This window comes from Peromyscus maniculatus, chromosome 16 (genome assembly GCF_049852395.1).
Source record: "Peromyscus maniculatus bairdii isolate BWxNUB_F1_BW_parent chromosome 16, HU_Pman_BW_mat_3.1, whole genome shotgun sequence".
NCBI lineage: Eukaryota > Metazoa > Chordata > Mammalia > Rodentia > Cricetidae > Peromyscus > Peromyscus maniculatus.
In genome coordinates, this window is record NC_134867.1 from 26728747 (window position 1) to 26872925 (window position 144179).

The following is a 144179-nucleotide window of genomic DNA, read 5'->3' on the forward strand; positions in this document are numbered from 1 at the left end:
TTTATACTATATGCTTTGGAGGTCCTTGCTCCGTGAGTGAATATCAGAATAATGGAAGGTGCTGTGTGCTGTGTGAATACGTGAAGTATGAAAGGTAAGAAAGTGAGTTCTGCTGAGGCTGTATATCCACAAACTAGCAGTAGTTTCTTTGAAATCCCATCACATGCTACTAACTTGAAACTGTGAGAGTAACGGAAGATAATAAATGTGAGCATGTGTTCCAACAAAGTCAAGTTAGATTACAGTAAAAAAACCCACAACATTTTCAGTCTGAGTAAGTGTCTCAAATGTTTGCTTTTTATATTTTTTGGAAAGCATCTGAATTTCACTTTTGACTATTATGAAATATTTTACTTGTTAGTACATATATATTTAACCAGAGAATGTTTCCCTGTTACTTCAAAATTCAGAAAAATATATATGAAATTCATAATTAGAAAGGTGGAATTCCTAAACATAATTTATGTGGAAGCAGGAAAGTATACATAAATGCTAAATGTTTGGTAACAACAGTGCTATCTGATTAAAATTTCTAACCTCTGAGCCCACTGCTGGCCAACACATCATCTTAAAATGAAGCTTCATTTTAGAATGAAGAGCTTTGTGGATGACTCCTACACAACAAATATTAGAGTGAGGCTTAGAACCTTATTCATGGATACTCAGATGATGAGTAGGGAAGATCACAGGGATCAGGTGATGGGCAAAGAAGTTTTGACACAGCATTTTATGACTTAGTTATTAAGATATAGAGTAAATGATTTACCTGTTTGTATTCAGTTTACTCTTGGGCTGGAGGCAATAATCCTCTACATTGCGTACATTGCCTTGTTCATGCCATAATGAGGTCATGATGAATAACACATGGCTCCTTGGGAGTTCAGGAAACTGAAGAAGACTTTTTTTGTTGTTGTCTCCAGGGGAATTATAAACTATGGGTAGGGTGTAATGTGATAACCTTGTATTAAGAGTTAATCTGGTGAGTATAGATACCGAAGGGATGAGAGTTTAATCTCCAGAGCAAGTATTTCAAGTTTCAGATGGCGGAACAATCAGAAATCTTTCCTGGTCTAGTCTGGCCAAGGAGTCAAGGAGACCCAAGGGTGTGCAGGGAGAGACTAGAGGCAGAGGAGACAGTGGGGCTGTGGTACATGTGTAGTGGAGTCTCCCATATCTGTCCTCTGCACCTTTATTTCTACTGACAAGGGTGGAGGATGACATAGATATGAGACATGTAAAGTGTGAAAAAACATCTGCCAATGCTAAATTATTCTAAAGACTGCATTTCCTTCAGAAATGTTCCTGGCTGTCACGAGAGTCTTATTTTGTAAACATTAAATAATAACAAACAAAACCCTCAAATCATATTGATTTCAGCCTTCTAGGCAGATGATGGTTTATCTACCATTTACATTTCTCTTTTAGGAAGGAAGTCCCAGAAACCCAGATTCTCCATGCCGAATAATTCTATAGTCAGCAAGATCTCTTTCATCTGATCTTTGCATTCCTATCTACTTGCCCGCATTCACACATTGCATACACATACTTTGAACCAGGCTAGGACAACCATGTGACTACATGAGTTTCCTTTGGATAAATGAAGGTGCACTGGACAGTATTGCTTTGAGGTGTTAATTTAATTGATAGACTATTTTCTGATGCTTTCTTTAAAAGAATAGAAAATGAAATGTTGAATCCATTTCAAGTATCTTGGTTGTCGTCTTAGTTAGGGTTTCTATGGCTATGAAGAGACACCATGACCACAGAAACTCTTATAAAGGAAAATATTTAATTGGAGTGCTTCACTTACAGTTCAGAGGTTCAGTCCATTATCATCATGGCAGGAAGCATGGTGACGTGCAGGCAGACATGGTGCTGGAGTAGTAGCTGAGAGTCCTACATCTTGCAGGCAGCAGAAAATGGGTCTCTGTGTTACACTGAGGGAAGCTTGAGCAAAGGAGACCTCAAAACCCACCCCTACAGTGACGCACTTCCTCCCAACAAGGCCATACCTTCTCCCACAGGGCCACACACACCTCCTAATAGGGCCACTCTTGTGAATTATTATGGGGCCAATTACATTCAAACTACCACAGTAGTGAATTATCTATTCAGAATGAATCTGAGTCTCAGAGTGATGGCAGGAAGGTAAATTCAAAAGATATTTTAGTGGTCCAGAGCTAACTAAAAAGAACAAAGAAGGAAGGAAAGAGAATGTTCACCATCTTTTGCTAATAAGTCCTCATAGACTGAACTCATTGAAGCTGGTTGTTAATACAGTAGTTAAAATTCAAACCAAGATCCCAGTAGCCTGCTCTGGTTTCTTTAGAGCATTTAAACCATGAAATTGCTCTTGGCACTTTCATTTGTTTTAGTGATGCTAGGGTTTTTAATTGTATGTTGGACTTTATTCAATGTCTTAGTTAACTTTCTATTGTGACAAGACACTGTGACCATGGAAACTTAGAGAAGAGTTTATTTGGGGCTTACAGTTTCAGAGAGTTAGAGTCCATGACCATCCTGGCAGGTGCAGGACAGCAGGGTAGTAAGCTTCCATTGGAGCAGAGCTGGGAGCTTGCTTACATCTGGATCCGCAAGCATGAGACAGAAGGAACCCATTGAGAAAACTGTGGGCTTTGGAAATCTCAACCTGCCTCCTACGGCACACCTCCTCCAACAGAACCTTTCTGAGTCCCTTCAAACAGTTTCATCAGCTGGGGATCAAGCATTCAAACATCTGTCTATGGGGCCATTGTCATTCCAACCACCACATTCAAGAACTAGTTAAGTTAGACTGTAAAACAAATTCCTCATCTTTCTTTGGATGAATATCTAGCTCAAACTGATCACCTGAATATAAGATTTCAAAGGGCAACATGGACTATTTGGATCTTAATATCCTCAGCTCCTGTCCTAGCACAGCACTCACTAAAACTACTGGCTTGCTGTGTAGTCTGTTTTTTCCCCCTTTTGTTTCCAACAATTTCCTTTTCTTACACTTTAAAGAAGAATCAAATTTGTGACTTTTCCAAATTTAATATTCAACCTCAGCAAACAGAGCCAAGGTTTTACACTTCTTTTATACATTAAAAACAATAAATTTAAATTAATGATCTTTTTAAATATCTGTTGTCCAGTAATGAATCTCTCTTGGCAGCTGGTAGGACAAGATTTGCATCAAGGATAGCTCTTGATATCTGCAACCTTTTTGTGGATAATTTCCTTTTAATGAAATGACTAAATAACTTTAAACTAAATGGTTTAATGAATTGATTAGACAACCTGCAGCATTCCTTTTTGATCAAAATTTCCATTACTGTAACTTTAAAAATTTAAAGATGATGAGTTTTTAAGTAACTTGATTGGACTCCCCATCAGAAGATAGAAAATTGGTCTTATTTTAAAGTATGGGCTCAAATGAATTCTGTAGAATTCTAATTATTTACAGACTCATGAAGGAGTTACATTTGTAACACTCCAAAGTCAAATACCCTCAAAATTCTGATTTGAGTAATCTGGGGCTCATTTTCAGGAAAGGAGGACTCTTGTATTTTGAGTGGTTTTTCCATGTAATCTGTCTCACTCTCCTGAGACACTGTTTATGAATTGCATTTGCCATGCCAGAAATCGGATTAACTTGAATACTAGGATTACTGTTCGGTGATGAAAGGAATTTTCTTCCTTAGAGTAAGGCAAGTACAGTTAATCCAGAGTGAAACCTCAGAAGATCAACTACTGAATTTAAGATGCACATACAACAGGGCTTTTCAAATTTAAAATGATACAAATTGTTGAAGATATCATTACAGGCCAACTGAGGTTTGTGAGTTCTAGGATGGGTCTACAGGGTTTTTTGAACTAATTAAAAATTTTCATTTATTTTATATGCTGACCACAGTTTCTCTTCCCTCTTCTCCTCCTGCCCACCCCCACCCCACCTCCCTTTTGTTCCCTCTTACCCTCACCCCATCCACTCCTCTGTTTCTGGTCAGAAAGGGGGCAGGCCTCTCATGAGTGTCAACAAAGCATTGCATATCAAGTTGAGGTACAGTTTTATGTTCCCAAGACACTTCAGTTTTACTGCTTCGGAGAGCTTATGGAACCACAATGCACACCACTCTAACACGTAGGGACAGGGATAGTCAATACTCTTAATGTGAAATCATGTGTGCTTGGAGATCACTTCTCTGGGGATCTTTTCTAGACTAAAGCATTGTTGGTAAAAGTGTGTGTGCTAAGCCAATGTGTATCTGTGCAATTTACTCCCCGTGTATTTTAAGATATTTTCATTATTGAGAATTTTTGTACAATGAATTTTGCCACATTCACTTTCCTTCCCCTAACTCTTTCTAGATCCACCCCCCGCCTTCCCTTCCCTTCCAATTTTGTGCACCCACCCCTACTCCAATCAAGGCCAATTTGTGCTGCTCAAGTATTCTTGGAGGTGTTGTCTTCCACCGGAGCGTGGTTGACTTATCAGAGGCTACACTTCAGAGAAAACTGGCCCTTTCCCAACAGCTAACAATTGCCAGTAATTCCTCAGCCAGGTGTGGAACTTCATGCTTAGCAACCCTCTCTATGCTGGAAATGTGTCTGGCTTGGGCTTGACAAGGCTTGTTCGTGCCATCCCAGCTGACAGGAGTTCATATGTGCAGCTACCTTTCTGTGTCTGGATGATAGCATCTCATCGTAGCCACCCACCTGCCTCTGGCTCTCACAGATTTTCTGCTCCCTCTTCTGCAATGATCCCTGTGCCTTTAATGGAAGGGAATATATATATATTCCCACTAAGGCTGTCTGAAGACTTATTCTCTGTATGTGGGCTAGTTGTGGGTCTCTATATTGATCATCATTTAGTGTAAATGAAGAGATGTCTTAATCTATGAGTATCGTGATGTCATTAGGAGTTTGTTTAATGCTGATTTAGTAGAATAATAGTAGTAGATTCTCATTTAGGGCCTATGACCTGTCTAACCATTTGTTCTTGACTAATGATAGTTCCAGGCATGGGTTTTGTCTATTGAATTGAGCATTAAATCCAATCAGAAGGTAGTTGGTTACTTGCATGATGTTCATATTACTGTTGTACCAATGCCGTGTATTGTTAGGCCATTCATTACTATGATTTTCAGAGCTCACAGATGGGTGTGGATAGTGTCTAGTTTCTCTTCCGATGGCATGCATCTTCAAGCACTAGTAAAGCTGAGCAGTAAGCATGAAGTTTCGAGGTCAGTACCAGCTTGATTTGTCTATGTTCTATGATTCAAGCATATAGTCAGCTATACAGTCATACTACCAAGTTCTGGAAGATTACCAAAAGGGGGTGTTGGCAATTAGCTTCTAATGATTGGGGATCTTTGGAAACTCACTGGCTAACACCTTCAGAAGATGTATCCCATTCCCAGGAGTGGGCATTTTATTTGTTAGTCTGTGGTATCTACTAGGGACACTGTTGCCTCTTTATAGGATAACTTCACTTTGTATTTCTTATGTTTGTGGAAAGAAGTACTTTAGGAATATTCTACAGTAGTAAATAACCATATGACTTTTTGGGAAAATATTTAGAGTTATTTATCCCTCTCAGTTTTTCTTTTCCATTCTGCCCTCCCCTTCCTGACCCTGTTTTATCTTTTCCTGTTTCATAATTCCCTTTGAGGCTTTTATCAAAGTGCATTCTATCTTCCTCTGCCCAGAACATAAACCAAGAGCAGAGTGAGAAAAGAATTGGCTGCAGTAGGTTCATAGACTTTCATTTTTAAACAACATCAATTTGTATAGTTTTGATAAGTAAATATTATAAAAATACTTTGTGAGAATGGGAGTATTTGTTAATAAAGATCTGTTGACCGTCAGTTTAATGAAGAAGCTGAGAAGATTACCAACTGTGAACTGAGAAATCTTTTGTATTCATTCCTTTCCTTGACTTCAATGCAGCTCTTCATGGTGACTCAATCAACTGTGGTGGAGATTACAGCTAGAAATTAGCCCTGTGCTGATAATGAGTAATTTATAAATAGATAATATTTGTAAGTGCTAAAGTATTTTAAAGAAAATATACTTAGAATTTAAAAGTAATCCTAGTTGAAACTTCTTTTGTTCATATTTAATATGAAAGTGCTACATAATTTTAATAGAATGTCAATATCAATTGCCATTTTATATAAAAATCTAGACATAAAAAGTTAAGACCACAGAAGTTCCCACAACGTTAAGAATAGAACTAGTTATCTCAGAATTATATCATCCACAAAATTCTCCAGATTAATTTCCTCTGCGAAAATGCAACTAAATTCTTTTTCTTCTTTAAGATTTATTTCACTGAGTCTGAATTATTTATTGAGTGCACTGTGTGCAATGAGTTGTTACTAAATGTTTTGTTGCAAAATGTTTTATATAAAAACACAAAAACTATGAAAAACAAAAATCTAAAAAGACTATGGGACATTTGCTCTACTTGAAATGTAGTAGTGACCTGTGCCACATTTACCCTTTGGCCTGGGAAAGTTATCAAAGCGGGTAATTGGTATGTTTCTTAGATGTTGCATGCCAGGCAGCTCAGATAGTTCCCTGTGAGAAAGAAGGAACAAGGGAGGCCCACACTGGGGCCTCAGAGCGCTGTCTAAAGAGAATGTCCAAGCCACAGTGCAGAGAGGAGAACTCAAGCCAAGTTTCATCTCCCAGAGTTGACTAGATGGACTTGGTCCTTTGCACAGCGCAGAGTTCTCTAGCAATGGGATCTGAATGGAAAAGAACTTGAAATCTTTAGATCTTCACAAATCTTCAGTTCAGTACAATCTTTGTTTTCATGTGAGAAAACTACTTAAGACTGGGAATTAGTCACCTGATTAGTCATACCCAGGGAATGAGCAGCAGAAGTGAAAATAGTTCACTTTCCTTCCAGCAAAAATGGAAAACATCTTGTTTTAAGAGACAGGTATGCTTGTAACGCCAGTGCTGGGAGGCTGAGGGGGGATGAAGGTGAGTCTGAGGCCTCCCTGAGCCACACAGTGAACCCATTGATCCTGTATCAAAAGAAGGAGGTGGAGGAGAAGAAGAAGGAATGGGAACAGGCTGAGAGGTAGAAATTTATTACCTCAGAATGGGAGAAAAGTAAGCCCTAGATTAACATGACTTCTTTCTAACCATACCTCACACAACTCAATATAAAGCTTCAAAACACCAGACTCTTGCCAGATATTATAACAAAATATGAATGGTCAAGAATACTAATACTTGAAAATAAAAATACTCTTCATCTACCCAGTGAGACAAAGTCACAAAATCTGGCTTTCCATAAAAATTGTCAGGCTTGTAAGAAGGCTGGAAAATTTGATCAACATTCTGAAGAGAAGCCGGGAGTGGTGGTGCACACCTTTAATATCAGCACTCGGGAGGCAGAGGCAGGTGGATCTCTGTGAGTTCGAGGCCAGCCTGGTCTCCAAAGCCTGTTCCAAGACAGTCAGGGCTACACAGAGAAACCGTGCCTTCAAAAATGAGAGAGAGAGAGAGAGAGAGAGAGAGAGAGAGAGAGAGAGAGAGAGAGAGAGAGAGAGAGAGAGAGAGAGAAGAAAAACCAACAGAAGCAGATCTGGTTTGACACAGACATCAGAGAAGTTATTGTAACCACATCCCATATGATAGTGAAAACGGAGGGGAAAGCAAGGATATTAAGTAGACAGACTCAAGATATGAAAGAAAAAAAACCCCACAGATGATGCTTCTAGAGCTGAAAAGTGTAGTAGCTGAGATTAGAAACGCAACGTACAGAATTAGCAGTGGGTTAAGTGCTGCGCAGTAAAAATACCAGTGAGTTTAAAAGCATGGCCGTAGAAGTGTGGAGAATAAAACACACAGAGAAAAAGAGGCAAACAAATGAATGTGGCCTCTGTGATCTGCTTCAGCAGGGTCACAAGCATGGCCTTATTCTGGAATTACGAAGTTGGAATCACTCAAGAAGGGGAAAAAAAATCTATACCAAGACATGACTGAAAGGTTGCCAGTCCAAGAAGGTCAATGAGAATTATGGGTTAGAGCTTGTATGTCCCTAAAGGCATGAGTACTAAAGGTTTGCTCACCAGCCTGTGGTGCTATTTGGAAAGGCTGAAGCCATTAGGGAATGGAAACTAGGTCACTGGGACATGCCATTGAAGAGTTTATTGAGACAGAGGCACTCTGTCTTTCATTGTTCCCAAGCTGGTTGAGGTGAGCAGACCACCATGCTTTTCTGCCATGAGGTACCTGCACCACCGTAGGCCCAAAACCCAGAGCCAAGAAAATATTCTCTAAGACTTGTGAAACCGTGAGTCGAAACTAAGCATTCCTCCTTCCAAACCTTTTATCTTAAGTGTTTGGATAGTTGCAGGAAACTGACTTGTAGTGCAAATCCTAATTGGTCTTAATAATTAAAAATCTGGAGCTAGATATCAGGGTAAATGCTGTAAGATCAGAGAGACAAAGGAGCAAGCCACACCCACACTCTTACCTAGCCAACTCCTCAGCTGAAAAAGCTGAGCTCCAGTCTCCACCCTGCCTTATCACTTCCTCTCTCCTCCCAGCCATAACACTTCCTGTTTCTTCCTTTCAAGTGCTGGGCTTAGAGGTGTGTGTCTCTCAAATCCTGAGATCCAAGGCATGAGATTCCAAGTGCTGGGATTAAAGATGTATGCCACCATTGCCTGGCCTCTAGTGGCTAGCTCCACACTCTGATCTCCAGGCAAGCTTTATTTGTTAGAGTACAAACAAAATATCACCACACTGACTCACACAGGGTCTTCAAATGCACAGAACATGAAAATACCTATTCCAAAGACTTAACATCACTAGTAAATAGAAAGTCTTAAAATCTGTTAAAAAGAAAAAACAAAAATACACTTTGGAAATTGAATAAAGTATAGAAACTTCTTTGAAATATTGAGGAAATGATGTGTTTTCCAACATTTCCATGAACACTTCTCTTACAATCAAATTTTAAAATGAAGGGGTCACTCTCAAGTACTCTTGGTGCAGTCAGAAAGGCCTGGAACTTGCCTGACGAACCTTCAAGTGGTTGATTATAGTCACCCTCCTCTCCTTCCTTTCTTCACTTCTACATGGTTGGGAGAAAAGGTTATCTTGTGCATGCCTATTAATTGGCAATTCCAAGGTGCAATTTGTAGACATAGGTGTCATATCCTAGATGTCAGAGAAGAGCTTAAACTCATCATTGGAAAGAAATAAAATTCCTCCCCAGACATCATCTCCCTAAAGTTCTATTCTATAATATAAATTACTTTTCTTCACTTCCCTATAGATGACCCCAAAGAATTCATGTGGTTAGAAAACCACTTATGACTCACAGGGGAGGGGGATATTTGGATTGCAGATAGAAGACAACAAAGATTTAATAAGAGGATCTGCTTTGACAGATTTAGAGTTATGGATAAGATACTCCTTGGTCAAGTAAGATGGCCCAGTGCGTAAAGGCCTTGTTGCCAAGCCTGACACCTCAAGTGTGATCCAGAGCCTGTTTTACCTCCCAGAGAGCTGAGGAGGGTGATGGACTTCGATTTCAGGCTTCAGTTCCCAAACTATGAGAGAACAAATACAAACAAGCTGGTTTAAATCACCTAGGTTGTGACAATTTGTTATGTCACCCTAGGAAGCTAACATACTCTCCGACAGAACCACAGAGTAGGTTGTTAGTGGCCATTCCCAACTCCCACTCAGATCTTGGCCAGAACTGCCCTGAACAGAACAGAACTTGGACTGCCTTTGAGACCTTCCATGGCCCTTCTCCCTGAAAATCTTGGTGGTCTCTTAAAATGCAATCTCCTGTGATGAAGGAGAGAACCAAATTCCTCTGACCTCTACACATGTGCTGTGGCCCTGTGTCCCTTACAATAAATAAACAAATAATGCAGTACAGAATTAAAAAGAAAAAACACCAACATTTCTCTTTAAGCATCTGTTTTGTGTGGATACTTTAGGTATTGAGGACACAGTCTCGTGAGTTCAGACAGTTGGAAGTATGTAGTACTTTAAAAGCACATTATTGAGGACTAGTTTTTAAAATCAAATTTGTCCCCAAATATAGTTGTTTTTTTTTTTTTTTAAATAAAACCAATTGTAAGTGTAAGAACTACAGTTGAGCAATCATAAAACTTTGGTCATTGTCATATAATAACTTATTTAGTTTACCCTCAGACCCCATCGTAGATCCCTCACAGGAACTAGCTTTAGAATAACTGGGCTTAGATAACACGTACTGTATTACATTATAGACTAGTATTAGGACTTAGAAATGCACCGAATAGCAGGCACATTTTAAAGCTGTGCTAAAGGCAGGTGTAATGCTTGATCTCTTTTATGGATGCATCGTGACTACATAAATGTTCTCAGAGGGAAAAAAAAAAAGCTCTTATCTCAACATTTAGAGGACTCACATCACATTACCAGGATGCAATTTAAACACGCCATTAATTCTGATGGAAGAAAGACATGAGTTTTTAAATCAGCTTAGATCTTTTAAAATAAGATTTATTTATTTGTATGTTTGTGTTTGGTCTGCAAGTATGTTCATACATCACGTGCATGCAATGCCTGTGGAGGCCAGAAGAGGGCGACAAAACTTCCGGAACTGGAGTTGCAGTCCGTTGCCATACACAACATAGGTGCTGGGAATGCAATGCTGGTCCCGCTAAAGTAGCAGGAACTCTACCATGGAGCCATCTCTTAAATTTTAAAATCAAATTTATATATGTGTATTGGTGAATGCATGCGTGTGCGTGAGGCACATGTGTAAGCCAGAGCACAACGTATGGGAGTCGGTTTTCTCCTTCTACCATTCGGGTCCTGGAAATCAACAAGTCACCGGGTTCGGCAGTCAGCACCTTTACCCTCTGGGCCATCTCACAGTTTGGCTTTCCCAGTTCCATCTTTTCCAAATGACCTAACTTTGCAGAGTTCCAGTTTATTACCTGGAAGTAGAGAATTATTAGCACACTGTGGGGTTACAGATATTGAATAACAGTCTAATCATCATACACTTTGTAGACACTTTAAATGAGGATTTTTGCCTGATTGTACTTTAATGTGTCACAGTCTTTTCATGAGAAGGCGATTTGGAAATCATCAGTGGGGAAGGTGTCAGAGACCTGGGATTCCAGGAAGCCAGATGCAGGGTAACTGAGCAGCCCAGTGCTGTGAAGACTTGACATTCCGGTTACTATCATGACATCAGAGGCCACCTCCTCCAGAAGCAAAGAGGAGTCCTCATAGTTTTGTTAGCAGCAGCATCTTCAAATTCCTACATTTTTTTTTTTTAAAAGGGCATTAACAACAGCTTAATGGTAAGAACTTAATTTTCCTTAGTGAGAGTCTAAAAGTGAAGCTTGATATGCATTGATTTCTGCTGTTCTCGGCACACACACACACACACACACACACACACACACACACACACACACACACACACAGCCAGCCATGCACGCAAAGTGTTCTGCATGGCGTGAGACTCCAATGTGCTAAAAGAATCCTTGTAAATAAATTCGAACACCCAGATTCCAGGTGCAGACAGACCTGCCTTCTCCAAACATCCCTTGTTAGAGAGCAATGTCTAGACGCCGGGAGCCCAAGCCCTGGGAACTGGGAACGCACCCCGACCTGAGGGAAGCATAAGAGCACCCGACAGGCAGCAGAGGAGGTGCGAACTTCCCGCACTTGTCTCCAGCAAATTCTTAACCAAACCCAGGGGAACTGACTCAGGTTCTCTGTGAACGTGCAGAGAAGAGGAGAGCTTTGCCCTTAGGACGCGGGCCGCCGGGAAGGAAGAGCCACTGTTGCATTTGCCCCCTGGGGCTCGGCAGTGGCGGGCTCTGCTTGCCTGGCCCGTCTTGCGGAGCCGAGCTCAGCTCCCCCCCGCCCCCGGGGGCGGGACCGAGCCGCTCCCTCCGCCCCACAAATTGCTGCCACTGCTTCAGCAGGGCGCTCAGACGCCGCCGCCGCCGCCGCATCCCACGGCAGAGGCGGCCGCGAGCTCGAGCCGCGTCGCAGCTCAGTGCCGCAGAGAGGCCGGCAGGCGGCACCGCGAGGGACCTGGCCCGGCGCCGCTCGCATCCCTGGCGCGCAGCTGGTACGTAACCGGGCGGACTGCGAGCGGGTGATCCTAGAGCGAGCGAGGAGGCAGGGAGAGGACTCGGGGAGTTGGGAGAGACTGAGCGTGCAAACGTGTAAGCGCAACTTTGCTATTTTCCGTCCGGTGGGCACACGCCAAGGAGAGCGGGGCTGCGGGGGGGCGCATTTAGAGCAGATCCCATCCTTCCACCTGAAGCTGGAGGGCTGTGGGAGCGAAAGCAGGTGCGCCCGCCCGGGGGAGGTCTGCTCATCGGCTTTTACCCTATGGGTACTGAAAGTGGACTCTGGGGACCGCTGGTTGTAAGTTGCTGAGCCCTGTTCTCCTGTCGCGCCATCAACGCCACGTCGTTTTCCTCCTGCTTCGTTTCCCTAGTGCCCGGCGGCGGTGAGCGTCCACCAGCGCAGCAGAGATCTGAGTTCCAACCCGCTCTAAGCGTCCAGAGCTGTGGCGTTAGCCAAGTCACCTCACCTTACCGGTTTTCCCCCATTCCTCCATAAACTATGCCTATGAGGAAACCGGTGACCTCAGGGGTGTCCCGCAGCTCTATCAGACTCTCCCAGCTGCTGAGACCCTAGCGGGAGGCACTCCAGTGGCAGGTGGTCGGTCGCAGAGGCTGAGAGGCAGAGGGCGCCCCAGCCCTGGCTGGTCCTGGCTGCTGTGACTTGCAGCCTTTGGGGGAGTTTTCTGAAGGCACCTTCTGGAAAGGGTGACCCTGTCTTATGGACCTCCCGGATTCCATAAGGCAATTTCCTTCTTTAGTGAGGCTGAGATGATAATGTCAGCGATGGTATCAGAGCGCATTCCTGATTTAGAAAAGCATCCCGAACAGCAGGTGCTGGGCTCTGAGAGAAGCCATAAAGGCAAACAGTGGGGTTAGCAGCTGGACTCTGCGGGATCAGCAGGTGGATACTGGGCGCTGATGATCGCTTTAGACATAGGTGCAGTCAGGAAAGAGAAACCCAAAATGAAGCGCTCTTATCAGCGGTTCGATACTGGAGCAGTATTGGATTAGCCTTTCTCTTAACAGTTGCATTTCTCGTTGTAAACAGCAACCTTTAAAAATCCACTATCCACTTCACGGGATTTTTTTTTCCTTCTTGGCGTGTTAAAAAAAAAACAAACTTCCTTGAATTTAATATTTAGATAGCTCAGAGTCTGGCTTATTAAAGTGAAAACTGGTGACCACAACTCTGAAGCCAAAGGTCGTGTCTCTGAAAAACCCTTGTGTCCTGTGACTGACAGACACTAGTCGGTGCCCCTCAGCTGACACTCTCTCCAGAGAGCTTATTTTCCAAAAGAAGTGTTTAGCAAGATCAATTGATTCAATTTTAAACAGAATCTAATAATAATAATAAAGCTCAGGGAAAAGTTTTAGTAATCAACTTTTTTTTTGTCTATGATTTTCTTCACAAAGTAACACAGACTGGGAGATTACTCAATCTAGAACATTTTAAGAAGTGTCAAATTTAATTCTTGTTAAAGATTTCCCCCTCCTTCTTTAGTCAATTTAAGCATATGTTTAAGTTAATGATGGATCAATTTGTTTTTCTAATAATATTGCAATTATTTAAATTCCTATGCAGTTTGCTTTACAGATTCAAACAATAAATGTATTCATATATAGATTGTAAATTTATACATCATAACATTTACCCTCTTGAGAGGCAAATGATTTTTAGAAAGTCATCCCAGATTAATGATTTTTAGAACTCTCACCAAGATGCATAATAATTATTATGATCTAGTTTTAATCTTCAGCACTTCGTAAGATCCATTGTGCCTATTTGTAGTCTTCTATACCCATCCCAACTCCAGGACATTGTGCATCCACTTTTCAGTTCCTATAGGCTTACTTTCTCTAAACATTTCAGACAAATAATATATTATATGTTCTTTGGTTTCTGGCTTCATTTGCAATATGATTTGTGGAACATCTGTGATTTGGTAGGCATCAATAACTTATTCCTTTTTAACTGCTGCATAATTTCTCATTGCGTGGGCATACCATATTTTGTCCATTTTCCAGTTGTTGTGCATCTTGACATGTTGTGGTTTGATTGAGACCAGCCCCCTATTCCTTCACCTCCAACTTCTTTCCTTCCTTCTTCCCACGATTCCCTCTCAATTTCAGGTGTCCATTTTTCAAACCCATGAGTCAACAGTGCTACCTGCATGTGCCTGGCTGTGAGACCGTGTGTTGGAACATGGGTAGCCTCCGGGGACTCACATCTCTTAAGAAACTGACTTTCCTTCACCCATCATCAGTTGCCAATAGCTTCACCATTAGGGGTAGGATTTATGACCATCTCCCCATTCACTTTGCGTTTTGCCAGGTTTAATCTTGGAGAGGTCTTGTGCATGCAGTCAGAGCTACTATGAGTTTATGCGCAACTATCCTGTTGTACCCAGAAGGCACTGCTTCAATATAGTCATCTCTGCCTCTGGCTCTTACAGTCTTTCCAACCCCTCTTTAGTGATTATCTCTGAGCCTCGAGAGGAGAAGATGTGACACAGATGTCCCATTAAGTACTCGGAACTCAACGTCTCTTTTTTTCTGTGTGTGGATGAGTTGTGGGGGCCGGGGGCGGGGGGGGGGGGGCTAGTCACCTTCTACTGCACAAAGAAACTTCTCTGATGAGGGGTGAGAGACAGACGCACTTAGCTATGGGAATACGCCTTTAGATGTTGCTTTAGTACTTGGTTCTTTTAGCAGAATAATAGCAGTAGGTTCTCTCCTAGGGCCTGTGACCTACCCAGCTTCAGGTTCTTGGCCCCATTTATGGTGGTAGGAATGCTTTTAATTAGCATGCACCTGAAGGCTAGAGGACAACTTGGGGAAGTAAGTTCATGTCTTCTACCATTTGGGTTCTAGGACCAAACTCCTATCTGCCGCCTTGGTGACAAATGCTTTTACCCCCTGAGCCATCTTTTTGGCTCTGTGTTGTTGTCAGCTTGGGCTATTATGAACTCCAGTGTTAAGAACATTCACATGCAAGCCTTTGTAAGCTTATGTTTTCATTTCTTTTGGGTAGATATTAAACTAAGAGATTACTTGCTTACATATTAAAATTATGATCCTCTTTTAAAGAACATAATAGAAAGAGTTTTAGTAAAAGTTTTATATGTATAAAGTGTAGAAAGTTCTAGGGGAGTAAGGTAGGTGTGTGTGTGTGTGTGTGTGTGTGTGTGTGCGCCTGTCTGTCTGTCTGTCTGTCTGCGTCTTTGTTAGGTTTTCTGTTGCTGCAACATGCACCATGATCAAAAAGCAAGTTGGGGAGGGAATGGCTTATTTGGCTTACACGTCCACATTGCTGTTTGTCACTGAAGGAAGTCAGGACAGGAACTCAAGCAGGGCAGGATCCTGGAGGCAGGAGCTGAAGCAGAGGCCATGGAGGGGAGCTGCTCACTGGCTTGCTTCCCATGGCTTACTTAGCCCACCTTCTTCTAGAACCCAGGACCACCAGCCTAGGGATGACACCACCCACCATGGCCTGGGCCCTCCCCCATGGATGAGTAAATGAGAAAATGCCTAACAGCTGGATCTCATGGAGGCATTTCCTCAACTGGGGCTCCTTCCTCTGATGACTCTAGCTTGTGTCACATTGACACACCAAACTACCTAGTACAGTGTGTGTGTGTGTGATAGATGACTAACAGACACAGACAGACAGACCGACACACACACACACACACACACACACACACACACACACACACACACACACACACACGAAAGCTTCCTTTCTAAGTTCAAGTACAGCAAACTACTCCTAAAAAATCACTACAACATTTTTTGCTAATATTTCTTGCTTAATGGTTTATTTTATGCAAATGAAAGCAAACCAAGCTTAATCAAGACTAAATCTGAATTTAAAATGAGAAGGAAATCCATTTGAAGTTTGTATTTCCAGATGTTGCTACCACTCAACTTTGTGTGGCTTGACTGTAGATTTGGTTGTTTCCCATGCCTTTAGTGTACAAGTTCAACCTAAGGGGAAGAAGAAGAAGAAGAAGAAAAAAAGATTCCTTTCTGAATGTCAAATACAATTGATAAAGTCTACAATGCAAGAAGCTTCCTTAGCTAAAATGTCATGCAAATAATAATTAAGCATCTCCTAGTGCAGGTGGGGAAATCTAAGGCCCTAGATTCAGTAATTACATCTCTAAAAGTCACATATTATGGGTAAAATCAAGACTGAAGCCTTCCTTTCAAAACTTCTCCCATTGGTACACACTTTTCTAAATACTGTTGTTCTCACATATTTTCATGTACTTTGTATGTACCTCTTCTGTGCCATTGTGAATGGATGATATTTCACACAAAAAGTTCTAGGTCACACTCCTGTGTATACCTGCAAAACCAAAAGTGGTTATTATTTTTCTTCTTACTAGAAGTAGTAGTGAATTTGAGAAATGAAACAGAGTTTCTACTTTTTATTCAAATGAGAGCTTTTTTTTTTTTTTTCCACCTCTCAATGGCAAATGGCCATTCTGTGCATTTACCCAGGTAGGGTTCCTGCTGTGGACTTTACATAAATGATGATTTGTGTCCCTCAGTCACTCAGAATCTTAATAGAACAGTGCCCAGAAGCTGTTTGTTTTTGTTGTTTTGTGTTGTTTTTGATCAGAAAGGGGTTCAGAGATGCTGAGAGGACAACGAAGTGGATTCAGGTTTGTGTCTGTTCTGGAGACAGCCATCTCCCCTAGAAGCCTGGATTAATAAGAAACAGGATTTCTCAGGCAGGAAGGAGGGCCAGGGGGACAGAGATGCTTTAGAACAAGCAGTGTGGAGGCAGGACATTGTTGACACCGACACGCTGGAGCAGCAGCTGAAGTATCTGAGCACAGGATAGACAGACAGACAGACAGACAGACAGGAAGTCCTTCTAGGATCCTCCCCACACACTCCCCACTTCCTTATAAGACCTAACGTTTGCTCTGCTAATGAAAAGACACATCATCTCTGCCTGTCTCTCTCTCTCTCTCTCTCTCTCTCTCTCTCTCTCTCTCTCTCTCTCTCTCTCTCTCTCTCTCGTGCGTGTGTATGTGTTCATGTTCAGCATAGGCTACTGAAGGTGTTCATTTGGGGAATGAAATAAAAAGGAGAAACCAAGGCCCAGTTTGACAGAAATAAAACCACAGAGGAAAAGAAAGAGTCCTACATTCTTCCTGTACATGTCTGTATTCTAAGCATCATAAAATTGCTTATTTCTAGATTAATTTTTATTAATCTAGATGTACTCAACTAAAATGTCTCAGGGAGAAAAGAAATCTCTCTCTCTCTCTCTCTCTCTCTCTCTCTCTCTCTCTCTCTCTCTCTGTCAATCTCTCTGTCTCTCTCTGTTTCCATGCACACACATGTGTAAATAGGATAGATCAAGCAATTATATTACCTTATTATGTTTGTTATTTTTTTTTTTTAATGAAAATAAGTGGAGCCTCTGGAGCAGGGTGTAATAGTAAACTCAAAAAGACAAAATAAGACCTGTTTGCCTGCCTTTCCGAAAGAGGTCTTTCAAGTCTAATAAAAGAGCCCTATTACAGCCATGATGGATTTTTGTTGCACTCTGAAGGTTTGTAAAATGTCTATCAAGCCCAAAGAAGAAGTTACAGAAGACGGCACTTCCTCAGAAACCGCTGTGCCTCTCAGTTCCTCTGTCCTTGAAGAAGGACATCTGTCACCGTTCTGTGTGTGGAGGGACAGAAGCAGAACTGTGCACACGAGGGAAAAGTTAGAAAATAAAATCAACTCACTACGTCCTTCACACATTCTAGGAAGCAGGAAGTTACAGACATTTTTCTCAAATTCTTAAAATTTGAGGTGGGTAGATAGACTACTGTGGCGGTCCAAGCCAATATATCTATTAATTAAGTCCCCAAATGAGGAAAAACAGATAACATTCTGATTCCAGAAATATTCAAGCCTGAAAATGATTGACCCCGGTGAGTTATGTAAGTACAGAATGCTGAATGAGTCTCTAGTTCTTGGTGTGGGGTGGCAAGGTGGCACTGTTTACGAACGTGGCAATTTGAGAATGGGAGCAGATTTGGTGGGTGTTCTGGATTATATGTCCTCATTTTTTTTTTTTTCCCGTCAGAACCTTAGAATGTGTCCTTATCTGAAAACAAGAGCTGACGTTATGTGTAAAAGATAAATCAGGGGTGGGGTGAGATGTATGAGGCCATTGTATAGAGCCCAGGAGATGAGCATTTAGATGGTGTTGGTATGGAGGACAGAGTGTGATGAGACGTCCCATAGTCAGAATGCAGGAACAGAGGAATGTGGGGAGAGCCTCAGGGGGCCCAGAAACGTTGAAAAGAGACTTGCTACAGCAACAAGTGTGGGTAGAATTTCAGAACATCCATGAAATCACAGGTCATCCGTGTGAGAGTGACAGCAGGAGAGTGGTTAAAAGAGCTTTGGATTTGACGAGAAGAAGAAAGTTAAAATGAATGGCCTTGTGACTGTGAGGACGAACCCAAGAGGAGGCAGGGAAGCAGGTCGCTGTCGCACACTCATCTGAGGGTGACAGGGGAAAGGGTGGGGAAAGTGGGTGTCTTGGGGCACAGATTCATTTTTATTTAATGTTTAAGGAACTCATTTGTGGGAGAGGTTGTGAGTCTAGAAAAGATAAGTCATGGGACTGTTTTCCAAAGGAGGGGGTGTGATTAAGGGCAATAGTGGGAGTCACGAACTTGTGGTGTGCTCTTTGACCTGTAATCGGAGCTTAAGGGAGAGTAGTTAATATACACTCCATAGAAGTGGCTATGTTAAGGAAAGGAAAACTCTCCTTTGCTGAGTAACACGCCAGGCCTCAGAATAGATATGTTCAGGTATCTCATATATTTTCCAACCTGTGGAATTGGTATTATGGCTGTATTTTCTAGATGAGTAAGTAAGGAGAGTATTTGTTTAGCCATTTATTTTATTTACACATGTGGTGTATGTGTGTGTACATGTATGTGTGGGTATATGTGTGTGTACATGTATGCATGAGTATGTACACTCATCCACTCATGTGCAGGTAGAGAACAGAGGTTGATGTTGGTGACTGCCTCTATTGCTTTCTATTTTGTCTTTGAGGCAGGGTCCTTGGAGATTGCCATTTCAGCTAGGCTAACTCACCCGGGGGCCACTGGGATAGGTCTCTGTCTGCCCTACCTACTGCTGGGGTTAGAGCCTAGCACACCTCCCAGATTTTATGTGAGTGCTGAGGATCTAAACTTTGGTCCTTTCCCAGCAAACAATTTTCCATTGAGGCATCTCCCTAGCCCTCCTGTCCAATCACTTGATAAAAATGTATCAGAGCCCGTTTTGATTGGGGCATAAATCCAAACCCTTGGTCCACTGGAAACTAAGCTGAATTGAAAAGGGCAGCTCATCTCTCATAGTGGGCATTTAAAAAAGTCTAAGTATGGTTCATTCTCAGCTCTCATTCTTAGCATCAGTTATAAAAATGGATGCCAAAAGATGGTATGATAATGTGGGCAGTCCATCTACTGTAGCTGACCTGGTCACTGTCCTACAGAATTACCGTAAACCAATCATCTCAGAGTCCCATGTGGACTCAACGGTAGGGAAACTAGACATGTCTTTGCCAGCTGGAGGGCGAGTCTTGGCTTTTACTCATCTGCCTTGGGAAGGATGAGAGAAGGTTTCAGGAAAAGTGAAGAACAGTTTCCCCTCCGAGTAGATCCTGGGCAGCTCTCCGAGACAGGGTAGATGGCAGCGGAAGAATGTTAAGCATCTCATAAGCCTCAGCAGAGCTTGCTTCACCTTTACCAGCCCATGCTTGGGGTTCCAGTTTGACTTAAGGACCCCCTGCTTTTGAAAGTGGAAATTTATTTTTTAACCTACTTGTCTTCATTTTTCCTCTAAAGCTGTACACTGTCACTTGATCATAAGTATATGACATTTCTGTTTCACCTCTTTGCAGATAACCCTTCACATCTGCTGTGAATGGAGATGCTTAGATAATTAAGCATATTTTAAGGATTATAACAGCATTTTTTTTCCACAACAGAAAATCCATGTTAAGCTAACATAAATGGACAAGAGGTGTTTATGAGGTTTATGAAACTTAAACACTCAGCTTTTAGTCACAGCTTGATGCAGAATGCAAATTATTTTGAAGGGAACCAGCTCTTAAACAGTGCTTGATTTAACTTCATTATCAAGGTTTTTCTCAGAGGGGAAAAAACAGCTACCAATATTTCCATAACTAATTTGGAGAGCATCAACTCAAAGGAACAAATGTGTCTGTACCTAGGGTTTTAGTACCTGGGTCATGTTCAATCGACTCCTACCATGAGCCCGTGTTGGAAACCACTGCTGTGGTTGGGAAAATGCATCATGCTTCCTGGGCAGGCGTGAGTCAAACCACATCAGAACCAACTGCTGAGATCAGGGGCTTGTGAACCTTGGATTTGTCAGGCCTGGGTCTCAGCGTCATTCCTGGAAACAGGTGAATCTGGCAGTGTGTAGAGAAGGGAGGGGAGACTAAAAACAGAGCTGTTGAGCAGGGATAACACTTACTGCCCTCTTCCAACCCGGGGACAAATGGGTTAAAATGAAACCTGAGGTGTCACGCAGGGTCTGGTTCCAAAGACTGTTTTATGTGTGAAAACCATGAATGTTATTAGCATGTAGGTTTTTGGTGACATTTATTTGGACAGAATAGCAGTATGTTTTTTTAATATCTTGACTTTTGCTGTATTCTTTGTGTTTTAGGTTGCAAAGTAAGTAAGTTTTCCATAAATAAAACTTGTTCAGTATAATCCTCTTTAATCATCATTAATGGATTTCATCTCTCTATATTCTGTATTCAAATAATAATTTGAAAAGAAATGATAAATATGAAAGAGAATATTTCTCCTTTATATGACTATATATCTGTGGCTAACACCTGAGAAAACATGGACAAAGATTTTGAAGATAAGAGCTCAAAAATCATTAAGCTAGAAATTAAAAGCCTTGTTACATACCCACATCTGCTTTTAGTTCATATGACCATAGACAAATCTCTCTGTTTTTTTGAGATTTCAGTCTTTTTCTCAACACAATTATATCAATATTAAAAAAATCAAGTTTAATTGCTCATCATAAAATCAGTACATAAAACTATTTATATTATTATAAAAAGAGCCCATAATCCCATGTTTTAATGTTGCCTATATACATCCATTTTCATGCTCATGTATGAGAGTGATCATAAATGTATATTTAGGGCTGAAAAGATGGCTCAGTGGTTAAGAGAATTTGCTGCTCTTCCAGACGACCTGAGTTTGAATCTCAGTGCCCACATGGCAACTTACAACCAGTTCTGGGGGTCCAATGTCGTCTTCTAACTCCCGTGTGCACCAGGCATGCATATGGTGCATGGACATATATGTAAGTCAAAACCTCCAGACAAATAAAATACAAATAAAGAATATTTAAAAGTGCTTATTTAAAATTTTAATGAACTTTGAACTTAGTACATCTGTTTTTTGAGGTAAAATGTTAACTAAACTTGAACAAATGCCCATGTAAAAGCATCCTCTTGGATATAAGCGTTTCTGTGTATTTATTAATAATATATGAGAGTAGGAATGAGTGAGACTCCATCTTCTCTATAGGATGCTTAGGATTCTGACTGCTTATAGCAGGTGATGGAAGGTAATAAACCCACCTGTCTATCTAAGTAGAACACATAGCTTCTGAGAAAAAGAAAGCATTAGGTTGCTTCAGAGACTTCAAAGAAGAGAAAGGTAAAATTCAAGTGGAATCAGAAGGACTGAACAGAAGATGTCATAACTGGGGTGGTCCTTTAGGCACAGAAAGAAGTTCCATGACTGGAGAAAAGACATCCTTGAATTAGAAGGTAGCAAGAACAAAAGTACAAATGCAGACAAGAATAAGGGAGAGCTGTGAAGAATATTCAGGACCCAGAGAAGGTAAGAGTGAAAGCAGAGACTGAGGATGTTGTGGGGGGCTTTAAATATCAGATGGAAGACTTTGTATTTCAGTTTGTGGCCAGTGCTAATGAATACTGAATTTTGTGAACCTGAATCCATTTTAACTGGTTGTTTATATGTGAACAAATCTGAGAGCAAAATATCATATAAGTGTGTGTGTATGTACACATACATACACACACACATACACATATATGATAGAAGGGACATTTCATATATAATATTTATATTCAGATGTGACAGAAGGGAAATGGTCATTGGTAGAATCTGTAAAATAATAGAGGTTTCTGGTTTATTGCTGATCAGGTAAAGATTAATAATATCAAATGGCTGTTCAACAGAGGTCATGTATAGAGAGTAAGCCTTGGTTAGACTTGAACTCAGAGCTTAGATCTGCCACTTACTTGTTCTTTTCTTTTCCAGAAATTTCTAACCTTTGCTCCTTCCGTCCATGTATTTGCTTCATAGAAATAACAGCAGTTGTTTATCATCAGTCATCTTCAGCATCAAATACACCTCCACTGTTTGTGGCTGTTACTTTAATGGGAAGGCCTGCTTTATGCACATGAGGGTTTAGACTGTGTCTATGAGTACATACGTATTTAGGACTAATAGTGGAGAAAGAAAAATAGTTGCCTCAAAAATTTAAAAATATATTTTCAAGGTTAACCTGCTATCCCAAATATAAGGGAATAGCTAAGGCAGAGTGCTTTCTGTGTTTAAACATGGTGACTGTAGATTTGTACCAAGGAGGAGGAGGAAGGATGTGTGTGTGTGTGTGTGTGTGTGTGTGTGTGTGTGTAAAAGTGAATGAAGTCCCATCTTAATATAAACTAGGAGTGAGTTCCAAAGACAAAACCTCCACTAAAGACCCAGAAATCTAGAGGCATAACTAAGTCTAGAGGCAAGGTGGGTTTTTTCCCTTTGAAATTTTATATACACCTTAAAATCTATGGTATTCTAATGTATAACAATATCTATTTTGTTTTAATGTGTAACTATTTTAAGCCATATACTATTAAGCAATATTGTGTAGATACTCAGCATTAATTCTGTGCTTGTGATTCCACACAAGAGTGACCTGGCAAGTGTTCCTAACAGTACTGGTTTCGCAGTTGAAGACACACACAGCCTTAGCAGGATATGGAACCGGTCAGCTCAATAGAATAAGAATTCTGTCTATGTGTGTCAACGTAAGCAGGCCAAGAATTCAGATTTTTCTTCTTCAGAATTAGTGTTCAAGGTAGACGATCACACCGCTGCCGGTGTAAAAGTGCCTGGCAGCTGCACAGGCACAGGCATGAAACTAAGATGCTCAGCAACAAACAACCCAATAGGGATGAGGCTTAGGCCCATCTTTAGCTACAGAGGGGAAGAAGAATGACTGTACGATATTGTGCTTGGTGGCTGGAATCATGGGCTTTTGTGCATTATTCTTCTCTCATGTTCCTATTTAATTTCTCAACTAGTACTTCAAAGGAGGCAGCTATTGAGTAAATGCGGACTCAGGACTGTTTAGGAGGATTTACAGTTAGAACAACTTGAGTTCAATCCAGAACACCATTGCAGAAACCAGATGTGGTGGTGCAAGCCAGTACTCTGAAATTCAAGGTCATCCTTGGCCGTGTAACAAGTTTGAATCCAGCCTGGGCTACATAAAATGCCATCTCAAAACAAAAACAAGCAAAATCCAATTGTTGATCCGTATGAAAAATTATCTTTCTGAGATGGGATCCAGACCAGTATCAGTGATTGGCTATTGAATAGGTAGTTTCTTTGAGTGTTGTGTTATTATGATTATAATAAGAAGGAGACAGGCTGGAGATGCAGCTTGGTGGTAGAATGCTTGCTTAATTTCCCAAAGAACTGGGTTAGTGCTGCATGGAAAAAATGAAAAGAGTGGAGGTAACCAGTTTATAAGGATTTTGTCACTCAAGGGATATCTGATGAAGGATGATTTAGTGTAAAAGCATTCATTATAGTTTAAGAGGAGGAGTCTGGAGATATAGTTTTTGACATTGTTGGGAAACTTACATTGTTTCCCATCCTTGATGTATGTTGTTGGCCACTTGGGAGATAGGAAAAGTAAAAGACTCCAAAAGGTGCCCAGTCTTTTTGTATTTTACAATTTTGCCTAAAATTACTCTTCTCTAATAAACAATACATTATACAACAGTCACATCCTTAATTCTCAGGACTAGGCCAGGTCCAAGGAGATCTAGTTGGACATGATCGAGCTCTTGAAGAGCATGGATTAATGGGAAGGTAAACAACTTCAAAACAATGAGGCTAAAGTTGCCATAGGAACTTGGGTTAAGTATGGACATGAACAGTTGTCTTTATCGGTAATCTTGAAATCAGGGCCAGTTACTCTGGGGAGATTGACATTATTGCCAGATCTTAAAAGATAACCTGTCATTTCTCAGGGAAAGAGGAACATGTTCTGGGAAAACCGAAGAGATATGAAGAGCTAGGTATGTTTGAGGAACTATGATTCATTCAACACAATAGAAATGTGTGGCATGGAACAGCAGCAGATGTGGCTTGATGTTGGACAGGAAATGGATTCAGAAGTATCTTGTGTATCATGCTATCTATGCTTAGCCTTTATTGAAGGCTTTGAATCAGAGGGGTAGTGCAATTTCATTTGTACTTTTGTGAAATGGGTAAGGGTCCATGCCCCTCTGCATGTACCCTTCCTGTGCCGATGAGTTTGGGGGCATCATGGGACATAAGGACAGGGCAGAACTCATGGCTGGATGGGAATAGTCATCAGACTTATTCACTAGTTGTTGCCTTCAAGGTATGAGTGAGATACGGAAATATAGGATTAATTTAGGTCTCTTGAGTTTCAACATGTAGAACTATAGAGACTTTGTGACAGAACATCCAAATGTGGGTTTAACTATACATAAAAAATGAAAGCTTTGCCTAGAAGTTGCTATGCTGAAGCCGAACTGTGCACTCAAATATTTTGTCAAGTTATAATTTCTCTCCTCTTTTCTCTTTTGATCCTCCCTCTCCTTACTTTCTCCTTCCTTCCTGAGAGAGTCTCATTATGTAGGCGTAGCTGGTTTCATACAATGTCTGCTTCAAGTACTGGAGTTACAACAGTGTGTCCTCACACCCAGCTTCAAATATGCTAGGTATAGTTTTCCATGAGCCTTGTGATTTCATTCTTATATTTCTCCACTTTCCTTTGGACAAAAAGTAGGCACATGGTTAAGTTCTTTGAAACTGAGAGCTTTGGAAGTCATCCTTTAAATGTGACTTAATAAAGGTTGGCTCATTTATTATTTATTTGAGTACTTTTTGTTACAGATTTTGCTTCAGTTCCTTTAGTTTTTCTGACAGATTCTGCAACTCTCCAAGGACAGAGTTTAAATCAAGGGTACATTCAAAGTACCCTTCAGGCTGGGAACTAACTCTGCCCTGATTTTTATTTAGCAACAGTGGAGAAATTCCTGAGACATATGTGTGTATGTTACACAACCAGGTGCCCCTAGCCTCTTGTGAACCTGGCCCTCTTGAGAGTCACTGAGCTGGGAGTGCTCTTGGGAACAGCTGGGGCAAACGTAGCATTGTTGCCTAGCAGTCCCTTTGGAGAGGTCATAAGGGATTGTTGCTGAGCAACCTGGGGGCTCTTGGTGCCACATCATCCTTTATGGAGTTTTAAGGTGGTGGTGGTGGGTTCACTCCCCTTAGGAGGAGCAGTCCATCTTGGCAGGGTATGAACTTCCTTCAGAGGCATGGGGCTGTTATCAGTAAGTGCCTGACCTTTTCATCAGAGATGGTAACTTATATACTTATGAACATACATGGTATTTATAGAGTTGTTGTAAATTAAATTAAATATAAACTTGGGGCAGGGCATAAAGCAGCGACAGCAGGAATTTTGATACAAATACTTCTGTGTTTTTTTCTGTCCTTCAGGTTTCATTGTAAGGTAAGTTTTCTGGGCCAATGAGATGTCATTTTTCATTGTGCTACACGAAATATTTAATGTTCTCTGTTAAATTATTTAACTAAGCAAATACTTACATTTGAGAAAAACTATCAAGCTAATTCTAATCTGGTCAAGAGGTCCTGGAGAGTCAACTGTTTGATTTAATAGCAACATAATTTGCTCCTAATATTTGAGATACTCTGTTGAGTTTTCCTTCTATATAGAAAGGTCAGGAAATTGTCTTATTTTATTTTAATATTTATATAGCACATAAATTACTCTTTAAGAGTTGTTTAAAATGTTGAAATTCATCAGCTTTCTGAAGAGGGCTGAATTCTAACTTTCTTTCTTTCTTTTTTTTTTTTTTTAAAGATCTATTTATTTATTATGTATACAGTGTTCTTCCTCCATCTATGTCTACAGGCCAGAAGAGGGCACCAGATCTCATTACAGATGGTTGTGAGCCACCATGTGGTTGCTGGGAATTGAACTCAGGACCTCCGGAAGAGCAGTCAGTGCTCTTAACCTCTGAGCCATCTCTCCAGCCCCTGAATTCTAACTTTCAAAGTCAATGTTTCTCTGTTGAGCAAACACTTCACCTGAAGATTCAGGCAAGTGTCCTACAGACCAAGAGGCGGTCCTGTGGCTAATGTGGGATAATCCCAGCATCTGTCAGCATCAGAGTCTGCTCTCTGTTTGAACTCTTTTATTTTTATAAATACTTAAAACTTAAATGTTCTTCCTAAGCCTTTCATACAGCGATCGGTTTAACACACATTCACTCACAGTAATGTATGTAAGACCATTTAGTTAGAGCATTGCTGAGGTACTTTATGGAAGTAGTCACAGGCAAGTGAACATCTTCGTAAGATGCTTGACACGGTTTCTATCCTATATACATTTACAATTGGCAGGAACCATGATTTGTCATACATGAATGTTGATAATATGAAACATATAGAATACATTATTGCTAGAAAATATTCTATGTGAGTTAAACGATGGACTAGACTTTAAAAAGGTATTTGTTTTCAAATTGTTTTAAGGTAATATGCAAAGCACAGGGTTTTTTTTATAGGATTTTCATACACATATGTGTATATATGTTATGAAGCATGTATGTGATATATAATTACATAAATAAATATATATAATTACACTTGGTTCTAATTTATTTCCTTCCCCTACTGCTCCCAACCTCCTATTCCCTCCTATAGGTTCACTTCCTCTTCCAAAATACTCTCATCCTCTGCTTCCATGTCACATGAATTCTGTTACCCTCTCTTTCATCCCTTTCTAACGCCCTTAAGATGTCTTTCTTCTTTCTCATAGTCTCCTTTTTATTTTCATACCACACAAATACACATACACATACACACACACACACACACATAAACACACACATATTTGGATAGTAGAGAAAACATGATGTTTGGATTTCTGAGTGTAGTTTATTTTTAATTCCATCCATTTTCTTGCAAAGGTCAGGATTTCAGTTTTCTTTATGGCTAAACAAATACTCTATTGTGTATAAGTACCACATTTATACATTTATCTGTCAATACACAACTATATTGTTATGGATATAGGCTGATTCTAACAACTATAAACAAAATACTTGACTCTTAAGGCTATTTTATACAAGGTGACTTAGGCTGGCTCAGAAAACTTAGTAACTTGGCCAAAGACAGTACCGAGTTAAGATTAAAAAAAGAAATCAGTCTTCAAAACCCGTGCTCTTAATCATTATATGCCATAGGTACTATATTATTTTATGAGGGCAGCCAAGTCAGTATTTACAATGAATTTGTTTTTTAAAATATACAATGAAGCAAAAGCCACAAGACCATTTGGGTAACTAAGTTGCTTGGTTTATGATTTGACTCTCTTCTCCTCACTAAGAATCCCTTTTCATCAAGTTTCTTTGTACCCATCAAAGCTCACTGTATAGGACAATAAGTTCAGCAGGCAACTAGCACCCTTGTTTCTGTTGTTTGTTTTTTTTAAATAGGGGAGTGTATTTTCTTTGATGTAAGATGTGAGTGAAGGATAAGCAGTTAGAAAATAATTAGGGGAAATAAATACGATTTTAAATAGTTTTAGAGACAATCCTCGAAAACCGTTTTAGAGCTTTGGAAAGTGTAAAGGCAATGATCATTTATTCCCAAAAGAAAAATCATATACGTGAAAAAGATATATAACAGCAGAATCAAGAGTTCAAGAATATTATGAAATCTCATGGTGTCCAATATTAGAGTTGGACAGAGCTAAGCTTTAATCCTGGCTCTGGGATTTATCAACTGTGTGACCTTGGGGATGAATGTGTCATACCAAGCTTTGGAAATCACTCATTATGGTGTATTGTGATGCTTAAATAGAATAATGCATAAAGTATTCAGCATGGTTCATGACACAAAATGTAGAAGCAACTCATGTTCACTAATATATATACAAAACAGAGTGTATAGCTTGTGATATCATCCAGCCTTTAAAAAGAAAAGAATTTTGACATGTGCTAACACACAGGAAAACCTGGAAAACTCCTTGCTAAGAAAACTATCCAGTCACAAAATAACAGGTCTGTGATAAACACGGAGTCCAAAGCAGAAAAGTGAATGGAGATTACTAGGGATGCCAAGAGGGAGGAGTGGAGATGTTTCCTTAATGGGCATAGTCTTTGTTTTGAATGATAACATTTGCACGACTCTATGAATAGACATAATACTGAACTATTTCATTAAGATGATTGGGACAGTAATTTTATGTGTGTTATTCTACATCAAAGAACAGAGTTGGTATTAAAGTGACAATTTTCATCCATTAGTCTGACAAAGATCAATTATCATACGGATATATTTATCTTTCCTCATTTGGTTTGTGATTCTCAGGCCTTGTATGAGGATTTGTTGTATAAAGCTCTAGAGATGTCAAGGCAAGAAGACAGTTAAGAGCATTTGTTTCATCCAGTGTCATCTAGACACCCCAGAAAATTTACCTGGAACCCAGCAGGATGGATTGTTCATGCAAGGTCATATATTAGAGGGCAGGGAAAAGTGGATTAGTGACATTTCTTGTGAGTTTTTAGTTCAAACCAAAAATGTCTTTGAGCTGAGGCCATTATACTGAACATAGAAACGATGTGAGTTGATACCTTTTATTTGGAAGCTTAACAAATACCCTGCTATACACACATCCGCAGTTAACCTGGAACTCAGTGATTGTGATGAAGACTGTATTTTTTTTTTAAAAAAGAGTTATTTATTTATTTTCTTTATTTAAGTAGTGTGTGTGTGTGTGTGTGTGTGTGTGTGTGTGCAGATATGCAGGTGCCTACAGAGGCCAGAAAATGACGCTAGATCCCCTGGAACTGGAGTTGCAGGCAGTTGTGGTGGAGGTACTGGGGGTGATGGGAACTGAATTCCAGTCCTTTGTGAAAACAGCAAGGTCTCTCAGTGGCTGAGCCATCTTTCCAGCTATTTCTTTATTAAAAGTGTTTATTGATTTCTCGTGTTATTATCAATGTATTAAAGAAAATGGCTGATGCTTGTCTCCTAAACGATTCTTCTACTTTACTTAAATGCTGAGTTTAGTAAATCAAGACCTATTGCTCTTTTGAGTCCTGTTTCTTTGTATTTTATTTTTGACGGATGCACAATCAAATGCACACATTCATAGCATGCAATGGGATGTAATGCTATAAACTCAGGTGATTAGCATGCGCATTATCTTAAATCCATCATTTCTCTGTGGTAAGAACAATAATAATCTCATATGGGATACATATTGTTGATTGTGGTCGCCCTACCGTGCAGTAGAACACCAGGGTCTGTTCTGTGACTTTGTACCGGTTCTGCAACATCCACTCATCTCCCCTCCCCTTGTTCCCTCATCCTCTTGTGACAACCTAGTCTCCTATCTCTGTGGGACCTGCATTTTTAGGTTCCAGACATTAGTGAGAACTTGCAGTATTTGTCCTCCCCCTTTTCGCTTCGGGGTCTTTTTAAAATCCAAACATGGGGGAGTATACTAGCCTTCTTTGGAAGCAGAAACCATCTCTTTAGCATGTCCCATTCCTAAAAGGAAGCAGGAAGATGTAGGAGTGTGAACAGATTCCACCCCAGGGGCCTGGGCAAGATCTAATACTAGAAGAAGCACATTTTTTGCTTTTCTTGTTTCTTGTTCTTGTGGAAGATTAACAGCTGTACATTTGCGTCTTCATTGCATGGGACCATCCTTGAATCTCAGAGTAATCTAGAGAGACAAATGGGATCGTCAAGGCTCTGTCATCTGCCTAAAGCAGAGGAGATGAGGACTCAAGTCCATACCTGACAAATGGATGATTTACAGTGAGAACTCAGCTCAGTCCTCCTGCCTCTGCATGTCAAAGCCCTTGTGGTGCTCTTCATGCCCACTTGCAAACTCTAAAAAAATAAATGGGGAAGCAATGGAGGAAGAATCATTAAATTACTTAAAAGCAACTTCAAAGAGCAGCCAATACAGTTCTTACATTGTGAGAAAAAAGATATCTTGTCTGAGAATCAGAGTAAAATATGACCACATGTACTTCACACATAACAGATGAAAAGTCTGATTGTTTTATTAACATGAAGGGTTTGTGGAGGATGGGCTAGGGGAGGCAAGTCTTAGAGCAGGGAGATTGGTGAGGGTGTGTCATAACCTCTTCAGGGAATGATGAGGTGTATATGAGATCATGTGTGTGTGTGTGCGGGGCAGGTGGGGGGGGGGAAGAGAAGACCAGGCTGTTTGATGAATACAGAATGAACGGAGTTGGAGGAGTGACCTGCAGAACATGAGGCTAGAACAACTGGATTTGAGAAGACAGTAGACAGCACTCATGTCTAAATCATAGCGCAGAACTGGGCTCTTCCTGCTATGACACCCCTATTAAAGTTGGACAGCATGGACAAGCAGGGGAGCATTGCCAATATCAGCCCTAGGTTTAGGAGAACAGTGATCACATGACCTCTATAAAATGTCAACAAAACAAAGCATTGCTTTTTCATCTGGGACGAGAAGCATTTATCCCATGTCTGCTCACAAGTGTAGACTGCTCAAGTGAAGGGGGCCCGATTTACCCAGAGGTCAGTTGTGGCTATGACTATCAAACACATTTGGACATGAAAATAACTGGCTTGTTTTGTGTATTATTAGCTTTAAAATGGGGACGTTTCATGTAGAAAACCTAAAAGACCGCAAACAAAAATCGTGCAAGTAGGTCGGCTGCCTCTTCAAAGAAAAGCTCCAGGTTAACTGGAGACACTGATGCATTATGTGTAGGCTGGATTTTATTGGGTGTTTCCCCCCGTAGAATTCCAATATTGTGTGATTTGATTGAGGAAAACAATGGCCTGGCTCCTTGCCATTGGGATTCAAAGAAAACTGCTGCAGGGATGTATAGCCTTTTCAATCTCATGGTTGAGAAAGGCTGCCACTCACTTAGAGAATCAATTTGGAATGGAAATTTGAAAATGTGGAGAAAAACATGCGTTTTTTTCATTTTAACTGTGTAGTAAACTCTTCTTGCACAATTTGAGAGCAAACACAAGAAAGGTTTCCCAGAAGATAATTGGTATATACAATATATTCATATCACTCTTACTATTTACATATGTATGAAGGCGGGCAGCTGCTTGCTCAAGAAATCTGTCTTCCTAGTCTCTGAGAAACAGAACAATTGTGAGACATTGGTCATTTTAAGTGCTGTGTTTCTTCTCAAGAAACCACTTGTTCATTTCTATAATGGACAAGGAACTAGAGACATTTATCTTTATAATTTTCTCTCCTGTTTTGTTCCCTTCAGGGGCCATGAGATACTGAAAACCACGCAAGACAGATCTGGGAAGTCGGGAAACCGTAAAATCACCGAGACCGCATCCGGGCAAGAAGGATAAAGGTAGGTAAACTCTCTGTCCCGTTGATCCTTGCGTTGAGGGTGTCACAGAACATAACTTTATTGTTATAAAAGCTGGGGGACAGTGAAGAAAGGGCAGGGTGGGATGGCTCCAGTTTAGGAAGTTTCTCCATATTGTTCAGTCAGTTATTTCTAGTGATACATCAATAGCTAACAATACACTCTGCATACTTGAGCTACATCCCATCTGCTAACTCCTAGGGGCCGGAGGGTAACAGAGAAAGGGCATGTTTTGATATTTCTATTCTTCTTAGTCATGCCTCTTTAATTTGTTCTCAGTAAAGATCAACGGCCCATTAAAACCCTTTAAAATTCTAGTCTTTAACTCTGGAAAGAAATTCATTATATTAATTATTACTCTTCTTGGAGATATTTTTCTGAGATAACATAGCAATTAATGCATGCCAATTATGTTTTGTTTTATTGAGACAGGGTCTTCCTATGTAGCCTGGCTGGTGGTGAACATTTAGCCCAGGCCTCAGCCTCCCAAATGTTAGGATTATGTAACTGTTTTCAAGGAAATAATCTTGATGGTGTTGACTGGTGGACATACAACTCAAATTAATGCATTTTTGGGGAATAGGAAAACAATATCTTTAATGTAACATGAATTTCAAATGGTATTATTAATAAAAACAAACCTGGAGCCAGGTATTGGTGTGAATGTTTAAAGATCAGAGAAATGGAACAGGCCACAGCTAACCTCACCTCAACAAATTCTCAGCTGATCTTGTTTCCTCAAACTGGAAGCCTCTGAGTCCTCAACCAAATGAATCTCAGCTGAACTGCTTCTAATAGCCTCAAAGCTTAAAAAGGGCTCTAGTTCCTGGTCCTCACGCCTTATATACCTTTCTGCTTCCTACTCTCACTTCCTGGGATTAAAGGCATGTGTCACCATGCCTGGCTGTTTCCAGTGTGGCTTTTTTTCCCCCCCTTTATTTTATTTTACAATACCATTCAGTTCTACATATCAGCCACGAATTCCCTTGTTCTCCCCCCTCCCATTCCCCCCATCCCATCCCTCCATCCCCACCTCCTCCAGGGCAAAGCAATGAAGGGCGAGGATCGAGGGAAAGAGAGCCTGTGGGAGCGGGAGATCCCAGCTGGATCAAGAACAGAGAGGGAGAACAAGGAATAGGAGACCATGGTAAATGAAGACCACATGAGAAAAGGAAGAAACAAAGTGCTAGAGAGGCCCACAGAAATCCACAAAGATACCCCCACAATAGACTGCTGGCAATGGTCGAGGTCCAGTGTGGCTTTTAACTCACAGAGATCCGGATGGATCTCTGCCTCCAGAATGCTAGGATTAAAGGCGTGTGTGCCACCATTTTCTGGCCTCTATGTCTGTCTAGTGGCTGTTCTGTTCTCTGACCCCAGATAAGTTTATTAAGGTACACAATATATTGGGGGATACAATATCACTACACTTTAGAGTATTTATATACATACTTGACATGTATGTTGAAAATTGAGGCCACCTTCATGTTGCGATCTTAATGGTATTTTACAATGGTGGAATTTGCCTTGTGGCCTCTCTAACCCTTAATTCTGGGTCTGCCCTCTTGTGTGAGAAATTTGCCCCTCCATCACAGCTTAGATAATGGATGAGGAGAACATGGCATGGGCTTCAGCCTGAGCAAAGTCTCCAGTATTCTCCCATGCTCAGATCCCCAAGAGAGCAGAAGAGTAAGGGACCATGAACAAGCAGAAGGTACTATGTGGGACTTGGGCTCTTTGCCTGGGTTTCTGGGGATGAGTGTATATTTCCTTTTCACCCACTAAGATTTAGACACTGACAATGGGTTCTATGTCTTATTGGAACTTTTTTTTTTTTTTCAAGACAGGGATTCTCTGTGTAGTTTTGGTGCTTGTCCTGGATCTCACTCTGTAGACCAGGCTGGCCCTAACTCACAGAGATCCGCCTGGCTCTGCCTCCCAAGTGCTGGGATTAAAGGCGTGAGCCACCGCCGCCCAACAGAACATTTTTATTTTAATGCCAACTTTTAAACTTGTCAATGAAGAATAGCACCTTTGTTGAAATTTACCCTTTGAAAGGAAATGATTTCAGTAAAATAACTTTGGGAAAAACAAAGATTTCTACAGGAGCCATTCTAATCTTTATAGTGGGGGAAAACAGTGAGCAAAGTTCTAAATACTTGCATTGCACTTGAGGACAATTAAAGCTGATATAAAGGATAATTACCGGGTCAGTATGGTGGGCTGAATGCTCAGGACTTATAAACAGAATCTGCTTAATGCTCATGATAGCTCTGGGAGGAGGTGAAGAGGTTGTTCTCTTCTGTGATGAAAGCTGGCTTAGTGGCCAACTGCACAGATTTAGCCAGTGGGTGGTGGAGTTGGATAGCAGTCTAATTCTGTCCACTGTCAAACCTATGTCCTTGACCAGCATGGAAAGCAGAAGCTAAAATACTGACTTTAAAGAAGTGCAGCATCTCACTTTCATCAGACATTTATCCTGCATCATTAAAATGCACACTCTTGAGGAGCGCATCATCTCTCTCTACTCAGTGAACTCCGTGACAGATGTGACACATTTTACAGATTCTTTGAGGACAAAACACTAAACTCCACAATCCTCCCCCAGAGTAATTAGAAGGAGAGCCAAAAAGAAAATTTCTAACTATTAGCTAAAGAAATTAGAAATCAACAAGAAAGCAAGACAGTGAGTGGATGTGTAGTTGGAACGTGATGGTGGTCCAAGGTGGAAATTTTATTTCAATAACTTTATAATCATAGACCAAAGAACAATACCTACACTTTGGATTTTCTAACAGACTCCAAATGTTCATTTTAGGAAAACATACGTGTGTACCACTTGGTAAGTTAGGATAGCAAAAGTTAATTAAAATATAAGGAAATCTTCCCAAGAAATCAGAAAAACTCTAAAGTTTTTAACTGAATGACAGGTTTGATCACCTGGACTTCTGTTCACTTCACTTTAGAAATTCTAATGGATAAAATAAAAGGAGAAATAATTATTAGCGGTGTTAGGAACGATTTTAAATTCCTTACAATAATTTTAATTTTTTTAGCTTCTAGGAGATACTAGTAACTATCCTCGATATTTTACAAACTTGGAAACTGAGCACCAGAGAAGCTAAGTAACTTGGCCCAGTTTACACAGACAATAAGTAGCAAAAGTGAATTAGTGCTCAAGTGGTTTAACATATGAGTCTTGAGTCTGAAAACTGTACATTGTTGTCTCTTAATAGTTGTAATTTTGAAAAGTTACAATTATTATGGAAAAGATGACAAAATAAAGAGTATTGGAATAAAAGGGTACAGTTACTTAGGTATAAAAAAAGTAACTGTATAAAACAGTTTATTTTCCCACAACAAGTAGAAAATATGATAAAATAATCTCGTTTATAACAGTCATGGATACCTATGGATAGCTGTGTAGGAAATATATAAGAATATATTGTTAAATAAATATTGTTAAATGAATAACAATAGAATGAGAAACACAAAAGAAGGTGAGCAGTGAACAATGTTTATATTGCATTCTTGGATAAGAATAATAAATGTATAAGTGTTATCTTCTCCAGATGAACTTGTGAACTTAATGTAACTTAATTTGTAATCTCAAAAAAAAAAAAAATTGGAGGAAAGCTTGCCATTAAAATGGAAGAATTGAATAGCCCGGGGAAAAGCAAAATTTTGGGAAAAGAAGGGATAATTTAAGAACTTGCCATTTCTGAGGATTAAAATATGTTAAAGAGTTATACTCAAGACAGTGAGCTACTTTGTTTTTTTCACTAAGATAGAAACTTAAAGGTCCAGTGGTGGTTTGAATGAGAAGTTTCCTCCATAGGCTCCATATTGGCATTCTTGCTCTCCAGATGGTAGGACTCTTTGTGGGAGGTTATGGGATCTTCAGGAGGTACACCTTTGCTGGAGGAAGTATATCATTGGGGTGTGGGCTTTGAGGACTTATAAACACACCCCAATTCCAGTTTGTTCTTTACTTCCTGTGTGTGGTTGAAATATGACCAGTCAGCTTCCTATTCCTGCTGCCTGCCATACCTGCCTGTTGCCATGCTCTTCCTGCCTCTGTGGACTCTATCCTTCTGGAACTGTAAGCCCAAATAAACCTTTTCTCCTAAAGTTGCTCAGGTCATGGTGCTTTATCACAGCAACATAAAAGTAACTAATATAGGAGGAACTAAATTAATTTGAAAATTCTACAAAGAGCACAGCATTTAAAAGTAACATGTAATAGAGACATTTCATGTTGATAAAGTCTTGGCTATTCAATGGCAATAACAATTTGTTAAAGTTCGGAAGAATGTAAATTTTAATATAATATACAAGGATTGACAAAATATTGGTTGATAAAAGAAGAAAGATGATAAGATATAGTGGGAGGAAAATACATTCGTGAATGCCTTTGCCATATTTTATATTATGTATTAAAACAAGAATCCATGGCTGAAGAGTGATAGACTTAATCCTATTAAAATTTCCTTATCTGTAAATGAACAAGAGACACAAATAGCATAGCCCTAACAACGGATTTGTTTTAATTTCTTGAGAGTAGAATTAATGAATCAGTTAAATTCTAGCTAACATTCCAAAAATATGGTTGTTTAAAGGTTTAGTAAAGCAGAGGCCTTATGGGTAAGTTGATTTCCTACCCTCTGCAGCATAGATAACCATTGACACTGTCAACAGATGGATGTTATGTCATAACATGATATGATATACTATCACATATATGTGCATACACACACACACACACACACACACACACACACACACACACACACACACACAAGTAATGACAGCATTATAGAAAAGTCCCAGCAACAACTTGGAAATGAAGCAGTTTTCCATCAAAAAGAACAACTAAATTTGAGCTACAGTACTCACAAAGTGAGGGATTTTAAGTAGACATTTTTATAATGCTTGCACATCAGCGCATATTTCAGAAGTCATTTGCAACATCTTTGAATAATTCAAGTTTTGTACATGTGAAAATGTGTCATCAGTAGTAAAAATGAAATCCCCCAGTTATTCAAATGCAATAGATGATAGCAATGGAGCAGCACAAGAATAACATTTAAAGAGAAGTGTTCCTTGTCTGATGATTGTGAAGTATGGTGTAACAAAGAGGCTTATTTCACCTCCATCTAGAGTAGCTCTCCTTTCTCACATGCTACAGTCACAAAGCAAACGAGAAAGGTAAATTTATCATCATCAACACACACTAAAGGTGTTTTTAAAAGTCTTAGGGCTTAGAGGGCAAAAGCCCTTGCCTCCCAGGCCTGAGAAGTTGAGTTTATTCTCTGGAAACAACAGTGGGAAGAGAGAAATGACTCCTGGAAGTAGTCTTCTGACCTCTGTGCACATGTCACGGCACATGTGTACATGTGTAAAAGGACAGATGGATAAAACCTTTAATTCATGTAAAATAAATCAAGGAATGGTGGCCTGTACTATGACAACCAATTGGCACAGAGGTTTACAAAGGAATTTGTTTTTGCCTGAGGGCCTGTTGGCATCATTGCTGAGTTCTGGAAAGAATCGCTGGTCAACTGTGATCTTTCTCCTCTTTCTGGTTGGATCCACATCTCTGAGCAAAGCAATGGTTCTTGGCCATTGTTGTTCTCCCTGAAGAATGCATGCTGACCCAGGGCCTTCTGCCAGCATTCTCAGCCGAATGGACTTCTCATCTTCATCATTTGTGTTGCTCTTTTGTTTGCAGGCTTCAATTATGCCATAGTGTATATCCAGCCATCTCTCCTCGCCCTTCTCATGGTCATTGTCCCTCAGTTGAATTTGCTATTTCAGTTCTTTTATTCTAGCAACACTAGAGTGTTTCCCTTTGGTCTGACACAACTTGTTATCAAGAAAGTTTTGGTCTTAGGGTTTGGCCAACAACCATTTTATGAGTCCTTCCTACAAGGACTTTTAGGTACTCTGAAAACCAAATCTCTGGAAGACATTTCCTGCTGGACTAGAAAGCATGTTGGGGAATGTCTGAATCTCCAAGAAAGGAATACATTGTGACTGTCTCTATAAGACTCTTTCTGAACACACATAGGTATTTTTGTTTATTTAAAGATTGTGTGTGTGTGTTATAGTGTGTGCCAATTGAATGAATGTGCCCATGTAGGCCAGAAGAGAGTATTGTTGGAGTTGGAGTTAATGGTGGATATGAGCCACCTGAGATGGGTGCTGGGAACCGAACTTGGGTCTCTGGAAAAGCAGCACTGATTCATCACTCTAGACCTGACAGAGGAGTTTTAAAATCAATCTCTCTCTCTCTCTCTCTCTCTCTCTCTCTCCTCTCAGTATTTTTATTACAGCAGAAAACAGCCTCAAAATAAACAAAAGAACTATAGAAACTTTTCTCTTTAATGAGTAAGTAAAATAAAAGAGAGAGACTATCATTTTGTTTTAAATGACTAACAAAATCAAACAAACGCAGGTCTAAAGATAACAGAATCTTGTTAATCTTCATGCTTTCCAGACTGTCACTTTTTGAAGACTGTAAAAAACAAGATAAGTCACCACCACCACCACCACCACCACAACAACAACAGCAACAATACCAAATACTGTCAGCAGGAATTTGTAGAAGGGAAAAACGGAGAACAAAACAAGCTATACAACAAACAGGTGTATAACAAGCTATACAAAAAAAACCAAGCTATCCAAAAAGGTGAAAACAGCCACCACTGTAGTAGAATGAAGTAGAAAGGGTCAAGTTTATCAGGGAACCTTAGATATCAAAATAAGTGCTAATTATTATGTATAGTATATGAAAGGATTATTTTTTTTTCCTCATTCCTTCATCTAACAAGGAGTTTCTGAGACTCTATCCTGTTTGTCTTGTGTTTGGTGCTATTGTGAGCACCAGTGACACAGAGCTGAGGACTTCATTGTTTCCTGTGACGTGCCTGGATAGAGATGCTGGACCTAATTAAGGGCTTTAAGGAGACCCCAGGCAGTGTTAGATCCAGAGTGCTGGGCAGTTTCCTTTGAAAGGTCCTAGGAACCCATGCTGACTTCCATAGGCTCAAGAATACGAGGTAGAAACAGAAATCAGTTTGGTGTAAAAAACAACAACAACAAAAAAAAAAAAACCCAAAGCTAGTCTGAGTAGATGGAACCTGAGGAAAACATTTTTGTTTGCATTCAGGGAACAACTTCTGGTACTAGAGAAAGTTCTGGAAGCTTGAACCACTAAGAAAGGATGTAACACAGGCTTCATATGTAAGATGGGAGTAGCGAAGAGGGCAGTGAGTGGTTAACAGATGCCACAGAAACCAGTTCAAGTGTTGTTTGGATCATGGGAATGAGAAGGGTTCCCATGAGGAACTGACCACCAGGCTACTTTTGAGTTGAGAACTAACCAGCCTTGTCACTTACCTTTAGATATATTATGCATCTCTGAGTCTTTGTTTCTATATTAAAGAACCAGTGGTAGCAAAGGAGAGTAAAACCGTATGTCTCAAGAGGTTGGTGAGACCTGAATAAAGTGGGCATTAGTAAAGCAATTCAAGATGTTTCGATAAGGTGGGCACTTGATGAATGGTACCATTAGAATAAAGAAATAAGATCTTACCTTGGAAAGCACTTTTAGAAAGTGAAGATGACACTCATTGACGTTAAAAGTCCTCTTTGTCTGGGATTCCTGAAAACAAAATCTTTATAAATTGTGCTGTAAATAAAATTGTAAATATACACCATTAGAAACTATTCTATTTTGTTAGCATTCCCTTGTATGTCCTTAGCTTATGGACAACTTTATTTTTAGCTCAACCTATAGTTTTTGGATTATGCCAAAGGATCTAGATTGCCAACTCTAGTTTGTTACATCGAAAGAGATCTTGGATTAGACAAGGAACAGGTGTTACAACCTGTTCAAAGGCAGCATGCTTGTGTACGTTGGAGGAGTTTAAATTTGCTAGGGTTAAATGCTGTGCCGCAAATCAGTTCCTATTTATCAGTCATGCTGCCTTATCAAACACTGAACAATTTACATTAGTCATTGAGAAGTCCAAAAGGACTCAGGTGGTTGAACTCCTCCCTGGTCATTCTAACAGAAGGCAAATAAAGCAGTTAGAGGTTGTCTGTTACTATAGCAACTCAATGAGCTGTGTTTGGTGTTAAGCATGCTTACCAGTTACAGCAAATGAGCCATTCCACACTCAGTCCTCCCCACCCTAGTTTGCCTTTAATGAGCTCAGCTTGCTTTTGTTTGTAGCAATCTACATTGTTTTTTACGTAGGAAGTGTCTAACTTAAGATGGTTTGATTTCCAATTTTTCCATTTTATGATGTGGAAGTGAGACCCATTCATTAGCAACTGTAGTCTGAATTTTGAATGTTAGTGCTTTCTGGAATGGCAGTGTGTATTACAACACTCTGGCTGTGTTTAAGAAGCAGCCATAAGCTGCAACTTCCAGTCAACCAGGCAACTGTGAAAGAAACAATGTTGACTCTACAGTGACATTTCTAAGCATTTGTTTCATAGGTTAAATGTGCTGCACAATTTTTGACTTACAATATGTTCAACTTAATTTTATTGTAACATTAGCCCATTACTAGTCAAGGAACTTTTGTGAATCGTATCATGGGATTCAACCCCCATTCCCACCTCCTCCAAGGCAAGGTCTCCCCTGGGGATTCAGCCCATCCTGGTAGACTCAGTTGAGACAGGTCCGGTCCCCTCCTCCCTACACCAAGGCTGAGCAAAGTGTCTCAGCATAGGCCTTAGGTTCCAAAAAGCTGGCTCATGCACCAAGGACAGGTCCCGGGTCCCACTGCCTGGGTGCCTCCTAAACAGTTCAATCTCATCAACTGTCTCACTTAACCAGAGGGCCTGGTCCAGTTTCATGTGGGCTCCTCGGCTATTGGTTCACAGTTCATGCGTTTCCGCTAGTTTGGCTTTTTCCAATCTTGGTCTCAATATCTCTTACTCATATAATTCCTCCCCCCCCCCCCCGCACCCCCTCCCTCGTTGGACTCCTGGAGCTCCACCTGGGGTTGGCTGTGGATCTCTGCATCTGTTTCCACCAGTCACTGGATGAGGGTTCTATCATGACAGTTAGGGTGTTTGGCCATCCGATCACCAGCTTAGGTCAGCTTAGGCACTCTCTCGACCATTACCAGTAGTCTATAGTGGAGGTATCTTTGTGGATTTTGGGGACGTCTCTAGCACTCTGCTTCTTCCTATTCCCACGGGGTCTTCATTCATCATGGTGTCTCTTTCCTTGTTCTCCCACTCTGGTCCTGGTCCAGCTGGGACCTCCCGCTCCCCTATGCTCGCTTTCCCCTGACCCTTGCCCTCCATTACCCCCCTCACCCCCAGTTTGCTCATGTAGATCTCATCCATTTCTCTGTCATTGGGCAATCCCTGTGTCTTTCTTAGGGTCCTCTTTACTAGGTAGCCTCCCTGGAGTTGAGAGTTGCAGTCTGTTTATCCTTTGCTTTACATCTAGTATCCACTTATGAGTGAATACATACCATGTTTGTCTTTCTGAATCTGGGTTACCTCACTCAGGATGATATTTTCTAGTTCCATCCATTTGCCTGCAAACTTCATGATGTCATTGTTTTTCTCTACTGAGTAGTACTCCATTGTATATATATAGCATACATCAGCACTTCTTCTTTTTAACATCATGTTTTTAAGATCATCAAGGTTCTGTCTTCCTAGCTCTGTGTTCTCTTTTTTGGGATTTTGTGTCACATGGTAAAGCGAGCATTTGTTTGCTGTTTATGTCCCCTCGCCTGCTTGCTTCTTAAGAGAGTGTCTCACCCTTAAGAGAGACAGGGTGTTATTGCTGAAAGAGGTAGAAGAAAGCATCCTTATTAGTTTTCCTGTTGTTGTGAACAAATACCTCATAAGAAACAAAGATGGGGAGAAAAGTTTGTTTTGGCTCGTAGTTTGGGAATAGAGTGGCCATCGGAGTGGTGAGGGCCTGGTAGTGGGAGCAGGAGGTGGCTCATCAGAGCCAGGAAGCAGAGAGTGATAATTGCTGCTGCTCATCTCCCTTTTGCTTTTCACTTAGTCTAGAACTCTGGCCCAAGCAATAGGGCTGCCCACTTTTAGGGTGGATTTTCCCACCTGAGTTAAATACTCTTGGAAATTACTTCACAGATATCAAAAGGTGTATTTCTATAGTGATTTTAAAACTAGTTAACTTGATAGTGATGATTAACCTTCACAACATCCTAAATGTATGAGTCTCTATAGTGTGAATACTGAAGCTATTTAAAAACGATAACAGGCCGCTGGGCGGTGGTGGCGCACGCCTTTAATCCCAGCACTCGGGAGGCAGAGGCAGGCGGATCTCTGTGAGTTCGAGGCCAGCCTGGGCTACCAAGTGAGTTCCAGGAAAGGCGCAAAGCTACACAGAGAAACCCTGTCTCGGAAAACCAAAAAAAAAAAAAAAAAAAAAAAAAACGATAACAGTTAAAGTGGATGGGAAGTTGGAAAAAGTGAATAAATTAAGACCAGGCCAGACAAGTCATACTGAGAATCAGATTGCCTGTTAAGGCAGTGAGACTACAACAGGTGGATTGACTTTCTCAATATAAACAGCGTTCTTGTGCCTGGGGCTTATCTGTAGCTACAACCTTTACACAAGAAAAATGAAACCAACAAGCTTGACGTGTAGCTGATTACTTTTGAATCAAATGTCAACTGATCCCAGGCCTCCGCCTAGTCAATTGATTTGTTAGGTAAGCAGAAACACTCCATCAAACCATACCCAAATGAATCAAACTGGCTGTTGCCAGTCAGCTCACTTCTTTACTTTCACATTCAGGCTATTGGGGCAAAGTTCTCTGTTACTCTCCTAGTTTCAGGTGCTACCTGACTCTTGGATCATCCAAGACAACACTAGGTCTCACTTGAGGGGCTGCAAACAATTTCTGTTACAAAAAGGCTAGTTAATGAGAAATACTTGCAAGTCCAAGATGATTTTTAAAAGGATGTACTTACCAATGGCTCTGGTGTTTAGCCAACCAACCATATCTGCAGCAATGTCTGCTTTTTAAAATTTTATCTAGAGCAGTGGTTCTCAAGCTTCCTAATGCTTCGACCCTTTAATACAGTTCCTCATGTTGTGGTGATCCCCAACCATAAAATTATTTTGTTGCTACTTCATAACTGTAATGAATCATAATGTACATATCTGTATTTTCCAAAGGTCTTAGGCGACCCTTGTGGAAGGATCATTCATCCTCAAGGGGGTTGTGACCTACAGATTTGAGAACTGCCCATCTAGAGCTTTCCTTTAGGTTATGCAGCAAGGTTAATGGTGGTCTTCTAACTCAAAGCCCAAATCTCATAATCAAACATTGGCATGGGATAAGACACAGAAAGCTTTTGTCTCTCTCTTTCCTCATTGTGTTGCTTACGTGTGAAATAGGATATAACGAATCCTTAGAGACCCCTCATCAACATAACAAAACTGTCTGCTATTCTGACTTCAGAAGGGCTGATAGCAACATAGCTTCAGCTCATCACTTTGCCCCTTTGATTGCCACCTCTATATTATGAACCTAATCTAGCTACCTCTTCCCTCTGAGTGAAGCATTCTGTCCCATTTGTTCTAATATGGAGGAGAATGTGGTTTGGCAAATTGGAATTCACTGGTCATGAGAGTTCATCACCTTCCTGGGGACTTCTCAGCAAAGCTCTGCCCCATGGTTGCTTTGCTTTCTGGGTAATAAACAGACACGACAGACATGCCTGTTTCTAGAAAGGTTTGGGTATGTCAACATTATTCTGGAGACAGAACCAACTATGCCAGCTTGAAAAACAGGAGTTTGTAGCTCCAGCCCAGGTCTGCAGTTTCCTATAGCTGAAGGCAGCCTCGGTAGTTCTGGATAGTAAGTGAACATTGAGATTGTATCGTTAGCGACACATGGAACTATGACAAAGAAGTCTTCATTCCATTTTGATTTTAGACTTTGACACAGGCATAACTCCTAAGAGTGAAAGGAATGTAACTAATTTTTAAATCAAACTCACTTCATATTTGTTCATATTTCAAGATGTTTTGCATATTTCTAAAATAAATAAAATCCATGTTCTTGATTGGCATTTTAGAAACAGAATTTTAAAACACCAAGTGTATTCGGCAGATGTTAAATAGCATGTTAGAAGTAATAATTGGTCGTAGGTTAAATATCAGGTTTAATTTATATTCTCTTCAAATAAATTTATTAAAATTCTAACTTATAGATGTTCAAGAACACAAAATATCTTGATAAATTGTGAGACTGCCATCCTACCTTGCAAACCGCATACTTATTGTTATGGTAATCATTAAAAACTCCCCTGATAGAAAACTGTACATGTAAATGTTCAACCGTTGAAGGTCAAGGCAGTAACTAAAAAGATGACGTCATTGTCCCAGAGTGACATCATTGTTCCGGAGCTGCCCATGAGCTGGTTGTTGTCATTTGTCTCAGATGGTGTATTTTCTGACCTTTGGAAGGCATTGTGGATAGTTTAGCTGCTAATTATTACCAAACATTTCAGCATATAACAATTCTGTGCATGACTATGATTGCTGAAGTGTGGCTGAGAGGACAATCCTTTCAAGGTCACATTCACATTGCATATATGTGAAGACTCTCCCTTACTGAATTTGGTATGTGGTTACATTACTGTTGGTATGTAATGGAGAACATGGCTTAACTCTGTGAGCTGATTCCAAAGAGCTCTCCAACATAAACTTCTCAAGAGATCTGTGGAGCCTGTTATAATTTAAATACATATATCTAGCTTAAGCTTATCAAATGAAGTTTTGATTACAACAGCAATTTATACTGTTTTTTTTCATTTACTTTTGTTTATATCAATTAGTAGTCCCACTGCATAAGATTTCATAATCTTGTTGATATAGGTGGATGTTTAAACTCCATGAAGATTTTTTTTAGATGGAGCCTGAAAATTGGAAATTAAATCTCTTTCCTACCATGCTTTGGTACTATCTGGCTACAGTAGTCTTTGAAATCATTCTGAGGGAAAGCACAGTGTAGTAAGCTAAGTCATGGGTTGCTAATCTTGAGTTTCCCTTGTTCGCTTTTTGAGCTACATGGACTCAGGCATATTATTTAATCCTTATGCCTCGGTGTGGTGATATATTGTGTACTCCAATAAAGCTTGCCTGGGGATCAGAGGACAAAGCCAGCCACTATATTACACATAGAGGTCAGGCAGTGGTAGCACATGCCTTTAATCCTAGCATTCAGGAGGAAGAGATCCATCCAGGTCTCTGTGAGTTCAAGGCCACACTGGGAACAGAGCCAGGTGTGGTGGCACATGCCTTAAATCTCAGCACTAGGAAGGAAGTAAGATGGCGGGGCACAGGAAGGTATATAAGGCATAAGTAACCAGGAAGTCTCTCTTTTGAGGCCGAGGATTTCATAGAGGTAAGAACGTGGCTGGTTTGTTCTATTTCTCTGATCTTTCAGCTTTCACTCCAATATCTGGCTCTGGGTTTGTTTGTTTGTTTGTTTGTTTTTTTAAATTAATAAGACCTTTTAAGATTCGTGTTACTATTATCTGTAAAATAGAACAATATTAGTACTTCTTGCCTAAGGTTATTAAAATGAAATCCATTGTCCTTTGTATTGTATTTAGGATGTTTCCTTATATGGCTACTTAATAAAGTATTATTTGATGTTACTTGCTGTGATATTTTTGAAGTTTTCCAGTTAGGAGATTCCATCATTTTAAGGCTGTTCCCCCCCACCCCCCCATTGATCTTTAACTTACTAAGCTTATGTTGATGAATACATTGTAGGCAAAATTTTAATAGCAATAGAGTGAACATTGATGATTATATCTCTTTGTCTTTTTTAAACCAAAGATTATTTGTAGAACTAAAGAACTGTTGTAAAAGCATGATAAAATATTTAACCATTTCATAGCCTCATATATGATAACAAAAATCTGCAACTGCTTTGAAAATAGTTTCTTAATTGTGCAGACATTTTGTTTCCATCATGAGGGGTTAAACTCATGTCTTTACATATGTGCTTTGGCTAGTAGGCTGTTTGTAATGTTGATTTGATGATTGATTTTTTACCCCTGTCTGTGAGAACTTTCCACTGTTTATCAGATTTTTTAAGCTCAATTTAGTACTTGACTTATCACTTACCAGTAACTAGTAAACAAACTATCTGTTTCAATTATGCTTGAAACATGTTCAATTGGAATATTTTCTGATTTAGACATAAGGCAGAGAATAGTAGACTATTATTAGAAGAGCTTGGTAGAGGAATGTATCAGTTTGTATTCTTTAAAGGCCCCTCCTCATCATTACCATCAGAATGCATGAAGCCACTGGAATTGGAATTTACTTTAACTGATGGGAGATTATCCAAGTAAGTCAGCAGGCTCCTTATCAGGGAAGAAGATGATGGCAACTGAGGTGGATCTGACAGCTAAGAGGTCAGAGTCCATGAGGACCAGCAAGGCACAGCAGATGGTATCCCAGCATGTGGGTCAGCCATGGTGACACGGAGTCTGGAGGCAGGTGATATCTGGGAAGATAACCAGTGTCTGGTCTAGATGCTGGGACCCCAGGGATGAAATTAGGTGGAAGTGATAGTGAGCCATCCAGGATGCTAAAGCAGAGGCTGCAGGTCACTGTACAATAAAAGTGTGCTATTTCTGGTTTGGGAGTGATGGAGATTGAGGATTGTTGGTGAAGGGAGCCAGGCTGGTCTTCGTAGATACTGACTTTGAAATTCTTCAGTCAAGGGTCATGTGACTCCTTTCTATGATTTGTAAAACTCAAGTGAATTAAACAATAAGTGTCCTTTATTGCTAACGAGGATGATTAGAAGGCAACTTGGTATTGGCTTGGCCAGTTTCATAATGGAAAGATTCAGTAACTTGCAGAACAGCCGGGATTCCTGACAGTTGGAGCTGCTCACCTGCAGACAAGGTTAAGTGACACGTGGAACATAGGTGTGTTATTCCTAGGCTTTTTGGATTTTTCCCTGGAAAGAGGTCATCTATCAGAGAAAATAACAGAGGCAGGTGGTTGCTCACTGCTGAAGCCTGCTTGCAGAGGAAGAGAAACAGTGGAAGCTGCTGAGTTAATTTCCTTATAGTGACATGAATGTGACCTGGCCTTTCTCCTGGCAGGGACAGTCATGCCATAGTCTCTTACGTGGAGATATTCTGTATCAAACTAAGGAGGAAGAGGATGCTGGACACTGACTTGCCTGAGTTCAGATTTAAATAACCTTCGGTTGTTGAGCTCAGACCTTACATATACTGATGTATCTGTGATCAATGGAAAAACCCTCAAAACAAAATTCAAGCATTCTCCTGCTTTACGTTCCAAAGCAGATTTATTTGTTCTTTATATTATGTGTAAATACGGTGTGCCTTCATGTGGGTATATGTATCATGTGTATGCCTGGTACCTGTGGAGCCAGAAAGGGGAAATGGATCCTTGGGAACTGGAGTTAAAAATGGTCATGAGCTTCCTGACATGGATGCTAGAAACTGACCTCAGGACCTTCAGAAGAGCAGCAAGTGTAACTACTGAGGCATCACTCCAATGCTGTATCTCTAGAAAAGAAAAAACCATTTTAGTGGGTTACTATGACGTTTTGAAACTTTTATCAGTTTTTTCAATGACTTTTTAATGAGGGGAAAAATCCATGTTTCGTTATTCAAATATGCATTCTTTGTGAAGGTGACTGCATTCAGTTAGCAAATGGCAATTAATTTAAGTGATTATTTAATTTACTTCATTCTCATGGAATGCAATGGTTTGAATTCTGAACTTCTGTACAGCTTTGGGGCAGGTTATTCACTATATGGGGCTTTACTTTCTCAATGTGTCTGTTCTTCATACAATACTGTAATTTTAGTTCTCCCCGAGGATTCACAACGAGAGACAGCTTTCCCTTATTATTAGAAATCTCATACTTAAAATATGCTCTGTTCTTACTTATCCTCATAGTATGAAATAATTGTATCTGTCCAGATCCACGCCTGAAGTGACTTCAGGAGCTGGCAGAAGGGTTGACCAGAAACTCTGGAGCCATAGTTGACATGTCTTTCCATAGATGGATATAATTTCATCTTAGCAAACCCTCATTCTGCTCTCAAGCCTTTCGAGGGATTGGATCTGGTCTACTGTGATTGCTAAGGATAAACTTCTTAAAGTCAGTTGATTGCAGATGCTATGATGTCTACAAAACACCTCACAGCAACTCCTACGTCAGTGTGTGATAGATCATTGAGGACAATGACTTCAACAAACTGACTGTCACGGAACTGTCATCAAAGTCCAACCTTCGTCAGCTTAGCACCCTTATACCTCTTATTAAACCACCTTTAATCTCAGGGACAATGAATGAGTCATTCTTGAGTATTATGATACAACTCTTTTGAAGCATGTTTTGTAATCAAAACCATACTAACCATTTCTGGGAAGAAAATATGCCACTATGTGATAGTCACTATTCTTTACATCATATTACTTAGACACCATGATGCAGCTATAATAGCTATGTGTCATAAAGGTTAGATGATAAGTGCTTAAAGGGAAGATAAAAGCAAAACTACACACATACAATAAAATAAATACTCCTAATTATAGTTCCTTTTTCTAAACTGGGCACACAGCCAGAGCTGGTATGCATTAACACAAACTTCTCTTCCAACCATTCATTATTCTTTTTGCTTTCAAGCAGGCACACTACGTTATCATTCTTTGCCTGGTAGAGACCCACACTATCTTTCAGGGGTACATTCAAAAGAAGCTATACCGCAATAGCTGTCTACCCACATATAGCACTTCCGTATCATGCACAAACATCTATAAGCCAGACTCGAGCTTCTCTTCCTGCCAATGTGTTATAACAAAGTCTCGATGAAGCCATATGTGTGAGCTGATGGGAAAGAAGGTAATAAGACATTAATATAGATTATGGACACCTGGACTAGCTCCTGCTTAAATTATTTGTGTTATTAGGACTGGCTTGAGTTCAGTCTTATACACATGGTGCCCATTTAGAATTGAAGTTCTTTTGTACTAGTGGGTCCAACTAGTGGGTTCATGATGCTTATGGTAAGGTGGTGGCCCATGGGAGACTTTACTACTAAGACTTAGTAAAAAAGTTCAATGCCATTTCTCCAAGGGAAGGTAGCTATCTGCAGAAGAGTCCTCAGTGTTCACTGTGATTCCCTTGTAGGGTCTGCTATGGGCTCCAAACAGCATCCCTGATAGCTACTGGCACATAAAGCACCATCAGATCTGATGAGTCATAAGCCCCAAATGGCAGAACATGGCAGCCTGGCCTTTTTGCAGAGCCCTCTCTTATTCATAGACATACTTCTAACCTGCAGTTTTTGTGACCACTAAATAAATGGGCCAGAGCAGCACACATAAGCTAAAATGTGTTGCTTTCCAAATCTAGGGACCCATTTGACTTTGTGCTTCACTGGGGAGGGTATTGGGAGCAAGTGTGACTTTCATTTTACCTTTGAGGGAATTTACTGAAATGCTTCACACTATTAAACCTCTAGGAATTCAGCATGTATGGAAAAGTCCACACAGGCCAACTAGGAGAACTAACTGGGAGGGTAGTGGGAATTTACAGGTGTACCTTTCAATTCCTTGACAGCATCATGAATCTCTCTGCAAAGTTCGGAAATCTGGTTTTGTTTTGTCTTACCATGCACAAACGGTAGAAGTTTCTACTCGAATAGTCCTACTGTAATAACACACGCAGAAAAGCAATGAAGAAATTGTACCGGTTGCTTTAAATATACATAGTCCAATAATATATACTGCAATGAGGGAATAGCCATGAACTGGGTTTGGGACACGCTAGCCTGTTCACCTGAGCTAAAACTTCACCACCCACCCAATCTCTCTGAGTTCGTACAGGCTGGTAGACCAAGTGATGTTTAGGACTCTTGCTAATGGTGTCATTTTGGAGCTACTGTCCAGTAATTTGTGAACGGAATGATTAACTTCCTTTCCTTGGTGTAGTCACCATAAGGGTAGGGGACAGGTAAACAAATAACTCTTGTCAGTATCGAGTCATTTCTCCTGCTTTCATGAAGGGAAGTTTGCTCTGTAGACTGGCTTTTCTGAGGCTGGGTGAAGGCTTGTGATGATGTGAGTAGTGCTCACCAGTACCAGCGTTCTTTTGTTTATAACGATGAAGGAGGATTTTAGCAAGTTAGCTTTTTCCTCCCTAGTGGCACCAAAATCAACAAGTAAGAGTACAGTCTCCACAAGCCAGATTGTTCTGGTTTGATTTCTTGTCCAGTGAGCACTGCATACACTTAAGTCCTACCTAGTCCTCCACCATTCCCCATATTTATATCTATATAAATTGGGAAAATGTTTGTTTCTTTGGCATTGGGCATATATTGTGCTTTACCTTCTGGAGTCTGCGAAGTAGAGTGGGTCCTGAGGAGAACATCATTTATTTGCAAGTTACTGACATCAGATATACAAGTTTTAGGTGAGGCAGGGTTAACCTCCTTACAGTATAGAAGGTCTCTCTAGTGGTGAAAAAAATCAACCAGCATTGAGGGTGTTGCTCTCCCAGGCTTCACTGGGACATTCCATCTGTCTGCAGCTTAGGTGTCTAGATCCCATTTCTTCCTGCTAATGGTTTACTTTCAGGGAAATAATTGTGTGAGGTAGGAAATTTATTTTGTGTTATAGCCAACTTAAAAGGATAAGCCTCTGGGCTTGAAACATAGTTTCCATAATTATAGGATACAAAGACTTATCTGGGAGAATACATAGATTTCAGGTCCTTTATGCAGAGCTTGATTTGGGATTTTCAAGCCCTAAGTTAATTTTTTCTTTCCCTGTTTGCAGAAGTCAGCTAGAATGCTCTTTCATTTGACTCCTGCATTATAAGGCATTAATTAATCAAAAGTACCTTGTATTAAAAGTACATTTAATACACCTGACCTACTCCATACAACATTCCCACAACTCTACAGTGTAGAGCACACAGACTGTGTGTCACTGATTCTGCCCAGCTGGTAGCCACTCATTGCTACTGCTCAGCATCTATAGATAGTATCCCACTATGTGCCACTGGTTTCAGAAAAAGATCAAAATTTCAAATATAGTTTCTGGAGAATGTATTTTGCTTTCTATTGAAGCAAAAACAAAATGTGAGTCAATTTTAGGTTGGAAACTTTCTCAGCTTAGAAGAGATGACAGACATAAACAAACATACAAATATATAGTTAGTAATTATGGTGAGTTTTACAGAAAAGATATCATTTCTAGAGAGTAATCTTAAATAACTTTAATATGTATCATGTTCATGAGTGTAATTTGTTTAAAATTAAATAACTCTTATAAAGTACTTCATAGGCAAATATTAATCATAGGCTTTATTCTTTTACCTATAAAATACTGACAAAGAAACAATTGTTTGTGTTTTGTGAACATATAGAATTGTAATACTTAAAAGCTTAAAAACTTAAGAAAATGTGTGGAATTAGAAATTTTGACTTCAAAAGAAAAGAGTATTATTTTGGGGTTTTCTCTCACTTGATAATAATCTTATGTTTCATGGTATTGTGAGTTTTCTTTTCTTTTATATATAATATTTTAATAAATTTTCTTCTTTATTATTGGGGTTACATCTAAATAATGTATTTTTTAAAGTTTGGTTATGAGGCTAATATATGTACATGTAGAATCTGGTCAACATAACTTTTGCCTCTATGAAATAACAGATCTGGTAAAGCTATAAAAGAACATTGTGTTATGTAGATGTCATTTAATATTTAAGTGTTCTTTAAAACAGCCGTTACATAAATATCACTTTGATTTAACAAAACTGCACTAAGAAATTAAAGCACATTGTACCTCAGTTGACACAAAATATCATAGGAATTCAGTACATTTTGCTTATGCATTCAATTTTAATGCAATATTTGAAGCTGAGGGAAAGAGTTTACATTTGTTCTCACTTGTCCACTTGACCAGTTGATTCACACTGCCCCTGGCTCCTCAACGAAAAGAACCATCATCCACTGCTCTAGACATGCTCTAGACATCCAGGACCCAGCCGAGAGGAATGAGGGGGCCAGAGGACTGTGGGGGAATTGTTAATCCTAAAGGGAGGACCAGAAGAGTAACAAAGACATCCTCAAGTTGGAGGCGTGGCATCAAGATGTAAAAACGGATGTGAAGTCAGATAAATTGAGTCATTCTATTGAAGGCGAGATCACCCATGGCTGTGTCTACACACACACAGTAGATTTTCCAGGCCTCCTTTCCTCATTGACCTCCTTAGAGGCTTCTCTGGCCTCCCGGTTTGATCTACGTTCATCTTGACTTAACGTTTTAACAGCATGGTTTTCCCCTTCATATCTCTTGTGAAGCACATATATATCATATGTTCTGTCGCCTTTTTCGCTCTTAGGGGGTTATCCCAGAGAGCTTCTAGTTAAATGAGTGAAACAGCTCTCCCAGCTTTCAGATAGTTACTTGATTATAATAGCTAACTTTCCTTCTCGTGGTGACAAAACACCTCCTAGAAGCAACTTAAGGGAGGGCAAGTTTAGTTCTGCTTCTGCTTTCAAGTGTCTTAGTCCACCGTGGTGGGGAAGGCGCAGAGGAGGGCGTGGTGGTGGAAGTCGGCAGTTGTGGCTGTTCACATGAGCACAAAAAGAGGCAGAGAGAGAGATGCCTCCGGAGGCAGGTATACTCTTCTAAGTCCAGTTTCCAGTGACTCACTTCAGCCATCCAGGCCCCATTTCCTAAAGGATTCAGATTTTGAAATAGCATCACTGAGCATTGAAAAGATGTGCCTGTCTGTGGATGCCATTTCAGATTTAAACCCCAACAGTTAGCCTTGGTTGTTGGCCTTTACCCAATAAAACTTGCCTCTGAAATGGTTGCTCTCGGCTATATATCCATTGGGAGCACTCCTGAGTGTCACCAAAATGCTGATAAACGCGTTGTTATTTTTAGTCAGTCAGCTTCAATCTACACGGGGCATGGTTTACCTCCAAACTGTAGCTGTTCATAGCAAACTAGAGTTGAAATGTGTTGTGGTATCTTTCATTGCAAATGACTGATGATAGGATAATATGTATCCTATCTGGTGTGGCTTTAATTTTGAGTGTAGCCTGTGGCATTTGTAGAGGGTCTAATGTGCAAACGAATATTTGTGTTTGGATTCTCTCATGTTGAGGTGGTCTGCGATGCCTGCTTCTGGATTCACCATAACTTAGAATTTCTTGGAATTTTGTTTCCAATGTTCCCCCTCCACACACACAGGAAACTATATTTGTATTTATCGAGCTATTTTTTTTCAGTTGTGTATTTCTAAATTTTAAAAGATTAGGGAGTAGACTGATTTAAACACTCACTTTCAGCCACACCTTGATGGACTCAGTGAGCTAAAACATTTCTCTCAAAATCAATTTTCCAATGCAAGAATGGTGTGATTCATGCTGGAGTCACTGCAAGACATACCTAAAGATATGGACTTTGACTAATGACAATAGATAGCTGTGCTATACAGGATAGCATTCAGACATTCCAGTTCTACTATTATACTCTGTGCATCATGCCAGATACCACAGTGATATCTTTCCCATATGGTGAGTGTGTTTTAACCCCAGTTGATGCCTGAAGCCACGGATATTACCAAATCCTACATGGTTTTGTTGTTTGTTTTAGACAGCACAAGCAACAGTGGTTGATGTATTTGTATTCGATTCATGATCTGAGTTCAAATCTTGACACTGTCAATTCTGAGCTTGTGTATTTGAAAGTCCCCCGACCCCAACCAGGCTGCTTGTCATTGATAAAATGGGGGTGATCGTACCTATCTTGAAAATGTTATAATAATGCCTATTTGGTAACATCTTTTGGTTGTTTAAAGAAACAACATACAAATTACCTCTATTATATTTTATATAATATATAAATATATAAACCTTTAGCCAGGTTTCCAACCAAGTTAGAACTTTAGTTTTTTGTTGTTGTTTTTGTTTTGTTCTGTTTCGTTGATAAGGCCCTAAGTTTACCATTCTTTTTTGTCTTCTCACTTATGGGGACAATCGGGAAAAGTTCCTATAAATTGAGACTATCGAGACAAGGGCAGAAGAAGATACTTGGTGTTCTTGTTACAGTGTGCCTATGAAGTTCTCCACAGTCTCAGATTCTGAATATTTGGTTCCTTGGAAGCAGCATCTTGAAAACGTTAGAAGTTGAGGCCCAGCTGGAGAAATTAGGTCAATGGGACAAGGATTTGGGGGTGTCTTATTCTTGGCCCTTTCCTGGCCACCATGAAAGTAACCAGCTCTCTTCTGCCCCCTATTCCTGCTGCTGTGATGCTCTGCCTATGCAATGGGGTCAGGAAAGCATGACTGAGAAAAGACTCCACAAACCGAAAACAAAAACACTTCCTCTTAAGCTGATTCAGCCAGGCATTTCACGACTTACATAAAAGAACTAACAATGCTCATGGAAATTAGGGCTAATATTGTGTGATTTATAAAATTGTTAGGAAGATTAGTCAGGTTAGCATTTTATATGCATACTTAAAACTTTGTATTGCCATAGCAATTGCTCCATGATGTTATTATCATTGACACTAATTTTAGTACTATTACTGCTACCTTAGAGTGGGGGATTATTTTTGTCACCCCTAAACTTTCTAAATGAGAAAGTTTGGGTGTTTTATTTAATGTCTTAGAGCTTGGTGCTTGTGTATAAAATAGAAACATCAGTGATTGTTGCCCATTAGTGCTATTTAGTGCTGAAAAACAACAAAATTCAGAAAGATTTTTCTCATAGTTCCTGTACATTCAAAGCAATGTTAGCAATACCGTTTATTTGCTCAACCCCAATTTAACAAATGGATTGAGCATTGCAGACCACCTCAAAATGTTAATTTAACATTAACATTGAGTGCCAATGTTAAGGAGCTAACATTTTATGAGAGTATTAAAGAATGGGATGGGGTTATTTAAAATTTTTAATTAAGATGGTTTTCATGAGAAATGAAAACTAGACTTTATCAAATAGGGTCATGTGGGCTTTTTGAGTAAATAATGTTTGGGTCTCATGTTACAGGAAATGAGTGGTTCTAGATACTGAAAAATCACTTTTGATGTAGATCTATATTTCTCTTGAGAATTAGTATTTATTAACTGATTCAGCAAAGATAATAAAGATCTATAAAAACATAAAATACACTTAATTTATTTTTAAAAGCCAAGAAATTACGTGTATCATTACTTTTCTCATCACTTATACCAAACACCTAGGGGGGAAAAAAAAAAACTAAAGGGAGGCAAGGCTTATTTTGGCTCGTGATGTAAAAGGATCCAGCAGGGAAGGCAGGGAAGGGTTCAATAGAAAGAAGAGTGCGTTAGTAGAACTCTGTGAATCTCTGTAAACCAAGAAGTGGAATGAAGACCATTATGAGGACAAAGTTGACGTCCGTGATCTGAACTGCTGCCAGGGGCCAAGTCTGAGTCCATGGTCCTGCTGCAGCCGAGGACCGAGTTGATATCTGTGGCCCATGTTACTACCAAAAGCCGTGTGGATGCCTATTGTTTGTACTGCTATCTAAAGCCATATTGATATCCATGGGCTGGGTTGCCACAGGTGTTGGTATTGATGTTCGTGGCCTGTACTATGCTGAGGTCCGTCCCCAGAGGCCAGATGTGGCCTGTGCTGTTGCCAGATATCATGTGGAAGTCCATGAATGGTGCTCCTGCTGACTGGAAAGGACAAGGAAGCTTCTTCTGCAGTGGTATTGATGACTGCAGACTCACAGTTGAGAAAGAGAGACATAGAAGTCTTCTATGACAATCCCTACCCCCAGCAAACCCCCAGAAAGAGTAACAACCTGGACTGGAAGTCACTGAAGAGAAGCCTTAAAAATTGTGATAAGGATGCTGAAGAGTAGTAGTTCTCCATAACTGATGGCTAATGGTGTGGGGTGGGGAAGGACTCACTTTTCTTAAGGGGCTGGCCACTGTGATTTTGACCATGCTCCAGTAACTATATGAACAACACAAATTGGATGGGTTTTTTTTTTCCTTTTTTTTTTTTTTTGGAGGGGAGACCACAAGCAGGGAGTGGACATTGGAGGAGTTGGAAGCAAGCTTGATGGGGTGAAATCCCAAAATAATCAAAGAAAAAAGGGATGGGGATGAGGAGAAGAAGACAAAGAAGAGGAAGAGGGAGAGAAGGAGGAGAAGAAGAGGAAGAAGAGGAGGAGGAACAAAGAGGAGGAGGAGGAACAAAGAGGAGGAGGAGAAGAAGAAAAGAAGAAGAAAGAAGAAGAAAAGAAGAAAGACAGGAAATGCTGGCACTCAGCTGGCTCTCTCCTCTTCTCTTTCATTCCGTTTTACTCAGTCCCGGACCCCATCTCATGAGATGCTGCTGCTTACATCCAGGGTGGACCTTTCCTTTGCTGTTGAACCTGTGGAAATGTCTTCACAGATACACCCAAAGATGTGTCTCATTAATGGATAGGATATTTCTTAACCCAGTCAAGCTGACAAGCAAAATCAGCTCTCACAAAGAGTTAGTGCCAATGTTAGTATTCTTTGGAAGGATGTTTTCAAAGGAACTTGCACTGGGCATGGTCATCCCTAACCATGCTGGGTTTCTCTCAGAGGAGATTAAAAAAAAGTTATGCCTTGGAGGATATCATGAGTAACCAAGATACTGATGATAAAATGTGAGATCATTTTGCAAGACCTCTTAGTTCTTTATGTTACCTAAAATTACTTGTACAGCTCCCATTTACATAAGCATTAACTAACTTTAACTTAGAAAAAGAAAATATAATTCTCTGATGTCTTTCAGATTAAGAAAAAGTTTTCCATGTTTGTAAAGAGACATATTCTTAATCAGTTCTTAAAACCCAAGCTTAGTAAGTTCTTAATGTCAAACTTTTCTTAATATAAAGTTGTCTGTGTATATGACTTGCATTTAACCAATAGCTTATCAAGAAGGGGTGAGGTCTTGAAATGGATGGGTAATAGTGATTTAATGATCTGTCATAAAACAGAGCTGGGCATGGTGACGTATGCCTTTAATTCCAGTACTCAGGAGGCAGGGCTATGTGGATCTCTGTGAGTTCAAGGCCATTATGATCTATATAGTGAGTTCTAGGAAAGCCAGGACTATATAGAGAGACTGTCTCAAAAAAGAAATGAAACAAACAATATAAATAAATGAATGAATAAAAAAGAAAAGGAACAAAAAGACAAGTGAAGTAAAACAATAATCCTTTGTCTGACATAACACAGGACAGATATCTACAAAGAAAAAGAAATGGAAACATTTATCCTGTATGTCATAATATTAACATGTTTTTCAAGGACACAGAAATTATCAGCCATGTTAATTTTCCTGTACAAATTAATTAGAAAATGTCAAGCAGATTTTTGAATGAATTAAATATAATCCTTTGCCATTATTTCTGAACACCCTCAAAGTGTTTCCACCACCTGGGCCAAACAGATCTGGGTGGTCTGTTCTGCCAACTGGTCGATGGTGGTGTCTGGGCTGGAGCAGCTGCTGAGGACCATGTCTAGGTCTGTGGTCCTGCTGCAGCTGGAGTCTGTGCTGATGTCCACAGCCTGGGTTTCCAGGGGAGGAGGGAGATCATGAGCTGTGAGTTGGCCCACCCCAACATTCACCTCATCTGTGAACTGTTAGACCATGAGAAGGGAGGAGTGTAGCTGGAGTTTCCTCCAGTCCTGCCTGGCCCACGGTCAGGACAAATCTCCCTCACCCTCCAGTCCCGAAGCCGCTCAGACCCAACTGAATAAACACACAGAGACTTATATTGCTTACAAACTGTATGGCCATGGCAGGCTTCTTGTTATCTAGTTCTTCTATCTTAAATTAACCCATTTCTATAACTCTATACCTTGCCACATGGCTCATGGCTTACCAGTATCTTACATGTTGGTACTCATGGCAGCGTCCGGCAGCGTCTCCTGACTCAGCCTTCCTGTTCCCAGAATTCTCTTCTCTGCTTGTCCTGCCTATACTTCCTGCCTGGCTACTGGCCAATCAGCATTTTCTTTATACAGAGCAATATCCACAGCAGAGGAGCCTATAGATCCAAATCTGCAGAATCTCCATGACATAGGACAACATAGGAAGTCCTGAGGGGAGCTCTGGTGAGAGCCTATTATGGATGGTGTGACAGGTGACAGAGGCCTTGAGCCAGACTGATGACCCATGGCAATGAACACTCACAAATGAATATAAAGGGACTAAAGGGTGAAATGTGTGTGTGACTCACTGGGCCACACCACAGCTTCCACAGCAAAGGAACAAAAAGACTTTTTTGTTTTTTTTTCTTTCTTCCTTTTTTTTTTCCTTCCTTCCTTCCTTCCTTTCTTCCTTTCTTCTTTCTTGTTCTGCTTAGTTTTGCTTTTTTGTTGCTTGGTGTGGTTTGATTTTTGGTTTTCCTTTTAAATTTTGTTTTTCTTTGTGGGGGCACAGATTGCAAGGGCAGAGGGCAGATATGGGGTGGGGGGCATGGGAAGAAGGGTGAATGGAAAGAAGGGCAGGATCAGGATGCATGATGTAAAAACCACAAAGAACTAATAAAAGTTAATAAAAAAAGATGATGGGTTTATTATACACTTTCATTACTGTGGACAAGAACAAAGAAACTGGGATTGTGCTATGCCTTGAAAGACAAAATGATGTAGTGAAAAGAAGAGTGCCCCAGATCGTAGAAGACCTGATCTAATTCTTCCTTTACTTACTCCAGCAACTTGCTCAGAGAAAAAGGCTTGTTGGAGTTCAGGTGCAGAATTGGACAAGTGAGATAAAAGAGGTTAAAGCTATTTTAATTCCAAAATTCCATGGTCCTGGACCCCTGTTCCCTTATAAGCCCAAGCCCCAACATAAGTCACATTCTCTGTTCTTAGGACTCAGGGCTAAGAGCTGTCAGGGTGCATAAGTAATGTGTTAGGCAGAAATCTATTCTGTGGCACATGCCTTCACTAACCATCAATTAGTGAATGGGGAATGTTTGTAGGTTCTAATCCACATTCGGTTGACTCTATTGTTTTTAGATCCCAAAAGCAGCCTTGTCATAATGGGGACTCCATGGCAGAGGGAATCTCATTCCTTTATCTATGGAATGGCCCGGAACATGAAGAGTAGAGTTCCACTGTCTACTTCGAAGGTCTGTCTCCAATGACCTTGGATCTGCTCTGCATCCTCATAAGGTTTCCACTTCCCCTTCATAATTCCTCTATGAGGAGTAAGGACTGCTAGGGTACATTTAGGGTCCAAACCACAGAAAAGATGTTAGACTCAATGAGGAAGATACAGTCCCCATGGCTTTGAACAGACTAAAGGCTGATTGTGTCTATATTAAGCAGTTAAAGAGAATGTGTTTTCATCTGGAAATGTGTGGTTTATTCAGAAAAATAGATCTGGAGCTGGCTTTTAAATGGAAAAGACAAATCCCAGGAATTGACATGTTCTTGCAATCAATATTACCATTTATTTAAAACCCACTCATTTCATAATCCTCTTTATATACAAGGCACTTATGTTTGAGGATTGGGTATTTCAGTGTTTCTTACACCTCAGGCTACTCAATAAGATAAAGCAAATTTTTAAAAAGATAATGTTATGGGATAAGCGTGCTTTTACCATAAGAAATTACTGTTACTTATATACTAAAAATAATATAATGTATTATCTAATGATATTTAATGTTCATAAAAGCTGCAAGCAGCCCAATGATTAAAAAATATTACTCTATCCAATATCTTCTAAATAGATACTGATTACTACATATGAATATTTAAACAAACAAGAAAGGAATTAATATATTTTAAAACATTCCTACCAACAAAATTTGAGAATAATTTCCAATTGGATATATTGTGGCTATAGAAGTAAGTTTTACAGCACATGAGTGTGTTTTAGAGTTGACTCATCTTTCTATTGGTCTAATTTCTTTATGAGTAATAGAGAAAAAGCAGAGTCCTTGTGAGGGTGGTTATTTCTTCCTGAGCAAAACGCCAGTTTGGACCAACATTGAGATAAGGGGTGACATTGCTAGTCGTTACTGAGTTCATGCTGTGTGAATTTGGTGAAAGTGTTAGTCTTGTTCTACTCATGAGTACACTGAAGGTTACAGAGGGTGTTTAACTTCTTCAGTGACACAGAGGTCATCACACTATTCAAAGACATCTCGATTCTAGCACCTGTGTCTTCTCTCCAGCGAGATGCCAGCGCAGGAGTTCAGGGTCTCAGCTCTTTGCTCCTGTCATCCTCTTTCCTTTTTGGTATCATTTTCCCTTCATTTGATTAGCTTGAGAAACTTTCATGGAAATACTATTCTAATATTATGAACATTCCCTTTGTTCTTCTGGGTGTCAGTCACCATAGTGATTAGACAAGATCAGTTAATATCTGCTGGTCTTGAGATGAAACACTGTTTCCTCTCTTGTTGTAAGAACAGCAACCATATTTGCTTAATGGCTCATCTAGTTCTTTTTTCTTTATTCGGTCACCTTGCAATCACTACTTCCAAGTCCAATTACATTCACAGGTACTAGGGTTTATGATTTTAACATAGCATTTTGAGGACTACTACTCCAATCATGACCCTAATTTGATATTTCTGTTACAATTGGAATATGACTGGCTGAGAACAACCCCTTAGGGCAACATTGAGAGTGGGTGAGATCATTCAACTGAAAAAAAATCTCATAGTCCTTCAGCATCTGTAATAATGGGTTATTTATTATCATCTCTTTCACAAAATTGATGCGTTTTCATGATTGTGTGGTTGTTCCGGTGTCTAAAGGTCCAGGAGATGGTATTTTCAGCAAGTTCTGTGTAATGTGTCGCAATGCAAGGAGAAGAGCAATCGACACAGTCAGTATATTAGGTTGATGACTCTCCGACAGGTCCTACGACAGTGAGAGAATGGCTGACATTGGAGGCACAGATTTTAGTAGGAGCAGCAGCTTTAAGAACTAGGTTTGGTGATTCATCACTGCAGCTTCTGTTTTTCTCAGAGCTAGATAAGCCCTAACATGGAAAAGGTGCAGCTACAGGAAGTGCACATTCAGACAGGATGTATTAGACACATAGTCATTAAAAGTTTGGGAAAAGAAAGGCTTTTTACATTAAACATTTCTATGTTGTTCTTTTCTGACTTATTTTTTGTTTTTTTTATTAAGAAATTTTTTCATTCATTTTACACATCAATCAAAGATTCCCCTCTTCCCTCCTCCCACCCCCTCAGCCTCCCCATCCCAACCCACCCCCACTCCCCACCATAAGAAGGCAAGGCCTCCCATGGGGAGGCACATCCAGTAGAGGCAAGTCCAAGTCCTTCCTCCTGCCTCAAGGCTTCACAAGGTGTCCCATCATAGGTAGTGGGCTCTAGAAAGCCCTGTCATGCACCAGGGATGGATTCTAATCCTGCTGCCAGGGGGTCCCCCAACCAGATCAAACTACACAACTGTCTCGCCATGCAGAGGGCCTAGTCCAGTCCCATGCAGGCTCCACAGCCATTGACCCAACTTTCATGAGTTCCCACTAGTTTGGTTTGGTCATCTTTGTAGGTTTCCCCATCATGATCCTGAATCACTTGCTCATAGAATCCCTCCTCTCTTTTTGACTGGACTCCTGAAGCTCTGCCTGATGTTTGGCTGTGGATCTTTGCATCTGCCTCCATCAGACATTGGAGAGAAGCTCTGTGATGACAGAGTATTCACTGATCTGATCACTGGGGCAAACCAGTTCAGTTCAGGCACCCTCTCCACTATTTTTATTAGTCTAAGTTGGGGTCATCCTTGGGGATTCCTGGCAACTTCTCTAGCACCAGGTTTCTCTCTATCCCCATGATATCTCCCTCTATCATGGTATCTCTTTCATTGCTTTCCTCCTCCATCCCTGTTCCAGCTCAACCATCTCATTCCCTTATATTCTCAACCCCTATCCCCTACCCTCCGTTGCCCACCCCTTATCCCCAGTTTATTCATGGAGATATTATCTATTTCCCCTTCCCAAGGTGATCCATGTGTGCCTCTTTGGATCTTTCTTGTTAGCTAGCTTCTCTGGAGTTGTGGGTTGTTGTCTGATTATCCTTTGCTTTAAATGTAGTATCCACTTATGAGTGGGTATGTACCATGTTTGTCCTTCTGAGTCTGGGTTACCTCAGTCAGGATAATATTTTCTAGTTCCATCCATTTGCCTGCAAATTTCATGATGTCATTGTTCTGCTGAGTAGTACTCCATTGTGTATATGTACCACATTTTTTTTTATTCCGTTCTTCAGTTGAGGGGCATCTAGGTTGTTTCCAGGTTCTGGCTATTATGAATAATGCTGCTATGAACATAGTTGAGCATGTATCCTTGTGATATTATTGGGCATTCCTTGGGTATATGTCCAAGAGTGGTATAGCTGGGTCTCCAGGTAGGTTGATTCCCAATTTTCTGAGAAAGCACCAAGCTGATTTCCAAAGTGGCTTTATCAGTTTGCACTCCCACCAACAGTGGAGGAGTGTTCCCCTTGCTCCACATCCCCTCCAATATAAGCTGTCTGCAGTGCTTTTGATCTTAGTGATTCTGACAGGTGTAAGGTATCTCAGAGTCATTTTGATTTGCATCTCCCTGATGACTAAGGATGTGGAACAATTCCTTAAATGTCTTTCAGCCATTTGAAATTCTTCCTTTGAGAATTCTGTTTAGGTCTATAGCCCAATTTTAAATTGGATTGTTCATTATTTTGATGTCTAGTTTCTTGAGTTCTTTATATATTTTGTAGATCAACCCTCTATCAGATGTGGGGTTGGTGAAAATCTTTTTCCATTTTGTAGGCAGTCATTTTTGTCTTATTTACTGTGTCCTTTGCCTTACAAAAGCTTCTCAGTTTCAGGTGGTCCCATTTATTAGTTTTTGCTCTCAGTGTCTGTGCTACTGGTGTTATATTTAGGAAATAGTCTCCTGTGCCAATGCTATTCAAGACTATTTCCTACTTTCTCTTTTTTCAGGTTCAATGTAACTGGTTTTATATTGAGGTCTTTGATCCACTTGGACTTGAGTTTTGTACATGGCTATAGATATGGATCTATTTGCACTCTTCTGCATGTTGATATCCAGTTATGCCAGAACCATTTGTTGAAGATGTTTTCTTTTTTCCATTGTACAGTTTTGGCTTCTTTGTCAAAAATCAGATGTTCATAGGTGTGTGGGTTTATATCAGGGTCTTCAATTCTATTCCATTGGCCCACATGTTGGTTTTTATTCCAGTACCAAGCTGTTTTTATTACTATAGCTCTATAGTAGAGCTTGATGTCAGGGATGTGTCTTCCAAAGGAAAGGGTGCTCAGGTACTTGTTCTGTCTGTGGATCTCTGCATCTGCTTCCATCAGTCATTGGAGAGATGCTCTGTGATGACAGAATATTCACCGGTCTGATCCCTGGGTAAGCCTGTTCAGGCACCCTCTCCACTATTTCTAGTAGTCCTCTCCTATGTGAGAAATGCCTTTACTTTTCTCGTGCTGAGTTTGGACACCTCTTTCTGATTTGTGGGCAAATAGACCTTTACTCAATTTTGGACAGTACATGTTATCTTATTCTGATATCCTCTTCTCACTTGTAAACTATATATACACTATAAGAACTTGCTGATCTTCCATTTTCGATTTCCTCTGCTGTCTGTGTCCCAGACTCCTGGTTCCAGGTATTTGCTGAGCATCTCCCTTGTCTCTTCCACTATAATCTGGCATCCTTCGTTTCCCCACCCTCTCTTCTCCTGCCATCATTTTGTCCATTCTACTGTTGCCCTAGTGCCCCAGACATTGAAACTAAGACATTTCCCCCTATTTAAGCTCATTCCCACCCTCATCCAGCATCTCCTAGAATTACTTTCCATGAATTTTCTCATTTTAATGTGTTTTTTTTTTCTTACCTTACATATTAGTTAGGACACAGGTTTGATACTTACAGTAAAGCCTCGAAATAGTGGTTTAAAAATGGCGTAAACTTTGCTTTTCCCTCCAGACAGTTCTACTGGCTGATCAGGGACATACAATGACCTGATGATGTCATAGGAAAGGTTCCTCCCTTCTTGTCCCATAATCTGCATGTAGAATCTTTGTCCACCTTGTAGTTAATGACTCACTTCCACAGATTCAGTCCCATTTGCAAAGAGGAATGGACGGACCACTTTCCTCTCTTTCAGAGTGTAATCTAGAAGTAACTTAGAACCCCTGCTCACAACTTGTGCTTAATGAAATGGTCTCTTGGGATGACCACACCTAACAACACAGGATGCAGAGTAAAGAGCCTTTGTGTTAAGTGTTCTAGTTCTCTGGAGGAATGAGGGAATCACTTCACAGGGAGCTCAAGTGTCATCTCTTCGCTATTCCAATTTTTCCACCTTCAACCTTTGGTGGGTTTTTATTGCCCATCTAGACACTTTTTACTCATGTGTCTGTTTCACCTTTTAAGGAAAAACTAATTTAATATGAAAATTTGTTAAACTTTGCCAGTAGCCTAAAGCATAAAATATCTAAATATTCTTTAAGTACTATCTCAGTCTCTCCATTCTCAGGCCCTTTTAAATATTTCTTCTTTCATTAATGCGTTTCTTTAATACTAAGCATGTGTTGCATGCCTCCTGTGCATCATGTACAGCATCACTCTTTTTCCTCAGCTAATTCCTTGGGTTGTGGGTGGAAAGCATAGTCATGGATGCACATACTTTTTTATCATCATAATTATCATAATTCACTTCTAATGGTTGTTTCCACCGCTGTCATCCTTGAGAAGTTAAATGCATCTTAAGAACAGCCCTTTAAAGCCTTCCAATATGGTTGGGGTTGTTAATTTGCTTTACAGTACTCAACGGTAGTTATCTGATGCATTTCATCTTTCATATTTTGATATATTACATGATTATTTGCTATAAGAAACAAACAAAAATGGAAAAAGTACTTAATGAAGGAGCTATAATTAGACAGCGCCTCATGGAAATTGTAAAACAGTGAGATGCAAGCTTAGATAAAACTTGTCTCTTGTCTAGTTGATTATTTGTTCCAAAACAACTTATTTCAATCCCCAGTCCTACAACTTGAGTATCTTTATGGCAGGACACACCTTTGACTGATAGAATCTTTTGAAATTTCCATCTACAATTCTAGATATTGTAAGATAGAAACTTATATAACCAAGTTGTCATGTTCATTATTTTGCTAACCCTAGAGGCAACAATTACCATAAATCTTGTCTGCTCATGATTTACATATTTATTAAATGAGATTCAGATCATTACTGGAAAAAAAAAGTTTATGCAGGAAGCCAGTCCTGTGAAAGGAGAGCATCAGAGGGGAAGATAAACACTTAAAACTTAAGACAAATGCGTTCAGCAACTTTATTGCTTTCAGATGTGAAGTAGTTGCTCTTGTTCTATTTCTAGCCTAGTGGATCAGACTCCATAACAGGAAATGGCCATGTAGTTTTTTAACTATAACCTTGGTTAGAAAGAGGAATCATGGAGGGAAGGGAAAGTCAGAGCCTCAGACCTGGAAGCCTGTGGTATCTACAGCAGGTCCTCATGTCTATCTTTATATTGGCCTCTGCTTATGAGTTCATCTGAAATAAAGCAGTTGAGTAGTCACTAGACTAGATGATAGTCAAGGTCTCTGACAGCTCACAATTCTGAAGGAGTTTGTTTCTCACATGATCTATTTCTGCTGATACACTCACATTTTGACCCTCTTTCCTTGCAAGGAATGGAATCCATCTGGGTGTGGTCACTTGCTCTTTTTGCATTTTGTATCTCTTAGCTATCAAAGTATTATCAAATTTGGAAGAAAACGTAATTCCAGCAGAGGCAATACAGAGAGGATTAGAACTTGTGTGGTGTATCCACATCATGAAAATTATTCGTTACATATAAAAGTTCAGGAAAATCATACTAGAACAGTATCTTATTCACTGTTGTATTGCTTCGAAGAGACACTATCACCAAGGCAACTTACGAAAGAAAGCATTGAATTGGGTGCTGGCTTGCAGTTTCAGAGGGTGAGTGTGGGACTCTCTGCTCACACCATGGCCAGCAGAGTATCAATTCATGTCAGACAAGAAAAAAGTCCCGTTTAACATGACTCAGTAGCTGGTGTTGGTTCAAATTTCAAGACTCTGGCACTGGTTGTTTATTTCAGACATATTTAAGCACAGCACAATTTGGAAGAATGTTTCCTGGTAATAATTAACTAAATTACACAGTTACAACAAAGTTTAAGACGTGATTACATTGGAACCCTTTGTAAAGTACATGTGACCTCTTCCATAAAGATGTGTTCTGTAGATGAACTGCATGTTACATCTTAAGGGTCAGGGAGAGGATTTACTGTGGTCTTGGTCATACAGATAGAGCAAAGGTCACCAGGCTACTAATCACCTTTGCTCCCAGCTCTCTGGGCAGAAATAAGTTATATATCTTTTCCTTTGAAGAGACAACCCTGCATGTTTAGCGTTCCTGGTTTCCCTAGAGTTTATCTGTAAGCACAAGGACCTTGTACCTCTTACAGGTAAGTTCATGCCAATCATAGTAGGGACCATGATAGCAGGCATGGTGCTGGAGCAGTAGCCAAAAGTTTACACCCTGGTCTACAACATGGAGGCAGAGACAGAGTGATACGGTTTGACGTGGGTTTTTTAAAGCCCATCCAACAGTGACACACCTCCCCCATCAAGGTCAGGCTTCCTAATCTTTCCAAAAACACTTTTGACAACTAGGAACCAATCATTTAGATACATGAACCTATGGGATAATTCTCTTTCAAACAACCACAAACACATACTTATATTTATTTCATCTTACATTTATCTTTAAGTATTTAACATATATACAATTTTAATTTAGCACGTATTAGTCTGGTCATTTTTATAATTTATAAAAATAAAAGTACGTGAGATATTGTTCTAGTTTTCATTCTGTTGCTATGACAAATGCCATGACCTGAATCAACTTAAGGATGAAAATGGTTTAGTTTATATTTTCTACTTCATTATAAAGGAAGTCATCACAGGAATTCTAATAGGAATTTGAAGCAACAATCATGGATGAACATTGTTTATTGGCTTTCTTTCAAGCTTATGTTTAGATAACTTTCTTATACAGTCTTGGGCCACTTGCCTAGGGATAGTGCTGCCCACAATGAGCTGGGCCCTTCCACATTAATGACCAATCAAAGCAGTCTCTCATAGACAAATCCACAGGCCAATCTGATCTGGACAATCCCTCAATTGAGATTCTCCTCTTGGACGACTTTGGGTCATGTTAATACATATTTTGTAGTATGTCAATACTACAAAAATAGTAGGTATATCCTAATTTTCTTGAAACTTTTTCAGGAATTTTTGTGATTTTGTACAAAAATGTTTAATTAAAAAGGATGTCTAGAGATTCAACTTTTACTGTATTTATATTTATCATATTATCTGTAAATCTGAGTTTTGATATATGATGAGTCAAATTAATGGATTTAAAACTATATTCAAGGGCCATTGAATAAGTATTTTGTATTTAACCTTAGTCAAAAAGAAGCCAGGAAGGAAAATGATTGTTCTATTCCTATTTCATGTTTTTATTTTGTTGTGGACAAATGTAGGTAAAAATTATAACTTTAAAACTAAATTTAATTTTAGCCATGTAGTACATACCTTTAATCCCAGCACTCGGAAAGCAGAAGCAAATGGATCTCTGAGTTCTAGGCCAGCCTGATCTACAGAGTAAGTTTCAGGACAGCCAGGGCTACACAGAGAAACCCTGGCTCAAGAAACAAAACAAAACAAAAAAACAAAACAAAACAAAACAAAACAAAAACAAAACAAAACAAAACAAAACAGAACAAAACAAAAAACCCTAAATTTAATTCTAGAAAGGGCATAAAAGTATAGTGATTTTAATCCTCATTTAAAAAATAGCAATGCATGGTTTTATTAGCTGACTTTATAGTGAATTCCTGTTTGCAAGTTTTGTTGGATCTTTGCCAAGGAGCATATGCAAATGGTTAAAAAAGGAAAGTGGGGTTATGAGTTTTTTCATTGTGGATTTTTAGTGACGTATATAGGTATTACAGTCTACCAATGTTCAAGTTTACAAATTTTTGTCTTCTTGTTACTTCCCACATGACTATGTTGTCATTTATGTTTCTCTTCTTCTTCTCACTTCCTTATATTTGGTCTACAAATGTAAGACTGAAGAGAAACTGTCCCTGAGTGGGTGGAAGAATAAGAAACCATATGAGAAGTTGGGTATAGGAACAAGGCTAAATATGTCCTCGTTTGACTTTTAAAAGTCTCACAAGGTAATAAAATATGCCATTAAGCAACTGTAAGTCTCAAATGAACCTCACACACCTTGATGTTAAAAAAATTATTGATCGCATTACTTCTACAATCTGCTAAATATTGTACTACAGATAAGACAAATGAGTCACTGTTGATGCCTTTGAAAGGTTTAAAAAACAAACAAACAAACCAAAAACTAGCATGAGAATGAAGGTGGTCACTGAGAAAAATTTATAATGCACAGGATAAGTACAATTAGATGTAATTGATGTTCTACCTAGTCTGAAAGAGGTGTGAAAGCATTCTGGGAAGGGGTGCTCAAGTTGACCTAGAATAGATGGATGGATGCAAGGGGTGAGAGAAAATTGAGGGTAAAGAGCTTTGGCCACAAAGGCAAATACAATTCCATTGCCTGTGTATAACATTAGAGTTTTAGCCTTGGTGTATATTGGGCTTGAGTGAAAAGCAAAGAGAAAGGTAGAATGGAATTCATTTCTGCAGGACATCTTATACCAAATGAATCTTGGGCTAGATTATGTAGTAATAGGAAGCTTGGAAAGGATCAGTCATAGGGTGTTTGATCATGAGCAGATTGACTTTGAAATGATTCCACCCCAAATGCAGGTAAAGAATGAACCTTCAGTAAGCAAGCATGTGCATAAGAATATAGTCTGGGAGATTGTTGAACCAGTTCAGAAAGGGTGAATTTCACACTGAACTGGGACAAATGGAGTGTGCAAAACACGATATTGCTGTGAGTGGCTAGGGGGAACACTGGCAAGTCATAGCCCTACTACTTTCCACTCTGTTTCTATCAGATGCTTAAACCAAGAGCCAGGGCCCATTCTGTGAAGAGGAACTGAGTGTACATAATTTGTTTTTATAACTGGGATGAGGATGGTTGAATTCCTTCTCTGTGGTTGCCATATCTGTGCTGGGCACCTGGTATCATGCCTCCGTTTCTGGCTGCTGTGAATGAATACCTGATAGAAACAATTTGAGAGAAGCAAGACTTATTTAGGGTCACCAGTCAGAGGGATACAGTTATCATAGCAAGAAACACAGGGCAGTGGGGGATCATCACAGGAAGTGGGAGCTGATGGCACAGTTTCTTACATGTTGTTGATGAAGAAGAGTTATCTAGGTGGACCCGGGCCAGGCTAATCCCAAATCCTCCTCCCAGTAACCTCCTCCTTCCAGCTAGGTTTCCCTTCCCACAGTTTCCACAGCCAGCACGACCACCAGCCAGGGGCCAAAGGTTCAGAGGCATGAGCCTGTAGGAGACATTTCTTATCCACTCCAAAATGAGCTACGCCAGGTCATGTTCTGAATGTGTGATGCCTATCCACAACATCTCAAACATATAACAATGACAAGTGTTTTCTTACATGATCGTTCTGTGGACGAGTACAAAATTGCTTGCTGTAGTGTGCTGTGTCTATGAGATGATTTTTTTTCCTCTCAACTTGCCTTTGAGCTGTGCTGGTGTAGTAATGACTCCCTAGATTTTGTAGCTGACAATCTTGGGCACATCTGGTGTTGGGAGTGAAATCCCTTTGGATTTTCAACACACAGTGTCATCATTGACTCAGAGGTTCTACTTTTCCTAAGGAAGTCAGGAAAATCATAGTGTTCATTAGTTTAACCGTGTCTTAAAAAGCATAGCCAAAATATTTAAATTTCATTGTTAACTTAATTACCCCCCTTTTTTTTTGGTTATTCAATGTGTTTTTTTTGTCTCCCCCCCCCACCTTTTTTCCATTTTCAGGAAAGAAAGACTTTTCAGCTTCACCCTTCACCTGTCTTAGAAATAACAACATATCATAATCAGAGATTTGTAAGTATCCTTTTATTTTTCTCTACTTAAGAAATTAGATACTGATTTGGGGAAAGAAATAGTTCCTTTGTTTGACCAAATATAGCTACACAATGTGAATGGGCATGACAATTTGAAAAATCTACCATTCTTCAAAAATATCAACAAAATGTTATAAAAGAAACCAAACACCAATCAAAAATCCTTTACCGTGTGTGCACAGCTAGTGACTATTGCAATTATTCTTTGGCCGATTCCTCTTTCTTGATGTCATTTTCATTGTGCTTTTCTCTTATGTGTGTCTGTGTCCACGCACTTTATAAGACTGACATGTTATGTATTACCCTCATGTCCACATGGTTTAGAAAGTTTATGTCACAAGGAAGAGAAGAAGAAAGGGCATGAATACAGGAAAGAGAAGCATGTTTATTCATTTAAAAGTCATGTGATTTGTATTTTCCATGCTTAACAGTTTTGGTAAACTTTTTAAAAGCTCATGTTGCATGTCCATAGCTAAGGTCTGTTCAGTTTCAATACATTCCTGAAATGCCTATTACTGTGTCATAATAATTGTGTTCAATGGGCCAGTTCGGGATCTGACAATCTGACAGACCCATCCTATTCTACTTAGACAAAAGTTTAAGGTAAGCAAACATATTGACAGATGTGTTATTAGGTAAATTTAGAAGAAATTTACCAGTAAGAGAAAAACAAATAGAAATATGTCCTACAAATGTTATCTGTAATAATAGCATTTTATACCTTATTACTTTAAGGAAAACTGTGAGTCTAATAAGGCTTGTTTTGCTTACCACTAAAGCCAATGATGAGTGAATATATACTAAGTTCAAGAGTGTAGTACCAGGGACCATGGTGTAAAGAGAGATCAGGAAAGCAAGGCCGCTAGCTAGGGTCCTTAGTAGCTAGGAAACCTTGACAGCATGTCTGGTACGTATTCACATGTATTCACAGCTACAAATATCTGTATTTGAGGGTTGTTGACCTGAAATGATCACTGCTTACGATCTTTTTATAATCCAGGGAAATCCTTGAATCACTGTTACTTAGTAGTTAATATTCATTTTATCTCGGCTAATCTAAGGTTGCTATAATAACCTTACCATTTGTGAGGTAGCTAATAAAACCAGTCAACGGGAACCTGATATATTTTTTAACTTGCATCGTCAGATAAAATCCAGCATATTGTTTAATTAAAAGGGGGTGTTCAGTTCTTAAACATTCTGTAGTGCTGTGACCTGTTTCCTAGCTACGTGACATTACTTTTTGGTTCAAATCCATCCACTTACTAATTTGCTAATCTTGGGCAAATTACCTGAACTCTCTGATGATGTTTCAGTTTCAACACTAAGAAACACTATGGTGTTTCTTTCTCAGCTTGTAATAGGAACTAAATGAAATGATGAAACAGTACTATACAGAAATGAAATATGTCTACATTACTATCATATTTCCCCATCTTTCCTATGTCATTTTGTAAATTTTGAGCTTTTATCCAAAGATGACTTGCTTAGTAAACATCTATAAACTGTTTTGTGAGTTAAGTTGGTCTCTGTGGAATCATTGAGAAAACTATTTCAGGATGGATTCTTAGCTACACTTCCTGTTGCTTTCAGCAAGCATCTTAAACCCTTGAATTGCAAAGTGATCTGTGGGCCAGACTTTGAGAAAGATGCCTTTTCCTCTAATGGTGATTCTCAAAGTATTTGGTCATTAATATTAATGAAAATGTTTTGGTTTGGGTTTTAAGGAATGGGTATTCCTAGATCTCTTCTTCCTGAAATATCCTGATTCACCAGATTGAGTAGCAGTTTAGATTTTCAGAAAACTTTCTCTGATTTCTATATTTTGAATTACAGCCTCTTTCCATCCCTAAGTGTTGAGACAGGAAGCTGTGCATATGCCTGGCCTGTGTGGGTGAGGGGATATACTTATGTTTGGCAAGTCTAGATTAAGTAGAAGGAGTGAAAAACTTGTGTTGAGATATCTAATAAAAGCCAGGTGTAAAACTCAATAGATGGCAGAGTTTCTCCAGCCAGAAAGGACTGTGGATACCATCTAGTTTAAGTCTCTTACTCATAGAGGGGCAGGGGGAGAAATAACTTAGTGCTTTGCCCAATGTCACAGGAGAAGAGGGATTGAAAATCATATTTCTGCTCCCAACTCCACTCTGTCCCTACTATATTAGGCTGCCTCTGCCATTTCAGGAACTGCTAACTCCTGTGAAACCAGTTTCTCTAATGCTGAATTGGGCTTCTGAGTATTCTTGTAGTGGCCAAGTAGAAAATGCTCTTTGAGTCAGCTTTCCTGTTCCTGTCCATCTGCAAGAGTGTCTTCCTTAGGAATCTCACTTAGTGGGGAGGCCTCTGAGGCCCAAGAGGGGAAGACTGTTTGTTCCATGACCACCTCTACTGTTACCCTCCTGTCTCTTACACTGTGCCTTCTCTCAAACTCCATGGCTGTGCTCTTTGCTAAGAAGGAAAATCCAACAGGAAGACCAGATTTCTCTGGAGAGATGAACATCTCTCAGATGAGAGGAAGTCTCCAGGTAACCTGTCCTGGGTTTCCTCAACATTAATGGGTTGTCCACATTGACCCCACATGCATTGTCACATTTAATCTTCTCAACTTTGAGAGGTTTTGTTTTGTGAACCTCAAAGAAGTGAAAGCAGAGGCTTAGACAATTTATGTGCTTACCTGTGTAAGAAGCGGAAGCACCAAGATCAGATGACAAACCATTGCAAAGCCTACGTATCTCATGTTTTGTCATTGATTCTTTTTAGCTCTGCCACAAATAATTCTGTGAAAACAGGTCAGTTTTTGAATGTAAATAATGTGAGATTTCATGAATTGTTAAGTAGGACACATAAGCTACCTTGTAAATTATTCTCACTTCTTACTTGGATTATTGCAATGTTCTCTAAACTCTTATATTTTACATATGTGTGCAGGCATGGATGTGTGTGGAGGGCAGGGATCACCTGTCTCTAACTCACCAGCTCTGGGATTACTAGTGTGTGCCACTATGCCTGGCATTTTTTTTAACATGGGTCTTGGATATTCAATTCAGATTCTGATACTAAGAGAGAGTGCTGAGTCAGGCTAACAAGTACTTTACTGGTGAGTTATCTCTTCATATCCTGTAAATAGGCATGTGTGTGTTGTATGTATGTGTTCATTTGATTGTGTTCATGTGGCTAAGAGTACATGTGCACTTGCCTGTGGAGACTAAAGATTGGTATCTATTTCTTGAGATAGAATCTCTCTTTTAACCTTTTAAAAGATCAAATACTTCCAACACATAAACAGGATATATAATATATATTACCATTTCAAAACATAGGGAATGGAGCATAGTGAGGAAATACTAGACCAAAGTAAGACTGAAAATAAAAATCAGCTGAGCAAACTCCAAACTATGTGTCTCCATGTCTGATGTCAAAATGCTCTCAGATCTCCAACTCCTTTCAGCTGTGTTGAATGCAACACACTTTTTTCTCTGTGGCTTGTTCCACTCCCTGTTAGCAGCTCTCTTTGGCAGGTATCCCATGGCTCTGGCATCTCCAACATCTTGGGGTCTCCAAAGCAATCCAGGCTTTACCTTCACAGCTTCATACAATGGCCTCTCTAGGCCTTCAATCAGGGACACTTCCTGACATAGGCCTGGCCTCAGCAGTTTTCCTTAGGTGCAGATGATGATTCCATAACCCCTTTCTTTTATCCTTGACTCTAAAGCCAGAACCACATAGCTGAAGCTGCCAAGTTCTGTTGCTTGCCTGGGCTGGAATATGGCCCCCTTGTTCAATTACATCTTCACAGCCTTTCTGTTTTCCATGGTTTTCTTCACTGTTTAAGCTTGGCTGTCCTGAAACTGGATCTGTAGACCAGGCTGGCTTCAAACTCAGAGATCTGCCTGCTTCTGTTTCTGGAGTGTTGGGGTTAAAGGCAGGCACCGTCACACCCAGCTCTAAGCTTTTCTTTAATTCCTTTTCACAAGTTGGAAACTTAGCTGGGTGGGATCATGCCCTGAGGTCACCACTCCCTTTATTACATTTTTTTTTTAAATTTGTTATATCTCCTTGTAGACAGTATTTAGCTCCATCCCACTTCCTGGTGCTCCTTTTCTCCTCAAATTTTGCATTTTGTGTTTTTCCTTTCTCAGTTTGTTCCTTTTCATTATAGATCTGTATAAGAGTGGCCACTAATAACCACACGACAGAGTCAATACTAAGCTGTTTTTTGAGATTTCCTTTGCCAATGGAATTAATTCAAATCTCTTCATGTTAGCCTCAGGCAGACTCTTCAGAGAAGGGCAAAAAGTAGCCACATTCTTCACCAAAATACCACAAGAATGATCTCTAGGTCATATACTAATAGTATTCTCCACTGAAATCTCTTGAGCCAGGCCCCTGCAGTTCAAATTACCCTCAGCACTACTGTCTTCCATGTTCCTACTAGAATGACCCATTAAGCCCCCACTTAAAGTGTTCAACTGCTTTTCTAATCTGTAATCCCAAAGTCCATATTTCTCCAAACAAAAAAACATGGTCTGGTCTATCAAAGCAATACCCCAGTCCCTGGTACCAACTTCTAGCTTAATTATGGTTTCTATTGTTGTAAAGAGACACTGTGACCACATCAATGCTTATAAAAGAAAACATTTAATTGGGGTGGCTTAGAGTTTCAGAGTTTTAGTCCATTATCATGATGGTGGGACATGGCGGTGTGCAGGCAAACATGGTGCTGGAGAAGGAGCTGAGATTTCTACATCTTGATCCATGGGCAGCAGGAATCCATCTTATACTAGGCATAGCTTAAGTATATGAGACCTTCAAGCCTGCCCCCACAGTAACACACTTCCTCCATCAAGGCCACACCTACTACAACAAGACCACACCTCTTAATAGTGCTACTCCCTATGAGCTTATAGGGACCAGTTATATTCAAACTACCACATGGTACAATACACAGTTTGAAGCTTAAAGGCATAAAAATCCAGGAGGTGCTCATTAAAGTCCTAAAGTCTAAAGGCCATGAACACAAGAGATGTGACTCCCAAGTGAGGGAGAGGAAGAATATGTCCCAGTTCCAGAGACTGGAATGATAGATTTGCATTTTCTCAGATTATTGTTTTCTTTGAGTCCCTGGTGGATTGGATGGTATTCATCTATACTGTGGGTGTATTTTCCCCATCCAGTCTATGCATGCACTTTAGGAAATAGTTTCATAGATGTGCCTAAAAATAATTCTTTACCAGGTGTATTAGGTAAAGTTGTCTGGAGGAACAGAACTAAAAAGAAATGCATTAGTTGGGTTGTGCTATAGGGCCCAGTAATTTTTCCTGCATGCTGGAAAAGCAGAGAAGCTAGTAGCTTCTCAGGTCAAGAATCTGGATGCCTCAGCAATCCCAAATGAGTCAGTGATGACAGCTGGAAGGGTCCTCAGAGAGTCACTGGTATAGAGTAGGCACTGGAAAACCAATGAAGCTAGGACCCGATGTCAGCAAAGGATGGCAGTGTCCTTGTTCGGCACATTCACTCGGGAAGAAGAAACAAATGCAGGCATACTTTTTCTTCCAACATCTTCATATCTGGGCTGACATTTTCTTTTTTGGAAGGTGCTTTCTGCATTGAGAGATGGATTTTCTCAAAGTTCTTTTCTGGAATTATCCTCATGGACACCTAGCAGTCGATCTCCTAGGTGATTCTAAATCCAGTCAATTTGACAATCAAAATGAATCACCATGTCCAATTTCTACGTATTTAAATTTAAAAATTTAAATCTAGTCAGTTTATACTGTAAATTATACATCACAAATGGCATTTTTATTTTAGAAATTGTTATTTTCAAACATGCAACTGTAGGCAGTGTCAAATCAAATATGACTTGGCTAGGGCCTTGAGAAGGATGTCCCAGGAGGAAGTGGACTCTCTGTGCTCAAAATTGGCACCTGTATAAACAACTGGTTGGATTGTAGAATGAACTTCCATGTAATAGTTCTGCACTCTGTTCTCCAGATGTGTTGCTGAGATCTCCTTGGAATGTGGTGCATTGACAATCATCATTGTTTAAGATATCACTGTCCAAGAACCAGATGGGCATGGTAGTACACACCTCTAATCCCAGAACCTGGGAGGGAAGAGGCCAGCCTGAGGTTCATAATGAAACCTTGCCACTGAAAGGAGGGATAAGGACAAGAAAGCCACCAAAAATAATCTTTACCTTGAATATTCTATAATTCCAAATGGGATAAGAGAGTGTGAAAAGTCAGTGGTGGAAGATAAGGGGATTAAAGTTATTAGTTGTCACAAAAGAGAAGTTTCTGGACACTAGATCACAAAGCCACATTCGCGTTTCTAAATAAATACTATCTCATGTTTTATATGTGACCATTTTTCCAAATATATTTAGTTTTTTGTTATAAAGACAAGGATATCTTTAAGTATTTATAAGTGATTTTTTTTCATCTGTTACACATTTTCTCATTTAAATTTTCTAAAAGCAAAGTCTATTTTTAAGACTTGAGAGGTCATCTTGCCACTGAGCCTGAATACCTGTGCCGTAGTCACTGCACAAGGAGGCGTCTGTGCTGCCCTCGCTCAGTATTTCTGCAAATCCAAAGGCTCTAGTGAATCTGTTCTCAGATTCTTCTTGTCCCACTTTTGGATCTGCTGCCCCCTGCCTCTCTCTGCTTACTTGCTGTCTTTAAGGCTTCTTGATGTTACTGTGGCCCTCTCTGGTCCATTTCCAGTTAGGATCATTTTGGGGTTCTGCCTCTGACACCCTGAGTAGAGATAGGACTGGGATGGTTAAGTTTGGAGTATAGCAAAATTGACTTTATGGGAAGCAGGAGGGAGCCGTAGAGCAGAGGTGGGAAACCTAGAATTGAATGTGATGTAATTACTATAAGGACTTGGTGTTCGTGCCCACTCGCAAGGGTCTCTCTCACTGGTTGGATCTGTTCTTATTTAGTTGTTTGTCCACCTTCCCCAGGCAACGTTATATCTTGCCCTACTGGAATCCCACCATCTCCTCAAGCAGTCTGATGTTTGAAAAGGGTTTTTATTTTTGAATGAAAAAGAATTAACAAGGAATGATTGCTATTTTATCTATGGACCCAGTTTGGCTCTCATGTCCATTGATTTTAAAACTGAATGTTGAAATTAACCAGATGCTCACATAAACTAGCAATCCAATGTTCTCCTTCTCTTTGGAGCCAGGGCTGCTTATTTTGGTCTCATTAACTAGCTGATAACTAAAAGTCTAAGTCCAAAATTCTTGGAAAATGACAAACTACTGATGGGTTATCTCATTTTGTTCTCACTGGCTACCTTTAATCACATCAATCAGTTCATATCAATTCCATTAAATTGTACAAAAGAAAGTGGATTATGTATGTGATCATTCAGATGAGATGGACATGCAAATTTCTTATGTAAAATATGGATCTCAGTCTTAAAATAAGTCTACTAGAACATTTCTAAACATTTCAAAATTCTGCAACATACTTGTTAATTTCTCTATCAACCGGTCACCTTCACAGGTCACTAAAAAGTGTGTTATGGAAAAGCAGTTATTGGTTCCCAGTCAAAGACTGTGATAGAGCTAGGAAATGGATCATGCAGTCACATTACAATCCAGTGTACTAAGGAGGAGATTACACATATATGTAGGCAATAAAAAAGTTAGTTTCTAAAAAAACAAATTCCATGTATAGTGATAATTACTATGTATATATAAGAAATAGGGAGATGAATAACCTAACCATGTTTTGCAAATAGATCTGGAGGTAAATTTTAGAAAGGATTAAATTAAAGAGAAGAATCTTAGACTCAAAAGCAAAATGCCCATCTTAATTGGCCTCAGCTGAACAAATGCTATGGATACAAAGAAATACTTAATTCCTACCATAACTAGTTAATCTTGGCTTTAAAAATACGTCTAAGATACACGTTGTGTCAAGTTGCATAAAGTTTTCTAGAATTTACCATGGAACAAGCATAGAATTTTAGTCATGGTAATCAACCGTACTTTAGACTTTAGATGCTACATGAGGAGACAGAAGGAACATCAGCTTTCTCTCTGTGACCCATAAAAATTGGCTGAAGAATGGAACACATGCACGCATCTAAAAACAAACAAACAATAAAAATTTGAGCTTTTACTGCTGTTTTTCATTTTTCCACATACTGGACTAGAGCTTCTGAAATTGCCAAAAACATCCCTCTTTGGATATATGCATAGAGTCAGAGTTCTACAGACCCCAGAATGGGAGGATTTCAGGTTTTCTGAAATCCTTGTTTTCTAGGGCACAGTGTTATCTGGGGATTTCAAACTGAACTCTTCTTGGACTAAAAGCCTCAGGGACAGTGGACTGGTGACAAGGGACTTGTACCAGAACATTTTTCATTCAAGCCAAATAAGATACAGTTTTAGTAAATTTTACCCATATAGCCAAATTCCAAATTCTAAACTGGTAAAGTTATTACAAGTCCATAGGTCTTAAAGTGAAATCAAATTGATTTTCAAATGCTAAGAAATAAATTAGACTATGTTCAGTCATTATGCCCTTCCTTAGCATCCTCCTATTTCCAATTAGTGGCTAGAAAGTTTAGGTTTGAGTCAAGCAGGTCTGTGGAACATGAGTGTCTTAGGGTTCCTATTGCTGCAATGAGACACCATGACCAAAAGGCAAGTTGGGGAGGAAAGGGTTTATTCAGCTTACCCTTCCACAGTGCTGTTCATCACCAAAGGAAGTCAGGACAGGGACTCAAGCAGGGAAAGAACCTGGAGCAGGAGCTGATGCAGAGGCCATGGAGGAATGCAGCTTACTGGCTTGCTCCCTGTGGCTTGCTCAGCTTGATTTCTTATAGAACTCAGAACTACCAGTCCAGGGATGGCACCACCCACAATGAGCTGGGCCCTCCCCCATCAATCACTAATTAAGAAAATTCCTTAAGGCTGTATCTTATGGAGGCATTTTCTCAACTAAGGTTCCGTCCACTCACATAACTCTAGTTTGTGTGTTAAATTGACATAAGACCAGCCAGTACAATGAATCGGTGAGATCACAGATACTTATTTACTAGAATGAAAACTCAAGACATGTAGGTATTCCTGCTGACAATGCAAACATTGAGGGAGCATTACACAAAAAGGACCAAGGAAACTGAAGCTTAAGGTGGTTAAGGAATCCCCTCACATTGTGGATGTGGTTGTACTAGGAGCACAAGAGGAATCCCCTCACATTGTGGATTTGGTTGCACTAGGAATACAAGTCTAATAACCTTTCCAGACTTGAAAATAGGTAGAAGCCAAAATTTTGCTAATTCATGGAAAATTTATCCCACCTTAAAAAAAAAAAAAGACTCTTTTCCATTCATTAATTGATGACACCGCTAATGATTTGGCTTTTAGAATTTAGAGTTTAGTTTGTGGTGAACCCCAAACAGAGCATAACCCTGTAAACGAATGTATGAGTGAATGAATATTTTCCCAAGACATGGTCTGATAAGATGAAATAAAGAGGGTTTTGGAGGATCTGGGGGCCGCTAGAGCAGAAAGACGCCTATCAATGAAGGAAGTTAAGAAAGAGGGTACAGTATGCAGTTGGTCTGGGAAAATCTGATCAAGAAGAACTCTTAAAAATTGTGATAAAGATGTAGAAGTGCAGCTCTCCACAGTTGATGGTTTCTGGCAGCGGCAGCGGGGAGGACTCAGTTTTCTTTAAGGGGCTGGCCACTGGGAATTTGACCGTGCTCCAGTGACTATCTGGGAAGCACAAATTAGACTTGCTTTTTTTGTTGCGGGGGGGGGGGGGGGTCCACAAGGGTTGGGGGTGGACCTGGGAGGAATGGAAAATGTGTGTGATTGGGATATATTATGTGAAATTCCAAAATAATCAATAAAAATATTACATTGGGGGAACAAATAGAACAAGGATCAATCAGATATTGAACTTCACGTTTTAGCGATAGCATGCCTGACATAGTATAAAATGATCACATAGTGTCTCTCTTCACTTCTTTCACACATTTATTCTCAAACTTATTCTTTTATGAAGCTGGTTAATACTGACCACATTTCCAAATATTTCTTCTGATTTGTTTGACTCAGGTAAGCAAACCTCTCCAGTAATAGTTGTCAAATTTTAGTTAAACACATGAGATCTTTTCCATATTGCCTTTTTCTTACTCCATCTTTTACATCTCTGAGAGAACCAAAGAGATTTCAGTCAATAGATTCAGGATGACCAAACTCCCTTCAGGTCAAATGAGCTTGTCTCCTTGAGCGACTCTTTCTCAACTCTTACTGAAGACACTTGCAGAATCAGGTGGTTATTTTTTATTTTGTGTCTTTCTTTGTTTTGGTGTTGTTTTGATATTTTCTTCAATTATTTTAATTAAGACAGGTATTGGAAAATTTTATTATTCCAAAGTTCTTCATTATCCTTGATCAAATGCCAAAGGATATCAGTGAAGAATTTGAATGTAAACAGAGTGGTAGGATAGATCGGAGTGTCTTTCTTGGTTCATGTGAGCTGCCTAGAATACAAATGTAGAATGCTTGTATCAACAGACATTTTATTCTTGTATCAAATTCACTAAAAACTTCCTGTCTATAAAGACAAGTTCTCAAACAGGAGTGACACTAGGTCAGTGGTTATGAAGTTCAGTTGGAGTGTTCCACTGAACCCCTGCTGTTCACGGTCGATGCATAGAAAATATTTGTTCTTGCCTCCCAGGAAGCTATATCTCTTTAGGGGGGGAATACCCTACATAATATTTAGTGACAATGATATTAAAGTGATTCATCAGTGAACTTCATGATCTGTTATGAAAATGAAAGGTAGTAGAGCCCAGAGGAAGACACCGACATATATTCTGATGTAACAAGGGTAACAAGAATTTATTTTTCAATTTAGTTCAATTTTTAATTTAGTATAAGGAAAATTTTACTTAGGTCTAAAATTGAACTAGTAGGTCTCCAAGGCTGAGTATGTGGATTGTTACTCTTTATTAAAACCACCAATTATATATAACCTGCTGTGTGAGTGACATATCTTCTTAGATATGGAAACAAATTAATCAATGCATTCTGGGAAAAGGTGTAGAAGAAAGTAACAAGATGTAGTGAGAAAGATGTAGTGAGTTAAGCTTTATTCTAATTCAGTTCTCAAACCTGTTAACCTTAATTACCTACAGAGTTAAGAATAGATATGATATCAGATAGTCTAAATCAAAAGCTCTAGGGAGTAGCTGGAACTCTGTATTAATAAGAGCTGTCATCATTGATGGTTATACATAAACAAATTAGGCAAACACTGTCCTCATTCTTCTGGCATAAGATTAATTCTCAGCAAATAGTGTTTGTTTTGTTTTGTTTCCTATGTTGGTTCGTTCCCCCCTCCTGTATTCCCCCCCCCCCCCCCGGCTCTTATATGAAGATTTTAAAAAGACCTCAGGGAGAGCTAATTTGCGGTAAATTCTGTTTGTTGGGCTCTGGGCTGGCACAGGAGGGATGTAATTTTCTGAGACCTCATTTTATTTTTCTTTTCTACAATTGAATCAAGTGCAAAGGTGAGAATCTAGTTTGTGGCAGAACAGCACATAAGAAAGAAGAGGCATTAATTTACACGGCCCGACATCAGGAGGGAAAATGATTCTGTTAGCCAAGCTATAAAAAAAGTATCTAAAGCCTGGAAAATTCGATGAGGTCAATGTTAGGACAGATGGCTGGAGCAGAATGACTGACCATTCAGCAGCTAAAAATAAAGGCTATCTAGGCTGAGGTATGTGTAGTTAGGAGAAAGCCTTCAAATCTTAGTTACACGTTTCAAAAGGAAAGCGCAGGACTTTGCAGAGCATCTCACGTGGATTTGCCTTACTGTACAGAAATGACCCAAAGAGCAGACTGGTGGCATGCAGTCCCCAGGTGTCCGCTGCTGTGAGAGCATCAAACAGTGGTTTCCTTTACTGCATTATTAGTGCCTTCTCTCCTTTTCAAGAGAAAATGTCTTTTCATAAGATGTGAGTTATTTGAGTATTCTAATAAAAAAAGTCATAAGGATGAAGTACATCGAGAAAACTCTGAAATAATATTTGAAACACTTGTAAGTTCGTATAAAAACAAAAGTTCACATTGGCCTCATACTGTTTTTAATGAGCAAGTTCTGTTACTGATCGTGAAAGAAAAATGAGATGGAAAGCAAAATTAACTCACTCAGATATAACACGGATTAAATTATACAGAAGTTTATACCATGAATTATAAAAGTTTTCTATTTATTCTATGAAAGAATTTTAATGAGTATGGAAGTATGTATTCCCATATATTAACTGTATAATAGTTAATGAGAAGCACAAAGAACACACATTGCTTTCAAAATCATGCTTATTTTTCAGTTCAATGATTTACATTTTTAAGAATCAATCGGATTTTAAAAGTAAATTCAAATAAAAGTTTTTGAATCGTATGAGTTGCTTGAACAGTGTTTTGAGTATGAAGTATTATAGAAATGCGGCTGCAGAGATGGCTCTGTGGTTAAGAGACTTTCTGTTCTTGCAAATGACCTGAACTCAGTGCCCAGCATCCACATTGGGCAGTTTACAACTACCTATAATTCTAGGGTTATAATCCTCTTTCGGGTTCCATGACCACTGGCACACAAACATACACATATACACATACAGTTACACACACACACACACACACACACACACACACACACACACACACAAATAAAAATACCATTGTATTTTGGGTCATAGAAGGACAATATTTGGGTTGAGGAGATTCATGTATGTGACAAATGGCTGTAATAGGTAACTTTTAGGAGGCTTATTTCTAAATTAAGATACTTCTATCTTATCCTAATATCATCCAATTTTATAAACGTCAATGGAAACTGGATTGACTTTATGAAATGACTAAAAACCCATATTCTGGAGTAACATATGAGAAATTTAAATCCGAACATAAGGCAAGATTAGTAACATCTGGAAAATTCAATTCTAGTCATCTCACAATTATGAGTTTTTTTTTTCATTTTCTCATGCACACACACACTGATACTTGTGGTAATGATTAAATGAAATAATGCAATAAAGCAATACACAGCTTATAAATGTATGTAAAGCAACTGCCTAGCTAAAGGCTCAGTTGAGAAGAGCTGCTAAATGTGTATGACTGATAACAATTTAATTATTAACTGAGATTTCTTTACTTGTTAAACCTCCTTTAGTGTTTTGTGTGGACACTGTTAGCTGAAAATGAGACATACAATTTAGAACAAAAGATCTCCCAAGTCTCTAATGTTTGTTAAGTGGAGACAAAGAGCCACAGTCGTGAGAGCCAACGTTACTTCTGACAGCAGCCTGACTTCAACCGTCTGAGATGAGACCGGAGAACTGAGAACAAACCTTAGAGGAGGAAAAAACAAACAATGGCATGAGAGTTAGGTTTTATGTTTCTGGGAACGGAAATGAATCATTTACTAGCTGGTGGGAGAGCTCATGATATGAGGAGAACTTGGCTCTGGAGTCTTTGCTGAGGTCCCCAGGTCTCCAGCCCTCTTGGTTGAGCAGTGAAGAAGCAGCAATAGAAATTTAATGAGATTAGCAAACCCAAGAGAGAGAATTACAGCTTAATTCCCAGGGAAGATTCTAGTACAGCAGTGAAGTTCCATGAGTGCTGTGGCCCTAGAAAGGTAGAGAAGTCATGGGGAACAGAAACTCCCAGGTGGATGAGCTTAAAGGCCACCTCAGAGTTTCTGGGCTCTCAGAGGCGTGTGGTAGAGACACCAAAAATGATTTAATTGGGTTCAAGTATCAATAAGAGTGGTTTAAACAAACATTAGGCTTCACATATCCTAGGCTGGGCCAGAAGGTGAAGCTACATTTACTTCAACTCAGTGTTGTGGTTACACTTCAAACAACTGTAGATTGTAGTGTGCAGAATAGAGTAAGTCGCACCCCACTAAGGGTTGGTGTAGACACAAGACGTATGTAAACCCAATGCCTTTCCCCTTTCTATCCTTCAGGTTCCTTTTCAAGGGAGAAGGAAAAGTGGTATTGGTAATTCGAGGTGTCCTCATCTATTCACCCCATTGATAGGAAAAGCCAAACACCACCTGACACTGAAATCATAAAGCTGAGGGTAATTCTTCAGTCACATATAGTGACAGCATGGGGATGGGAGTGGGCATGGGGAGAACATTGTACATTTATAGGGCCACGGGCATGCAAGTTTTTATGTATAAAGTTATGCAGGTGCCACTGGCTGCTGAGGAAGGGATGTAATTGGTTTGCTGGAACAACTATGCAGGCAGAGAATACAAACCTGCTAATGCAGGTTTTTGAGAAGCTGTGCCTGGTCGCTTTGATAAGGACATATGTCTGGCTCAGAAACCTCATCTATAGGAAGAGTAGTGAGGGAAATTATGGCTGGACCAGTTACAAATTATTATATCAGATGTTCAGCCTTAAACTTTGGTGATAAGCCATTATTCATGCCTGACATCAGTTTAAGGTGGTTTGTTTTGTTTTGTTGTTGTTTGCTTGATTGCTTGGCTCTGTTTCATTATGTATTGAGATGAGGTCTCACCATGTTACCCTGAATGGCCTGGAACTTACTATATGGACCAGGCAGGATTCAAACTTATGGCAGTTCTCCTGAACCTTCCTCCTGAGTTGTGGGATTATAGACACATGCTACTATACCTAGTGGACAACAGTTTATAACTAGATGACCACCAAGGCTTTTAGGAATGAGCAAAAGCATTTCTACTTGGATGCAAAGCACCCACCTAACAAAGAAAGGACAAAATATTTTGAGATGGCAAAAGAAAAAAAATATGAACTTTACTACACAGCCTTTTGTCCAGCCAGTAATGGCCACCTGTGTGACACTGATGTAGAACTCATTTTCTCCAGACACTAATCAATGCCTTTGGTGAGAATGACACTTAATAGGGGCTGGAGTATCACTTTCCAATTTGTTTTTTGTTCTGTTCTGTTTTGTTTTTTAATGGTGAATAAATAAATTTTTATTTGTTGAAAACCAATGTATTTATTTTTTCCTTAGGTAAAATTTAAACACAGTGAATGCATATTACTACTTTTAAAAGGATATACTTATATAGACATAAACCTAATTAATATATCAACATTTTAATTATACCACAATGTTTCTATATGTCTGCTTCTACTCAATCCTGGAGCCTAAGGCCCAGCAGCTACATTGAGCTAGACTTTGTCTGTTCTTTTTTTGTTTTGTTTTGTTTTTTTAAGACAGGGTTTCTCTGTGTAGTTTTAGAGCCTGTCCTGGAGCTTGCTCTGTAGACCAGGCTGGCCTCAAACTCACAGAGATCTGCCTGCTTCTGCCTCCTGAGTGTGAGTGCTGGGATTAAAGCAAGTGCTGGGATTAAAGGTTCTACCACCGCCCAGCTTACTTTGCCTATTCTTGATATGCCTAATAGAGAGACTGATTATAAACAGAAAAAAAGATTCCATTAGTCAGAATTCATTAGAGAGAACAGAATTTATAGAATGAATCTCTCTCTCTCTCTACACACACACACACACACACACACACACACACACACACACACACACACACACACACATGTATATGGGACTTTTTAAAAGATTGACTTACAAGACATTGCTCAACTAATCCACCAATTTGTGTTTTAAGTAAGAATTCTTTGGAAAGATCACCGGACTTCTTACTTACCCTGGCTGTCCCCCACGTTTAATCATCACTATTGTCTTCATGGGAGGTTGATTTCCCACTACATGTCTTCTTCAAGCTCTCAGCCTGAGTATTCTACGTCGCATGATTTCCCTGACTGCTATTGTTATCTAGGATTCCTAGTCAGATACGGAGTACCCTGTTGGGGTTAGGTTGTGGGGTAAGCCTACCAGGAGAAATGTGTTAATCCAACCCGTACTTTGAATATCTGTAAAGCAAGAAATTCCCAGTGTTCATGACCTAAAGCAGAAACTCTTGGGAATGGTCTACAAGTTTGCAAAAATGTTCAGGTAGGGCCAATGGCCAGGGCTTCCAGTGCTAGGATGGATGCCTGCAATGCAATCATTGAACCTCCCCTTGGCTTTATCCTTTATTAGAATTTTTTTGGCTAGGAGACCAAAAGAAACAACTCTCCACAAAGATGTGTAACAGAAATATTACTAGTGTATTCACTTACTTTATCACAAGAAATTTGTCATGTTGCTGAGAATATTGAGAAGTAGATGACTTCATGAATGTCATGGTGTCTGGCAAATGAGAGAGTAAAGAAGAGGGGAGAGAATTTGTCAAAATGCCCAGATGTGACTCCATTCTGCATCTAAGATCACAGTAGACATGCCAAGCTAAGAGGGTACTACTTTAATGACCCAAGTAAATGGCTTGCTGGATGCTTTTGAGTACAGGTTCAAGTTCTTTGAGGTTCTATTCCAAGACTCTATTCTAATTTCACTGTCTTCCACTCTACTGGAATATAGTATGAGGCCAAGAAAAGGCATTTTTTTAAAAATTAGAATCCCAGGGGCAATTTATAATCATGATAGGCAATGCAGAGACTGGGGGTATGAGATGAAGCAACCAAAGTATCTGTAGGTACTAGCAGAATTGTTTATCACTTACAATTTGTACAAATTATTTAGTGTTTGGCTTGGCAGGATTCCTCTTCAACATGGACCAAAATTTTAGTAATATTAAGATTTCCAACTGAGTACGTTACCCCTAGAACCTAAAGGAGAAAAAAAAAATAGATGTTGATTTAGTTACTTATCTATTGCTTTGATAAAGTTCCATAATCAGCGCAACGTAGGAAAGAAAGTACTTAATTGATCCTATGGTTCCAGAAGTTTAGAGTCCATGATGGTAAGGCAAAGACACAGTGGCAAGAACGGCTGAGAGCTCACAGCTTGATCTCAAAGCATGAAGCAGAAAGTGTACATTGAGAATGAGTATTTTGAGTCTCAAAGCCCAACCCCAGTGGCAAACCTCCTCCAACAAGGCCATACCTCTGAATCCTTCCCAAACAGACCTACCGACTGGGGACTAGGTATTCAAGCATATGGACCTATGGGGGCCATTATCATTTCAAACCATCACAGATGCTGAACTTGCATTCACTTCATGGGTGCTGAGAATGTCAGTGTCTATTCCTTGACAGTGTCAGGTATGGAATGGCACATGGGTTAACAAGTGAATTTCAAGCATTTAATAGAGGTGAAAGAGCCGCCTTCTGCTATGTCTGAGGTAATGACCCTGCTTTTGTAAGCTTTTTTCTGAAGAAATTTTATATATATATATGTATATATATATACACATATATATATTAATATTTCTTTTTTTAAAGCAATTTTCTGTAGGGAATGTATGCAGTAGCATTGCTGCCCGTGGATGCCATAAGTAGCCCAGTTAAGGTGTGTCATGTCTCTTTGTGAGCAAAAGCAGCTGTGATCAAATGTGTGCTAAATTCATCATATTAGTCAGATTAATAGTAGTAAAATATTTGGAAGTTATTGATTGGATGAAATCAGCACTTTTAATCAGGAGGTTATTAGATATATGGGCCTTTATAGAAAAGGACCATATGTTAAAGATTGTAGAAACCCATTGCAGAACATCATACTTTGTCCCCCTCTCCAAAATTTAAGAACAGGCCAAATTAAATCCAATTGAGCTAAAATGGAGATCAGTCAGGATAATCGCTCCTTCACCCACCAGTTCTTATATAGTAAGTTTGAATCCCTGAAGACACTATTTTAAATTAAATGAGGCGTGTTAATTATGTTAACATGGAATGGGGGTGGGAGAATCAGGATTTCTCATTCTGTCAAACAAATTTGTGTCAAAGACTTAATTTTCATTAGGTCAGAATGTCTATGCCTACCATGTGATACTTTAAGGCAAGTGTGTTCTGATGACTAAGGCAATCATGAGTTGTTCTGTTTTTATGCTTACTTATCCTTCTAAGACTATAGGAAACAAATATGTTTAAATTTAGTAAGCACTTCAGATCTACCTGCTAGTAGGACTTCATTTTTGTTTTGTTTTGTTTCCAGACAGGGTTTCTCTGTGTAACCCTGACTGTTCTAGAATTCACTTTGTAGACCAGGCTGGCCTCACATCAGAAATCCACCTGCCTCTGCCTCCCAAGTGCTGAGATTAAAGGCGTGTACCACCACCACATGAATAAAATGATTTTTTTTTGTTGTTTTATGTGCATTAGTGTTTGCCTGCATATGTATCTGTCTGACGGTGTTGGGTCCCCTGGAACTGAAAGTACAGACAGCCGTGAGCTGCCTTGTGGGTTCTGGGAATGAAACCTATGTTCTCTGGAAGAGCAGCCAGTGCTCTTAACCTCTGAGCCATCTTTCCATCCCCCTTAGACTTACTTAAAGCTGTGGTAATTTACCAGTTGGTACATTTCGGCGGACATCACTGTACATTTTGAAGTAAATTATAGAGACACAAAAATAGATCAGAGCCCTTTTTCCTTTGATCTACAAATTCTTTCAGGTAAGTTTTAAAGTTCCAGTTAGGCTTGCTTGTGCAGCTTTGCTCTGGTATTATTTATTTTTGCTGTTTTCCTTTCTCTGTATTTAGGTTTTTAATCTTTATGTTTCTCATTAAAGGTTTTTTTTTTTTTATGGTGGCTGTGCATTGGATATATTTAGTAGAGGTGGTGGGGGAGGGCCCTCTTCCCCTTTGTCATATTTATAAGTTTCTTCCTGAAATCAGTATCTTCAAGTTTTCAGGTCTGCCTCATGGTAATAGTTGACATATATGTTTAAAGACATTGGGTTTGGATTCACCCCTGCACAGGTGCCACAAGGATGCCAAGGGTTTGTCCCTTAGGATGCCATGGATGTTTCCCTCCAACTCTGTGGATTAGGATGTTTGTTGCAAGAGAAGCACTGTCAGTGATGTGGTGCAGGGAAAGAACCCTAGATAGGACTCTCAAACCTAATTAAAACCACCTTCTACAGCAGCCCCACATTTCCTATTACATAGGCAACCCCCCCCCCTTTCTCTTCTTCACCGCCTTTTTAAAATGAAAAAAACTCTCTGGCAATATTTTGGGTTTCTAACCAGGGAATGTTTTATACTTTAACTTTTGTCTTTACACAATCATCTTTGGCACAGATTTTTTAGTGTGGTTATAGGGAAAGGTTCAGGAACTTGTGAGCCTACATTGTAAATGGCTACCCCTTCCTCCAGGGATTCCTAGTTTATCTTCCTAGGTAGAGGTCCACATCCAGTAAAGTCTAAGTCTCTGGACTTGTGATTGTGAATTAGCTCTTTGGTGTGCTTTTAGGCAACGGTGCGGAGCCCAGGGCATATTGGCAATGGGTTTTGCATCCCAAGCTTGGTTGAGTGCCAAATGCTCCTCCCTCTCCCTATCCCCTTTTTGTTTTCATCAGCACCTGGGCCACAGGCCACGGGCCACCATGGATGTGAACCTTGATGCCCTTGGGGGTCAAAAGAAAACAAACGACAGCAGCAAGGGAAGCGACAGCCCAGAAGCCCAGCAAGGTCACTACCCCTGCATGCACGACACCAGGAATGCCATGCTTAATTCTCTGCAGGATGGTGGTCTCCTTCCTTTCCACAGACCTTACCAAGGGTGTCCTTTGGCTTGTCCCTTGTACTCATAATTATAAACAATATCTGTATTATAACCTCAAGTAGCCCATGGCAGTCCCCAGGATAGTCACAGTGACCAGAGAGCTCTAGATTGGACCCTGGAAAGCAGGGCTGAACTTCTACTTGGTCAAGGCACTGCCCTTTTCACTGCTGTAAGAAACGGAAGCCTCGGTGACCACCTGTCCGACAAGTTCAACCTGATACCATGTTGACATCATCTCGGAGACAAGAGAATCATAGTATGGAAAGAGACAATAGTGATCGACAGAGACAGCGTGCTGCCACACAGTCCACAGCTCAGAGTCCCCAGCAATTAGAGGTTTCTTTTTTAGCTTTTGCCATATCTCAGAACCAGTTACCCCACAGCAGTTACTTTGTGATGATGAGATATTCTTTAGATATCAATGTTTGGAAGGCTATGTAGTCCCCAACACCAGTAATTTGCATTCCTTCCTATTCAGCCCATTGGTGAGGTAGAGATTCTCTCTCTAGAGACCTGGCAGTGGCTGAACACATTTAACAGTTGACAGATGAGATCCACAAAAGTTATGGGATCACATATGCTCACAGGACGAGGCCAAGAACACTGCAGACCATGCAAAGACTTGGAGAGGGTAGAGTGGGTGACCAGGAGCTGTGAACAGTAATGAGAGTATCCTGTCCACGAGTTCCCAAAGAGGATAGGATTTTCGCTGTGCTAACTAGGAGCTAAAGTCTGCTACCTAGGCATAAGCAGAAATTGTGCCTGCTCCCTGCACTAAGGGTGGCATAACTAGGGTTCCTCCATGGCAGAAGAGTGAAAAGAGAAACATGCTATTAAGTAAATGAAGGCCCTCACCAATTTATTAGAGGTCAGAAGAGCACAGAAAATTTTAATTTTTTTGCCATAGGCCACATGAAGGAACGAGTCCTGTAGATGGTCATGAATTATTTGAAAATGTACGAAGAGAGAATAAATTTTAATGGGGAAGTAAATGGTGTTATTTTGAGTTAAAAGACTGTCAAGACTATGAAGGAAAAAATGAAGAACCGTGATTTAAAATAAAAACTATTAAAGAACAATGCATTTACATATTTGAACATATCTGCAAATGTATGACCAGATGAAAGGGAAGCTTTGATAATACTTGAATGCGCAAGAATTGAAATTTATAGCCAGAACTAAGTTTTCTAGAATTATTGACAACTTAATGACCAAATAAGCAAACCCAAACATATGAAAACCAAGTACATGGTATGTTTAATGTCAGGATTAAATATTTCTAAAACTCTCTTTTAAGTGATAACTATGTTGGTAAATAAGAAAGATAATTTTTCATGAGCCCAGAAGAATAAAAGCTTACAAAGATCAAGGTGAGTGCTGAAGGCTGCCTCTTTGCTTCTCTCTCTCTCTCTCTCTCTCTCTCTCTCTCTCTCTCTCTCTCTCTTCTCTCTTCCCCCAACTCTTGAATAAACTTCTGTTTATTCCAGTCTTATTTCAAGTCTAAGGGCCAGGATGAATATTTGTTGCTCTAGTCCAGGTCTTAGTTCAGTGGTAGAGGAAAACTGATGTTGTAAGTCAAAAACAGGCAGAGAGATTGAGCTCTTCCTCACTCCATCTTTAGTGGGATGGATGAAGGCAGCACATACTGGGAAGGACGATGTGCTTTATATGTGTCCACAATGTTAGATGTTAATCTCATTGCAAACCACTCTCCTAGCCTGGATGTCACGATCAGAGCACCCTGTGGCCTCATCAAGTTGACACATACAATGAACCCTTGCAATTGTCAAATGTCTTAAGTGAGATAATACTGAGATGTGCTCGGCCAGGTCCAACTCAGTTGTTCTGGCACAAGGAGAGTAAAAATGGGTATTTTTAATGTACAGAGAGCAGTAGATTCCATGAATTTTTAAAGTTTATTCTGTAAGGGACACAACAGGAACTATTTCTGAGGATACGATACATAATAAAGAATTTTGTAAAAAAAACAAAAAAACAAAAAAAAACATGATTTTATGGATATATATGATCAAATAGATACACATTATGTATGTAGAGTATAGTGTCATTATAAGTGGCCTGATTTTAGGTAGTTAAAAACTATATGTGTGTGCTTAGAAATATTAAATACTACTGGGCGGTGGTAGTGCACACCTTTAATCCCAGCACTCGGGAGGCAGAGCCAGGCAGATCTCTGTGAGTTTGAGGCCAGGTCTGCAGAGCAAGTTCCAGGACAGGCTTCAAAGATACGTGGAGAAACCCTGTCTTGAAAAAACCAGTAAAAAAAGAAAAGAAATATAAAATACCACAAGCTTTTAACTGATGAATAAATCGTATCTTAATGAAAATATTTAATGCGAAGTCCGCTAGTCAAAAACTGCATTTGACCCTTTCTGTAACATACTCATTGAACGTAACATTAAGTATTATCGGCAGCATTTACTGTTAACAAACTATTTATAATAAGTCATCAGATCTGATAGTTTAAGGTCTTTCTTTTTGCTCTGATTTTAATATGAAGCTATTCTTGGTCATTTGCATTTGAAAACAGTTTTTTTTTTTTTGGTAGATTTGCTCATAAAACTTTTCTTCTTACTGGCCTTCTAATAGCTGTCCTTGACATTGGGTCTCTATTTCTGGGTAACGCTTCTCATACTCATTTTTTCTATGTGATGTGGAGATTTTCCTGGATCCCCAGTGCTCAAATGAAAAGATGTGCTCATGAGTTGTAATGACATTTGCCTCTTTGTAATATGGATTTCAGTTATGGGTATGTCCCAACACAGTAGCAGTCTATACCAACTAGGCATTCCCTTCTTTAGTGGGGACTTGCCTTTTACATGTGGTGTTACTATTGTGTATATTACAATTTTTAGTCTCTGTCACTAATTCCCCAGAATCCAGCACTGAGCAAAACACTTTGTAGATGCTTGGTAAGACATGGGTGACAGGTGACAAGCTGTGCTCAGTAATTGTCCTAGGAGGTGTAGATGAAGGTGTTAGTGAGGATGGGTAGACTTTGGTCTTTCCTTGTTAGCTGGGCTAATTCATTTCGAGGATCCTTGGCTTCCTTTTCTTTACAATAGACTTAGTAAGGACCACTCTACAACACAAGGTCACACAAGAAAATTTTCATCAAAGAGCTTAAAAAACAGTGCGTGTTCAAAATCATTTTGTCAGTTTTCCTATTATAAAAATCCTCTATGTATATATGAAACAATCATTAATAAGAACCATGAATTTGAAAGAGAGCAAGGAGGGGTGTGTGAGAGGGGTTAGAGGTAGGAAAGGGAAGGAGGGAAATTATGTAACTGCAATTTCGAAAACTAAAGAAAAAGCATTATTGTTAAAAATTGCCACTGCAGAAAGTTGGGAAAACAATGAACCTGGAAGGGAAAAGCAGAAATCATAGCTAGCAACTCTACCCATAAAGGACTGCTGTTGCAATACATTTCTCTTAAAGTGTTGTCTCCTCATGCATTTTATAGAAGTTATAGATGAATATGGGTTGCATTACTTTTTTACTTGCTTTTTAAGCCACATTTTAGATATCATTTTCATGAACTCATTGTACTTACATAACAAAAATATAGTGACATTTTTGTTTTACAAAAGATTTTGTACAGGCTAAATGAATCCATTTAAATACATTTTCATCTGTTTAACTCGATTATAGGATAATATAAGCATTATAATTTGAGGAATAAAAACATTTTGAAGAGATGGTTTTTCTTGTTATTTGCTTTTGGGTAGTTTTTTTCTTTTTTAATCCATGCTAAAAAAAAATCCTCTAAATGCTTAAAATTTTGCTACTGTGATTCTGATTAATTTTTTTGCTTGATGAAATACTAAACTGGTTTCTTCTCCTATAATGAGAAATAAAGCAGTGGGAAAAAAACAAAATGTAGATTAAGTGGGTACAATCATTTTTCCTCTTTTCTCCACAGCAAAGAGAAAAAGATGAAAATTATATTTATTCACAAATAGAGTAAGAAACATCCCAAAAAAATTTTTCATTAAATGGATAAAATAAGATACATTGGTAGAAAATTTAAAATTTTATATAAACAATATATATATATATATATAATAGATATATTGAAGTATCATACCTATATGTCAACTTATTGATCCAGGCCACATTTATTAACAATCTCAATCTTCAGCCATGTCTCTTATTTTTACCATTGTGCTTTGTTTGGGGTTATATCTACTTAAATTAGAATAGATACTAGAAGTTAACAAGTGTTGAAAAAAGTCAGGCGATCAGGAATTGTGCCTGCAACCTTCCTCACTGTAATTATAACAGTACTGGGACTAAAAATTGTCTTTGAAGTATCATAAAACAGTTGAGGATTTGGACCCAATTTAACTCCTGAAGACAACACTGAAACAGTTTATTGCAGAAAGAATGTAAAAATTTCTCCTTTCAGGAGAGACTCATGGTGGGATTAAGGAAGTGTGGTTTTCTGTGACAAAATGCTTTTCTGCACAGATGCTGTAAATTAGTAGCCACGATGGAAACACTCTCTCTCTCTCTCTCTCTCTCTCTCTCTCTCTCTCTCTCTCTCTCTCTCTCTCTCTCTCTCTCTGTGTGTGTGTGTGTGTGTGTGTGTGTGTGTTGGGCCTACCGATTATAAGTGCATTTTTTATTAAACATTGACTCAGTAAGAATGTCTAAGAGTTAACCTTTTTGCCTTTATAACCCACACCATAGGCTGTCTCTAAAAACTTATCCACAGAATGGCTTAAGAGGACCATGGGTGTCCATAACAATATTTTATGATAGCATTGATAAATCAATGTAATTGATAGCTAAACACTTTCCATTTATGTAGTTACTAATGATCAACATTTAGAGCCATTATTTTCTTGGGTCCAATACAATAAAATAGGTTATATTAATCCTACTTTGATGTCAAGAGTAGGAAGTTTGCAGAGAACTTCCAAGTTTTGCTTTAAGTCAAAAGACTATAAGAAAGCAATATAGGGGGCTGGAGAGATGGCTCGGTGGTTAAGAGCACTGGCTCTTCTTCCAGAGGACCCGAGTTCAATTCCTAGCACCCACATGGCAGCTCACACCTGTCTGTGACTCCGGTTTCAGGGAACCCCCACACCCATGGCAAAAACACAAATGCATATAAGAATAAAATAAAATATATATTTTTTTTTTAAAAAAAAGAAAGCAATGCAGGATTCAGTTTCAGGAATATTCACTTTTAGATAATCAGACTTGCAATTTCTGTCAACGGGCTACTAAACAAATGAAAGGACCACATTGGAAGCAAGTACTACTTCATGTAGTTCAGTATGGTGTACTGGAGTAGTTAGTACACATGCCAGTGCTGGAAAGCTTGAAGCCCTCATTTGAAATGGTTTTCTGTCAAAGAAGCACAAATCTGAATTTCTTTTTTAATTTATTTTTATTTTATGTACATTGTTGTTTTGCCTGCGTGTATGTCTGTGTGAGGGTGTCACATCGTGGAGTTACAGACAGTTGCTATGTGGGTGCTGGGAATTGACCCTGGGTCCTCTGGGAGAGCAGTCAGGGCTCTTAACCAATGAGCTATCTCTCCAGGTCCCAAATCTGAATTTCTTAAGGGAGCTGGGAATAGAAGCTGAAGCCACTTTTAGTGCAAAGAGATGGGTGATCAAATGGAAGACATGATTTTTAAATCAAAAAGTTTTTTATAAGCTATACTGATATATTGTAAATATAACATGAAATCATGTGATATATAGGTATAAAATGTGTTGTATTGATGGACTTTAAAAAATAGCCCAGGAAGTTCAACAAATGTATAGCCTTTCCTGGAACTCACTCTGGCCTAGACTGACCTTGAACTCACAGAGATCTGCCTGCCTCTGCCTTCTGAGTGCTGGGATTTAAAGGCGTGCACCACCACCACCTGGCTTTAGATTCTTAAATTTATTATTTTGATGTATATGGTACATAGTACATTTTTAAACTGGTGTCAGACTGCAATTTCTTTTTTGAAAGATGAATGCATATGTATATATACATTATAAAAGTATTCTGAAATGAGAGTATGTGACTTAAAGTGTTCACTTTTAAATGATTGCTCTAAATTATCTTTATGGTGGGACAGCAGTTGTTCTACAGTGTTTACTGATGCTGTGTCCCTCAGAGTTATCCTTGGTTTAGGAAAGTAACCCAGAGGAAAAAGGCTTAATCTCCCTCTCTGTTGAGAAAAAAATCATAATAAAGGGGACTCTATTAAAAGTCTGAGACTGGCCCCCAAGTGTCAGGGGGGACATATGTACAGGAGACAGTTGACAATTGTATGCGAGTGGCTTTAGGTCAGTGAGTTTGTCCAGTTCCATATTAATGAGTCCTTTTCAGAGAAGACTTGTGTCAGATCATGGAGCTATTGAATGCCTGCCGGAGGATAAAAGTTGATGATGTAAGAGTTTGCATTAATCATGACTGTGAATTATAACTAATGCTTGTTACCCACCCAACACACACACACACACACACACACACACACACACACACACACACACAGAGTCCTGCATTTTCCTGACTTAAGGCCCTCATGCAGAGCTATTTGAATGTTAGCATAAGAAAATCCCACCGAGCAGTTGATAACTGGCTTTACAGTCTTATGCTTTTATCTTATTCTGCAGTTGCATCTAATCTTTATTATGAATGGTGGAAGCAGACTTTACCACTTGTTGGCTCACACTTGTTGTAGGTATCAGGTTCTAATTCACATTTGCTTCGTGAATTTATTTCACATAAATCATAGGAATGCAAAACCTTCTTAGTGCAACCATGATGGTCATATTAATTTCTCCTTCTCTCCTTTTGACTGACGTCACCAACCGTCATTTGACATTTTAAAGCTCTCTCATTAGCAGAGAAACTGATCCATCTGTGGTGAGTGGAAGTAGGCCATAAGAATTCTAAAATTATATTAATTTCCCACAAGGGTAAATTGAGTTCTTGGACTTTTGTGAGGTTTGATGTCTTTGCCCCAATGGTGAAGTATGGGGATGTTGTGTCCGGAAGCAATTAGAAAAGGAAAAGGGTGAGTGAGGGAAGATGAGCAGTCTCTCACTCCAGTAGCTTGCTCTTCCACAGAGCTTCCAGTAGACCGTTGTGATGCCTGGGAGGCAACCGCACTTCCGGTGTTGGGAGCAACCTGTTCCTCCTCTGCTCACCTAGTGGAGCTTCTCAGCGTGTGGTCCTCATGTACTCCCAGCCAGGGTTGGGAATTCTTGACTCAGTGTCCCTAACTGAACAGTAACTGGTGTGCTGCTCTTTCAGTTTTGAAGTCTTTTTTAATTGCTTGCTTGCTTGCTTGCTTGCTTGCTTCCTTCCTTCCTTCCTTCCTTTTATGAGGATGGTTCCTTCTAGTTCTTGCTAAGTCCTCTCAATTTGTGTAAGATAAGATAAGAAAATAAGAAATAGACTGTCAAAATGACCAAAATCGTAACACACAAGGATGCTATGCTGTAGCTTATAGCTACAACAAAGGGCACTCATCCAAGGGAGAATTGGAAGTGCCATTCTGTGTTCTGGATGTCACCCAGCACATACAACACACAGAGACACACAAATACAATGCACACATTCTTACACACAAACACCCCCCCCCCACACACACACACCCCAAATCAAGTGTATTGTGGATAGCACTAGTTTCAGTCTTTCCAGAACTGGGGATGAAGGAAGATCATGTATTCAATGGGAAGCATGCTTATTTTTCAGGAAAACGTTCTGGTACATAGAGACTTCATTGTATCCTCCTGGGTAGCTGCTTTCTTCTGTTATAGAAAGGAAGACCAATGGTAATGAAGGAGAAAATGCTCTCTGGACTTGGGAAAGAGTTTGGCAAGTAGGCTTTATATTGACTTCAATTTGTATTAGACTATTGCTTTGGGAAGCTGCAATGGATTTGAGAAAGCCTTGTAACAGATTGACTGCTATGAGTGTGTGTATATTGGGGAAGTCTTTCTAGCAGGAAACTGAAAACATAGCATGGTCCATTAAAGGGGATCCCCTATTCCAAAACCACCATGCACATAGCTAAGCATCCTGTACTATTTATTATACCTCACTTCAGTTCACACTATTGTCATAAGTCGTCCTGTTTTGAAAGAGTAAGTACTATAGTACTAGAAAGGTATTCAGATTTATGTACCACTTCATCTGGAAGTTTACGGGAGAATAAAATTAAGTTTGGATTTGAATACTACATGCTTAATTGCTTAAAAAATTTCTGTGCTAGAACAACTTCAATATGCATATGAATATATGTTGAGAATTTGTGTTATTGCAAGTAAGAACCTAAGCATGAACAAAAGTGAATGTCCACAAATGTAAATAAATTTTCATTTGTTTTTGTCTTATTCTGGAGACATAGATATGCCACAAATGGAGGAATTATAAAGAGACATATCTCCAAGTAAAAAAATAATTTCTTACATATGCAAATGCTTCTTCTAAGCACTGTTTAGCCTAAAATGGTATTGTCACTTGGTTGGATAGACGTGTTACAGGATTCATATCTTTTACCTAATTTCCTAAGATGAGGACTCAAGGTTAAGGAAGGCAGTTGGAGGGACCACACTGTGTCTCATCTCATCACAGTCTGGTTCCTCTTTGTGGCTTGTGGGCTAGTACAGGGCTTGCATGCGATTAGATGGATAAATATCTGATTTGTTGGTGCCCAAAGAAGCAACTATTTTGCATCTTTCACCATGTTTGGTGGTGGTTTGTGTATAAAAGACAGAAAATCACAAAATAAGGATCTCTGCCAACATAGAGAACTGAAGAACATTAGCATAAAATATGGGGATATTGAGAGCTGGAGAGAGATAAAGCCATGCCTCTCTTTTCCTCCCTCCCCTTCTCTCCTCTCTCCTCTCCTCTCACTCCCCCTGTCCACTCCTCTCACTCCCCCTCCCCTCCCCTCCTTTCCCTTCCCCTGCCCCCTCCCTCCTCTCCTCTCCTCTCCTCTCCTCTCCTCTCCTCTCCTCCTCTCCTCTCCTCTCCTCTCTCCTCCTCTCCTGTCCTCTTTTTCTTTTCCTTTTGAAAAGTGTTTATTATTGAAGAGCCTTGCACATACTGACCCTTAACTCTATCACTGAGTTAAGTCTTTAGCCCCTAGGTGTCAGCTGAGACCACTATCTATCTTTTTTTAAAATTCCTTTTGTTGTTGTTGTTATAAGCGTTTGGTTTGCTGTTGGTGTTGGGGGCTTGTTTTTTATTTTTTCAGACAGTCTGACTCATATCACCCCTCTAAGAACTAAGTTAGCAGATAAGAATTTTATTTGAAGTGTTATGCCCAGAATAAGTAGTGGTTTCACCGTGGGAACTGGGGTGACAGACAGGGATCAAGAGCTGAGAAAAGAAGGAAAGTATGAGCCTGCTTACATTCTCAGCTTAAAGTAAAGACGTCTGTGGAAAGGCTCGTGTGAGCAGAGGATGCACTGACCAGTCTGTAGGGAGAGATTCTGTAATATCTGTCTGTAGTTACACTTTCAACAAAGAAACACACTATTTTCTCGAATTCTTTTAAGTCCATTGAGAGTTTAGTGGTTATACATGTGTCCATACACACACTATAATGTGCATTTATGTGTATGGTGTGTGTGTGTATATATGTGTGTGTGTGTGTGTGTGTATGTGTATAAATCTAGTATTCTCTTTAGCTTGAACATCTTACTGTCTTCATTTGTGCTTTTGTTTTGATCTCCATATTTTGGAGATTGCAAAGAGGCTGGAGTGTGTGTACACATGACTGTATTATGGTTTTTTGTTAAGGCATCCTAAAATCTATATTTTCAACTGAGATCAAGTATGTGCAGGGCAATAAAAATGGCATTACCTCACTGGGAAAACAGGGCTTCAATGAAATCTCCAAATATCCAAATGGTTCCAGCTCTTGTAAACTGTACAGCTTACAAAGCAGAACTCATGTAGAGTCCTCTGTTAATTCTGCAAATGAGAAAGAGGAAGCTTTGCTAGTGAGTCAGCCACCTTGGTTAGCAGACATTCATATAACTAAGCTTGCAAAATTTAAAATGCTTGGAAGTTTATCTTAGGTTTATTTCTCTTCAATGCATTACCTCATCTTCCTATAAATTATGCTTTTTAAATGGCACAGAGCATTAAAAGAGAGCAGTTGTCTTTTTTCTACATACTCCATCCCTTACAAAATCTAAAAAAACACTACTGTCTAGTAAAACAAAGAGAAATAAAATGAACATTTAGGGAAGGCAGGAGCACTCAATGATTTGCTGTTTATTTATAGGCTCAAAATATTATTGCTAGAGCCTTTCTGTACTGGAATTGTCTGACGACTCATCATTTGTCTTTCTTCAATCTTTCTGCACTGTAAAAGTAATAGATGTTCAGTATTACAGTTTAAAATGTGTCAAAGGAACTAAAAACTGGTTAATATGGTTCTTATTCTACCTGCAGTTCCCAAGTGGGTCTTTTTTTCTTTGTACACAATTGAGATGACGTTATATTCATTTTTTCCCTCTTTTTGTTCCCACAACACATATTACTTTAACATTTCAAAATGTTCTGTGGACATGCTTCTGTCAGTAGATCTGACACTTTCTACTTGACCTGGTAGTATCAGCTTCATAGCATGATGTACATGGTTAATTCACATTATTTTCCAGTTTTGTCCAATGCTACAGGGAGCCTATTGCCAGAGAATCCAAAGAGCCCAATACTGAATCAAGAGGCCAGAATCAAGAGGCCCTGAAAATTCTCTGTAAACCAAATATATTGGGTCAGAAAATAGACAGCTTTTCACGGTAGAACGCCCATCTTCTCAAAGCTCTGTGGGCTGAGATGATGAGCTGTCTGGTCTGTCAGTGGTGGATATCTTGGTTAGCCTCAGCACCAGGCTCTGAGAGGGGCTTGATGCAAATGTAAACTAAGAAACAGCAGAGCAGAGCCCCCAAAGAAGGCAGCCTGACTGCTGATTCTTCCTGGTTGGCCAGTTCTGACCTCATCTTAAGATTCTTGTTACTGAATGTAGCTGACACACTTTCAGATAGTTTTGTGGTGTTTTTGTTTAGAAAATTTCTGCATGGTATAATAATGTGAAGACAAAGGAAACAACTTCCCAAATAACAAAGAACTTAACTCAGGGCCCAGAACTCTGTCCCACAGGCTGTAATCACCTTTTAGAAACTTTTTTAATAATAACGTTGATATTTATATACAATGTACAAATGTAAACAGAGTTAGAAGTTCTCTTTTGATAGAAGATAAAAAACATCTTTTGACTTTCCTCACCTTGTTTCTTAATATTTTTATTTCTGTTGTTATCTTCAGCTTTAAGACTGTGGACCACCAAGCAATAAATCATGAGTCTGGTCCATGAAGCCAATCTTGATGTGTTTGCAGTTACATGGAGAGATGATTTTTGTAGATAAGCGTTTGATCATGGCCATTATGTCTGAGACAATAATAACTGACTGGGGATAGAGTCAAGACCCAAGAACCAACTCTGTTTCAAGATGGTATCACTCAATTCTTCACAAGCTTTAGATAAGACACCTTAACTGAAATGAATTTATCATGGGTAGGGGGTCTCACAAGCTATCAAATATTTAAGATAAAGAATTCCTGTGTATGTATCTCACTATTTCTCTTACACACTCACACACACACACACACACACACACACACACACACACACACACAGTGGGGGCGGGGTGCAGAGGGAAAATTTTGAACAGGCACAATTCCCTGTTCAACATTAATGAAGAACCGAATCTGAAGGAGGTATATGTACAGTTAGCTGCATATATCACTGGGACTTTAGAATTTCTCTTGTTTGTTTGTTTGTTTGAGACAGGGTTTCTCTGTGTAGTTTTTGGTTCTTGTCCTGAATTTCACTCTGTAGACCAGGCTGGCCTCGAACTCACAGAAATCTGAGTAGCTTTGTATCCTGAGTACTGGGATTAAAGGCGTGTGCTACCACCGCCCGGCTAGAATTTCTCTTAATAATCCATGTGATTTTGATCTCAGGGTTAACAAGACTAAGCTTCTCACCAACGTTAGATTAGTGGTCATGCAACTTTAAGTCACTCACTGAAGCTCTCAGCCCCAGTGGCTACATCTATAAAACGAGGACCATACCCCCATTACCTTATAGAATTATAGAGAGGTGGTAGGCACAGAATATCTGTTATTAATACTAGTGAAGAAATGTTGGTCTCTCTTTCAGAAAATTCAAGAGATCTCTAGCAGGATCTTCTTGCTAAGATTAAAGAGAGTACACAGGAGGGTGTTAAAATAAGATGCAGTGAGAGATGAACAATGATGCAAGTAGTCACTCATCAATGGTTTTACGGAAACAGAGAGATGTTTTCCCTTTATCTCACCACTTTTCCACAAGGAGAGTCCTGCGAATCAGACAGGCTAATTGTTATGCCTGATCTGCAGAAGGGAAACTGTGACTTATAAATTTAAATGAATGGACCACTGCCACCCTGCAAGTCTGTAGTCAAGTGGATCCTTTTGAACTAAGAGTCCAGTGTTCACGATACTTCTCCCAGCTGTCAATGCCAGACCCTTGGTGAATATCAAATGTTGAAAAACTAATTCCCAGATTGTGTCCGCCTGCCTCATATGACGCTTGTAGAAGGAGATCAACTAGCACAGCCATCGAAGGCCTCTTCTAGGGGCACTTTCGGACTGCCACCACACTCCTGAGGAACACACGGGCACCACATGAATTCCTGTGTGTGACGGACAACAAGAGCTGTGTTCCTAATACCAGACACGTTGTGTCTACATGTGCCTATTTGCTTGTTAGCATTTTCTTAGTGAAAGTTGATTGTTCAAGGAGAGCAACCCTCCAACTACTATGAGAAAGTTGGCTTGCTTTCTTCAGGCCAGAGTTTACTGTCATAAATACCAAAAAAGGATTAATGCCATCCTTTGGGGGACACTGGGCATATTTTTGTTCTGAGGAAATCTTTCAGAAAACTTATACCTTCTGTTGTCCCGCTGAGTACACACAGCCTGCAGATGGACACACATTTACACAATACCTCAGCATCTCAAGGCTTTGCTGGAACCTGACGCATAATACCTACACTCAGCAAATGCTCCCCTCTACTGCCACGGCTTCCGAGTTACAGTGCAACATCGATTCCTAGGAAAACTTTATAAGAAAAAAAAAATGTAAAAGACGGTCAGTTTAGATTTTTTATAACATGTAATAACCGCTACCTCCTGTACAATGTATGATTTTTTTTATAAGATGTAGTAACTGTTACCTCCCATACAATGAATGATTTCTTAGGAATTGTGGGAGAAAGGTCGTTACTAGAAGGACGATGGGTACGATGCTGGTGATGACTATACCTCTTCCAAGGCAAGGAAAACAGTGCGTAGCATAAGCATGAGTCTATTGAAAACTTTATCTGAATCAGAACAAATGAAGTTACAACCGTCGGGGGCGGGGGAGCCTTCGATATAAAGTGGAATTAACTTCTAAAGAGTAAGGAAAATATGCTTTGTTTGTTCCCCACAATGACAGTGATTTGGTTTCAGCCTAAACAAGCACCACAAACAAATACTCTGGGAGTGGCCATACCAATCTGTTTTCATCAGCTTCCAAGCCCTAGCTTGGCTGATTCAAAAGCAGAACAAAAGTCCAGGCCTACTACACCCTCAAGCGTTCAAGTGGTGCTCTGGGCTCCAGGGTTATTTATAGCAATCTGGCTCACAGAAGTACTTCCTGCTCTATTCAGCAAATGTTCCCGTGGGCACCCTAGAGCCAAGGCACAAATGCTGTAAGTGTGCCACCCGAGACAAGTCTTCAAACCTGTAGTGATTTTGATCTAGCCCTCAGGCTCTGGGGTGACCCTTTACCTCTAGACAGGCTCATTTTCTTATGTGCACATTCTATCTATAGATGCTGTGACGAGGACAGATTCATCGGAGATGACTGATGTGGAATCTGTGATCAGCAGCTTTGCAGCTTCAGCAAGGGCAGGCCGCCGCAATGCCTTACCTGACATCCAGAGTCCAGCAGCCACAGGTGGATCCTCTGATCTTCCACTGAAGCTGGAGGCATTGTCCATGAAGGAAGGTAACACTCCTAATCCTCTGAAATAAAACCCATGGCATGTCTCTCCTTTTAATCTTTTCCTTTGGAGCAGCCTTTAAATTAGTTCTAAGTGCTCTCTTTTCTTCTTGCCTAAAAGCTCTCAGGTTTTAAGGCTAAGCAGATTTTTATGCCCTTCTGAAACTAGGTAATTTCATCTTGATGTCCTAGAGATGAACATAGAAACTGCTGTTGTGTCTATTGGATGTGTGGGGTCATGTGGTAGGATTCTAGTTTCAATCTCCACTACAAAATTAATTAAAAGTAATCATAAATATTAACTCTTGCACTGGAGCTGAGTATTGTGACTCATGACTAGTTCATTATCTGTCTTAATCTACCACTTACTGTTTAAGAATCCTAATAAAGACAACAAACCTTCTCACATATCAAGAAGAGGTGATGGAAGATGATGTTTCAGTCACAAAATGTCTTTTCTTGCTTCTATCGTTGCTATTTCATCTACCATTCAACTTTATGTTTGCTGAATACTAGGGAACCCAGTGGTAAGTAGGGCAGATGTGACCTCCTGCTGCCTCAAATCTTCCAGTCCAACAGGAGTATTGGATTCTAAAGGAATAAATATATAGGCTAACAATGATATTCTTTATCAGAAAACCAAGATAGGGTGCCTTATGGAGAGTTTGTGGGTGACTATATTAGAATAGAAATCAGAGAAGTCATCACTGAAATCAGAATCTCATGAGGTTGAGGCAAGAGGACTGTTATGAGATTGATGCTGTCCTAGGATACACAGTGGGTTCCAGGATAGCCTGGGCTGCAGTGTAAGACTCTGTCTCAAAGAAAACTAGCATAAGAATGATACCAGTTGATACAACATTGCAGACAGGGGAAATTCCACATGGTCCCACACTAAATGAAGAGCTTCAGGAGGTCCGTGCCTACTAAGAGAGAATTGGTTACTTGCAGAGACAAACCTATTCCTACATGAGTTGTCCAATCCCTAGTAGTCAGCATTGAACATGTGCACATATGGGAAGATGTAGCTAGAGTTTTCCTGCCTTGCCCACAGTCAGGACAAATCTCTGTCACCCGCCAGTCCCACAGCCGCTCAGACCCAACCAAGCAAACACAGAGACTTATATTGCTTACAAACTGTATGGCCGTGGCAGGCCTCCTGTTAACTGTTCCTATATCTTAAAGTAACGCATTTCTACAAATCTATACCTTGCCACGCGGCTCGTGGCTTACCAGCATCTTCACATGCTGCTTGTCCTGGCAGTGGCTGGCAGCGTCTCCTTCTGCCTTCCTGTTCTTTTATTTCTCCTCTCTGTTTGTCCCGCCTATACTTCCTGCCTAGCCACGACCAATCAGGTTTTATTTATTGACCAATCAGAGCAACTTGACATACAGACCATCCCCCAGTACAGCCAAGTGCAGACCATCTCAGACACCTGCACTCAGGCCCATGGTCCTAATCATCCTCTATGCAAACCTGCTGGGTAACGCCACAAGGAACCCAAGAAGGGCTCCCACAGGACATACATTAACATCCCACAGCAGGAAGAGGTAAATAGACTCAGTAAATTATATATAGAAGTGTGCATATGTATGTATATGCATGCAACAATAAGTGAAAGAGAAGGTATGGATTTGCATGAGGAAGGAAGGAGTTGGATAAAGGAATGATATAGATGCAGTGCTCATGACTTGAAGTCCTCAAAGAAACCCACAATGTTTAGAATCCTTAAAAACCAATAAAAACTCAGCAACTCTTCTCTACATACAACAGTAATCCAGCTATAAGATGGGGTGGAGGAGAATTCATAATTAAGAATGAAATATAAACATCCTTGGGGTAAAGCAGACTCATGTAGTCTAGAAATAAAGACTGGCCACTGTGGGTGGAAGGTGAGAGAAGAGTAGAAATAACACAAGAAGAAAACTTTGGACCCATAAGCAAGGGCCAGATCTTGTGAAATTTGAGACTGTGACTGCTAAGGCCCTAAGTTTGCTTGCAGCTCTTATCTACTTCCCTGTCTCTGTTTCATAGCAAAATACCATGCCAATGCGTTGCTCTTCTGACTACTAATCCCCCCCCCCCTTTTTCTCTGGTCCTAGTGAGACTTCATCCCAGCTCACCAATCTGTGGTGTTGTCATGGCTATAGTTGTTGGTCCATTCTCAGGCCTTCTCTAGCATGACCCTGTAAAATGTTACCATGATTGATTACTACATCTTCCCTCAAAGAGTTCTCTTCTTTTGATTCACAGGACACTTTGCTCTCGTGGTTTTCTTTTTTTCCTCATTGACTTTTTCACTTTGGCTTTCTCTTTGTTCATATTCTCAATCACTTGATGGGATAGAGAGTATGAAGTACAGTCTTTTGACAACTTGGTCAATATTTCTTTGCTTCTAATGCTATCTGATTTCATTGTATAGTTTCTATCCTTCTGAAACATAGATTTAGATTTTATATTAGTTACTTTTCTTGTTGCAATGACCAACTAACTGACAAAACCATATTAAGGAAGAATTTTTTCTTTTATTGAAAACAGGTTTTTTTTTTTTTTTCTCACATGATGTATCTTGATTACACTTTTCCCTCCCTCCTCATCTCCTGGTTCCTCCCCATGTCCCCTCCCATTCAGATTCACCTCATATCTTTCATTAGAAAACAAACAGGCTTCTAAGGGATAGTAATAAGATATAATAAAGCAAAAGCATATTGGAATAGGACAAAACAAAAAGAAGGGAAAGAGCCCAACAAAAGGCACAAGAAACCGATAAAGAAGCATAGACCCACTCATTCACACACTCAGGAATTTCTTAAGAACACTAAACTGGAAACCATAATACATATGCAAAAGACCTGCAGGGTGAAAAGAGAGGAGGAGAAATGCGTGCGTCTGTGTGTGTGTGTGTGTGTGTGTGTGTGTGTGTGTGAAGTAAAAAAGGAAAAAATTTAAAAAATAAGGAAAAATTCTGCCATGACATTATGGGACAAGGAACCTCCAAAGATAACTTTGAGTTCATCTTCTGTTGGCCATCTGCTGCTGGGCATACACCCTACCATTTAATGGTTTATTTCCCCAGTGAGACTCCTTGGGGTAAACTAAATTTTCATTTGCAAGTGGTTATCATTTGGAAATTGCTTCTACCCTAAAGATGGGGACATAGATCCACTTGTCCTATCAGTGCAAGGACGGCAATTAGTGCAGACCCATGCAGGTTCTCTGCGTGTTACCTCAGTCTCTGTGAATTCCTGTGTGCTGCATCTATCCTGTTGAGTTTAGAGAACTTGTTTTCTTTGTGTCCTACATCCCTTTTGGCTGTTACACTCTTCCTCCCCGCCCCCTTTTTTTTGCAGGATTTCCAGATCCCTGAGGTGAGGGATTTGATGGATGCATCTATTTAGGACTGAATGTTCCAAGGTCTCTTACTCTCTGAATGTCTGGCTGTGGGGGTCTCCGTATTAGTTCTCATCTGCTACAGGAGAAAGCTTCTCTGATTATGGCTGAGCAAGGCCCTGATCTCTGAGTCCAGCAGAACATCATTAGGAATCATTGCCACATTTTTCTTTTAAGAGCAATAGTATTTAGTTTTATCCTAGATCCCTCCCTGGGCTATCTAGTCTTAGTTTCTATGTCACTAAAGCATTGCCAGGTATGGGTTCCATCTCATGGAGCGGGCCTTCAGCCCGATCAGACATTGGTTGGTTACTCCAGAGTCTTTGTGCCACCATTGCACCAGCATATCTTGCAGGCAAGACACTATTGTAGATCAGAGGGTTTGTGGCTAGGTTGGTGTTTATGTTTGTCATTTGGTAGTGTGAAAAGTAGCTTTCTGTACGAAGATGCTGGGATGAAGGGGTAAAGGCTCTAGGTAGGCACCAGCTTGATATCTCCATGTTCAATGAGTTGCTTAGGTGTTGTTTTAAGCAATGGGGCCCTGCCATCAGTTTGTGGAGAGTAACCTATAGCCTTGGCAACAGCCTAGGTTGCTTAGGAGGGTTTCCATGGGATCTTTCTGACCCAAAGCTTAATTAGATGTAATCCAATTCTGGGACTGGAAGCTTCATTTGGTGACAAGAGATATCTAGTTGGCTCTCCCCCATTATTTGGCTGTTTAATTTAGATTGCCTTCATATATATGTTTTAGTACTTCTACTCTATTAGCTTTCATATAATCCCTCAAATGGTCATTAATTTTAGCTTTCCTTATCCATATTTCCTCCCTTTTCCCTCCCCTGCCCCTTTGTTCCTCTTGTTCTAGTCTCAGATATCCATCCATAGTTATCTATTCTATTTCTTCTTCCTAGGGTGACCTAATCCTCCCTGTTAGTCCCTTATCCTATACCTAACCTCTGTTGGTTATGAGGGTTGTAGCTTGTTTATTGTTGACTTAACAGCTACATGTAAGTGAATACATACCAAATCTTTCTTTTTTGGGGTCTGAATTACCTCAATCAGGACGAGTTATTCTAAGTTCCACCCACTTACCTGCAAATTTATGATTTTATTTTTTAAATGTCTGAGTAATATTCTATTGTGTAAATATATCATGTTTTCTTTATCCATTTATTTTTAGAGGTACATCTATATTATTTCCAATTATTATGAATAGAGCAGCAATGAACATGGTTGAGCAAGTATCTCTGTGGTAGGATAAAGAATCCATTGAGTACATGCCCAAGAATGACATACCTTGACCTTGAGGTAGATTGATTCCCATCTTCCTGAGGAACCATCACACTGTTTTACATAGTGGTGGTATGAATTTATAATACCACCAGCAATGGGTGAGTGTTCCCTTTACTTCAAATCCTCACCAGTATGAGCTGTCACTTGTTTTATTGATCTTAGCTATTTTGATAGGTATAAGATGAAACCTCAAAGTAGTTTTGATTTGCACTTCTTTGATGATTAAGGATGTTGAATTTTTTAAAGTGTTTCTCAGTCATTTGAGTTTGCTCTTTTGAATATTCTCTGTTTAGATCTGTGCTCCATTTTTAACTGGGTTATTTTTTTTTTTATATCTTGTTTTTTGAGTTCTTTATTTATTTGGATATTAGTCCTTTAGCAGATGTGTAGTTGGTAAAACTTTTCATTCTTTATGCTACTGCTCTGTCCAAATGATGGTATCCTTTGCTGTACAGAAGCTTCTCAGTTTTATAAGGTCATCCCATTTATTAATTGATTTTCTTAGTGCCTGAGGATTTTGATCCATTTGGAATTGAGTTTCATGTAAGGTGATAGGTATGGATCTATTTGAATTTTTCTACACATAGCTGTGAAGTTTAACCAGCATCATTTTTTGAAGATGTTGTCTTTTCTACAGTATGTATTTCTGCCTTATAAAAAATCATGTGTCTATAGTTATTTGGATTTATGTTTAGCTCTTCATTTTGATTCCATTGATCAGTGTGACTGTTTTATGCCAATACCATTCTTTTTTTTTAACTATTACTTTACCTCTGTAGTACAATTTGAGGTTTATGGTACCTCCAGCAGTTCTTTTATTTGTCAGAACTGTTTTAGCGATCCTGGATTCTTTGTGTTTCCATATAGAGCTGAAAATTTTCAATTTAAAATTTGTGAAGTATTGTGTTGAGATTTTTGACTCGATATGTAGATTGCTTTTGGTAGGATGATCATTTTTACTATGTTAATCCTACTGATCCATATGCATGGGAGATTTTTCCATCTTTGGTTATCTTTTTCAGTTTCTTTCTTCAATGTCTTAAAGCATTTATCATTCAAGTCTTTCACTTAGTTCGTTAGAATTACCCCAGGATACTTTATATTATTTGAATCTATTATGAAAGATATTGTTTACCTGACTTCGTTCTCAGTCCATTTGTCATTTGTATATAGGATGGCTACTGATTTTTGTAATTTCGTTGTGTATTTAGCTACTTAGCTGAAAGTATTTGTCAGCTATAGGAGTTTCCTAGTACAATTTTTAGGATCATTCATAAATCCTATCATGGGAGGGTTTAATTTCACTCACAATTTAGGATTGTAATTCTTATCATGGGGGGGGGGATGTGTCATGATAGGAGTGTGAAGTACCTGGTCAAATTGTATCGATTGTAAAGAAGTAGAGAGCACTCGGGAGGCAGAGGCAGGCAGATCTCTGTGAGTTCAAGGCCAGCCTGGTCTCCAAAGCGAGTTCCAGGAAAGGCGCAAAGCTACACAGAGAAACCCTGTCTCGAAAAACCAAAAAAAAAAAAAAAAAAAAAAAAGAAAAAGAAAAAAAAAGTAGAGAGATAAATGCCAGTTCTCAGCTCTCTTTCTCTTTTTCCCCCTTTTCATTTAGCAGGCCTCTAGCTGACTGAATGGTGCTGCCTACATTCAGATTGGGCTTTCCCACCTCACTTAAAACTATCTCAAAATGTCCTCACAGGTACACCTGGAAGGATACCTCCTGGGTGATTCTAAATCTAGCCAAGTTGATAATGAATATTAACCATTACAAGTCTACCCTTTATCAACTTGACACCCAAACATATAAGTTTTAAATTGTAACCATAGCCCTAATTCACAACATAAGGAATTGTATTACAGGGTTGCAGCATTAGGAAGGTTGAGAACCACTGTTACAGAACAACTGTACAAGGTCTTTGTGGAACTAGGTAGCTGAGCCTGGGGAAACTCTTCCTTTGATGAATAATTTTTAGCAAAGAACCTCTTCATAGGCTTCACATTTGAGTGCCACTCTACTCAAAAGAATTTGCATTTTTACAAACCTTAGGCTTCAATGACTAAGGCATTGCCCTCTGGCATCTTTCCTCCTACCCAGTACAAAATATGAGGTTTCCCATCCATGCCCCAATCTCTTTAACAGTCGCAGCTGCTTTCTCCACACTTGGCTGATCTGCAGCTTTAAATGTTTCCCCTTCTTTGTCAAGCTGTAAACGTTTGCTTCTTTCTGCTCCAGTGGCAGCTCACTCTCCCTGTAAGCACGCAAAAGAACAAGAAGCAGCAGCCATGACATAGCCTCAACGCTTGCTTGCTACCTTGACATTTCCTCCTCCAAACATGGTAGTCAATTACTTTGCAATTCAGTCTCACTCAAGCTCTCGGGACATCGGCAGAGACTTCATTAGATGATGTCTAGTCTAATTCTTGATAGCATCCTTGCTTCCTCTCTGAGACCTCATAAGCCACGCCTCCTGTATTCACTTGTCTTGCTATTCTGGTCTTCCACATCCCCACCAGAATATCCGGTTAAGCACTTTTTAACATTTTAAGGCTTTTCTCTAGCCTGGAGCTCAAAACTCTTCCTCCCAAAAGCTGGTTGTAAAGGCTTATGAAGCATAGGACCAGGTTGAGCACTGTAGTTCCGTATTCTGAAGTCTCTTATTGCTATGGCCAAATGCCTGAGAAAATCAAATTAAAGAGGAAGGTTTCACTTTGGCTCAGTGTTGAAAGGATGTACAGTTTTGTCACAGCAGGAAGACAGAAAGGTCTGTGGGGAGGCTGTTCCATTGTCTTTGCAGTTAGGAATCAGAAAGAAATGAATGCTGATGCTCAGCTAGCTTTTCTGGTTCACTTTTTCATTCTGTCTGGAATCCTATGAAACGGCACTGCCCATATTCAGGGTCTTACTGAATCTAGCCTCTTTGGAACTGCCCTCACACATGTGTTTAGAGGTGTGTTTCCCAGGTCATTCTAAATCCACTCAAGTTGACATGACGATTAGCTGTTATGGATCTCAGTCTGGAGATCCTTAGAGTTTGCTCTCATAGAAAGAACTGTCAGCTGACATCATTGTTGATGTATCCAACCGTCTTGTTAAATAAGAAACACAGAACCAATGTAAAAGAGAAAGCCAAGAGGTCACAGCTCAGAGCTAAAATCTCACCCTTCCTCCTGCCGTGGTTCCAGCTTCTCGAAAGAGAGCTATTTTCCTGTGTGTAAGTCGTTTCATAGTCATTTTGCCTTCTTATTGGTTGTAAACCCAAACATGTCACTGCCTCGTCACTGTCTGTATGTACAGCCCCCCAGGTCTTAAAGGCATATGTCTCCAATGTTGGCTGTATCCCTGAACACACAGAGATCTATGGGATTAAAGGCGTGTGCCACCACCGCCACACTCTGTCTATGGCTCTAATAGCTCTGACCCCCGAGCAACTTTATTTATTAACATACAATCAAAATTACATTTCAGTACAATTAGAATACCACCACACATCATCACTAGGGTATCCACCCAATGGTAATATCAAATTTATGAGCATAAGAGGAAACTTTGGATTTTCCTTCTGAAACCTGCTCTCCCTGTGTCCTTCCAATCTCAACCGTTAGCTATTTCTCAGCTCCAGTTGCTGAAACCAAAAATGTTAGCCTCATCCGCATCCCCCTTCTATTTTGCACATTTTTGCATCTCATCCTTTAGAGAATACTGTTAGCTACACTTTCAACATTGGCCCAGAAATCTGCCATTTTTCCACCCACTATATATATATAGTCTTGGTACTTCTTGGATTCCATGTCATGCTTCTTCTTTTCTTTCCATTGTCCATTTCTTCTTGCTGCCTTTGACTTTGCTATTGTCTCATTTAGGATTCTTTTCTCCATGTGATATGAACAGCATGCTACCTCGCCTTTGCAGGTCTTTACTAAAATGCCTCCTTTGCGGGTGTTTATTTTCAGCCAGTTCTCTACCAGTTTATAAACTCTGGACCTGGAGACATCTTAACAATTTCTATTGTCTACCCTTGATTTAATCACCTCCTGACTATTGTTCACTTCTCAGATACCACACACTTCATATGTTTTGTTTATTGCCCATTTCATATCACTCACTGGGTGGTACTTGAGAATTACTTCATGTGCTTCGCTTAGTAAATACCTTTACTTTTTAATGGAGGCCTCACATTGTAGCCCAGGCTGGCCTGAAACTCATTATATAGCTAAGATTCGTTAACAGGTATTTTACAAATTAAAAGTCCTAAATATACCCTATCAGACTTACCTTCAAAGATTTTAAAGATTGTTTTATTAGGAGAGTTTTTGAGGAAATGATTGAAACTTAAATAATTTTATTTAAATGAAGACAGTCAAATATAGAATGTTTCAAGAGATGAAAGGAAGAACAGTATTGCAACTGAACTGCATGTCTTTAATCACATCACTTGCAAGGCGAGGGTAGATAAATCTCTGTGAGTTTGAGGCTAGCCTGGTCTACATGGGGAGATCCTGTTTCAAGGAGGAGGACAAAGAGGAGTGGGGGAGGAGGAGAGTTTAAAGATGGCAGTGATTTGAAATGAAGAAGCAGGAAAAGGGGAAGCTTGATAAAATAAAGAGCAGAGAATTGTCACTGGAGTTAGTTTCTTGATGAGTCAGAAACTGTCAGGAGTTGGAACCACGAGGGCATTAGACTTTGGCATCAGGAGCATCATCAGGGCTAACAGCAATGGCGTACATCCAGGGCAATGAATGGGGCCCTACACTCACAGAGGGTTGTACTTGCCAATGTCTCCTCTTCCTGTCTTTATTAGTGGTCACTGCATTTTCATTTTCCAGTGAGTGATAACAAATTATGAGCCATTCCTGAGAAGTACATCTTCCATTATTATGGGAACAGGGGCAGAAAGAATAATCCCAAGTCACAGGATAGTTTTGACTTTTAGTTGCAGGAAGAGGAAGGAGATGGCATTGATTTCACTTTTTCTGAAGGGCAGACTATAAGGTTGTCTCTAAAAAGCAAAGGAAATAGAAAATATAAAGAATACATAGGAAGTGTGTCCCAGGATAGGTAAATGATTGAGGGCCCATGTAGCCATTTGATCTAGGTTCAAGTTGTGACTTCCACTAGCTCTGTGACTTTCCACAAGTCATTTAGCCTGCTTCTCCGTAGTTTGCTATCCTGTAGATAGAGAGTATAATGACATCTGAAGAGTGTGCCTGGCAGGTAGTAACTGTAGACCAGGAAGAAAGATGACTAGGAGAAAAATCTAGAAACTACTCAAATATGTCCTCTTTGTGCAGATTCATATCTGTGTGGAGGGCAAAATATAACCTAGTCAGGATGGAAACTACTTGGGCAGACAAAGCAGAAAAACAACTCCTTCACTCTAAATATAAAACATATTTCAACATATTTTGCATATGAATGGGAAATTATTTTCTTTTGCAGATGTTAAAAAGAAGAATGAAGAGAAAGCACAAGACCAACTGAAAAAGCCCCTAAATGAAGAAAAATGAACACTTAGAATTTATCCAGGGTGTTGATTTTGTTCACATTGGGAGACGTAGTGTGTATGCATTCCTGAAGTGTTTGATCTGGTAGTAGACGTGGTAATGTGTGTGTTTTAGGTCATTTTGTTGTGATACTCTGTCTTTAAACCACAACCATGATACACAAATAGGTTATAAAAAGGTATTACTTTGAAATTGCACCCAAGGAAGAACACACTGTTTATATGACCAACAAAATCCACTGTCTATCTTGGGATTTACTTAGTCAGATATGTGTTTAATTATGTTCTTACTGAGATAGAAATTTTTCTTGATATGCATAAACAGAAACCTAGTAATTTAATACTTTGTAGAATTTGTAGGAAATTATATTTTTTGGTGAGATGGAATTAATAGTAACTATCACACGTATAAAATGTGTTGGTTTTTTTTGTCAAAATTATGCCATGTTTTCCCCCCAAAATTAAGAGTGTTCTTGAAATAGTGTAAGAGCTGTGACAACATAAACATTTCTAGGATGTTTTCATCTGATGTATTTTGCATCTAGTCTGTGTATACTGTGATTTTTCATATGGACCCACAGAATGTAAAATTTGTGGCAAATTGCTTATATGAAACATGTGTAATAAATAAATTCCACTATATTCCTTAACTTGGTGTATGTGCTTATTTTGTTTTATGTGGACTGTATAAGATATTGTGCTAGTTTCTCTGGACTATTTCTTATTCTCTGGACTTTTGTGTGTGTGTGTGCAAATTGTTGCTAAAGTAATTTCATCAGGAATTCTGACCTCAATCTTTATATTTTTCCTAAAGTAGTTAACATAGCAGTAATCACTTAAATATTTGCATAATACTATAAGTAAAAATAGCAAAATACATGCTTTTAATATATGTTAAAATATAGATTTAAAAAGAAAAGAAGAATAGCAAAACCAAGATGCTAGCAACTTTTAACCTGTTAGAGAGTTTAAAAAAATAATATAATTCTGGATCTAAAATTTTTGAAATAATTTTATTTATAAATATTTATATTTATATATATGCAGGTAATTACATTTTAATTGTTTGTTGACTTAGAGTACATCTGTTTACATTAACTAAATAAAGTTTTATGGTAGAAATTCATTACTGATACAGTTTTCCTTTATTTCATCTTCTGAAGTATGCTGGGTAAAAAGTGCTGATGTTATTGAAACAATAGCAGTGACAGTCTTGGTACTTTAAATCACCTCCTGCTTGTGACTGTATCAACCCAGTTTAACTTCATGATTATATATACCAAAGGCAGATTTCCAAGAGCTTCATCATTTCTAGCTAAAATAATCAAAATTAGTGTATAGGTGTGCGTTAAATTAATGTTCAATAAAATATATTATAGCCATCTAAGTATTTAGGAAAGTTGTCTAATGAGGTGAGACTGAATGGTCAGCATGAGAAAAAGAGAGAATAGTTCTTTCCAAATGGGCTGGGGTTAGAATTCAGCCTCCTAGATGACTTTGACGTAGTCTAGAGACCACCGGGGAAAGGAGGCAGGCACAGAAGCTGCTGCTGAAGTGGAGTGGGCAGAGCTGGGATGCTGCTAGCAGCAGGTAAACACTCTTCACCCCTCACAAAGGCCTCCAGAATGGAACTACCTACCTTACTGTCAATGTTACTGAAGTTGTGAGACTGGAGAATGAACTCCCTGGGTTTGAATTTCAACTCTAGCTATGTGACCTTGACCAGTGAAGATCATGTCTGTACGTTTCCACTTTATCCTCTGTGGGATGGCATCAATAATAGTCTACATTTTGTAGAGTGAGTGTGATAGTCAGTTTCTATCATCAACTTGACAAACCCAGGGTCACCGTGGAGAGGAGTCTCTATGAGGAATTTCCTAGGTTAGCTCAGCCTATGGGCATGTCTTTGGGGGATTGTCTTGATAACATTAGCTGATGTGGGAAGACCCAGTCTGCTGTGGGTGGTACTATTCCCTACTGTGGAGTCCTAGACTCTGGAAAACATGAGAAGATGAGCAGAGTATCTGTAGGGTATGCTTGCATTCATGTCTTCTCTGCTCTGGACTGTGGACATGACATGACAGGCCATCTTGAGCTCCTGGTGCTATGCCCTCCTCTCAATGATGGACTGTAACCTGGAATTGTTAGCTAACCCCCCACCCCCTTTGTTTTCCTAAATTGCTTTTGTCGGGGTATTTTACCACAACAGTGGGAATAAACTAAGACAGTGGTGAAAGCAGTGATAAGATTGTATATGAAGAAGTGTTTGGATGGATATTAGCTGCTGTCATCACAGTGCCTTCCCCCTTCCTCTTGGTCTTGTTCTTTGGTGAGGAGGTAGATGGGTAGCTAAACTGGTGAGTTGACTCTGGTTTCACAAATGTCCCTAATTCATGGTTTTGGGAGAATAGATTATATTGGAAATGGACAGTTTGAGATAATTACCACATTAATGCAAATTCAGTCATGTTAATGAGTGGCTGGCACTTGGTGATCATTGCTGTTTAAGGATGAGTCTCTGCCACTAGGGTTTTATGATAGTTGCCTCCAAAAAATAATTGTGAGTCAGTATTTAGATGAATATTTAATTTTTTATGAAAATAAAGAAGAAAAATAAATAACATAGCTCTTGGGTCATGCTATTTAATGACATTTTCTTTCATTTACACCCAAACTGTCTTTTCTCATTATTTCTAGTAGTGACAAGTATTCTGGATTGTGTATTTCCGAGAGTATAATTTATTATAGTACACACACACACACACACACACACACACACACACAATGTATTTTATCCTATGCAAGGTGTTAGACATGTTGACAAAGATTATTTTAGAGAAAGAGAATGTGTTTATTATTTTGCCAAGGAGCCAAGACAAAGGAGAATTAGAAGTCAGAAGTTGTTTAGAGACAAAATTGAATTTTCTCACCAGCTTTTTTTTTTTTTTAATGTAAAGAGTATTATGTTTCAGGAAGCAGACATTTTCAAAAGGAATCACTTGGCTCTGTGGTTATAGTGTATTAAGGTCCCCAGCCCATTTTTGCATTGTCTTTGTATAAGCTGCTTGCTTGAGTCAATTATTAGAAAATCTTAATTAATGCTGTCAGAGAACCAGGCTAAAATGGAACAATAAAGCTATCAAGCAGCTGCCTAGAAACCTAGCTCTCAGCAAAGAAAGAAAATGGAGAACAAAAGTAATTCATGCTATGTCCTGTGCTCAGAGATAGTTTTGTGATTTTTGGTTCTTATCAGAATATGAGCAAGAGTATGAGCATCCTACTGCGAAAGGAAATAATGCAGTATCTTTGGCTTTGCTCTCCTAAGTGGTCTGCGCATGTTGGATAGATGATGGGGGAAGGGAGAGGAAGGGAGAGCATAGGAAAGGACGAGAGGAGAGGATGACTGGAGAGGAATGAAGGAGAGGAGGATCAGAAGGGAGAATAAGGAGAAAAGGAGGAAAGGGAAGAAGAGGGAGAAAGAGTGAAGACACAGAAAAAGAGACAGAAAGAAAAGAGAAAAGAAAAGACAGTAGAGAGGAGAAGGAAAAGGAAAAAAGACAAAGAGTGGGAGGGAGGAAGGGACAGAGAGAGGGAGGGAGGGAGGGAGGGGAAAATGAGGAGAAGAGAGAAGGGTGAGAGAGGAGAGAAAGAAAAAGAAACCAAGAGAGAAAGGAGGGGGTAAAAAAGACAAGAGCCTGAGGGAGAGAAGGAAGAGAGGAGAGAGGATAAGGGGTTAGGAGAGAGGGGTTATGAAGAGAAAGAAGGTGCCAGGTGCCGAGGGGCAGGAGCAGAGCACGGGAGGGTGGGGATCTGACTACCAGCCACTTACAGTCGGTCTCCTGTCTGTGTACATGGCGCCTTCCAAGCACAGCTCTGCTGTTTGTTCTCATGACTCCGGCTAATTATTTCATGCTGTCTGCTTCGATTTCTTCCATGTGCAAACCAGTGAATTATTATCAAGGTGAAAGGACCCAATATCAGCAAAATTCTGAGCCTGGGACCAGACCCACAGCACAAAAACCACTGCTAGTTGCTAAAGCATAGAGGCTTGCCGCAGCTTGAGGGGCCCCGATCTGTAGATTTGTTTCCATGTTGTATGCCAAGATTTCCCGTTCTCCTGAGTCTTTCCCCTTCTTTCACAGCATTTTCTCATCTAAAACTGGACTTGCTTCATTAGTGAATTCCTTCTCTCTACCCACTTACTGATGACTGTTCTCAGATCATCAAACACCTGCTGCTATTCAAACAGAAGGTTGAAGCCAAAGGGGAGTTTTTCTCACCTGTTTGAATCCTGAAGCTAACTTCTCATTGAGTATAGAGCAGTATGAATAGTGAGTGCGGCCATGCTTCGGGGTGCTGGTGATTGCTAAGCACATATTAGAGCCTTTTGAAGCTTCAAGAAAATGATAGGACAAAATAGTTGCTCCTAATTCTCACTTACAAGGGAATAAAATTAATTTGGAGGGTGTCCTGGAGAAATCACACAAAGGCAACTCTTAGAGCCTGGACGTGCACTGCCTCCCTTAAACCAAAAGGTCACTTGCCCACATTGGTTCCGTCAAGAGACTTTTAAAATTTGCCTGAATCTTAGTGTTGTGATATGGCACCCAGCACCTGGGAGGCCTTGGGTTGGGCCAAGGTGAGCCGGTGGGTGAGGGAGACACACCATGCAGCCATGCAGAGGAGGCAGCCCCTGTGGTGTGGCGTGGTGTGGTGGAAAGTTAGTCACACCATGCAAAGCATCCACGTGGCAAGTTTATTGGGGAGAAGGGAGGAAAGAAGAAAGGGGAGGTAGGGGGAGAGAGAGGGGGGAGAGAGAGAAGATGCACACACCTTGTGGAAATAGAAGTGGGGGAGGAGTTTTCTCTTAAAGTGAGCTTTACCTAAGATGATGTCAGTATGCTGAGCAGGTGGGCCAGGGTATTATCTGCTTATTGGCCAGGATTCCAAGAAGTGGGTCTGAATGCTAACACCTAGGAAAAATGAAAAGCTGTATATAGGGAGAATCACACAGGAGCTGTTTGTCTTTCTTTCTTTTTCTTTCTTTCCTTCCTTCCTTCCTTCCTTCCTCCCTTCCTTCCTTCTCTCCCTCCCTCCCTCCCTCCCTCCCTCCCTCCCTCCCTCCCTCCCTTCCTTCCTGTAGGCAGAGTTCTCTGTGTCCCAGCAGCCACTTCACAATAACCACACTGAGCCTTAATATTAATTATAAGTGCTCTGTCAATAGCTCAGGCTTATTACTAACTGGCTCCTACATTTTAAATTAACCTATTTTCTTTCTTTCTTTCTTTCTTTCTTTCTTTCTTTCTTTCTTCTTCCTTTTTTCTTCCTTTCCTTCCAGAGAAGATTTTATATGACAAACATAATAATCTTTTAACTTATTAATTTTCAGGATGTGAACAAAATGGAAAATCATAGTTCTTGGGTGGATGATAATACTTGCAAGAGGTAGGGTGAGAGCATCTAAATGAGAAGGAAGAGGGATGCGACAGCCAGGCTTCACCCTCTTTGTGTGTTCTAGGGACTCTCATGATGGTGAAGAAAGCACAATGACATTCCGAAAGTGTGTTAGGCAGCTTTGGACCACTATGGCAAAATACCTGTGATAACTGAAAACATGAAAAAGTTTGTTTTGGGCTCACAGTTTCAGAGGTTTAAGTGCAAAGCATGTGGTCAGGTGGCCTCTTCTTCTCATGGCCATGCTCACAACCCTACTTCAAAGGTCTAACCTTCCGTCATAGGCCCCATTTCCTATCTCTGTGAGGAGTACCAAGGCTACACTGAATGAACGCTTCAGGGGACATTTAAGCTGCACACTGTAGCAGGGGAATCATAAAAGCAATTTGGCAACCACTGACGATGAATATTTTAAAAGTAGAGCATCCTGAGTGCATGAGCTGTCCCACCTGCGCTATGACAGTGTGCCTTGGAGGTGCACATCTTTGTAGCAGTTAGGGCGGTGCAGAGCCTTTGAGGCACCAGATGGCCCAGCCACTGAAGCCTTAAGGAGCAGTTGTTCAGAGAGTAAGAAATTAACAAAGGACTTGCTACTCCATAGACTCCATGGACTTGACTTCAGCCGTTCTGAGAAAGCTCTCAGAGCACTGAACAAGTGTTCAAATATTCCTGTTCTATTTTTTAAAAAGAAATTACCCAAATTGGATTTGCAAAAGTGTTAGAGATGTACTCCCGCAATCCCCACCATTTTGCGATGTCCTAAAACTGTGGCTACTAAAGAGGGACAGAGCATGGCAGTCAGTAAATATAGATTTGGATGGATTCCTACCTAAATTTGGGTAAGTTATTTTGCTTGCTGGGTAAATTATCTTGCTTTTTTGTTCATAAAAATTTGTTTCTAAAACCGACACAAGGTGGCGATCTCACCCCACTGTTTACCCACCAAAGCGGAATTTTAACCAGGTTGCCATAGGTTTCCAATTTGTCACTAAGTCTGCTGTGTGTGTTGATTGGGACTATTTTGGGATGGAGGTCCCCAAATGACAGTATTTCAAACACATTTTTCCCGAAGATGTTTTATCGAACTATAATAAAGTACTGTAACCTGGCTACTGATTTCGTTTTAATTTTAGGAAACACTATGTCTCTAGGTGCCAGAAGAGGGGGCTATAATGCATCTTTGAAATATAACCAGACCTGTATAAAGGTTACAGCTTTTCCTATTATGAAACAGTTTCCTTTGTATACAACAAAGTTAGCAGGGTTTTTTTAAAAATGAATTTAATATGGTAGTGCACAATTGCTTTTTTCATTAAAGTCAAATTACAAACAATTCAAAATTGTCTAAAACCGTAACATTCAAATAGGCCTTTGATGCCTTTCAAGTTAGAAGCACTATTTTCAATTGAGACTTCTTTGGAGTTCTCAACGCAGTTGGAGCCCCAGTGAATGATCTATGAATGGGTTGCTTTGTTCTTAATTCAGAACATCTTCTGTCACTACGCAGCCCGCCACTGAGAAGATAGGACTCCCAAAGAAAGGACATGGGGTTAACTAAGTGGCTTGCCTCCTCTTCCCAGGGTGGGGAAGTTGTGGGGGAATAGCTTTCTCTCACTGTGCGCTCTGTGTGGGAACATTGAGTGCACAAAGAGGATGCTGGCCAAGAAATCTTGGCAAGGAACTGTTGGGGCTTAGGGACCCTGAGTGCTGGGACTTCTGGAGTTCTTTCCCTGGACAAGACACATGCATGGGAAAAGGCAGAGAGTGATGTCTAACATTAAACACTCACTATTATCCTGAGTGCTTTGTGTATAATCATTGAATTCTGATAACAGCACTATGTATGAAAGCACATGGCCCAGAAGTGCTTGCCTCCGATCATCCCCGGCTGGCCTCAGAATGTGTGCTTTCAAACTGTGAATTTCTGTCATCTCCTCAAATAGCAACAAATGTTTCTATAATAGTTCTCTCACATGCAAATCCTGTTCAGAGAGTTTCACCTACATGGGTCCTTTCAATTCTTAAAACAATCCTGTGGTATGGTTGTCCCTGTTTTACATCAGGAGTAACTGAGGCACAAATGAGTCAAAAGGTTGAGGTGAGGTGATTATTGAAGTCGGGATGTATTTAAAAACAATGCTTTTTATTAGAACAAAGTCCCTTCGAAGGTACAGAGCAGTTGCAGAGTTCAGCTTGTGTCCCTCCCCCTAGGGTTTACATTTCTTCCATTGATGCCTCCCTCTCCAGCTTTTCATGAGCTGCACTGTCCCTCTTCTAACATACCGCTGTAATCATTGTTAGCTGGGATTTAAACACACAACACACACACACACACACACACACACACACACACACACACGTCACTAAACATGCAGGGGAAGCAAAACATGACTTGCTTCACTTCCTCTGTCCTGAGGGTCACACCCTGTGATGATTCTGCTTTTATTCTTTTTATGCAAGGTTGCAGGGCCATGACAAAGATGTTTGCTTGCTTTCCGCCACCAGCCTGTCTTTGGTGCCACCTTCCTAGTGTCCCCTGTCATCTAACACAGATGGGCTTGGCTGTGAGAGGTGTTTGTCCCTCAGCAGTCAGTAACAAGTGAACACAGTCTCACTCCTCACACCAGAACATCTGTGTCCTAAGCAAGTAGAAGTTAAGAAGATGGACAGGAGGTGGTGAGGGGATCATTACTCCATGGTGATCAGAAACTCAAGGACAAACTGATCAGTTACTTTGCCTGCTAGCAGAAAATGAGGCACAGAGGCTGGGTAATTCTGTCACCAAGAGTGACAAAATCCAAAAGAGGAAGAAAGAGTGGTTCTGATCTATGCACACCCTCTGTACTACACATTCTTAGAGTTTCAGTTTTCTTAGACATAGACTGAAGTAATTGGAAAATCATTTAACAACTTAGTTTTGGTAGTCTGAGTTTTCCTTTTTCATTTTGGAAGATAATTTGAAAGAATAAAACATTATTGACAATAGCAGTAAGTGTGCTCTTGCAAACATTTTTATAATTTATTTTTCCCATGCATTACGTATTTCAGTTTTTCTAGTTTGAGAGGAGACAGAGGGGGCATGTTGTGTGCACTCTCCACAAATGTACACCCAAACTGAGTGGCCTTGTTTCTCAGCATTAACTGAAGGTGTTATCAGCAAGTTATTCAATCCTGTGTGACAATTGAATTCTGTGTCTGCTGAGCCCTCCTCCCTCCTCACTGCTTCTTCAAGATTTGGGAACATTCAGTTCCACTCTGAGACCTGTCTGACGGTCCCAGGTTGAAAGCATATTGCACTATGTTGCCTTGGTGATGAACCCTCCTATCTTAGTAGATGGAACTCCTAAGACCTTCTTTCCCACTTTGCTCCATCCCATCCCTGTTCTAGATGGCTCTGGAGTTCTCATAGAACTTTATGTCTACAGCGGCCAAGGAAAGAGTGAAGAGGACCCACACCAGCGGCTGCCTTTCTGGGTGCTTTTTCAGAGCTGCAGTTACCTCTTCAGTCTGGGATCAGCCGGATGATGGGCAGCACTGCCAACATGGGTCCCATGAGAGAAAGTATACTGTGATAAGTGGAGGGCATGTCCAGATGAGGCAATCAAGCGGCATCACAGAGGAAGGATAAACTCAGCAGGAGTGGCAAATAATTCATGAGAGATGTTGAATGAAGGAGAAGCCTATTTGAAGAGAAGGGATTCTTGTGTTTCACACTGTGGTCAACACAGAGAGAAGAGGTGGCAAATATAGGCTTTGAAGTTGGAAGTGAAGCTCAGAAAAGATTCCAAAGACCTAGGGAGTTCATGCCAAGGTATATGTTTTTGTTTTTGTTTTTCTGTTGAAAGCCAATGCAAAAAAAGTAATTCCTACCTTACTCTTAGTCAATAAATGAGAAATGGATGGAAACTAGCAAAAACTATTCTAGATTCCTTCTTGTTAGTATGACAAAAATACTTAGACCAAAAGGGATGCAGAGGAGGAAACAGTTTATTTGGCTTAAACTTGTAGGTCACAGTCCATCGTTGAGGGAAGTAGAAGAAATCTCCCCCTAGACAGAGGCTCATTCACAGGCTCAAGCTGTGCTAGCTTTTTTTTTTTTTTTTTTTTACATAGCTCACGATCACTTGCCTAGTGATGGTGCACCCCACAGTGGGCTGTGTCCTCTTAAATATCAAAAGACAATTCCACCCACAGATGTATCTACGGACCAATCTGATCTAGAAATTTTCTCAGTTGAGACTCTCCTGCCAGATGATTGTAGGCTACATCAAGTTGACAAAGCTAACTAGTAGGATATGAACTACAAAAAGGATATTCATACCAGAAAATGAAGATTTGGAAGATGTTAGTAAACTTACTCCAACAATAAGATACAAACCTACAGCTGGGCAGTGGTGGCACACGCCTTTAATCCCAGCACTCGGGAGGCAGAGGCAGGCGGATCCCTGTGAGTTCGAGGCCAGCCTGGGCTACCAAGTGAGTTCCAGGAAAGGCACAAAGCTACACAGAGAAACCCTGTCTCAAAAAACCAAAAAAAAAAAAAAAAAAAAAAAAAAAAAAAAAAAAAAAAAAAGATACAAACGTACAATCCCTGGATCCATAGACATCTGTGCTCAGTATGCACATATTCCTCTTCCAAGACACTTCATGTGCTTCTTACATATCTATCTTCCTTCTCATAGCTGATGGTCTGTTAAAAAAAACAGTCTCTCCTCACATCAAAATTTCTTTCTCTGTTGTTTGGGGAATTGTTTGAAAAACAGCATTTGAAAAGCCCTCAGCCATCAGAGATGCAAGCAGATGAACAACTGGATTCTGAACTACTATTGGTTCTACCACCAACGCTTCTGCATTTTAATAAGCTGGGACATAGCCAGGATCTGGTAGCATAAGTGAGTAGAATTTCTATGCCCAAGGAGGATCTTCTGTGGATTGTCTGGATGGGAGCAAAGCAATAACTGTTAACCTCACAGTCATGAAGAGAAAGACCACCAACCCGAATGATGGCCTAATTAAAGCAATCTTTATTTGTGTAAACATCAGAGCTGAATTTGTGTGTGTCTCCCACTAAGGCAGGGTTCATGAGACCAGCCTGGACCACTTTTTCAACTTCCTTTTATAGGGCAAAACCCATAGGGTGAGGGATTTTGCACATAAACATGGTTATAGAAATAGACTGTAAGCATAACAAGGTGGTCTTAAAAACCTCCTGAAACAAAGGCATGGTTGCTGTTTCCTGGAATAGGTGATGTATAACCATTTTTAGTTAAGGGTACAGGTGGGGCATAGCCCTAGTCCTTGAGAAACAGGGATTAACTATAAACAAGAGTGAATCTAGTTTGGCTTTGCTATACGATGGCATTTAAGCCCAAGATAGAGGCAGGCTGGTATATCATAACCAGATGGTAGTTGACAAGCCAACTTTAAAAGCAAGTACTTGTTTCAGTTGCTTTTCTACGGGAAAATCATGAGATCATTAGTGACAGAAAAGAGGATTGGGAGGAAAGCAAAGGGAGAAGAAATACTGAATACTAAGAGAACATGGAAAGAGAAACATGTATAGGAAGGAGTATTAGAAACAAAGAGAGAAACGAACCAGTTCTAGAAACATGGAACACAAGAAGAAATAAAGCTACATGAATTTCCAAAAATGGTTGCCTAGGGAAATTAAGTGAGTTTTCCTAAATAATTGCTGAGGGACACACTGATTCAGTCTTTTGTATCTACCAGTATCAACTGGAAAAACAAACACATTTCTGGCTTTGTCATTATGAACACTGAATTTCCTGTGGCATACGTCTAAGCAGAAGTGGTCGGTTTTTTTTTTTTTTTTTTTTTCAAAAAGGAACTATAAGGTGGAAACCTGGGAATGTAGGAAAAGTGAGACTTTGAAAATTCTATCCATCTGAGAAGGCACAGTTGCATTTGAAGAGCCCAACACTCTTGAAAGAGGAAATAAGGAAAGTAGCCCAATGCCCACTTGGCAATGAAGAATGTTATGGCATGATTATTACATTTTTCTTAGTGTTCTGCTGAAAACCATTTTTCCCCATGTACAGGCAACTTTCACGTTGTGATGCAGCTCTTGGTCTTCCCAGAGTACGTGGCCCTGAGAAGACTGTTATCAAGGCTTTCACTGCAGTGGAAGGTCACAAAGGCCAAGCATACACTAAGACACATCTACTCCCACTTCAAATCCTCGTTCCTACAGCTAATTCTACTTTGCAGAAATTGTATTCTTTATATTGCTCCAAATAAACCTATCATGATAAAATTGTTGCTCTTGTATTTCTAGAATTCTCTAGGTGTGCATGGTAAAATGTGGAGAATGGGACATAAGAAAGGTAGACCCATTGCTTAGTGTCATAGTTAGGGTTTCTATTGCTGTGAAGAGACACCATGACCACGGCAACTCAAAACGGAAAACATTTAATTGCAGCTGGGTTACAGTTCAGAGATTTAGTCCATTATCATGGACTAAACATAGCAGCATGTTGTCAGACATGGTGCTAGAGAGGTAACTGAGAGTACTACATCTCAATCCAAAGGCAGTAGGAAGTGAAGTGTCCACCACACTGGGCACAGTTTCAGCCTATGAGACCTCCAAGATGGCCCCCACACTGACATACTTCCTCTAACAAGGCCACATCTACTCCAACAAGGCCACAGCTAATAATGCCACTCCCTATGGGCAAAACGTTCAAACATATGGGGCCCATACCTATTCAAACCACCACACTTAATGACTCAAACCATCTTGTTCTGCAAAACGAAAATGAGAAGGAAGAGTATATTTTTCCTGTTGCTTTGAATCACACTTTGGTTAAACTGTCTATTTTTTTTTCTTTGCACCAGCATAGATTTTCAATGAAGGAAACTTTCAAAGTCGTACTTACCCTAATCTCTGGGATGGAGTTAATCCTGTATTGTAAATATTTATAGTTTTAGACAGATTCAAAAGACATAACATAAAGCCTGTCTTTGATTTTTGGCTAAGATCTGACTTTCCTCTTGGAATTTGCACTGTTAAGCATTTGTTTATCCTTATAATGATATTGCCTTTGGCTTTCAATTATCACAGAGAGCAAGTAAAACCCTAGAAATTCATACAGTAGCAAAAGAAATGTGATACTCAATCCCCAATAATCTATCTGGATTAAAGTAAAAGTTGATTACAAAATAAGAATAGGACATAAACAATCATGATAAATTTTCATGTATCTTCCTAGATCTAGGTAAAGCTAGGAAAAATAAGTATCTGTACCATTGCTCCATGTATTTTGTTTGCATCACTTATAACTTATGTATATAGGTATAGATTCATATATGCATATTTATGTGTTTACACTTATCTAGGTTTTATGCTTCAGTGGACAAGAAAGCTATATATTTTAAACCAAAGTAAATTTCGTAAATCAGCAGTTTTCAACCTGTGGGTCATGATCCTTTGGGGATCAAATAAACCCTTTCACAGGGGTCACATACCATATATCCTGTATATCACATATTTGCATTATGATTCACAACAGTAACAAAGTCACAGTTATGAAATAGCAACAAAAATAATTTTATGCTTGGGGTCACCACAACATGAGGAACTGTATTAAAGGGTCCCAGCATTAGGAAGGTTGAGAACCACTGCCATACATGATCAAAATCCTTACCTGAGACCTTCAGGGGCCTCGATTTCTTGAGGACTCTGCAGCGCTGGCAGGAACAAATCTCACTCTTCCGCCCCTTCTCTTTGTGTCACTCAATGCCCGGAGCACTCAACCTGGGAACCCACAGGCCACACTGGCCTGGAACCAAAGATGTAGAGGTCTTCACTCTTCCTTCCCACCATCACAAAGTTCATCCCTAAGTTCAGCCACAGACCACCTGTGGAGGTCTGCCTCCCCTCTCTGACTCCAACTCCTGGGGAATCCTCAGATCTTCATGGCAGACCTACCTTTCCTCCTTCCTTTGGACCCTCAGCTGTCCACATTCATTCATAATAGCCCCTAATTTCTAGAAATACATTCGACCACCAGAGGCCATTCCTGGCAGGGACTCAGAAGTACTCCCTACCAGGGAACCCTCACCTACCACACTCTCTTAAGATCGAGAGAAGGGGCTGGGGATTTAGCTCAGTGGTAGCCTAGCAAGTGTGCCTAGCAAGCACAAGGCCCTGGGTTCGATCCTCAGCTCAAAAAAAAAAAAAAAAGATCTAGAGAAGGCAACGGAAACCAAGGAATGAAACACTTATCCAAAAAGGACAAGACCATACATCAACCCATGGAATTACAATCATCCCACACTCAGATGTCTAGACACCAGCACAAAAACACAATTCAACAGAGTCAGGACAATATATCTCCACCAGAACCTAGCAACCCTACTGCAACAGGCCATTAAAAATGCAACATAGCTAAAGCATAAGACAAGGACTTCAAACAGTTATTACAAACATGCTCAAAGACCTTGAAGATGATATGAATAAATTCATTAATGAAGTCTTAATGCACAAACAAAAAGTGAAAGGAAATGAAGAAAATAGTTCAATATCTGAAAGTAGAAATAGAATTATTAGAGAAAACCCAAACTGAGGAAACTCTGGAAATGAAAAGTTTAGAAACTGCAACAAGAACCTCAGAGATAAGTTTTCTCAACAGAATACAAAATATGGGAGAGAGAATCTCAGACACTGAAGATAAAATGGGAAAAATAGATACCTTGTTCAAAGAAAGTATTAAATCTTAAAAAATTCAGGCATGCACAAAATATCCAGGAAATACAAGATACTCTGAAAAGACCAAATGAACAAATAATAGCAAGAGAAGATGGGAGAAGAAACCAAGGTCTAAGGCACAGAAAATATTTTTAGTAAAATCGAAGAAGAGAAATTCCCTAACCTAATAAAGTTGATGCCTATCATGGTATAAGAGGCACACAGAACACTAAATAAATTGTACCAGAAAAGAAAGTCCTCTTAAACATACTAATCAAAACACTAACTGTACAGAACAAAGAAATAATATTGAAGTTAAAAAGGGAAAAGACCAAGTAACATACAAAGGCAGACTTACTCGAATAACGCCTGACTTCTCAATGGAGTCTCTAAAAGCCAGAAGGGTCTGGACTGATATTCTACAAAATCCAAGACCACAGACACCAGCCCAGAACACTATACCCAGCAGAACTTGCAATCACAGCAGACAGAAAGATATTTCATGATAAACCCAAATTTAAGCACGCCTGGCTACAAATCTAGATCTACAGAATGGGGCAGAAGGAAAACTTCAACATGAAGAGATTAACCACCCCCAAGAAAATACAAGGAATATATAATCCCAGATCAGCAAATCAAGTGGGAAACACACACCACCACCACCACCACCACCACCACCACCACCACCACCACCACCACCATTACCTCAGTCATCAACACCACCATCACCACTCCCACAACAACAACAACAAAATAACAAGAATCAACAAACACTGTTCATTGATAATTCTTAATATCAATGGTCTCGATTCCTTAATAAAAAGACACTGACAGAATGGATGCAAAGACAGGACCTGTTCTTCTGCTGCATCCAAGAAACCCATCTCAACATCAAGGATAGACATCACCTCAGGGTAAGAGGAAAAAAGATATTCCAAGCAAATGGACAAAAGAAGAAAGCCAGTGTACCCATTTTAATATCTGACAAAAGAGACTTCAAACCAAAACTAGTAAGAAGAGATGGGAGCCAGGCGGTGGTGGCACAAGCCTTTAATCCCAGCACTCGGGAGGCAGAGCCAGGCGGATCGCTGTGAGTTCAAGGCCAGCCTGGGCTACCAAGTGAGCTCCAGGAAAGGCGCAAAGCTACACAGAGAAACCCTGTCTCGAAAAACCAAAAAAAAAAAAAAAAAGAAGAAGAAGAAGAGATGGGGAAGGACACTACATTCTCAAAAAAAGGAAAAAGTCACCAAGAGGATATTGCAACTCTAAACATGTATGCATCAAACAGAAGGGCATCCAAGTTCATAAAAGAAACACCACTACAGCTAAAATCACATATTGACCCTCACACAGTGAGACGGGTAATTTCAGCACTCCATTTCCACCAAATGACAGATCATCCAGACAAAAACTAAATAGAAATACTGGAGCTAAAAACATTGTAAGGTAGTTGGTCAGAGAAGCCCCATGTAAACCCCCATACAAACCAGGCTAGTCCCAATGCTATCTCCACAAACTGATGATAAGGCCCTGCTGTTGCAAATAACACCTACATACATAACTCACTCTTGGTACCTAGTGCTCATGGCACAGGAAGGTACTTTGCACACTACGGGAGGAAAAAAGTAAAGACCAACCCAGTTACAAACTTCGCTGTCCACAATGGTGACATACCTGTAAGATATGCTGATGTAATAAGGAACGGAAGTTGTGGGAGTAACTAACCACTGTCTGATGAGATTTACAGCCCACTCTGTGAGAGCAAACCCGTGCCCAACATGCCCAAGTTACCAAGAACCCTAGACTAGCTAGATCCTGGACCTAGAGAAAAACCAAATACTGCTGTTGTGATAAAGGAATGTAACAATGAAATGACTCCTAATGACTGCTATACTCATAGATCAGTGCCTTGGTCAACCATCATCAGAGAAGCTTCCTCCTGTAGTAGATGAGAACTAAAACAGAGAACCATACCTGGACAGTGTGCAGAGAGTGGGAAACCTCGAAACACTCAGTTAAAAATGAGATTTTGATGGGAATTGCATTGAATCTGTGGATTGCTTTTTGTAAAATAAGATGGCCATTTTTATTATGTTAATCCTACTGATCTATGAGCATGGGAGATCTTTTCATCTTCTGATATCTTCTCCACTTTCTTTCTTCAAAGACTTGGAAGTTCTCGTCATGCATGTCTTCCACTTGTTTGGTTAGAGTTACCCTAAAATATTTTATATTGTTTGTGGCTATTGTGAAGGGTGTTATTTCTCTGATTTCTTTTTCAGCCTGCATATAAGATGGCTATTGATTTTTTTTTTAGTTAATCTTCTATCCAGCCACTACACTAAAGGTGTTTACAGCTGTAGGAGTTCCCTAGTAGAATTTTTGTTGTCACTTATGTATTACTATCATATCCTCTGCAAATAGCAATACTTTGACTTCTTTTTTAATTTGTATCCCCTTGATTTTTTTTGTCTTATTGTTCTAGCTAGAACTTCAAAGTACCATATTGAATAGATACTGAGAGAGTAGTCATCCTTGTCTTGTTCCTGATTTTAGTGGAATAACTTTGAGTTTCTCTCCACTTAATTTGATATTGGCTTTTGTCTTGCTGTACATTGTTTCTATTATATTCAGGTATGTTCCTCATACCCCTGATCTTTCCAAGAAGTTTATCATGAAGGGGTATTGCATTTTGTCAAAGGCTTTTTCAGCATCTAATGAGATTATCATGTGTTTTTTTTTCTTTCAGTTTGTTTTTATGGTGGATTACATTGACAGATTTTTGTATGTTGAACCATCCCTGCATCTCTGGGATAAAGCCCACTTGATCATGGTGGATGTGTTGTTGGATTCAGTTTAGAAACAACATGGTATTGGCATATAAACAGACACCTTGGTCAATGGAATTGAATTGAAGATCCAGACATAAATCCATACATTTATAAACACTTGATTTTTGACAAATAAGTCAAAATCATACAATGAAAAAATGAAGGCATCTTCAACAAATGATGCTGGTATAAATGGATGCTGGCATGTAGAAGGATGCAAATCAATCCATATCTGTCACCCTGAAAAAAGCTCAACTCCAAGTGGATCAAAGACCTCAGCATAAATCTAGTTACACCAAACATGATGGAAGAGAAAGTGGGGAATAGCCTCGAATGCATTGGCACAGGAGACAACTTCCTGAACAGAACACAAGTAGTGCAGACAGTAAGATCAACAATTAATAAATGGACCTCATGAAACTGAAAAGCTTCTGTGAGACAAAGGACACCACCAATAGGACAAAACGACAACCTACAGAATGGGAAAAGAGGGTCACATCCCCACATCTGCCAGAGGGCTGGTATCCAAAATATATAAAGAACTCAAGAAATTAGATATCAAAAACCCAAATAATCCAATTAAAAAATTATGTACAGATCTAAAAAGAGAATTCTTAACAGAAGAATCTCAAATGGCCGAAAAACACTTAAGGAGATGTTCAGCATCCTTAGCTATCAGGGAAATGCAAATCAAAATGACTCTGAGATTCCGTCTTACACATGTCAGCATGGCTAAAATCAAAAAACACAAGTGACAGGTCATGCTGGAGAAGATGTGGAGCAATGGGAACATGCCTCCATTGCTGGTGGGAGTGCAAGCTTGCACAGCTATTTTGGAAATTAATATGGCATTTTTCTTGGATAATTAGGAATCAATTTACTAAAAGACTTAGCCATACCACTCACTCTTGAGCATATGACCGAAGGATGCTCAATCACACTACAAGGACACTTGCTCATCTCTGTTCATGGCAGCTTTATTTGTGATAGTCAAAACCTGCAAACAACCTAGATATTCCTCAACTGAGGAATGAATAAAGAAAATACATTTACACAATGGAGTATAACTCAGCTGTTAAAAACAACGACATCATGAAATTTGAAGGCAAGTGGATGGAACTAGAAAAAAAATCATCCTAAGTAAGGTCACCCAAAACCAGAAAGGTAAATATGGTATTTATTCACTCATGAGTGGATATTAACTGTAAAGGATAACTATGCCACAATCCACTGACCCAGAGAGGTTAGGTAACAAGGAGGGCCCAAGGGGTGGGGATGCATGGATCTCCATGGGAAGACGAAATAAAAGAATCTCCTGGGTGGACTGGGGGTGGGTGGGAATGGGAACTTGAGGAATAAGGTTGGGGGTAGGTGGGTGCAGGAGGAGATGACGGGAAGGGAGGGTGCTTTTTGGGGTCAGGTAGAAACCTGATGCAAGTGAAACTTGCACAAATCTACAAGGATGACCCCAGCTAAGACTCCTAGCAATAGTGGATACGTAGCCTGAACTGGCTGCCATCTGTGATCAGATTGGTGACTACCCCAATTGTCATAAGGGAGCTTTCATCTAGTAACTGATGGAAACAGATGCAGAGACCCACAGCCGAGTTCAGGAAATCCTGCTAATGAGAGGGAGGAAGGATTGTAGGAGCCAGAGGGGTGAAGGACACAAGAAAAAGCCCCAAAACAACTAACCTGTGCTCATAGGAACTCACAGAGTCTGAACCAACAACCGGGGAGACTGCATGGCATCGACCTAAGCCCTCTACATATGTGACAGTTGTATAGCTTGGTCTAGTTGTGGGACTCCTAAACATGGGCAGGGGCTGTCCCTTAATGTTGTGGGGAATCTATTCCTCGTACTAGATTGCCTTTGCCAGACTTAAAGCAAGGGTAGGTGCTTAGTCTTACAGCAACATGATATGCCATGCTTTATCAATATCCATAGGAGACCTGCCCTTTTCTCAACAGGAACAGAGGAGAAGTTGTAATATGAATCTTAAAAGGTCTTATAATAATTTAAAAAAAATCAGAGTCAGAGGTTGGGGTGAAAGCTGAAAGATCAGAGAAGCAGAACAGCCAGCCAATGGCTTACCTCTACAAAATTCTCAGCCCCAAGGGAGTGAGTTCCTCTTTTCTCATGCTTTATATACCTTCTGTGTCCTGTCATATTACTTCTTGGGATTAAATGTGTGTATTAACACTGCCTGGTTCTGTTTCTCTCATGTAGCCCAGGGTAGCCTTGAACTCACGGAGATTCAGACAAATCTCTGCCTCCCAAATGATAGGATTAAATGTATGTGCCACCACTGCCTGACATCTATGTCTAATCTAATGGCTGGCTCTGTCTTCTGATCCTCAGCCAAGCTTTATTAGGATACACAACAGAGAAGTGAATTGAGAGGGGGAGCTGAAGAGAGGCAGGGAGAGAGAATAAGAGGAGAGGAGAGAGGGGTAACTTTGGTCATGATGTAAAATAAACTAATTAAATAAATTAAAATGCAAAAATATCTGAACAGAACACAATTTCTTTCCTTTTCTCCCCTCTATTTTCTATTCACCAAGATGAAGCGTATGGTGTAGTAGTTCAATTCATGAGCCCAAGAGGAAGACAAATCTGAGAAGAATGGTCATGTAACACATTAACATTATGAAGCAAATCTATATTCCTTTTGCAAACTGGAAATCGAAATAGTTCCCACCTCACAGAATGGTTGATGGTAACTTGACTGAAAGATTAATGTGCTTAGCTTAGTGACTAGTAAATATTTAATTAAAATAAATCATTGTCATTCATGCAAATAGAAATGTAAATCAGTACAGATAGTTTAATAAAAAATTAGGAAACATTGATGTCATATTTAATAGTCTTTGAGCTAAGCCTGTAGGCCGAAGATGATGACCCAACATGCAGAGGAACCTCAGGTGAATGTCCAGGCAGCTGGCTGTTCTATCAACTCATTTTTTTTTTTTTGGAAGCCACTTGCTTGCACTTCCTGTTTTACTAGGTAATATTATTTCCTTCTTGGGTCTCTGAGGGAGTTGAAGATTAGATACTTATAGTAATAATTAGCTGAAGATTAGATAGTTGTAGTTTTCCTTGTTAAGAATTTCAGAAAAGAGCCGGGCGTTGGTGGCGCACGCCTTTAATCCCAGCACTCGGGAGGCAGAGCCAGGCGGATCTCTGTGAGTTCGAGGCCAGCCTGGGCTACCAAGTAAGCTCCAGGAAAGGCGCAAAGCTACACAGAGAAACCCTGTCTCGAAAAACCAAAAAAAAAAAAAAAAAAAAAAAAAAAAAAAAAAAAAAGAATTTCAGAAAAGAAACTCACTAAAGAGGTGTAGAGTGTATAAGTTTGAAAGACATTATTAAATAGTTTTCTGTTGGTAATATAAGTTAGGATAGGATGTAAATCAGGTACATTTTGGACTTACCAAAATAGGATAGATAATGAAATATTTTCTCTGAGTTTGTCAAATGCAAATGGACTAGACATTGTTGAGGTATTTATTGCTTGTATATATTGCATATAGTTATTGTACTTACTGTATATAGTTTTTCTTATATTAGTTATAACTTTATTTTATTAGAAAAAAAGGGGAAATGTGGTGATATTTTATTTGTGCTGAAATGTGATTTTATTTGTATGTTAATAAATAAAGTTTGCCTGAAGATCAGAGATCATAGTCAGCCATAAACAGAAGTCAGGAGGTGGTAGCAAATGCCGTTAATCTGATCACATGGCAGGCAGAGTCTCTGTATGGTCAAGGACACAGCCAAGCATGATGACACACACCTTTAATCCCAGTACCAACCATAGAGACCTGGAAGTCTGTATAAACAAGCAGTGATGAGGAAGTGATGTGGCTGGGCTTAGAGCCAATGAGAAGGCAGATCAGGAAGGCAATAAAGGCACAGGTTAGACAGGAAGAGGCTCTCTTGGGAAGTTATGGCGACGTGGTGAGCTAAGGTTAGTTGGTGGCTATTGCTCTGATCTCTATGGCTTGCACCTCTGTATTTGGCTCTGTGTTTCTTATTTAATAAGGCTGTTCAGAAATTCATCTACCAAGCCCTGTTTAGTTGATTCCCCAGGCTGTGCTTTCCAGCTGTCCCTGACCCTTCTGGCTCCTATAGTTCCTCTTTCCCCCTTCCACAGGGCTCCCAGAGCTTTGAGGGTAGTGACCCAATGGAAACCTCCCACCTGAGATCTCTATCCACCTAGTGTTTGGCTGTGGGTCTCTGCATCTGTTCTCATCATCTGCTGGAGGCAGCCTCTTTGACGACAACTGGACTAGACATCTATGAGTACAGCAGAACATCATTAGCAATCATTTCACTGATTTTTTTCCCAGTCATATTTGGTTCTACCCTAAGTATCTGAGCTGTCAAGCCTCTGGTTCCTTGTCATCAAGTGTCGGGTTTGGGCTCCCTCTCCTGGGCCTCAAATTAGACTAGTCATTGGTTGGCCATGCCCACAAGTTCTCTGCCACTATTGTCTGAGCACATCTTGTGGCAAGACAGATGGTGGGTCAAAGGTTTTGTGGCTGGGTTGGTGTCCCAGTCCCACCACTGGCAGCCTTGCCTGGTTACAGAAGATGGATGGTCCCGGCTCCATAGTGCAGTAGCTTTCAGGGATTTGGGGTAGCAGCCCCTTAGCTTGCACGTCAGACTGATTTTCTGCATTATTTAAAAACATACAACTTCTTTTTGTCCTTTCTATTTTCTGTTTTTCTTAACGCAACATGGTGGGCTTCCACACTTTGATTCAAAGCCCCTCTTCTGTCGTGTAGCTGCTGTCTGCCACATGTCTGAACTTGATGCCAGTTCACATGGTATGTGCCCTTTTTCCTCCTTTCCTCCATTCTCCTCCTTGAGGTAGCTGTTGGAATTTACATCTTGCCTGGCCTGGGATTTTTCTATTAAAATCTAATAGCAGATATATTTATAAAATAGATTGCAGTGATGGTGTCATTATGTGTTTTTATCTCCTAATTCATCAGGTGATTTATGTTAAATGTATGCAGCTTTCTCTGTGTGTCAATCATGCTTCAATAAAGTTGTGGTGAAAAGCAAAATGAATTTTCTCAAGTACCCCATTTTCTATTACTTTTTCATGAAGATTATTGTCTCTTCACTTTTTTGTCATTTTAAAAACATTTTAAAAAACAGCTATTTCCTGAAATAAATGAATTCTGATAATGAATCTTGCCCTACCCTTTCAGGGTCTTGCCTTCTTAGGAAATGGTTTACCACTTCGGTTCATCCCACAGCGCCAGTTCTGCTTACCAAAAGTGGCCCACTAGGCACTCGCATTCCACGCCCGGCTCCACGCCAGTAAGCCGGGCTTCTTACCCATTTAAAGTTGGAGAATAGGTTGAGATCGTTTCGGCCCCAAGACCTCTAATCATTCGCTTTACCGGATAAAACTGCGTTTGCGTCGTGCGAGAGCGCCAGCTATCCTGAGGGAAACTTTGGAGGGAACCAGCTACTAGATGGTTCGATTAGTCTTTCGTCCCTATCAGTCCATTATTGCCATGGCGAGACAAAGCAGTGTGCAGGCAGACATGTTGCTGCAGAGGTAGCTGTTACAGGTTGATATGCAGGCCATAGGAAGTGGACTATCACACTGGGGGCAACTTGAGCATATGAGACCTTCAACCCTGCTCCCACAGTGACACACTTCCTCTGACAAAGGCCACCCCACTCAAAGCCACAACTCCTAATAGTGCCGCTCCCTTTGGGGCCATTTTCTTTCAAACGACCACATCCAATTAAACAGCTTCTTAGATTTCTTAATTTTCCCAACCTGGCTCTTGCACCCATAACATTTTTATTGATTCTCTGGTAGTTTCATATCACACACTCAATCACAGTCCCTTCGTGGCACTTCCATGTCATCCCCCCCCCTACTGTACTTGTGACCTTCCCCCCACAAAAGAAGTAAAACAGAAAGTAAGAAAGAAGAAAGGAAGGAGGGAAGGAAAGAAGGAAGGAAGAGAGGAAGAAAAGAAGGAAGGATGAAAGAAAGAAAAAAAGCAAACCAATTTTGTGTTATCTATATACTTGCTGGAGCATAGTCAAATTTTTAGTGGCCGGCCCCTTAAATAGAACTGAGTCCTTCCCCTCACATACCTCCAACAGAAGCCATCAGTTGTGGAGGAGAGTGCTACTCTTCTGCATCTCCATCCCACTTTTTAAGAATTCTCTTTGGTGGCTTCTTGTCTAGGTTGTTACTTTGGGAGATGGGGTGTAGGGGTTGTCACAGAAGCCTTCCATGATCCTCGCTCTCAGTTGTGCATCTATGGTCATCAATAACATGGCAAAGGTGGTCTTCTTGCTCTTCACAGTCAGCCAGATCATGGATCATGGGCCTCCAGTTGGTTTCTGAAGACAGCACAGACCTCAGGCCATTAACATCAATACAGCCCCTGGCGGGATATTGACATGGTTTCAGGCTGGAGCACAGACCACCGACTTCTGCATGGCCCTGGATGATAACATGGGCCACACACATCATACGGTTCCCAGCAGGGTGTGGCGACCCATTAGGTTGTAGGTGGTCATGGACCTGGCTAGCTCACCCCAACTGCTGGCTCTTGTGTTGGTACAACCACCCCAGGCCTAGCCCCATAAGCAACTCAATGAGCTTAAGTTTCTGTGTGAAAACTCAGATATAATAAATTCATATATATTTTGAATTCTAAATTTTAGCTCTTTAGAAGAAATCATCAAACTGGTATAAGTCAATTCATCTTAATCTAGATGAAGTCAGCATTTCCAGTTGTATCCTTTCTGCCTCCTCCTCGTCTGTGAAGTGATTTTCATGAAGGTCTACATCATGAAGTGTGTGAATTAAATATATGAATGTATGTAAACCAAATAGTGCCTGGACCAAAGAAAGGCGTTTGTAAATGTTGATCCTGCCACTCCCATGTCACTGTTGTCCCTTATTACATATGACGGTGGCAGTAGTGCAGAAGCAGGGTGCTGTGACGTGTGTCTGGCCCCCAGTTTGCAAGGTCTGTGTATGCAGGCGTTCACGTTGAGAAGCCACCTTACTTTAAAGTTTACCGAGCAGTTAAGACCACATCCTGCCCACAGACCTTCCTGGTTTCACTTTACCCTGAACCGTTTCTACACTGCCACATTTCCACATGAGAGACACTTAGCTTTAATTTGCAGTTCCCTGATAGCTAAACACTTTTAGCCATTTTTATTTCTTCTTTTGAGAATTCTGTTCAAATTTACAGCCCATATCTTCCTTCCTTCCTTCCTTCCTTCCTTCCTTCCTTCCTTCCTTCCTTCCTTCCTTTCTTTCTTTCTTTCTTTCTTTCTTTCTTTCTTTCTTTCTCTCTCTCTCTCTCTTTTTCTTTTCTTTTCTTTTTGGTTAGGTTGTTTTTTCTTCTCTCTTTTTTTTTCACTGTTTCCTGAGTTTATCGACTATGTATATTAATTCTCTATTGGAAGTATATGCAAAAATTCTTTCCAACTCTGGGGGCTTCCTCTTCACTCAACTGATTGCTTCCTTTGCTGTACAGAAGCTCGCTCCCACCCCTAGGAATCATCACCTATTGAAAACCCCAGTGACAGGCAAGAGAAACCTCTCTTTGAGCTGTTGGCCAGGTGCCCGAGAGAGGCTCCAAACAGGCTATTGCAGTTACCCTTGGTTGATCCCCACAAATTGAAGGTTGCTGAACTCACCAAACACTCTAGACACAGGATTTGGAGGAACTGAGCTAGAACTGACATGGAAGAATCATTCCTGAGGGTAGCTCTTATAGTATGAGAAGGCACAAGATACAAGCTGCCAGGAAATAAAAGGAATCAGTAGCCCCACTCAACTCTAAAGCTCCTGGACCACAGTGATAGGTCCAGTAAGACATTCTCAATGGTGCAATTAGTAGTAATCTTATCTTGCAGGCAAGCAAACCAATCCAATTTGATCTAAGGCCCACTGAACAGAAGAGATTGTTAGATGTAGGGGTTATGTTGTATATGTAGTCAGGGCTGGGAACTCCATGGTCACTTATTCTCTGCATTTTGACAAAGTGTGGGTCTCTGTAGGAGCTGCCATCTCTTTATTGATGAGATATGCTGCATTTATCTGTGCATATAAGGAAAGACATATAGAATACCATTAGGAGCTGTATTGATTTAGGAAAATGATAGTAGTAGCTTCTCCTCTAGAGTCTATGATCACACTTTAGCAGCTTTATCAAAGGAATTTTCAGAGACTGTGGTTTGGGTCATATTGTGCCTATGCTACTTGAACAGCCCACTTTGAGTGTCCATCACCCATGGCACATCCAAGGTCTCCCTACTGATGTGGCGATGTATTGGATCCTACTTCCATTGATATGGCTGCAGTGTTCCCCCTCTCTATACCTGGACTGGTGGCAGAGATACAGAAGGAGATATGGAAAATGGCATGTGTCGTCAACAAGTTACTAGCATTACCACCACCATACTGACAGTGATAGATTAGGAACTGAGTGAAATGAGAGGGGCAGTCCTCTAAAATCAAGCCAGTTATTTACTGCTAAAAAGACCACATCAACTGTAAACAATATCCAGATGTGGGCTGCTTTAATATTTCAGACTTCCAACATAACATACAAGACCAGATAGGCCTGGGAGGAATATTCTTGTCTCTTTTCACATGACAAAAGATGGTAAGGCATAACACCAGGTGTTTTCCCTTGCTGTACTTGCATTTGCTTAAGCTAACTGTAAACATCACCTCATGTTTTGCTTGCTTTAATAATAAAACCGAGACATGCTTTGTTTGCACTACTCCTGAGCTCAAACGCTGGGAGTCCACAGGTACCTGACTCGGGTCTTTGGGACATCCTCCCATGCTGGAGACTTAGTGGTCACAGGGCATGCTGAAAAAAAGGGAGAAACTGAAAGTGTTTCTCTCTCTCTCTCTCTCTCTCTCTCTCTCTCTCTCTCTCTCTCTCGTATTGGTTTTTCTCACATAGCTATTTTGGTCATTACATCTTTTCTACTTCAGTGCTCTTGGTGTGCTGTGTTAATAGCTAGTACTATATTAACTCTGTGAAGATGTTTGTCAAGAGTGTGTTATGGCTTCTCCCAACCTGTTTGATGATGAGTATCTATTTGCTTTTCAATCCCAATCTCTTCCCAATCTTACCAGATGCTAATGTACTTGAGTAGTTAATCAACTGCAAAGTGTTGTTGTTGGAAAACAAACAATTAAATGGTTTCAAGGGAGAGAGAGAGAGAGAGAGAGAGAGAGAGAGAGAGAGAGAGATTAACAAATATGTTTAGAAGAACAAGTCTCGAGCTCAAGAGGAAGGGAGGGACATGACAGAAGTTGGAGGGGGAGATGAAATAGTAGAAGTGATAAAAATATGGTGTTCATGTATAAAATTCTCAAAAAAGTACAAAGTTTACATTAAGAAATGAGAGAGAGAAAAAAGAAAGGAAGGAAGGAAGGAAGAAAGAAAGAAAGAAAGAAAGAAAGAAAGAAAGAAAGAAAGAAAGAAAGAAAAAGAAAAAAAGAAAGAAAGGAAGGAAGAAAGGAAGGAAGAAAGAGAGAGAGGGGGAGGGAGGGAAGGAGGGAGGGAGGAAGGAAGGAAGGAAGGAAGGAAGGAAGGAAGGAAGGAAGGAAGGAAGGAAGGAAGGAAAGAAGAAATGACTACCAGGCATTTGTGGTGTGCCCCTTTAATGCCAGGACTCAGGAGGCAGAGGCAGGTGGATCTTTGTAAGTAAGAGGCCAGCTTAGTCTACAGAGTGAGTTCCAGGATAGCCAAGTACATAGAGAAACCCTGTCTTGAAAATCAAAACAAAATAAAGAAAGAAAGAAAAAAAAAGGACAAAGAGACACTTAGCTCGGGAAATTGTACCTCAGACACAGTTACATAGAAATTGGAAATGGCCACCTCTATTCCAAGGCCGTAACATCTGCTTCCTCAGAAGGAAGCTAAGGAGAGCTTAGTGCCACCTCTTGTTCCCCCTGGTGTCTGAAGTCTGCATGTTTAAGAAATCATTAGTTCCTAAGCTCTCTGTATCTGCACCCATCTCCCTTTGTTCTCTCCTCCACTCTGTGCCAGTCTGGTAACTTCAAGGATATGGGAAATATCAATGGAAGGATGGTCCCTCTATCATCACTGTTTATGTCCCTAGCTTCTCCAAAGCAAGTTGTTGGAGTACTGATTTAAAGGACATCCCATGGTTCTCTGGGTTTCCTCAGTGTCTATTGTTATGTTCTCCTTTTCATCTGTAGTTTTGATTATTACATGGTAAGAGAAATTTCTTTTCTGGCACACTCTACTTGGTGTTCTTGAATCTCTTTCTTTAGGTTTGGGAAATTTTCTTCTATAATTTTGTTGAAAAATATCTTTTGTTCCATGGACATGGGTTTCTTCTATTTCCTCTAGTTTTATTACTTATAGATTTTGGCTTTTGAGAATGTCCCAGATTTCTTGATTTTTTTTTTAGATGTAACCTATTCTTTGACAGTGGTATCCATTTCTTCCATCATGTCTTTAATTCCTGAGATTCTTTCTTCCATCTCTTGTGTTCCGTTGGTGAGGCTTGCCTCCGAGGCTCCCATTGAAGTTCCTATATTTTTCATTTCCATAGTTCTCTCAGTTTGGGTTTTATTTATTGACTCTATTTTCCTTTTCAGGCCTTAAACTGTTTTATTCCTACCCTTCCACTGCTTGTTTGTGCTTTCTTTAGGGATGTTTTCATTTCTTCTTTAAGAACATCTATCATATCTACAAAGAGTATTTTAAGGTCCTTATCTTACGCTTTGTGCATTTTTCAGGGCCTGCTGTAGTAAGGTTCCTGGGCTCTAGTGGAGACATATTGTCAAGGCTGTTGTGTTGTGTTTTTATGTTGGCATCTAGGCATCTGGGTTTGAGATGACTGTGATTCTAGGTGTTGATAGCTGGTCTTTTCTTTGCTTTGGTTTCTATTGTTCCCTCTGTTTCTTAGAGAGTGTGGGAGCTGTGTGTTGCCTGATAGGGAGTGCTTCTAGAATCCTGCCAGGTGTAGCCACTGGGTGGTCTCAGGTACAATGAGTTTCTAGGTATTGGGAGCTGACACTTAGGAATAGGGATGGACTAGAAGGGGGGGAGGTGCTGATGGGGGTCCACAGGAGAAAGGAAAGCAGCAGTGTCTTTCACCAGGATCTACTTAGTCCTCTGGAAAGATGGGCAGAGGGTGAGCAGTGGCCACAGCAGGTAATATGCTACAGAGTTGGGATGACACTGGGGGATTAGATTTGGTGGAGAGGAGAGAGAGAGAGTGAAGAGTCAAAGCTAGCTTACCTGTTGCATTGACCTATGTACTTCCCTGGAGGACATGGCCTGTGGCTTCCCAGGGAATGCCTGCTAGAGTTGGGGGCTGGGATAAAGGGATGGGGGGGGGCAAGGAAGGTTGGAGGAGAAGATATGAGTGATCTGCTGGAGATGGGAGGTGAGGGGGAGGGAACACAACAGTAGGAGGTCTGCGACAGAACTGGTAACAGGACTGGATTGGGAGAAGAAGAGAGGCTTTTTTTCTGGCTTTTGCATGTCCCCATGTATCTTCAGTGTGGCCTGAGACCACATCTTTGGGCAGGCTGGAAGGGTTAAGCAGGGCTCTGTCTTGCTATGGTTCTTATAGATAGCCACCCCCACCTTTAAAAAAACATTTAGAGCTTTAAAATAATGGGCCTGGGGAGATGGCTCATAACTGAAGTTCTTGCTTCCCAAGCACGAGGACCTGAGTGTGATACTTAGCATTCATGTAAACGCTGAATACTATGACATGTTCATGTGATTCCTCTGGGAAAGTGAGGACAGAAGGACCTTTGGGGCTTGTGGAGAGCAAGTCTAGAGGAATCAGAAAGCTCCAGGTTTAGACAGAAACACTCTCAAAAAATATGGTAGAGAGTACTTGAGGAAGGTACTGACTTTGACCTTTGGCCTCCACTCATCATGTATTTGCATGCACACAAAGATTTGCTCACATACAGACATGAACACGTGCACAACAAAAAGTAGACGCTAAATATATTATTCACTTCTTAAGTGTGCCGTCGCCTTGAATGATTGAACTGTGAATTACTTGGCTGCTCGTAAGAAAATACGCAAGACTTTGTCATCTTTAAAGGACAGAATTTTTTTTTCATCTTGTCTCATAGTTCAGGAGTCTTGTTGACTAATTTCTTTCCCTGTGTAGACTTTCCAGTAAATTTGAAGCATTTGGCAATTTGCTAAGATCTGGTCTCATTAATGGCTTTGTTGTTTATCTAACACTGGTTTAACTGAAACTGCTATTCATTATAGAGTTAGATTTCACCTTCTCTCTACTCTGTCATTTCAAGATGACATACTTCTTAGATGCATGTGTTTGCCATGTACATATGTGATAGGGTAAGACAAGGCAAGGTTTCCTCCATCTCAGATTCTTGTGGAGGCCATTTCAGGTTTAACTAGAATTTTATCTTCTTGGTGGAGGATCTCATGGAAATTACCAAGGTCAGGGTGTCCTAGCTAATTTATGTAAGCTTATTGGTCCAGAACCTCCTACAGCTAACTGCTCTTTACTTTTGTTAAACTGTCTATTTCTGTGGAACACCCTCCAGATGCCAGGATATAGTTGTTGCTTTTAAAAACCCTGTGCTCTGGACACTTGGAGTCAACCCCAGTTACCCTAATACCTATGTGTAGTCCCAGTCACCTGGAATAAAAACTTTTAATTAGCTATAAACTGTATCTGAGTGGTCATCTCTGATGGGCAACTCATAACACAGTCTCCTGCACATGTTGGGTAACACTGTTATTCTCAACCTTCAATTATATAAGGAACATGATTTTGTGGATGCAGGAAGACAGATCAGCATGTCAGATACTTGTCGCCAAAACCAACAACCTGAAATTAATCCCTGGACTCACCTGGTGGAAAAAGAGAATCGAGTCTTATTAGTTGTCCTCTGAACTCCATACATGCCATGGCATGCAGGCCACTATGCCCAAATAATAAATAAATGTAATTGTTAAATTAAGAAAAAAAGCAAAACATCTATTATTGGTTGTTTTGAGTCTTTTGGGGTGGGAGTGGGGGTGGGGGTGCCACCAAGCTCCCAAATAAATCACACATGGAGG

The 144179-nt window shown here is 39.9% G+C and overlaps 1 protein-coding gene and 1 long non-coding RNA gene across 10 annotated transcripts; one reads left to right on the plus strand and one right to left on the minus strand.

Moving 5' to 3' along the window:
* Nucleotides 1-11953: 11953 nt before the first annotated feature.
* Nucleotides 11954-114718, plus strand: Pkib (cAMP-dependent protein kinase inhibitor beta). 9 transcript variants are annotated; one of them, XM_076552503.1, is made up of 7 exons: nt 11954-12109; nt 31837-31929; nt 68206-68316; nt 70068-70136; nt 89576-89687; nt 103707-103883; nt 114005-114086. In XM_076552503.1, the coding sequence occupies exons 5-7, from the start codon at nt 89603-89605 to the stop codon at nt 114070-114072; spliced, it is 330 nt and encodes a 109-aa protein (XP_076408618.1). In that variant the 5' UTR covers nt 11954-12109; nt 31837-31929; nt 68206-68316; nt 70068-70136; nt 89576-89602; the 3' UTR covers nt 114073-114086. The 9 variants fall into 9 exon arrangements, with proteins under 9 accessions (XP_076408618.1, XP_076408617.1, XP_076408621.1 ...); XM_076552506.1 differs by having other exon boundaries at nt 11975-12206; XM_076552501.1 differs by lacking the exon at nt 11954-12109 and adding an exon at nt 25691-25833.
* LOC143268872 (uncharacterized) lies at nt 73224-100532 on the minus strand. Its single transcript, XR_013045013.1, has 6 exons — nt 100043-100532; nt 99642-99751; nt 86784-86889; nt 86344-86413; nt 79400-83554; nt 73224-79353 (listed from the first exon to the last, which is right to left on the minus strand). It is a non-coding gene; the product is annotated as an uncharacterized LOC143268872 (long non-coding RNA).
* Nucleotides 114719-144179: the final 29461 nt, after the last annotated feature.

What these genes read in the sequence shown, in the direction of transcription:
- Pkib (XM_076552503.1), top strand. Translation starts at nt 89,603, where the DNA reads ATGGATGTGAACCTTGATGCCCTTGGGGGTCAAAAGAAAACAAACGAC. An exon ending in CAGCCCAGAAGCCCAGCAAG is followed by an intron (nt 89,688 to 103,706) that starts GTCACTACCCCT and finishes TTCTATCTATAG; the next exon opens with ATGCTGTGACGAGGACAGAT. An exon ending in GGCATTGTCCATGAAGGAAG is followed by an intron (nt 103,884 to 114,004) that starts GTAACACTCCTA and finishes TTTCTTTTGCAG; the next exon opens with ATGTTAAAAAGAAGAATGAA.